This window comes from Cololabis saira, chromosome 16 (assembly GCF_033807715.1).
Source record: "Cololabis saira isolate AMF1-May2022 chromosome 16, fColSai1.1, whole genome shotgun sequence".
Classification (NCBI taxonomy): Eukaryota; Metazoa; Chordata; class Actinopteri; order Beloniformes; family Belonidae; genus Cololabis; species Cololabis saira.
This window is the reverse complement of record NC_084602.1, coordinates 25,586,773-25,730,951: the sequence shown is the minus strand read 5'-3', so window position 1 is coordinate 25,730,951 and position 144,179 is coordinate 25,586,773. Positions and strand designations below refer to the sequence as shown.

Here is a 144,179-nt window from a genome sequence, read left to right as displayed (position 1 = left end):
CGATTATAAGTGATCTGTCTGGTTTAAGATAGTTTGCCCGGTTCGGTATCCCAACGCTCGGTCACACTGGATCGTTTAGTGAACCCGTCCCAGACAACTCATTAAAACATGTCCTTCTCTCGAAAACAGATTTCTTGTAAAGGCCATTCCACCCAGTAAATAGAGGGCACCCAGACATGAATGCCGACCGCTCTCATGGGCCCCCAAACAATACTGACTCTCACAATGCCTTTAGCTGGCACACAGATTTTAGTAATTAGACTGTGACTGTTGCTGGCAGGGTCATAGCTGGAGGAAGGGGGTGAAGGCATGCTCTCTCTCTCTCACACACACACACACACTCATATACACACACACTCATATACACACACACACACACTCATATACACACACACACCCAATTCCTGTCCCCTCATTCTACCCTCACGATGTTTGCCACTGCAAACTACTATCCCACAACCCCTTCACACCGCACCCCCTGTACGGCTGCGTTTATTTACTGCTGAGTAGTTTGTAAGAAGTCAGGAGGGGGCTTTTTGGGGGGGTTGGGGGGGACTACAATGGTGGGGAAAACAAACAGGATGGAGCAAAATGGGACTTGGCTTTGGTCACATGGGAGTTATTTATTCATTATTGGTCCAATGGGAGCTTTTGTTTTCATAGCTTCAGGGATGTTTAGGTGGAGAGGTGCAGATAGCAGCTACAACGTGGGATGGTAAATATGCTGAATCATTTAAGCCACAGTTCAAAAAGGTGGAGTTTTCCTCCTCGTGCTGCGGTGAAGTTTTATTTTTACATTTTTCCTACTATTTCAAACTCAAGAAAGCAGATCCGTTGAACAGGCATCTGCAGGGGTTGGTTCTCCGCAGCTGGCCTGATATTCCCTCTCCCCTCCTCTTTTTGTCTTTCTCCTTCTCTCAGACTACCTCCATGAACTCAGGCTGAACCAATCTCAAACTGCAGAGGTTTTATGATGCCGGTATCATGGTCAGTCACCCCAAACCAACGCTGGTTGGCAGCGTGGCGTCGAGTGGTTCGCAGCACAAGACAAACTAGCCAGATACAATCTTGAACTCTTGAACTTATTATAATATAAAAGGAAAGAGTGGACCATCAGTCTCAAACTGCCTGATATCTCCTTGGCTTTTTCTTTCATCTATCAGGCTCATAGCAATTAAACTCAGCAGTTATTTCTCAGCAAAAACAGACAAAGAAACAACCCGAGACCTCTGCATCTCTGCTGTTGGAGTGATGTTTCGTTGCAAACATTTGCCTCAGATGATGGCTGTCTTTATGAGTTGAAGCGAGCCTGAGTCTGGACAACCTCTTAACTGCTCCAGTCTAGCGTAACTTCAAGTTTTCCCCAGGAGAGGAGCTAGGAGTGGTGGGGGAAGGGAAGCTGGCAATCCCCTGCTCTCACGCACCCCCCCCTCCCCGTAATAGAGCATTAGAAGTCGCAAGAAGGGAACAAGATAGAAACACCCTAAATGTCCAGGACCCCTCCTCCACCACGCTCATCTACTTGGTGGTGACCTCTGCACACTCACTTTGACCCACGGGGACAGGCTTCTGGTGCCATTGCAGATGCTTAAATATTCAGTTTGTGCAGAAGAGTTTGAACGAGATGCATGTAGTTATTAATCATAAGGAAAATTGAATTAACAGGGAACACTGCAAGCATTGTGCGAGGTTAATATGACACTGAACAGTGTTTCATGATGTGATGGGAAAGAAACGTCATGGCTCTCTTCAAAATGAACACAAAAGTCTAAATCTGCTGTGACATCTTCAGCATAGAGATTTGGGGTGAACCAACAAATAATAATGATAATTGCTGTCGCTGTAATTAATGTGCAAATAAATCAAATGTCAGATGAGATTAACTCTGGCAGTCTTTCAAAGATGAATCATTGTACCCTATTATTTGTTTTGGCAGCACAAGTTGCTGTATTAAGTCAGTGTCATGCAGCAGCATTTGAACAATGAAAAACTGAGGCAGCTGGGTCCCCGAGACCACAAAACAAGGGACATTGTCTCTCTCTTTTTTTTCTCTGATTCTCTCTGTTTTTGTCCGTGCTTCTCTCACGTGGTTCTCACACCCCCAAACCTCACGCTTTCAATCACGCTCATGAGGTTTGAGTACGTTACAATGGTGAGCATCAATTCCCCGGAGTCCGCCGAGCCAAGTCATGCTCATGTCGCTACGAGGGACAAGAAGGTTTGTGTTTGAATTAATGTGATCATCAGCGCAAGGAGGCTGCGCTTTAGTACTATTAATGTACTTTCTATGAACTTCATGACATTGTCAACGTTTTCAGCAGTCAGTCAATGCCAATGGACAGTATTTACATGCATTGTAATGCAATGATTGAAATATTCCTGAACCTTTGTTGTATAGTTGAAGCTCTCAGCATGCATGGATGGCTTGCGGCATGGTAGTAAGCCTGTTATTTGAAGTGTGCCTCCTGTTTGGCAAACTGTTGATGCCCAAAGGCTGAACCTCTATCCGAATTATCAATGAAGGGTTAATGACTTGACCGCTCTGCATTAATCATCCTTGGAAATCCCCTACAACCAGTCATTCCTAGTGTCATCCAGAGTTTAATTTCATCCTGAAGCTGTGAACCGATCAAAGCAAGAAGCCATCACTAATCTTGTATGGTATATTAGGAGCAATACCTAGAATATAACCTCAAATCACAAAAATTCGGGACGAAATGGAAAATGCAAATAAAAGCAGATGAATAAATATTGCAGTGATTCTAAATTCAGTATGAACCAATCATTTTCCATGTTTACTTGATCTTTGATCTGTTTAGCGACATCCGTTTGCACATTTCACACCTGGAAGACATGCCATTAAACCATAATGGGACAGAAAAAACCTTGAACACTTCTCACAATGCTTAAAATGTGTTGCAGAAATTGAGGAAACCAAGCAATGAAGCATTGCAGTGGTTAATTTGTTGTTTTAATTTGGTCTGCAACCATCAGTGATTTCTTTTTTTTTTTTGCATATTTTTCACAGATTTTTTATTTGGGACAGATCAAGACAGGAGGGAGGCCAATCTACTCCCTGTGCTCTGGAATACTGGAATACTGCCTTGTCCGAACACGGTGCACAGCTCCACTGTGTGATGGTCCGTCCCAGATGCCTCCGAGCCCAGAGACAATGGTTGGGGCCTTTTATGAACAGTAACATTTATAGTGGCATTTAGTGCTGGACAAAAAGCCCATGTGGGATTATAAATTAATGAAGAATATCAATACATCCATACTAATAATGTCATCTGAGGGATCGGGGGTCCCAGGTGACCAGCTCAGGCTGGTACTCTTAATGGCTCAAGAGTCCTTGAATCGGTTAATATTATTATATAATGTATGATGAAATATGTAGTTTTTCTATGATGGCCATTGTTTTAAATGTCTTTATAATCTCCTCAAGCACTTGTTAACAAAGTAGAGATCCTGGGTCCATTTCTGCTCTTCAAAGACTCTTCTATGGATACTGTTTTTGGATCAAATCATTACAATCCTCTTGTACATAACCTTTTTGAAATGTGTCAAATACAAAATGGCTGTATGTAAACAAATGACGTGAAACTGAAAAGATAAAGGAAATATTTAGCATTTGTGCTGTCTGCTAAGAGATAGATTTGCATTTTTTCCCCATATTGTCTCAATTTTTTCTGGTTTTATCCCTCAGCTTCATTACATTGGTTTATTTCTTCAAACAGACGTCATCAGCTTTCTTGTAAGAAAATGCAGATTTCCACCAGGCTTTTGAAAGCTTATCCAATGTGCTTGTTTTGATCAGAAACTGCAGCTGGCATGTCACCTAATTTGGTGAAACGGGCCTCAACACAACGTACATAAGCCAAGTAAGACTTTCCGGAACAGCTCTACAAATGGGTTGCAAGATAATGAGGCTGACTGCGTTTAGATCTGACATAAAACACCGTTATATCTTTTCCAGTTCAAGAAAACACTGCCAGTTCAGAAAGTGCACCTGTCACTGCTGCAGCATTGTCAAATAATACTGAAATGTTGTGTTTTATTGCAAACTGCATTTGCAATTGTCATCTGAAGAAAGGGCATCTGCTCTGATGATGTATGTGGTTTGAATTTAGCTCTGCCAGTTGTTGAAAGCATGCTGATTGTCCTAACTGGAGCCTTAGCTGATGTTAATCTCATTGCACGGAGAGATAATCGTCTTATTTGATTCACTTCTGATAACAACTCTGCAATCTGACTGTCAGGGTTACTGTAGCAGTTTCTTACTTAATCGTGTGCAGCAAACTCTCACCTAAAGCCTGTTCTTCATTACTTCAATATTTAAGCATCATGATTGTTATTGCTCTGAAACGTTTCCCTGTTTGTGTCTTTCACTAACACCGTCCACTGCATCCGAACCGGATCTGTGGAGTTAAATGAAAGCTGATGTCATCCACTATAATAGCCAGAGGAAGCCAGCAGAGGCTCCGGTCTGAAGTCATCACACCACTGGGATAATTGTGCTCTGTAAAACACAAACTGGATGTTTATGTCCAGGTCCTGAGGGAAGTCATTAATGTCATCTTAATTAAGGGTAATAAAGCTCTTTATTTCTGCCTTTTGGGATTGAGCGACCTTGACTTGATCTCTGACATGGATATATGTCCGTTAAGATAGCGTATAATTCGTCCAACATGTTTTCACAGATACACATAGCAGTTTCACCCTCACCACCGTGTCTCGATAATCTTAACAAGGGAATAAAGTTATGGGTTGTCTAAGTGTACTCGCCTGCACTGATGTGTCTGTGTTTTCTTATACTGGCCAGTTTTTGTGCTCTGCCAAACCATAAACTCCACCCACTTAACTATACAGTCTCTCACACACACACACACACATTTTCTCTTGACATAATTGTGTGCTCTATAAACAACAAAAGTAAAGAACGCTGACAATTCCGCAACAAATCCCCTGTAACTTTTCTGTCATATGATAAGTAATTCTGGGCACAATGATAGCGGGAAATGATAAGGCTCGACAAGCACTTCAAATTGCTTGTTGTAACCACTGTGGCAGAAAGAAATAGAGAGAGAGAAGAAAAATAAAAACAACCTGCCAGGGTTAGACCAACCCAGTCTTTCAGGGACTGGAGCTCCGGCAGCTGAGAAAAATAGCGCTGGGTCAGAGAGAGAAGGAGGGAGTGCACACTAATAGGAGTAATGGCAAACAGCTGTTCAGCCTGGCCTCTACAAACACACACACACACACACACACACACACACACACACACACACACACACACACACACACACACACACACACACACACACACGTGTGAGACAGGTGTGCATGCATGTGCTTATAGTAAATAAAACTTTGCTGCAAGCTTAATTTCGTAGATGGAAAGATAGATTAAATTAAAAGTTGGAGATTAAATTCACTGAATTAGCACTGCAGTGCTACCAAGCATGACCGGATGGATCTATTTCCCAGAAGTGCATGCACTTATAGGTATTATGAAGTACAAAAAAATAAAAAAATACACCATAAAATGTTCCTCTGAGAAAATATTATTAAAAGGTGTAATGTGGTGTTTATATTTCCCAATGCAGTTTTTTGTTTTTGCAGATTTTTTTACACTTCAGATCTTACTTCAAAATTAATTTCCCTTTCCACTCACAATCTATTTGATCGGTCTTGATGAGGAGGCCTGAAAAGGCTTTGGATCCATAAAATGTTTACACATCTACACTCCCTCCTCTGAGAAGGTACCAGAACAATCTTAACCGGACTCCTTTAAAAACTGCTCCCCAGCGGCCGATTGGCAAGCGCTTCAGCCATGTGTTGTTTACTTGCCAGCTGTCCTTCAGCGTGATTGACACAAGGCAGGAAGGTGCCTCGCGTGCAGGCCCTGTTGTGGGGAGTTTGACTGGCCCAGGCTCAGACAGATTGTGTATCGAGCAAAGGGAGAGATGCCCTGTGCTGTTGAAAAAAAGATGCCATCTCCATTGTCAGCTCAGGGGAACCTCAGCTTTGACCCACACGTTTCCCCCTTAATTCACAAACAGGACAACGGGGAGCAACAAAAGAGTAAGTGTCTCACCTTTAATAAGCAGTGTGAAAGGACTTTATTATCTTCCCTCCAATTTGTTCTGGTCTTGTTTTCTTGTTCAACCATGAAACTTTAGATATATAGTTACACCTGGCCTCACCATTCATCTGTTGAATTTGACCTTTAAAAATGAAAAATCTTGATCCACTGTCTGTTTCCCTGTATGCACCCTGGTGTACTTGGGAAATGTCACGAGTCGCAGCCGATTTATTGTTCCGGTTCAATGTATTTATCGAGTCAAGTACGACACAAACTTGTGAAGACCACAGTATAATTACTGGACAAACCCTACGTGACATCCCCCCCCTTAGCATTTCTGAAGGGCTGTTTTGATGCCTCTTTTTCCTCGCACTATACAGAACCATATTGCAAATGGCCAGAATAAAGAGGCCTGGGAAGCTGGCTGGAACACGCCCACCTAAAGGCTTCTGCAGACTGTAGGGGGTTTTGCAGCATTATAAGATCATTACATCTACTGTACGACTTGGATCTGCTTAATCTTGGGTGAGACGTCAAGAACGGCGTGCACAGACTCTCCGATGACACCCCTCTTGTGACGTAGGCTACGATCTCATGCAGCAGGATGTATATTGCATTATCAGCACGTGGAGCTGTAAATAAATAAAAGTGAAAATGAATTGATCCACCAAATCTGATTCTTTCTCATAAAGCTTTAGTTTTTGGGGGAGGGGGTCGTGCTGGGTCACATCATTATGTCAACCATAGCTGTATTTTAATTTGGCTGGTCAGTATACGGAGTCATAATATTTCAGGCTAGGTCACAAGTTTACATCAGGCAGTCTTCGGTCGCAGGAGCACTGTGGCCTCACTCACATTGTACGATGTGAGAAAGCCGATTTGGGCCTGTGATGACAGATATATTCACGATTCTTCCACACCAACCATCTTTCGTCTGAGACCGCCAAAATTTGTTTTGGCAGTTTTTATGTCAACCAGAGTTAGCTATGGCTGCCAGCTCCTTCAATCAATCCCTGCTGGAGGATTTGCAGAGTTTCCAGTGAACATTTGCAGTGAAAAATCCCATCTCAGATATTGATGGTAAAATAACTTCTGCGCTTAGCCAACACTGGATTAGCACAAACTGCCAGATGGGGGGCAAACCTTCATAACAAAGAGTAAAGACAAGTAATGATGTATTGTCATAAATGTGAAATCTAGCTATAGAGACCAAAACCTGTTTTTTTAACCAGACTGTATATTTGTTTATTTCTGCTGCAAAATGGGACATTTTAACGTGGAGGTTAATGGAAATTAAGGGCCAATCCCAATGCACCCCCTACTTTCTACCACTAGCCCTCACTCACTACCACTAGCCCTAAAAATGAGTAGGGCCCTTGTAATCTTCCCTAGGGATTGGGACACCACTTGCTACGTCACTGCGTGGTTTACGTTCGGGTACGTAAGCGACTGCGTAGTTACGTTTGCACATACGTCACACCATATCAGGAAGCTGAGAGCTAAAAGCAAGCTAGAAGCTGTTTTAATTTCCGCTGTAGCGCTGTTAATATGCCACTTTATTAAGTTTTAATATTTTTTCAGGCGTAAAAGTAACCGTTAAGATCCCCAACCTGGGCTCAGTTTATCCAAATAACGCCTGTTAAGAAATTTGATCCGATGTTTTCGGGATGAGAACGGCCTCCCGGCTCGGGAGCTGATTTATGGTTCCCGTTAAATCGACGCAGAGCCTACGGCGTAGGGGACCGGGTACGGCGTACGGCGCGCGTCGCCGCGTAACCTACGCCGTAGATTCTGCGTTGGTGTAACGCGGAACCATAAATCAGCCTTTATTCTGGCGAGGTCTGAAAAAGACTTTGCAACAACGGGCAAGCGAGTGATTATATATATTCACGGAGTGAATATTATGAAAGTAAAATATATATTTCTCGCTAGAAATGTAATCAAAACGCATTTTTATGCAGAAACTAACTAAAAATATTGATTTTATTCACTAAAAAATAAGAAATGTCTGCCATGTTTTCTTTTTGATTCAGTCTGCAAATGATGACGTAAAGCATTCTGGGAAATTTTTCTAGCCCTCGGTCAGCTAGTGTGCATCTGAAAATCCTCGCTCTGAAGGGCTAGATTCATATCCACTAGCCCTCGATTTCGCCACTAGCCCTACATGCAAAGAGGAATTGGGACACCACTACCCTCACGGGAACGCGTAAAATGTAGGGGTAGTGCTGAAAAGTAGGGGTAGGGGGAGTATTGGGACTGGGCCTAAGTCTCTTTTGGACTCAGTTGTGCAGTTAGTGAACTGCACATTTTCTTATGTTCACTTTGGCATCAACCCAGAAGATACAGTAGATTGTTGGTGCTTAGTGCGGACAATAGACTGCAAAAAAAATGACCGAAGCATTAAGTCCCATGACCCAAGCCTCTCTCTCTTCGCACTGAGTGCAGCCACGTTGCCCAGGAGCTACCAGCAGCAGAATATTCCATTTCATGTGTTGCATCAATGGCAAAATAAAAAATTACTGTCATGTTTAGCCGACACAAACTACTGATTGCGTCAGTCAGCGCGGTAGCATGAGGATTAAGGATGAGGAAGTGATAACAGGTAGCCATTGACTGGGCCGACTGTCGATCAATCATATTAGAAATAAATGTATTTCTTTATATAAACTCTCCTGATGTTGGACAAAAATATTCACCCAGCGTTGTCCCAAGAGTTGTCATGGATGTGAAATCAAATGATTGAGACCAAAACAGATGTTTGAACTAGGCTTTAAACATCTTAATTTCTGCTGGAAAAGTGAACATTTCAGAATAGGAGTCAGTGGAGGTTGACTCTCGTTTGCAGCCAGGCTTGTCGATGAACTGCAATGAACATTAGCTCTGCGTGTGACCCAACCCAGAAGCAGACTTGAGACAGCGCCGCCTGTTCCAATAGCAGAAAGACTAAACTGTGCACGTTCTGATGTATCAAACTTGTCAGGTGTGAACTACCAAGTACCAGAGTAAAGCTTGTTGTGCGTGGTGCATTGTGAAAGTGTGAAGTATTAGGGTCTAATGTGGCTGAGGAAAACCGAGAGCATTGGGAAGCGATGATATACTTGCATCATATTTCTCTTAATGACTCGCTCTTCTTGGATCGTTATTCACCCCCTCCGATTCTCCAAGCCCATATCATGCGACCATCACAGGAAAACATGCCGCAACACAACAATGGTGAACAACAACTTGGAGATGGAACAGCAAGCCCTGTTGACTCAGTTGTCCTTGGTGTCAGCTGTTAAAAGCAAACCTTTGTATTCAATAACAGAAACTGGAAAAGAAAGCCAATATAAGTGAGCAGGGATGAACCAGCAGTGCATTTACTTTTGAGGAACTTGGATCTTTTCTGACCCGGAGGTGAAACGCTATGTAGAAATAGATTGCTTTTATTTCAAGTCATTGTTTTAAAACTAAAATGGACCAATGTTATCATAGTTTTAGTCAGCCTTTAAAGGAGCATGAGGCTCCTTTTAAAAAATGAGACTCTCTAGCGCCACCCTTCGCCACGACGGCCGCCGGGGGTACTGCAGCCAACAGTGAAGCCGGCACGGGAGAACGGGAAGAACGTGCATGCAGCGTCATGTGACGTCACATCCGCAGGACAGCGCGGGAAATTCCGGCCCGGAATTGCAGCACATTTTGCAGCAACAGCCTGTTCAAGGCAACGGAGAGATACACTAGAGGGCTCATTCTTTTGGGTTTGGAACGCTTCATCTGACATTATTACTAGAAAACTTAAAATGTATACGGATTTTTTTCATAAATCCTGCCTCAATCCTGCCTCATGCTCCTTTAACAAGGTAGTATTCAGACAGAAGATTTTGACCTATAATGAGGATGTGTGGCTCTTTATAACCAGAATAAAGAAATGCTGACCTTCACTGAGGCTACTTTTGTTTACTACTTGTTTACAACTTCATAGATTATAATATTACCAAGTGTAATTTAGAGTAATACTTGAATTTTATAAACAGATTAATTTGATAAGCAAGAGCTGAGGGCAAACAGTCAATAAAATACCATAATATTTCCCACTGAAATGTGATGCAAAGCACCAGAAAGGAAAACATAACTGAAATACTATCTAGATGCTTTAGATTGCCTTTTTTTAATCAAAAAAAGTTATTCGGTAGGAAAGAGCCATCAACTAACTTTAAAATTAAGTATAAACAATGATTTGGGATTTAGTTTCGTCTCTCTCTCTGTGTCAAAGTCTCAGCAGGAACTCTGTGGAAAGGTCCAAAGCCCTGGTAACAGGATCTGGAGAAGCACGGTCCGGACCCCAGGCAGCAAAAACAATCATCTGGCTTCTACTGGGAGTTAGGAGCAGGCTTGCTGCCAGTGATAACAACTCCATGAACAACCGCGGCAGAGGGAGGGGGAGAGACAGAAGAGAGGGGGAGTAGAACTGTGTATCTCCTGTGTGTCGAGTCGATGGCTATCGACGTCGTCAGTGATGCCTGACTGGTCGGACGGAAACGTGGAATGGACTCGCTACCTCCTTCTTCTATCACACGTACAATGACATCCACAAAAAATAAAGACATACAGTAGAGCACAACCCTTTCTCAGACTAGTAAACTCTTAGTTTGCATCCCCACGCTTCCATGACACATTTGCTCCACACCACACAACCACATCCTTATCTGTCTCTGCATGTAAACGAGGACAATGCGGTCAACATATCACGCCGGTCATAAAAAAGATGTAAATGCGCATCTAGATTTCATACGCAGCTGCTGTGTCTGTGCTCGCTTCTGGACTGAAACCTGCTCCTAATTTGTTGAATGCAAAATTGTTTTGGAAATTCTGAAGTGGAAATATGAAGCAAGGATAACAATGCAGACACAGAAAAACAAACGCAGATGTAAGCAAGCAAACAAATTTAGCGTTATCCTGTTTGCTTTTGGATGTCTTACCCTAAATAGATTCTCTGTGAGTGTGGAGGTATGTGTGTGTGTGTGTGTGTGTGTGTGTGTGTGTGTGTGTGTGTGTGTGTGTGTGTGTTTCCAGTCTAACTAAAAGGATTAAGAGGGCCTGTCTTGGATATTCTGTCTTGTTTCCCCTGAGGCCTTCTACTGAGGACAGATCCCTGCTGGAGACTGATTCTGTTTGCATGAATCACAGCGTGGGTGTGTGTATACGTGTGATCATGTGTGTTTACATGTATCAGACTTTGTTTGTGCTTGCTTGTTTGCTCATTGCTGCGCATCTTATCCTTTTCCACGCATTTTCCCCCGCCCCTGCATTCTCAACTATTCACCACCTTAATTATCCCTCCCAACTAAAATAAAGTCGGTGGCACCTACATCTGTCATAAAAAGGCCACTTCTTGTCTTCGCCTCTGAGTCACAATGTGTGCTGCTGTAAAACACTTGATAATGCACACCTGTGACCACATAACAGCCACCCACAGCAGTAATTATGTGTCATTTAGCACGCCGGTGTTCAGCTACTGTTTAAGAAGAATTACTCTCAAAGAACTTGGCTTCAAAAGTCTGACTTGATAACCCAGAAATCAGCAAAGTCAACACCACTGGCTGCTAAATTGGGGAAAAGCAGTCTTTTTTAGAAGCACGTTCAAAGTTTAGCTCCAGTTTCTCTGGATGGGGTCCCTTCATTTTTTTCTTCTTCTTTTTGTTCTGACATTATGAACTTTTTACTGTTGTAAACTCAGCACCTCTGCCAATACTGCGAATGCAATTAAGTCAAACCTTCTCCCTGTTGAAGGCCTTCTTGGAGATTTACAGTTGACCCATGATTTTTAAACAAACATCTCTTGTAGTTAACATTAACATCCAGTTAGTCACAGGGCTGTGTTTCTAAACCCAGAGTTAGAGACTGATTGTGAAATATCTGTGTGGATCTCCACCTCGCAGTGTCTATGGCTGTTTCTTTGTCCTCACATCTTCCTTGTCCTCACATCACTGCAAAAATACAATCTCCGATGGCTTTCTTCTTCAGTGCACGGAAGAAATTCTCAGAAATTCTGACTCTGTTCATGTTCAGAGAGGAAGGGTTATTAAGAGTTCAGCAGTCGGACAGCTAAGTTGAACAGGGTGGTGCTGTGAAAAAACCTCTGCGACCACAAAAAAAAACTCCTGAATACGTGCCAGCGTGTGCACGTCCTCTGCAGAGGCAAGTGCAACCCAGTCAACGCGCAGCGTGTCTGCTGCAGCAGACACGTCGAGGAGCTGCGAGGCTTCTGATAAAGAGGGTAGAGTCTGTGGTTATTCCTGCTTTTCATCACATCACAGCCCTCCGTACCGCTGAGCCGCTGACCTCGAGTTGACTTACAATCTAGTCCACGGTGAACAGCAGTCATTTATCTTGACACTTTGCTCTGCACATCTTAGTTGTCAAGCGCTGTGCGGGTTTCAAATCAGTACAATGTATCATGATTCAGGCTGAGTCACACAGTCTGTGTGACTCCATACATAATACAAGGCAGGTACGATCATTTTACATTCAAGTAAGATAAACTGGAGTATAAAGAAACCTGACTGATGGGCTGCCAGTGATCAGCCCCGTTGTACAGCTAGAAGAGCAGAGGTTGTGAAGGCATGTGTGGCTCCTGCTCGGACTCAGAACCATGCAGAGCTTTCCTGAACAACACCTGCAGTCTGTTTCTGGCTATTTCACCAATGTCAGGTCACGGTGCTCCAGTTAGAGCCCTTACTGCTGAAAGGATTTGTCACCACAGCAGGGACACATCCTGCTGAATGACTGAGTCAGGATTTGGGAGGAAAGTGTAGTAGTTTCATTTTACCGCATCTGACAGTGACGCCTCTAAGCGTGCGAGTGTTGCAGCTAACTCGAATTATATAAGAAACACAATAAGACTACGTGTAAGATCTGGTTTAGTTCCTTCAAGAAGCAACAAGGTTTCTTTTAAGAAAAAACTGTAATGATTTTTCCTTATGCTTCATCTGTTTCTGGGTGGAAAAAAACAACTAATGTCTTCATAAACTCTGAAAACCGAGCAAAGCAAAGTGCGTATCTGCTTCAGGCGAGGCAAGTTTTTTTTCTCCTTTTTTTTCATTCTGTCTTTTTCCCTCTGTCTTCTTCCTCCTGCAGAGCCTGCAGGGTCTGCCCAGGCTGTTTTGATTTTGCAGTGGGTGAGTGGCAGCCTCGACCCCACCTGACCCCCACAGCCCGGCTTCTGCTGAAGTCAGCATCTTGCAGCAGATTGGAGCGTGGAGTTTTTAAACAAAGCCCCAGTCTCGCCGCCCCGACGGGGGCTCATCCACTTTATTTCTTAAAGGAGCCGCGCACCGGCTCAACTGGTGGCTATTATTATCATTATTAGTACCAGTAGTAGTATGTTTATTATGGCACATTATGGTTTCTTTTCTCATTTTCTCAGTTCTGATTCCCTTCTGCGTCAGCATTCTTGCACGGCACTGACAGCAGTTGATTGTGTATATTGTTCCTACTTGTTGCCGAAGCAGAAACAACACTGACGCAAGACGCAACAAGTTAAGTCGGTGACAGCCCTGACAGCTGGATGCAGAGGCTCTCTGTGGCGGCAGAAAAGGCAGCAGTATGAAAACTATTCATAAGTAGCGGTAACACACTTTTACATATTTATTTTCTCTCAAATTGTTCGCTCTTTATCCCAGGACATGCTTAAGCTTCACGAGGTTTAAACTGTTGAAATTTACTGTCTAACATAACCAGCAACCTGCAGCCTGCACTTGAACAAGCTGGTGGTTAGTGTGTGACTGAATTGCTAAACATTTGCGAAACATGTGCAAGTTTTTATGTGCTTCAGTATTTGTGCGTGCATGTTTTTTTTCTTGTTCTTTTTTTTTCTTTCTTTTATGCTGTGATTTGAGTCTGTGGTCAACCGACAGTTGGAAAAATAAAACAGACTCGCACACTGGCACCGTGACAGACATTAGAGCACAACATTCAGCGAGAAGAAGTTTAGGATACAGAGCGCAGAGGAAACAGGTCAGGGAGCGAGGGACGGTGCAAAGAGGGGGTCAGATTGGTTAGGTCAAGGTAAACATCCCCTATTAAACAGCCTACACACTCATGCACACACACAAAACCTCAAGTCAAGGAACCACATGTCATCTGCACCTGACCTAACTTTATTGCCTCTGTGTGCGCTCCCCGACTGAATGTGCTGTGTGTGGAGGTTTTGTGTGAACAGCTGGGTTGACGATATCAGACTCTAGACCCAGAACATATAATATCTTTTGGCTGGGCCTCTGAGGTTTCAAGTCCCGGGGAAACACCATCCATAAAGAAACTCTTATCTGCACTGGGCCCCTTTACATTATAAGGCAAATGAAACAGCCAGAGACCCTGACTGTACTCTAAATCCAGGCCGTATTTTAGATTACTACACCAAAAAGTGAATCATCAAGGGCTTTTCCATGTTAAACCTTCGCTATATGTTTGACTCAGATAAATGTTAACTCCTCAAAATGAAATTATATTGAAGGATTTTTTCTCCACACAAAACTGTCATAGTTCGTTATGTTTGCAACAAAACAGGGTCTGACTTCTTAGATAACTTTGAAAGCATTAGGGTTGGTGAACACAAAATGAAACACATCAGTCAAATTAACCTCCATTTACATTTTGCCCTTTCAGATTACGTTACACGGCATGATTTAAGGACCCACTGCTGAAGTGTAATGGTGGTATTACACAGATGTCTGTGAATCACATAAGAACTCTTTATCTAACACTGGCGCCACTGTCTCTGAAGCCTCACAGCCCTGCTGATCATCTCATCATGAGATTCACATTAGTTTTTGATTAGAACACTGTGGTTTAGTGCATCTGTGTCATAAATGGGGGAGGAAGATAAGGCAGCATCACTGGGATATTTTCAAAAGGTAGCAGACGGCAAAGGATTCTTTATATCAAACCTCATTTTGACGCATCTCTCATGTCTGCTGTACGTGTTTAAGGAAAAAAGAAATGTATATTTTTCGAAGGATTGTTATCACCATGTCAGACATGATTGCTTACTGTTGTGTGTAATTTAAACTCACATATGATGAGCAAAAGGGTGGATTTTGTACTGGAACGAGAGCCATCAGACTAGGCAAACAGATTTTGCACATGAATGACCTAACTTTACCATTTTAAACAAAAACCAACGTGTGTAATGTTTCCAAACGGAAATTACATGCATGTTTATTTGCATATACAACAGGACGGTATAATCAAATCACTCAGGATGCATTAAGGTTCACATATTAATGCCAAGCTTGAGTATATGCAGCAAATGATGGGCACTTGTGACAAGGCTTTTCAAGATGTTATGATATGCACATTAGAAATAGATGTTATTTAGCAATATTTTTCTCTTTTTCTTAATGCTACATTCTTACTAGACCTCCAAAATGAAATGATTACGTAAATGTTCTTATCATCAGTAGCCACAGGAGTTGTGAGATCAGCAAAGGCTAAAACAACTTAAAGGGGACCTATTATGGAAAACAAGTTTTTTCTTGCTTTAACATATATAAAGTGGTCTCCCCTCAGCCTGCCAACTCAGAGAAGGAGGAAAGCAACCAAATTCTGCAGTGTCTGTACAGCCGCCCGGATGAGCCATCCAGTGTGATGTGGCTTCTACGAGCCGCTCAGATTCTGCTCCCTTTCGTTACATAACGAAAATGCGATTTACATAGGTTGGCCTCCGATGCGTCAAACCACGCCCACAACTAACTCCGCCGGCCGGAGCTTCCGCCATTTTTCCGTAGCGGTGTATCGCGTCATTCAGGCAGCCAATCAGCACAGAGTCTCATTATCATAGCCCCGCCCACTCGGAATCCCACATAGATAATGAGGTTAGAGAATGGGATGATAGAGACATGGCTCAGAGGCTGAATTTCTAATTTATTTAGCAAAAACAATCAAAAGCTTGTTTTTAAGACATTCAAGGCCTGTTTAAAATAGGTATTAGTTGCCATAATAGGTCCCCTTTAAAAATTGATATAAGTGATATTTTAAAATAAATATAGCCTAGAGCACTTACAATTTGCTCAAATCTTGACAGGAGAAGCTCCTGAAGAAAACTCAGCATCAAAGCATCAAATACAACATCATTACAGCACCATGGTGGGTATAGCTGTAAATTGTTTGGATTTACGTTGATCGCTCTGATCGAAGGCTGTTGTTAGCTGTAATGATCTACTAATTCTGGCAAACATGCTGCAAAATGCTATAGTTCCAACACCTTGATCCCAGGTAAAGATAAAAGCACTAAAAGGCGAGCATACATACATTTGACTGTTGCTACATATCTGCCTGGTAAGAAATGAATCTGGTTCAAAGAGGATGGCTGTTAAACTGACCACATGTTAACGGCCTGTATACTTCATAATGTCTGGGTTCAACAGAGTGCTTTACATTGTGTTTGTCACTGACTCAGATAAATGGGTTGGTTTGGTTTGTTGTGTAGGAGCTCAACAGAAGTCATGGGGCGGTTTTGCATTTTGTGAAAGGTCACTTTAACGCATGGCAGAGCTGGAAGGATTGAACCTCCGGCCTTCTGGATGGTGTCTAACATCTACCCACTATACAAAAGCTGCACTCAGAGCTGGTGTAGCGTCCACTGCTGTAGATGTGAAGGAAAGGGAGTGACACTTGACCTTCTGACCCCAGACTTGTTTTTCTAGCCCTCGGGCCACTTTTCCCTCATTTACAACACATACGCCTTTTCTGTCTAGCTTTTCTTTCTTCCTTCTGGCATCTGGTGCCTTAAGCCATTTGAACAGTCACAGCAAAGAACTGGTTTCCGAGGAGGCCGTTCGTACGTTCCGATGAACTGCAGAACATTACGCTTCCTGTCTTTCTTTCTCACATTTTTACAATCGCACAGTTTGAATAATTGCCAACAGACTGTGTTCGGAGAATGTTCAATCAAAACCTCCAAGAGATTTTAACACGTTTGTCCCGCAGAATTATTTCTTAAATTTCAGCAGTGTTCTCTGTTGGACATCAGCCATGCTTTGTCCTCCACAGTGAGACTGTAGAACGTCAGTGGAGGAAAGGTGAGAGTACATCGCTGAAGAAAAGCTTTTCTTCTCATCGGAAAAACCTTAGCCAGCATTAATGAGATGTCAAAAGCAATAACACAGATCCAGCGCACAACATAAACATAAACATGAAGGGAGCATGTTAGCTGTAAACAAGTGAAGACAAGGAGCCCGATTTACTAAGATCCTAAATAAAGAGTACTAAATTGCGTGTGCACTGAAAAAGTTTGCGCGTGCTGTTGTTGTGTGTTTTGCGGGTGATCAACTAAGATTGCGTGCGCAATTGATAACAGGTGCAAACCTCAGTATTTAAATGAGGTGTTGCGCGTCTTACGGTTTGCGGCGCAAACTTTGCGCCATGGAGAGTCTGGATGGAAAGCAGGATATAGTCGCAAGCGCAAAATGAAATTTGACGAGTTGGAGTTAGAGATATTAGTGGAAGAGGCCCCTGCCGTGAAAAGCACCCCCTCGTATATTCAATGATAAGTAGACCAAGAAAAAAAACAACACACTGACACTTCAATATATTTATATATACACACTCACACAAACACATACTTAGGAGTTTATATTATATATATTTACAAATATTATGGAAGACAACACAGTAAGCAGGCTATTAATTAGGCTTGTTAAATCTCATTGCGCGTGGTAAATGGACCAATTTGCATCTTCCCCTCCCAGTATTTAGCGATTTCTGGCGGGTACGGCCCATATTGATTATTCTTTAGGGCAAAAGTACTATATGAATAGCGTGTGCTATTTTGCGCATTTGAGAGACGCAGTCCTCTTTGCACGCTGTTAGTAGATCAGCTGGCACTTTGGTTTGCGGGTGCTGTCAAGTTTGCACACGTTTTTACACACGCAAACCTTTAGTAAATCGCACCCAAAGTGTATAACCGTTATCTATTTAGTTTACCTTCCCACAAGAATAGTTGAAAATGGCTAGTTTTGAGTAGCTCATCATAATTCAAAATAAACAGCCATGTTTCAATTGGACACAATTTTAATAAATCAAAGATCTGACATCCCATATCCCTAGAGTCATCGTAAAAAATGTCCAATCTGCTATAATTTGGGGGTTTATATGTACAAGAGCCAAATGTTCACCTGTCTTTCTCATTTCAGGATAATCTGTTGGACTGAATTACTTGTGTGCTGACCTGTGAACTTCTCCGTGAGAAGCTACACAGCAACTTCCTGGCAAAGTCAGAACACAAATTCATCGTTTCTCTGCTGCATGACATGCACTGAATAATTATCAAACTGATTCTTACTCTTCGATAGTTTGGGAATAATCAGAGGCTATTGGAGTTGTGCAGGTGCAAAGCTGCTCCGGAGGGAACCAGACATTCAAATTAGATGGCTGGAAATGAGCGTAATATGGACACATTCATGGTTTAAGAGTCAGTGAGCCCAGAACTACTTTCTCAGTCTTAATCCTGCCGCCGTGGCGTTTAATTGCCCCAACAGGCTATCCTTAAAACACCCTGTCACCATGTGAACACAATTAACATAATAAGCATCTAATATTAGGGCTTCTAACAGGGGCACGATTAAATGGTGGAGGTGGTAACCACAAAGTGACACAGCAGAAACAAACTGGGTGTACACACACACACACACACACACACACACGCACACACACACACACACACACACACACACACACACACGTGCTCACACACACGGGAGTGATTAAATCTCCCAGTACAGTTCGCAGTCTCATAGTTAGATTCATGTCCTGACATGTGCTGTGACCTCAGTGGAGAGAAAAACATCCTGAGGCTTGGATTCACACTTTAATAAGCTGGAACTCTGACACGCTGCATCGGCTGCAACCTGCTGCTGCCAGCAATCATGTCAGCGTAACTATATACATAAAATGTTTTTTTTTTTTTAAATAACACGAAATCTTTCATTTTCAAAGGTAACCACTTGTGATGAAGTCGGAACCGTTACAGCAGCATGTTCAGCTGACATATTCTGCTTTGAAATAAGTTAGTCTTTTGGACTCTGGTGTTTCCCTCTCCTCTAGTTGTAGCACAATGTGCAACATGAAAGCCAGCCACTTCAGAGAGCTTGTTGAGCTTTCAACTTCAACATGCGCCTTCAGAGACCTCCACTCACTGTCAGAGGCCTCAGAACAAAGCGCAGCATCCCGTCAGCAGCCGCTGGAAACATTAAGCTGCACTGTGTGTGTGGGTGTGTGTGTTTGGGAAAGATAGCAGGCGGGCATGCTGCATTAATAGATGGAGACATTGTTTCATTGTCGCTGTTTATGCTTGTTTGGTTTCTGACTTCACTGGTATTGATTTGGCTTGCTATGATAATGTCCAAATGGGTTTACGCACAGCTTGTCAAAGCAACTGCACTCAGCACAGAGCTAATCCCGGCATGCACTACATGCTTGTAGTACACAACTTGGAATCCTGCATAGATGCGCCACCCACTGCCATTATTATTCCATTATCCATTATCTTGTTTCAATAAGAAATGCTAGCAGCCGTGAATTAGAATATATTCTGATAAAAATATAAATTAACAACTTTTAGTTAACCAGAATATTGTTTCAGTTCTTTACCGTTTGCAGGTTTTCTCTTTTGGGATTAATAATTTCAGCACTTTCAATGACGTTTAGGTCATTCATCCTGGATCTTTCTCTTGTGGTGGTGGATCTGTTCTTTAGGTTGTTGTCCTGCTAAAAGACTCGATTTTAAATGTAATTCTTTGACATTGTGTAGAACATGTTGCTCAACAAAGCCTTAGTACAGGGTTTAGTGTGCACTATACCGTTTATAAAGCACTAAAACCATCACTCGCTCACACGTGTTTAAAACTCCTCAGACGTACCGCATTGGGATTTTTGCGCAAAGGGCATCAGTTTCAATAAACTTCTCTCATTGTTTCTCTTTTGAGCAGCACATTCTTTAAATGTTTTATGATGTTAAATCACTGATGAGCTTCTCAGCTTGTGGAATTGTTGTATTTTGATATTAGCATTTTAGAAGCTATCAGGCTGCTAGCTTGTGTTTTTTAAAAAGCAAACTTGAAACAGTCATCCCTTTTTAATGACAGAATTGTTGCCGATTACTTCAATCGCATTACAATCAGACGTTACATTTCCTCATAGGAATTTCCTCATAGGAAATCCGATCATGAGTGGCCAGAGCTAATGCGACATCTGAATACATTCCAAGATGGATTCAGGTACGATTACCCAGGATGTGTTTGAAGGTGGTCTGGGACAAAAGCATCCATGGATGGATTCAGGAACTGCCTACTAAACTAAAACCATGAACACAATAAAGCTCACTGTCAATTTCTTCTTTGCATTTGTGTATGTGTACTGTACATATCTTTTGTTGGGGGGAAAAAAGTTTATCTTCTTTTTTTCCTTTGCTGCAAATTATGCCTATTTATATCAAGCTGCTGTCTCAAAACACATGTTATAGCACCGTCTGAATGGGACAATTTATTTTAACTCCTTTTTTGCCCTCAAGGAACTATTTAAATTCATTGAAGGTTTCCAAAAGGGTCCATTGTGCATTTCAGATTCATATCGGGTTTTTTTAAATTTCACTGTATGAAATCCTTTTAAAATAACTTTCGTCATTTAGATACTAGATTTAGATACTTTTATTCAGTAATTCAAAACTAGTTCAAATATGGTGCTTTCATTTTAGATATGTTGAGCTCAATCTGATGCAATACAAATTTACAAAGTATTAATCTGAGAGGAAATCAGATGTTTTTTTTATGTCTAGGTGAAAAGTGTAAGTGTTTAATGCGTGCACACTCAAGCATCATGAAATGCCCTCTTAAATCTCTATGGACAGCTGAACAAGCCAAAATAACTCTGGCAAAGCTTGAAAGCAAACGTGACTAAGACGACTACAAACACACCTAACTCAACTGAAGTCCACACTCATTCAGTCCAATTTGTCTCTTTTGCTTTTATGTTATCCTTGGCTTGAATGCAAACACATCTTCAAAGGGAGTATTTGACCCCCGTGCTCCGTCTGTCCACCCACGAACACACATGTGCGGGCACACACACACACACACACACACACACACACACACGGACTATACCCTTTGCCGACACGTTGTTTTTACATCTCCTTGTGAATGAAAAAATAAAAGACTTCTGTTAGCAAGAGTGACCTGGTCTGACCACTATGACTGGAGCTTATAGTCTCTTTAAACAAGCAGCAGTGCAAACTATGATTGTGCAGGTCACCTGCCTCTCCGCAGCCTGGGCTGGAGGAGGAGATGAGGAGGGTAAGAAGTTGGGGTTGGGTCTATATCTTCCCTCTTCCCACACCTGCAGCGGTGCAGTTTCCTTTACGCTGATCCTATTCCTTGTCCTCCTGTCTCTTTTAAACATGTAGCCCTCTTCTCACGACTTCCCCCCCACCCTTTCCCCTTGGTCCTTCTCTCTTCGCCTCATCTGGGCAGCATTAACAGGGCCGCTGACACGCATGAATCTTGAAGGGCGTTCAGCAGCGGGGAGACATCTGTGTGCCAATGGAAAAATTCTCCTCCCAGCTGAACACAGCAAGCCCCACAACCAGGACACATCAGTACTGCCACCTGGCTCAGTCCGTTCTGCAGACCATTATAGGCAGCAGCGGTGGAAAAAAAAAAAAGAAATGTCCCAAGGGACTGATACCGAAAGTTGAGGAGGAGAGAAAGATAGAAGACTTTCTCTAAATCCAGAGTACATTGATTGGTGGAATGAGCTGACAAGAGGTGGGTCCTGACCTGTCGCTCAGGTTGATGCATTAATCTGCTGACAAGCCCAGCTGCTCTCACAGCTCAAGCCTTCCCAGAGAGACTCAGCTCAAATCAAATTGGCTGTCCTCTTTGGTCGGAGCTGCCCGACTCAAATCTATGGACTTAACTGTTACCTGAGGCAAGTCAGACCAAGAAACCGCCTCCCTCCCAGCCAGCTCTCCTAAATTATAGCCTTGCTTGGTTCACAACGCCTGAGGCCTTGTGTGTGTGTGTGTACAAATGCTGCGGCTAACTTGTTGCCTTACACATAAACACAAGTGCACGCCGCAGCACATAGGGGAAAAAAGCAATAAGACAGACAGGGGGCCTTTTTTTGCACACTTATCTTTGAACAGACTGTTCCAGATTAGCAGTTTAAGTGACCTTGGACGTCCTCCCCTGCAGACAAAGCTCCGTGCTGTAATGATCCTATAATATTGTCACATGCCATATTAAAAATACTCTGAACTCCACTATTTCGTTGTCCTTGACGAAGGAGTACGACGTCAGCACAACTGGGATCCACTGGCAGTGCAGACCATGAAGGTGTCAGCAGTTAATATCTACATTAAAAGTGAGTGATTCTGGGCCCTGGATACCTCAGTGGGCTTTTGCGTGCACATTCAGGAAGGATCAGACACCAGGGAGGCCAAAACGAGACACTGTCCAGCACGTGATAAACACAAGTTCTTCATCCAGAGACAATAAAGGGGTCTAATCTAAAAACGCTGATAGTGTTAATTCAAAATGTTAAAATAATTATAAAATTATTTTACAAACCAAAAAAAATCAAAATAGACAAGACATTTCATTCCGGGTTAAAACTCATGGTGGCCATTTCTCCATACTGTTGTAGTAACATTCATCGTAAGTGTAAGATTTATGTGTTCAAAAGTTACTTGATGCAGAGTAATTTCTGCTGTATGCCTTTTTTTTTTTTTTATTATCATTAATATTATTATTTCACACAAATATGGAAGTTAACTGCTGCATGATTTCACACTGTAATCAACCTGTGATGGGCTGTTTATGGTCCTGCATTGGATCAATGCAGCAGGTACAGTATAAGTGCATGGTATCCGAGGCTTGGGAGGTAAGCCGCATGACAACAGCTCTGAATCGCGGCCGTATTAGTACTTAAGAATGGTGGATCAAGCTACCGAGAAGTGAGACCCATTAATGGTTGAGAAAATCCAGTCTCCGACAGGCTCGGACCGTTTGTTAAACCATGGAAGCTTCGGGTAAACAACTCGGAGGGTTTCAGTAGAGATTTTAACCGTGTTCAAGCAGGAGTTAATTTCGCAAATCAAAAAGCAAATTAGTTTATCACCAATCCTTTTCACATCATCATTGCAAAATCGAGAAAGACGTCTTTAAAGCAAGCAAATTCACGCATGGTCTTGGCACATATGGATAAACCGATAATCTCACAAATCTGGCTGGTAAGGACTTGGACATTTTTGCTGTAGTTTGCCAAGTTGTTGTTGGCACCGGGTTCTTCTCAAAAGACTCTTTGTTTTTAATAATAAAGCCTTTACTTTCTTGATTTGTATGTTTAGCCTCCGTTTTGTGCTGCAGCCCAACGAGCCGAGTTGTAACGTTTATCTTTGGGATCTTCATGCATTTTGGTTGCTTGGTAATTTTTATGCTGTAGAACTGCATCTAATTTAAGAAGTTTCTCAAAGTTAGCATCGTGTACATTTGGATAGCCAGTTTAAAGTGAGAGCGGTCTACTAAAAAGTATGTATTTGAAACCAGTCTGCAACCTTGTGGTCCTTGGTCCCCCAGGAGCCCATCGACATCATAAGGGTTTTGCAAAGATTTGCTCAAAAAGGAGGACGAAGTGCATCAAACACTGCTGTTACACACAGAAGTACTGTGATGGAAAATGCAGCCTTGGCCACTAGGATTAAACCAAAACTACTGTGATGAGCATTTTTAGCCTTGGCCTGTACAGAGTGTGCAGACTGATACTTTGTCACTAAAACATTAGCTCTGACGTTACAATGATCTGTTCGTCAGAATCGTAAGCATAAATCGTCATTTATGCCTTAAAATCATTATGCTCCCCTCTGTTCTTCGTCATTCTGCATCGAGACGCCTGATTTATGTTCTGACCCATTTGCATCCAACTGCTTAATTAAATCTACTGAAATCTGGCTCATCTCTCAAGTCTTTTTCTTGGTAACTTAGATGCACTCAGCTTCAGTCCAGATATTCACCGAGTGGGAAAAACACATAAAGTATTTAACAGGTTTTTCCACAACAGGTACATTAGCTGCAAAAAAGTTAAATAAAATAGAACTTCTTAAAAGGATACATGACAGTTGTGTACAAGCAGCCAACTAAAACAGCAGCCTTCATGGGCACATTTGCCCTGCACATTGAGACCAACAAGTAAAGGCTGGTTAAAGAATTAAAGATCATTAAACAAATTAGGTCTTATCAAAGAAACTGTGAGTGTTAAATCTCTGCATTTACAGACTCGTGCATGTGACACATCAGTGTTGACGATACGCTCAGCCAACTTAAAGCTGTTTCTGCATCACAGAGGTTTTTAAGGGAGAGAAGGTGCAAAAGGTTTTGGTTCATCAAAGGACAAACATTTGCACCCAGACTCACATTAATTCAGCACAGGGTACTTGCTGGAGCTTTCAAGCCCCTTCCACCAAAAAAAAAAAACAGACAACAAGCTGGTTTTGCCACTGGCATCTAATCCCTGGCCTGCCTGGTCTTAGCAGTCGAAAAGGCATCGCTGCTTTTCTGTACAAGTTAGGATGTTTCCAGGTCTTTGAGTTGGTGTTAGTTAATGAATTTGACTTGAGATTTTAATCTCAAGTAGCCTATTAACAACTTGAACTTGAAAAACAGCGCTGGAGTGCTCAAGAACGGATGAGCTGGAGTCTGTTTTTAGGATGGGACACCAGAATGTGATGCTCATTACTTTGAGCACCCCAGAGCCTCTTCCCAGTATGACTTTTTTTAATCTCCTCCCCAAGGAAGCATCCGGTAGGCATCTTGACCAGATCCTAGAACCACCTAAACTGGCGGCTCTTGATGTGCTGGAGCAGCAGGTGTACTCCAAGTTTCTCCCAAATAACAGAACTTCTTCCTGCTAAGCAGAGTCCAGGAGGAAAATCATTTCAGCTGCTGGATGTAACGTAGCCGGCCAATAGAAAGTCATCAAAACCGAGTCTCCAATTGTTTTGGCCTCGTAATACACTGCCTTATAACACTTTTTAAACATTATGCATTACTGGATTTCATAAGGGCTTTGCCTTTGACTCATCAACCTCTGCCTTCTCTTTCTTCTTCTATGCTCATAAAAAGAAAAACAGCGTTTCATGGAAACACTGCCCCCCGCAGTGTTACATTTTATTGCAGATTCAGTTTCACTTTTGTTGTGCGAAAAAGTGTAACTGAAATCCATGTTATGTCAGTCACTTCAGCACAATTAACAGTACTTGTTACTTTAGACTCGACACACACACAAATAATCTTTGGATATTACAATGGTAAACGTAAAAACCAAACACATGATTTTTCTCTAAAAAAGGTGAAATCACGAATTAAGCTTTGACCTTAAAGTGACAACCAAACCAATATCTTCATATTTCATTATCTCCCTTTTTTTTAACTTGCTTTGCCTTTCAAATCAAACTCCTCAAATTAGCACCAAATCCTCTAATTTATTGTACATGTCAATAAGAGAAAGATGGGAAATTTTGTCTGAGATACGGGAAAGAAATGAAGCAGATTAAAGGGGAGAAATGTGACTTACAAAGAGAGAAAAGAGTGTGTGTCAGTGTTCTTGAGGTCTGGTGTCTTTGATGTCAGCCGAGTAGTGCCCACATGTCCAGCCCCTCTGCCAGGAAATTACAACTGCGTCCCCCCGGAGCCCTGCTGACTGCTGGGAGAAATACTCTGTTTGATGTTCTAAAGAGAGATCTCCAATGCAATTTAGCCTTTCATCTCCTCTCCTCTTTTGTGTGTTATTCAACCAGACTCAGACAAAGTTACTAACATTTTCACAAGCCAAAATGAGCACTATACTGCGCTCTGAAATAAACAACTTTTGCTGCAAAGGGAGAAATGTGTAAGAAGTATTGGAAGCATATGCAAACTCTTTGCCTTGATCATTTGTGTGATTCCCCGTCTATCACCGGGTCTAAGGTTCTCATCTTACAGGTCATATATTTCAATCACACTCCAAATATTGAGTATCCTAAACGAAATTTGATCAACGATTTTGCATTAAATGGTGATGATATGTTGATTTAATTTTCCTTTTCCTTCTATATCTTGGTAAATGTCTTCAAATTTAGACCTGCAGCCCAAAGAGGCATTTATCCAACAGGCAACCCTCCTCCTGAGTGTAAAACCCTTGGGCTTCCCCTCCATCACCTGTATACGTGACCATGAAGCACGCTTGGCTGCCAGGGGGCCAGTTGGGGACACATCGAGCTGTATTTGGACTGCGGAAAGCTTTTCCAGGCACAAGGGTCTTTTAGGGGGCCTTTTCCCCCACAGACTCTTTTTCCCGGCAGGAATGGGGGACAAAAATAATTCAGGAGGAAAAATGTTGTCTCCAGAAGCAGCCCTGCTAAAGAAGTAGGAACTACTCATCGGAAACCTCTGACTGTTTCACCACAGTAAAGTTCTGAGGCACAAATAACCCTCAATGCTGCCTTTAACCAAGAGTCCACCTCATAGGTCAGACAGAGACTATGGTCGGGGGTCTCTCTGTGGATTGATTTGTTTCTGCACCCAGTGATAATTGGAGATCAGTGGCTTCACCTGTCTCCTTTTACAAATGCATTTATTGAACTTCTTTACCAGGGACTAAAACGGACACAGCTGTGGCAATTCAGAATGCCTCTTTCCCTCGACTGCCCTGCTGACAGCTCACTGGCAAGCCTTGCCCACCACTTGAGTGTCAGTAGCATAAATTAACAATTTTGATGCCATATCCCACATTTTTAAAGTGATCTAAGTATATCATGTATACTCCATGGTTTTCAGCGATTTCACATCTAAGCAAGTCAACCAAAACAAACAAAGCTCTGTTATACCCATTAGCGGTCAGAGATCTGTCAATCAGGATCCAGCTTGTGGTATTATTAACTAAATCTGGTGGCCTTTCGTGTAGCCAACAAGTGAAAATACGCCATTTTTATTACACCGTTTTGCAGTTCTCTGTTTTTCTCTCTCTTAAAGCTGATTTGGATCATCACATGGCTGATGTGCTAATGTAGAACATCTGTCTTGTTTCTTTTGGCACCGATACGTGCACTTGGCTGGATATCATTTCAAATTTTATACCCAAAACAAGAAAAGAAATGGGCTTCTCCAGAATCATCAGCCATGGTCGATGAGTTCAGGCAGGCACAAACAGCTGTTTTGCGTTGCCCCCACCCCACTCGCCGTAAGCTTTATTAATCAGCTCATGATGATTTATGAAAAAGTAACACTTGAATGAAGAGTGAAGTGATGTCGGCGGCAGGCCCAGCTGGTGGCGCTTGACTTTGCACACAGATTCAGATTCAAGTTCAACAGTCTGTTGTTTGGCTACATTACTCTTTGAACATAACACCACCCTCAATGGCACTCTGCATCACCACGCCGCTGCCCACCGCTCTGCAGTCTGTTTACTACGGCTGTGGGGTTGCGAGAGGGAGTGTCCGGTTACAGAACCAACATGCTGTGTTTAAAAGTCTTTTCTGGTTTGCTTTATTTCTTCTGATGTGACTGAGCAAAATAAATAACTGTGACCAAAGCAGAGGATCGGACTGTTTGGAAGAGAGGGAGACCTTTCGTGACATCAACATTAAGAAACCACCACTGCTGACAGTGTTTTACTCTCAGACCGAGGTTTTTCTTTTGCTGGTGGACCTCATAAGAGTTAAGTAAGTAACAGCCTGACTCTGGGTGACCTTGTCAAGCATTAGACCCATCCCCTTTGACTTTCCACAGAGCGCCCTTAATAGCCTCTTTTGTAACTCCTTCGAGAAGAAAGAAGAATATATCAGAGTAATAGGACTTTTGGACAATTGCTTTCTCAGTGGTAAGACAGCTGCCTTTGATTTTAAATGGACTCAAAGTCACAAGGCATTGGGCACATTGCTTGTGTGCACAGTCACAACAAACAGTATAATTAGCAGGTCAGAGAGAGTACTGATGAATGATGATCAGAATGACAATATTTGACAGCATATAGGTATATCATCATTACCTAAAGCAAATAATACCAGCCCATCCATAAGTGACTCGTGCTTCCCTTAATTATGTATGATAGGACTAAGCAGTCGAGGGGTTTGTTTTGAGTTAGTCTCAAACCTGAAACATATGGAACGCTATAATTTCTTGGCAGGCTTACGGGGCAAGTGCCTGACCTCTTCCTGGCACTCTTTTGTTCTGAGAGGGGCTGGGAGGTATCATGGGATTGCTTATCACTTTGACACAGGATGCCAACAGGGGGGTTCATGGTGCACGAGGGGAAGCGACAGTGTGGCACTTGTTTGTTTTTCATGGAGAAAGCGACAATACTGTGACACAAGGATATGCACCTCAGTGAAAAAACAGGAACAGTGATGGCGTCCCCAAAAAATGTCAGCTGTAATAGTTGCTATTATGATCTGTTGCATATTTCTTTTTTTTTTTTAAAGGCAGCAGTATCAAGTTTGTTTGCTTGTTTGTTAACTGCTCTCCTCTGGGGTTTTCCTCACCTTACTTTAACTCTGTAATGTAACTGTATAAGTGCTTAAGATTCGTGGAATAGGGCAGGCATAATGTATGGTTTTGTTTGTGCCTGGTGAGGGGATGTGGTTCTTAGGTCAGGCACGCACAGAGACATGGGGGTGATAATCTCACTCTGTCACAGGTGCATTTCCCTTGAGTATCTGTGGTTTTACAGACGAGTCACACAGCTGTGTGTGTTTGCGTACCCTCCGTAACAAAAAGACAACAGCTGCCGGAGTCTCAGTGAAAAGCAGTAGTGCATTTACAATGACCAGACTGATTTCTAGCATTTGTGGGGGGGGGGGGAAAGTGCATCTTTTGCAACAAATGCACCACTTGTTGCACACTGGTACATGGCCTTCAGCTCCTAATATGTGTTTGTTAAGGATTAGCAATTTAGTGTGACTGATGTGCATGAAGGAATGTGGTGCAACACAAAGATCAGCTGACTAACACTGCATTCTCCAGCACTTATACAGATCAGTGTTGAATAAGTGCTCAATATCCTAAAGTACAGGTACAAAAATATACAATGAACTTTTAAAAGTGTAAACCCCATATTGATAACATTTATGAAGTTTTCCAAAATGAAAAAAAGAACAAAAACCTATATCTGGAATTTCTTTCTTTCTTTTATAAACTTTTATCAATCACAAAGAGAAAAGGAAGTTTTCAGTGTCAAATCTGCAATTTGAGCCCAACAACACATTCATAAACATCGGCAGACACACATGTTTACTTCTATATTTGCTCACCCTTCCTTATAATTACACCTTTCAGTCATTTGAGTATTGATGTGTTCTGTCCTACCTGAACACATGATTTAAGCTGCTAAATGATTTATTTAGTTTATTTCCTTTTTCTTGATGTTCCATGTTGTGACACCTGGACTGTAGGCAGCATAGTCAAGTATGCAGACTATCTTTATATTCACGATCTTAGCTGGTCAGATTGAGGTCTGGCAGTGTCCTGCTGAAACAATCTTGGACATCTTGCGATAAAAACTTTGTCCTGATGGTAGAATATGTCTCTTCAACATCCCATCAGCGGTGCTTTTGCACATAAACCATGGTCAGTGTACATTTGAATTTCCTTCGGGATTAATAAAGTATCTATCTATCTATCTATCTATCTATCTATCTATCTATCTATCTATCTATCTATCTATCTATCTATCTATCTATCTATCTATCTATCTATCTATCTATCTATCTATCTATCTATCTATCTATCTATCTATCTATCTATCTATCTATCTATCTATCTATCTATCTATCTATCTATCTATCTATCTATCTATCTATTTTTATGAAATACTTAAGCAATATTTCAAAATGCTGAAAAATCAACAGCTAAAGGACTGCATTTACACTGAGACATGAAGTGCAAAAAGAAAAAAAAAAGATTTGTTATAATGGAGGTCCATTTCTATTTCTGAAACCACTCTAGTCGTTATTTTTATTAGAAAAAGATGTAGACATCTGCAACAAATTGTTGCAAGGCAAGCCCCCGATATAAGGATCTGGCCATGTCTGAGGGATTTCTTGGAGGTAATTGTCTATGATTTCACATCGGCGCAGCAGATTCAAAACTTTGGGATGATTCATGCGGTTATTGATGAGCTGTGGAAGGCAATAACTCCTCTACTTGCACCTGCTACATTATGCCCAAGGTCAGCCAGTTCCTGCAGAAAACTGAACATGACTCTTGATTATGCTGAAAAAAAAAGTGTTTCCACTGCAGTTTTATGAAATATTCGACTTTCAAACTGCCAGAAAAACTACCTCAGGCAGACTTAAAAACTTCTTTTTGTGAAATATATATATAAAATATGGGAGTTTTTGTGAAAATGTTTTATTTTCACAAGAGTATTGGAAAGATACACTGGCTTTTGCACATTGTGATAGCAGACTGGATGGTATTTTTTGTATTTGGCGCATAGTAGTAATCCCAACATTCATTTTCCCAAACGCACACATGAAACATAAACTCCTTTGACCAAAGAACACATGTCCACTGTCTTTCTGTCAACCTGATATGAGCTTGTGCAGAGAACTCAGCTGTGTTTCTGCAGAGTTGATATATGGCTTACTTCTTGTGTAATACAGTTTAAGGTTGCATTTCTAGGTGCAGCGGCAGATTGTGTTGAGTGGTCACGGATTTCCAAGGTATTCCTAAACCCATGAGGTTATCACCATCCGAGTAACATGATGGCGCCAGGTGCTGAGATTTTCCATGCAGTCCCCCTAGAGAGCTTGAAGGCAATGCACATCAAGCAGATTTCCAACCTTGGCATTTGTGTGCTGGGAATCACAAGTTTCCCATTGGCAGACAGTTTTTTTAAATGTTGCACTCATACTTTTTGAACTTTATTACAGTTTTTCTCAGTCGCTTTGGTACATTTCTCAGATCAGAATTGAAATTCTCAAAACTACTTGTTCAATCTTCACATCATTGTGTCACTTGTGCACATCAAAAAAGCAGTTTCTCATTTCTTTGAACAAGTTGCAAATGCATTTGTCATCCATGCAAATGATAATGTACAATTTTCTGCTGTTTCCTACATTATCAGTTGTTTATGTCATGTTGATCAAAATGTATTATCTCTGTCTCTGTTGAATAGTCTCACCCCCCACAACATTTAGACATTAGTTCATCGCATAAGTCTTTACATGCAAAATGGTTGAACAAGTTGTCATAATATGTCAGCATATTTCTATACATTTCCATTAGACCTTTGTTTCTAAATCTGGCCTGAATTGGTAAATTGATCCCAGGTGAATCTTGACTTTCTGTAATGAAGGGAAATATGTCAAGCATTAGATCAACCCATGATCAACCAGTTTTCTGAAATAGCTCAAAGGTGCATCTCATGAACTATCAGCTGGCAAGTATACATATAGCCGGAGCACAACACGATGTTACAATGTCTGACAATGGAAGGACAAGGAATTGGACAGGGTCAACAGCCAGAGAGAAGAAGAAGAGGAAGAGGAGTGAGGCTGCGTGGCGGAGGAGTTGGGAGGCAAAACAGAGGAAGAGGCAGAAGAGGCCGAGGACATATGCGCGTTCCTGATGAGATAAGAGCTACACTTGTAGACCATGTTCTCAATCATGGGCTTACAATGGCCGAGGCTGGTCGAAGGGTGCAGCCAAATGTTGGGAGAACAACTGTGTCCTCAATCGTTCAGACTTTTCGTTGACAGAACAGGTATGTAATCTAACAATAGGCACTGTACTGTAATTCCTAAAGTACTGCATGTACAGTTTTCCCTAAGGAGATTGTCCTATGTTACATTTCTACTTTTGTTTTTTTGTTTTTTGTCTTTTTGCTCTGCAGTGCTGTCTTTTTCTTTTCTGTATCGCAAATACATGATCTGTCAACAAATTGTGGTACAAACAATAAAAATGAATGAAAATGAATAAAAAACATGACTAAGCAATTTGACTGTCTTATCCGTACACAATGACACAAGCACTTGTGATTCTGATGCACTGACACGTTCATTGACACAGATATTTAATTTTGAGAGATGAACTAAGGATTTTGAGCAAGAGACTGGCTTTTGCAGGTAATCCATGGTGTTTTGCTATTTGTACGAACTGTTTTGAGAAATGCATTTACTGTTTTGCAAATGTCGAGGATGATCTGAGAAATGTACCAAAGCGACTGAGAAAAACTTAAACAGTAGAGCTGATACCCAGAACCTTGGGCAAATCAGTCCTTTGTACCGACTATGGCAAAGCTGTAAAGCGTGTTTGCATTTTGCATTCCAATTTAAGTCTCTGAGGCTTGGACTAAGCCCACCAAATGCGACTTAAATGCAGTGACATGCAGCGAAATTTCAAAGGTTGCATAACTATGTAGCCACATCTAAGGTGCACCCTCCTCTTGAATCCTAGACAGTCAGCTTTTAACAGTCAGAACAAGCTTCGGAAGGTGGTTGAGCTCAAAGGAACAGTAGAGTCACTATTCCTTCATCCCAAAAAGAGCCAGTTGAGGAAGTTAAGCCTAAACAGTAAATCTAAACCAATCCCATACCTGCTTTGGCGAATACAAAATGTCATGAATTGTTACATTGCTATAAATCAATGTTCTTATGATCAATAAGTCATATTGAATATAGAAAGTAGTAAAAGACATTCCATAAAAGAAGCTTCAGTGCCGGCTTTCCCTTTAGTCTGACATTGTTATCATGACTTTAACTGCTGGAGAGAGTGTTGTGTGTTTTTGCAGATGAGTTTATGCACCTGGAACACTTCCTTATAACAGTTGTCATTTTATAGGCTAACAAAGTAGATTATTGGCAGTAGCCATGAGTCACATCTAAAGCTTCTGCAGTGTCTGCCTCTGAGAGACAGAGCAATTAAATTTGTATAAGTTATGTATGTATAACTATTCTGACCCTAAAAATATAGATGTTTGTGGACACTATGTGAAATGAGCTACATTTAAATTATTTATAACTACTGCTTTTATTATCATGTTCACGTAGGCCAACTGTTGCATAGTTTATATATTGAAATAGGTACAGAGGTGCAATATGAGATCAGGATCTTACCTTTAGATATGTAACCAACGTTAATGACAATCCAATGCAAGTTAGCCTACTCATAATTTTTTTTTCTTTTTTATTTAAGCATTTATTATGCATGTGCATTGCCAAGTCTACTAAATTAAATGTTATAGTTGATGCCTGTTGCTCGACAGGTTATAAATCTGTCCAAATGTTGCACAATAATCAAATTGCAAATTAGCTTCTTTTTTTTCATGTGCATCTTATCATTCAAGTTTGCACAAGTACACAAAGAGCAAAGAAAATGGTGGTGTATTAGAGTATTTTTAAAACAAGATTCCTTAATATTTTGCTCCAGGGCTCTGGATTCGGGAGTCAGCCAAACCTGACCTAAAGAAGGAAGAACTGGGTTCTCATTGAGTCCAGTATATTTGTGAGTTTGTGTGGGGACTCAGTAACAACCTTATTGACAACACAATCAACAGAACACACGGTGCATAGATGTAAATACATCCATTTGCACTCATGGTGGACCAACAAACAGAAAACATCATGCTGAAATGAAGCAAGAGTATCAGGCAAATGGCATCCCACAACTCCAAGTCACCGGCGTCCCACAGCCACCATTACATTATCATGAGCTTTTTTTCCTTAGGCTTTTGGATTGAAGTGAGAGATTGAGCCAAGATGCCTAGAAAAGAGCGTGAAGGTGAACTTTATGGATTCTTCCAGAAAATTCGCACTAGTTTTTTATGAAAAATCAAACCTCAGATGACAGGAAAACTCCTCTAAGGGATCATTTTTTTAGGATGTAGCCTATTCCAAAAAAATAGCTATTACATTTATCTAGCTATGAACTATAATTCTTAGTACAATTACATAAGTTTTCAGTCAACATGCAGACAGAGAAAGTAGAGCCATAAATGTCCAAGCAAATGACAAGCTGTCCAAATCCATTATGTTCACACTGTGGCAAATCTGTAACTGCTGTCCAGCTCATAAATCATAGCTGAACATGTTTGTCTTGGTCTCCTCAGAAAACAGAGAGCATTTTAAAAGTTGATCAAATGCCTCCACTCCTTGACCTCTTGACCCATGAAACGCAGATCCAGTTTAGACCCCAGAACTTGGGTCACTTGCTTGACCCCGGCCGGTTTGGCTCAGCAGGCTAATGGCCTGCCACTGTCACTGCCTGCCACAGTCTGACAGCTCTATGAGACCTTATCACACTGGGCAAACTGAAACGCAGGCCAAGAAGGAGGCAAAGGGTGCCTCAGATCTCGGTATGTATTTGTGTCACACAGCACTGATTCCTGCTATGTTAGAAACACACGTGCACAGAAGCCATAGTTGCAGACATGAACACAGAGGGGATTGTGTGTGTGTATATAGTCGGTGGAAGCATGTAACCCGCAGAATATTAAAACAAGGGTGACATTAGTGGTTTCACAAATGGCCGTGCAGAAGGAGAACTGTGTGTCTGTCTTTAGAGGTCCTGTGGTGCTGGAACAATGGTTCCTCTTCATCTGGTCATGTGGTGGTGAGTGTGAGCACGTGTAATTTTGTATGCAACTGCTTGAAAGTGTGTGTGTGTGTGTGTGACGCTTGCGGTGTAGCGTAGTCACATGAAAATAGCGCTAATGAGGGACTACTGTTCACAGCTGGCACCAGCAGTCAAACCTCTGCTGCACACACTCAGACACACTTCCAGAGATTAGAAAGTCTGGCAGTAAATAGAGCGTTGGACCTCATCAGGTAAAATTTAGACAAAGACACAAAATGTTTGCAGAATCAGAGCCGTGGTTCTTTGAGTGACAACTGCATTGCTATCCGTGGTAGTAACGGACTGCTGTCACCACTTTGGCTACCTGGCAATTTTGTACTTTTTTTTAGTGAATGTGACACCTGAGCTTTAAATTAACATTATCACTCTTATTTAAAGAAGAATTGGCCTTGTTCTGCTGTTAATTACTTTGGCCTTGCAGGGTCCGGAGGTGAAGCTTGACAAGCAACAAATGGCAGCTACTTTCGGCAACCACCAAAAACTTCTACCAGGGTAGGCAGACGTATGAGGATGGCCTTAGCCCATCTGTCTCTGGCAGTAGCCACCTCCTGCAGCCCAGCCACCTTCCAGGTTGGTCTGGAGTTGCCCGGTTGACTAGCCAGACCAATACCCAACTATTAGCTAGCCACATTCTTCTGGACCTCCACCAGAGTCTCAGTGGGGGATGAAGACCTGGTGGGGGGTCGACTCTCAGCTAGCCCATAGTAGGATGGCTTGGTTAGCGCTCTTGTAGTCCTCTTGTCAGATCTGTCAGTATTTACTTCAGATGTTGTTTCCGTAACAACAGTGGAGGAGGTACAGAGAGTGCGTGTTTACCTCCCCCATGACTTCAGCACCCACACCCTGGGTGGCGTTGGTGAAAGGGCCTTTTTGTGCGGAGTTTGCATGTTCTCCCCGTGTTCCCTTGGGTAGCTAATGTGAGCTATTCTCATAAAAACATGCTACAGTCCTGGGCTCTACACTGCCCCCTTCTGGCCAGCCGGGGCGCCAGATGGGGTGGGGAGGATCCGGCCGGAATAACGTGATCCTTCCACGCGCTACGTCCGGCCAGAGAAGCCCCACCCTGTTGGGTGAAAAGAAGCGGCCTGCTCACTCCTCAAGTAAGAAGGAGACCTGTGCTCAGTGCAGGGCCCTCCTGGGGTTGGTAGAGGGAAAGCAATGCCCAGGACTGACTTAGGTAGGAGCACTGGGTGAAAAAATTGGAAAAAATCTGGGATAAAAACATTAAAAAAAAGGTACAGATTTTTTTTTTTTTTAATATTTTTTTTTATCCCCGATTTTTTACCCATTTCATCACCCAGTGCTCATACCTAAGTAACAGTCCTGGGCATTGCTCCCCTCTGCCAACCCAGGGAGGGCCCTACACTGAGCTCAGGTCTCCTTCTTATCCTGAGGAGTGACGGGCCGCTTCTTTTCACCCAATAGGGTGAGGATTCTCTGACCGGACGTAGTGCGTGGAAGGATCACGTTATTCCGGCCAGATCCTCCCCACCCCATCTGGCGTCCCGGTTGGCCAGAGGGGGCATGTGTAGCCCAGGACTATGTGCATGTTGTTGTGAGGGTAGCTCACATTGGCTACCCAAGGGAACACGGGGAGAACATGCAAACTCCACACAGAAAGGCCCTTTCGCCAATTCCACCCAGGGTGTGGGCACTGAAGTCATGGGGAAACTATAACACACTTCAGCACCCACAGCGTCCCCGGTGGGAATCAAACCCAGGACCTTCTTGCTGTGAGACGGCTGCACTACCTGCTGCGCCACCGTGCCCCATAAAAAATAAAAAATAAAAAAATTTAAAAAAAAAGGTACAGATTTAATCAGAATGAATGTTGAGTAATATTAGTTGGCATTTTAGGTTGGCATGAGCTAAATTAAGCTTGCAGGAATTTAATTTAGGTGTTAAGAGGTTAGGTTTACCCTTTTTGGATTAAATGTTATTGGGTGGGGTCAGGTTTTACCAAGATGGCATCGCCCAGAGCCTCAAAAAGACTGGTTCACCCTGACAATATAGACAGGCTAAGTTGTCTCTAGCATGGCATCCTCCTGTTTGTAAATTCATAATGTAATGACAGACAAGTTGAGACTATATTCCAGCATGTTGTTATTTTTATGTCCACTTGAAGGAAAAAAAAGAAATTTGTGACCCATGATATAAATCAAAGAAGTTTTTGGACAGTTTAATGTGCTGCTGTCCCATTAACTTCTGTGGGACTGTGCAGAATTACAATGAACATGCTTCAAACAAAGTCTTGAAGATGTCCCCTTTTGTCTCCTTTTGTCTCGCCCTCACAATGGTCACAATGAATTTGTTTTCTATTTACCGTCTTTGTCAAAGTTTTTTTTGGGGGTTAGTTACTGAAATAATGTTTGTATCAGCCCACACATGAACAAATCCTATACCTTCTGGTTCTAACAAAACTGCACATCCTAATTTATTTACCACAAACTGTTGCACACTTGCAATGGAAGCAACATCTCAAAAGTTTGTTTTCATATACTTTTGACAGTTGGATGGAAACACGGGTACTGAATACATACTGTTACTATACTTACTAAACTACTTTTTATGTTATTTTAAAAATATCAAATTGTCTGCTGTAGAATATGTAAATGATTTACTATTAATATGCAAATATGATGAAAAGACTAGAACAAGGTAACATCACATCAGTCCCTCTCAAAGAAAAATCCCAGAGGGATTAATAAGTGTCCCTACTTTGTAGATGAATCCCTAGACTTTTCCTTTCTTCTTGTTTTGTACAGCAGATTTTTTTCTCTGTGCTTTTTTCATCACATGCTTTTTTTTTATTTGTCTTGTGCTATTTTTATTGTTTGACCTTTCTTGTAAAACCTGCAGATGCTTTGCAAAAGGGAATAGAGGGACACTTTATAGAGCTACATTCTGGTTTAGTGCACAGCGATTGCAGACACATTTATAAGTACTCACAAAAACAAACACGTATTGACATATTCGCATGTGCACACCCGCACACATAGACCTGCAGAGTTGAGCGGCCATTGTACCAGCCGGCAATCACTGCCCCATTAGGAGACTTTTGGCCGGAGGGGGTTGTTTTGAAAACCTTAATCCCTTGTTCAATGTGGTCGCAAATGCCCAGCATCCAGGTGATACATTATTGGAGGAAAGTGCAGGCTGTTTGCTACTTATGTATGAGTCTAGCACACCAAGTTTCTCACTCGAAACAAGCCAGCTGACAGCATTTGGCAGTGCCTGCTGAGTTTTTGTGTGAAAACCTTCTTTAGTTTGAGAACCAAGCACACTGTGTAATTGTTGCCTGTGTCAGACACAATCTACAACAACATGTTGTAACTGCAAGCAGATGAAAGCGAAAATCAATGCTTATGTCAATTCAGAAAACAAATGATTTTGATATTTTTTTGTTTCCAGGATTGCTCTTCTGGTACCTAATTAAAGAGTCTGAGAAAAGCAGCCAGCGTGACTCAAGAGGAACCACCTCATTCTTTTGATGGAGGAGATCCGCTGCTTTAATTATCGGTTTTAACCATTCATGTTTCACTCCAATTGCTTCATGGTCACATGATGAGGGGATTAGCTGCTAATCGTGGTCAGGGTTGGTTGTTTGAAGATCACACAGCTTCTGAAGCACTGATCATACAAACAAACCAACTAACAAAACTCCTTCTGTCATCAGCCTCTTCTCATCAACAACTTCCTGATCGTAGACAAAATCTTCTCGAAATCAAAGAACTTATCTTTCTTCTATTTGTCAAAGATCATGATTATGCATCCCAGTCTGGAAAATCGTGGGGTGAAAATCAAAACAGGAGTGAAAAATGAAAACTAACCTATTTAAAAAGAGATATGTTTATGAAAGATTCTGCTTTCCTGTGTGCAACATCAGCTCATGCAGATGCAGTTAGTCCTCACAGTGCTTTTTTTATTGGGATAATTAAAACCATACACAAATTCTATTGCAAGAGGGAAGATGTGCCATGGAAACAGAGTATGAGTCTGAGGCTGTGAATGATCCATTACTGGCTAACCTTGAGGGACTGCCTCGCTGACGGTAGGATCAGAACAGTGCAATCGATGCCACAAGCAGTAAGAAGTGAATGAGTGTGGAGAGGAAATCCATCATATCTGTGTGACAAGAGTCTTAATCTTATGTTTATGTTAAGAAATACCATGATATGGAGCGGCTTTGTGTGAATGTACACGATGCGTGCTGAAACCCAAAACAAGTAAAAGGGGGGAAAAAGTGTGAGTGAAGAGCGGTTATTAAAACCATGTGTTTGGGGCAGTGCCATGTATCCATTGATGCCGGAAAGAGATGGCAGTTTTGTTTTGTTTTTTTCTTCTCTTTGCATGCACATTGGCTCTCAGTCATGGACAGAAACATGGCAACAGCTGAGGCGACAGAAGCAACTAAAGAGTAATGTTGTGGTGGCTGTATTTCTGTTGGACAGATAATTTACCCTTTTATCTTTTCATATAATACATATGGTTCAGGTGGTTAGATGACTTGTGATTCGTCTAAATCATTAGGAAAACCCTGTTCGTCACTGGTCACACTGGCAGAACGTGTCTTTCCAGAAGGACAAGCTCAGCCAGTTTAAGCCACGAACAAAGTGACGTAGTCAGAGTGACGGAAATGAGTCAGCAGGACAACAGGAAAGTGTCTTGTCATAGGGTATGTTAAAATTTTGCCATAGTCGGTCGGTAAAACCGAAAATACATCTACTTTGCAAAAGAGTGATTGGAGTACTGTATTCTGTAAAAGAAATTTTAAGAAAAAGTCTTAATCTTTAACTGTCAATGCCAAAACCAATCCAAACAGCCACTAATCCTCAACTGCAGCCGTTTGCAAAGTTTCCATTCAGATTAGGTCGCTCCTCTGTCATCATTGAGTTAAGCTCCCTCAGAGAGATGTGCTCTTCAACTTTTCTATGACTTTTGAGCATATTCAATGAGTTCAAATGGATGGTAACGTCTACATTTCTAGGCTATGTTCTAATACATGCCAGCTCCATTCCCTCACTACAAGTCTCATCCAAGCCACAGCACTGTCTATACAAACTTGATAAATGCTTCCTTGGGTTTGGGGACAATACCCACTGTCTAGTGGGTACAGGGTGGGTGAAACCTCATCTAAAAAGGGTTAGACGAGGTTAGGTTAAGCCAGTGTCACTAATTCCTACATTGCCCAAGGTCATTGAAAAAGTCGTTTTCAAACAGGGGTCACAGGTCCTCTTTCTGAGAAGCCTCCTAAACCCTTACCAGTCTTGCTTCAATTCAGTTCAATTCAATTTTATTTATATAGCGTCTAGTACAGTACAAGTTGTCTCTAGGCACTTTCCAGAGACCCAGAATATGACCCCTGAGCAATAATTATGTAAGTACTCCCCTAGTGGGAGAAAAACCTTAAGCCAAACAGTGGCAAGAAAAACTCCCCTTAAGGAGGGAAGAAACCTTGAGCAAGACAGATAATCCTACCATCTCGTCAAGGATGCCCAACTAACTTTCTAACACATCCTCATGGATGAAGGAATGGCACCTTCAACTTAACACCATCAGTCTGTACACCATGTTTTGGGTAAAGATTTTTTTAGCTTGAGAAACTTATCTCTACATTTGTCACAATTTTGGAGATAGTGAAAAATCTCCTTGACATGATCGATGACCAGCTACCCTTCTCCAACCAGGTTACTGCTGTTCGCATTGTACAATATAATGTCATGATCATATCTTGGCTGTGCTTGTTTCTGAACTCTAGATGGGGCTAGAGTTTGGCATGCTCCTGTCTGGGCACCTGCACAGCATTACCCAATCTTCTCAGCCACTATTTAGCACCTAGCAGGACAAACCAGCATTCGCCAGATTATTATGCTACCCTAGCGGAAATTTCAGCTCCTCCTAAGCAACAACTCAAGAGTGTACCTGTTGATAACATTTTTGGCGCTTTTGCACTAGTACCTCATCAGCTTGGCTCGGCTCTTCGCGGCTCCACCCGTTTTGTCCCCGTTTGTTTTTCCACAGCCAGGTGAGAAGTGTGGGGGTTGGGGTGAAGCTGCTTTGACGTACTCGATTGCGCAACCGCTTTGTTCGTGTCGGCGCTGATCAGAAATCAGCTGGAGCCGCGAGCGGCTGAGAGTAAAACAGCCCGTCTACATCCCTTTTTTAATTCTCTCGTCAGCCACCAGGTTTATGAACATCTGCACCTCAGAGTTGGATCACCAAACAGACGTTTTGCGCTTTATAATAAAATCGCCGAGAGCCGCGAGTCGCTCTCGCGAGTCGCTCTCGCGAGTCGCTCTCGCGAGTCGCTCTCGCGAGTCGCTCTCGCGAGTCGCTCTCGCGCTGACTCCCGCTTCCTGATTCAAACGTCTGACGGCCCCGCCTCCCGACCAATCAGAGGCGTGGAGGGTGATGACGTCCCGCCCCCCGACCAATCAGTGGCGCGGAGGGTGGCGACATCAGAAATAGTCCCGGCTCAGCCCGGTTAGGACCTCGCCAGAATGGTTACAGAAATAGTATCTGCTTGGAGCAGATACTACCCGCCTCAGCCCCTAGTGCAAAAGCGCAAGACGGGGCCGTGGTGGGTAGAAGCGAGCTGAGATACTAGTGCAAAAGCGCCATTTGATTGAGCATCTTCCTCTATCTTCAAGAAACTCTTGAATACACACCTTTTTTGTCTTCATCTTCTCCCCTAAAAGAATGTAAACTCTCTCTCCATTACATGTCTCTATTGAAAGCTACTGTATTCTCTAGCTGTGCTTTTGACTGTGTTTTTTGTGTTTTTTGGCATACATCTGCCTCTACTTTTTAACTTGATTGCGTTCCTCTTTTTGCAAGTCGCTTAGGATAAAAGCGCTACTAAATATAATGTAATGTAGTCGTGTGCAGTTATCTGCTGATGTTGTACACTGAGTATAAATTTCTCTTTTGAGAGACAGGAAGCATTGAAGTAAATATGTAAATATGCTGTGTACACACCTAGGACATATTCCCTAGACGAATCCTTGTGGTGCTATTCCTGTGGTGTAGCTGTGTCATTTTCCCACTAGCACCACATACCGTTGAGGATGAAGACTGCAGTGCTGTGTAAAATCTTATACCGCTGTGCTGACGTCACAATTTGCTGGCACAATGACCAAAGCATCGACCACAATAGGGTGGGGGCTTTGTTCATGAGGATGTGCAAATAAAGTTTTACAGCCACAGCTGTTTTATAGTGCCATTTACAAGACAGCAGGTGCAAGCCTATTAAAATCTCCCTATTAAAAAAAAAATCACCTCAAAATGAATTGCAGAGCCAGTCTGTTGAAACAGGGCAGTAGCAAGTGGGGATAAGAAGCAGGGAGGAGTGTGAAGGAGTAGTTGTTTAAGGTCATAGGTTAGTGCTAGAAGAGTTGAATCACCCCAAGTTCACAAGTTGAGTTTTAACTCTACTACAAGTTTGATTCTGCCTTCAAGCAGCTCCAGAATATACTGTACTTATCATTGCATATCTGTTCACACACAAATCAGTGAGACACAGGAACCAAGGCACTCCTTCTCTCACGCAAAGTGTGTGATTGTGTCAGCACATCAGGCGTCCTGCCAAAGGGAGGGGGAGTGAAAAAGTTTAGGTGGGGGGAGGGCCTCACAGGTGCAGAGACTTAAGCCTGGGGGAGGAGTGGAGAAATGAAGAATCAGATTGAGGCGAGTGGACGGGTGAGGAAAGAGGAGAGGAAAAAGAAGCCTTGTCTGTTGTTGTTACTGAGGGGCCAGCACACAGTTGTGACTCGACAACGACCAGTGGCCTGAAACGGGACAAGCAGGCAGCCACATGCCAAGGCCAATGGCAGGAAAGGCAGAGGGGCTCGCGTGACATCCAAATGTGTCAACAAAACAAACTAAATGACTTTCTAAAGATATAGGCCGTGACATACTGAATACTTCCAGATTATGTGATAAATGCTTTCCATGAGCTTCGCCAAAAAGTGTGTAAAAGAAGCAGGAAGAATTGTCACCGTAAAAGTGAAATTGGCATAAATATTCTTTTTTACTTAGATTGACTTTGAACGCTTTTCTGCTGCCTCCCTTTACTCCACCCAAGTACACACACACGCACACACACACATTAAATGAGCTTTCCCCTATTAAAAAAAAAAGAAAGAAAAAAAGAAGGAGCGAGGAAGAGGGGAAACATGCTGGTAGATTGTATTTGCTCAGCAGAATTTAATATAAGCTAGCTAGTGGTGCTTTTCTTCTGGGGCCAATCCCCTGGAGACACATCCATCTCTCAGAGATGGTTGGGAGGACAAAGGAGGACTGCCCCCAAGACTCAGCCCAGACGTGCTTAAACACACACACACACACACACACACACACACACACACACACACACACACACACACACACACACACACACACACACACACGCACGCACACACAGAGCATGATGGTGCACATAGATATCAACAGTTACAAACACACACATAGCCATGCACAAACACACAGGCGCAGCGCTCAGACAGAGTCCGCCTTGTCTGACAACAACTACAGACATAGAACAGAGGGGGGGAGGAGGAGGGAGCGGGGGAGAGAAAGAACTGAAAGGGACACTGAGAGGTATACCAAAGTAAATGCATGGACTAAAGGCTGCTGGATGGTGGGACGTGAAAGCAAAGGGAGGCTGCTTTGAGAGGAAGAAATAGTAATACTCCATGACAGCCCCGTCGGTGTGAGGAAACAGCATGAGGACATGTTCGTATGGAGAGTTATGGCAGGCTTTTCAAGCAGTACCTACTTACAGTCGCTGTCAGTCGTTTCTGGCATGCGTCTGGCAACCCAGTTAGCAGTGTTATTTATTCACTGCAATATCAACAAATATTCTTAAAGCCCAACTGAGGAAATGAGCATCTACAAAAGGAAGCAAAACAAGTATCACACTCAAACGTGCCCCTCAAACTTATCTCCATATATCAAAACCAATTGCAACCTATTACATAAATTTAGTTTAAGGAATTGGGTAATTGTGTTTTGGTTAGTTGGTGTAACAAGTCACATAATCGCTCTAGTGCGAACCCTTGGAGAATTCATGCCCTGGAACAGCCTCGAGCCCTGCTTAGCTCATTTCCTGTTCCTAACGGAGGCAATGAAGGATAATAAGCTCTACGCTACACTTACTGCTTTTGGTGATGCAGTCATGCAGCTTCTCTAATAAGGCAATCGCAGCAGAGTTAGGGAGAAATGGAAAGGCAGAGTTGTCCCACTCCCTCCCACTCCTGCAGCCCCCTGTATGATGGATGTGTCAGATGCAGAAAATTTCTCTGGAGACAAGAGAGTGTTGAAATGTCATCAAGACCACAAATTGCGATAAAGCTCAAAGGAGATTGCTCATGCACTTGTCTGAAGTGATTGCTAGAGTGAAACATTAATCCGGTGTGGTGTAGTGTGGTAGAGGCCGGCAGTTAGATATAAAACTGACAGTTCCCCTGAGGGTTGTTGGTAAGACGGGCTGTTTGAGGAGTAAACTTTAAAGACTCATATCCCAGGCCATTGGGGCTGAACAGTCCTGTCACACTCACTGTTTATGGAGAGAGGAAAGAATGAGTGTGCACTGTCAGTCACACAAACCTTGCGTCTCACAATATCACACTCTTTCATTTTTAGTTCCCTTCACCACAATCACAAAGCACTGCTGAGGCTGGTAAAATACTCCAACAAAGCGCGATTACAAAGAAACCAATAAAACAAGGATATATGAGTGATTCATATTACAGCTCTGCAGCCCGAACCAAACTTAAATGTGATTGCTACCGCATAACCACCATCCCTCCCCCCACAGCGATCCCAAAAATCATAAACAGATCCCCAGTTATTTCACAAACTCTGCCACTGCCTGGGTCACGTTTACCCCAGGCTGGCTGCAGATACCCATGACCAACCAAGTTACACACTTACCCAATTACCTAGTGGGACTTAGCAGCTCGGGAAAATGGAGCACGCTCCCCACACACACACACACACACACACACACACACACACACACACACACACATAAACACACGCACAAGTACGTGCACACTCAGAAGGTTAACATGAGGCGACAGGGTCGTCAAGTGCATGGAGCGATTGGATGGTGGAAGTGTATTGAGTTGTGCACAGGCCTGGCGTCTTCCCAGCTGCCTTTTGGCCATGATACAGGTGCCATACTAGATCACCACCCAGACCTCTCCACCCCCCACCCCCCCAACATATCACATCCAGAGTGAGATTGCACAACAGGTGCAGTAAGTTCGATTGCAGGCCCCCCAATATGCTAAGAAACAGAATATTATCAATGTGAACCATACCTCTGTCACCTCCCTCTTCATTTTATTTTACTTTTTTAGTGTCCTTTTTTTTTTTTTATTTCTTCTGACTTTTCCACGTCTTGTCTTCCCAACAGCCCCGGGGAGCAATCGAGAGCTCCAACCTGAACATGTAACCTGAGTGCAGCTCTTCACTATTGTGCAAAGATGTTGAAAAAAAAGGAGGGGAAGCATCGGGGATGTGTTGGACAGCCTGCTGCTTATATGCGGTTTATTTTGGAAGCATCAAATGATGGTTTTCAATCTTGCTGGCACCAGCAAAGTCAAGCGCCGGATAAGACACTCTGCTTTCACTTGCTGACTGCTAGATATTAATATATCCATCTGAGTGTTCACTTACAGTAACACATTTTTTTTTTAAAGTGCGTTGTGTACTTTTTTCGTATGCATACACCCATGCATGCACAGATGTGCCTTAAAAACACATCTAGCTGACATTCATTGACTGTTCTCTACTGTATTTCTTTTTCTTTTTTCACTGTAAAAGTCTGCAGCCTCCTGCATTTCATTATGTGAAATCCAGATGTTCTTCTTGGCTGCTGGTGAATGTCTTCAGCTGTGTATGACACTGTTGTTGGCCTCCCCGCACCGAGTGCAGACGGAGAAACGATGCCTCAGGGCAAAGCTTTCTGCTCCCTCTACCTGCCATCTCCTTATCCAGCCTCTTCTTTGTCTCCTTCTTTCACCTCCCCCCTCCTCTTACTCACACTTTTGCACCCTCTTCCATGTCTCACCTCTCATCCCTTCATCCCCACCTCTCCTCTTGCTCTGTCTCTCTGCCGCTTTTTATTGTCTGCGCCGGGAGACAAGGTTACTCTGACCAGCGACAGGTAGTCAGAGGGCATGGGGGAGCCGGCTCCAGAAAGTCTGCCCCTATACCTACTTTGACACCGGCTCTCCCTCATTTACACACGTGCACACACTCACACACATTCATAGTCGTTTACAGCCTGCGCGCTGGAGCGCTCATGTTAAATGTCAGCTGACAAATTACTCAAAGGAGTCTTGAGGGTTAAGAGAAAGCAACGTCAAGGCGAATACTGCAGCAGCTTCGTCTTTGCTTTGAATGAACAGCACTCATCAAGGCTTCAGTGCACATTTACAGTCAGTGCATGAACAAATCCCAGATCAGTGCTTCCTCTTCTTTTCTGCTGAGACACACAAAATATTTTGGGAAGAAGAGGTTGGGAGAGGCGGATCAAGGTCTTTAAGTTGTTGAAAGGATTAAAGTTTGGGATGGGTCGAGGAAAAAATTCATGATTTGATGGCATATCAAAGATGACTTTTCTGCACATCTCTGAGTCTCCCACACCAATTAAAATCTATAACTGAAGCACTGTGGGACCTCTGCAAGGTAATGAGGTACTTCACGTTTTAATATTTAATTATTCGGTACATTGTTTAATTCTGTGGCTGGGTAATTTGTTGTCTGTCACTTGTCTCTTGCAAATAATGGTTCTGTTTCATCTTTGACTCCACCTCATCAGTTATTCTTACCTCTCTGCAGTTCACACAGAGCCAATAAACAGTGGCAGCTGGGCACTTGTGTCATTCTGCCCCCTACTGCTCAGAATATGAAATTACATAATTCCTTTCATTGAAAATAATTCCTATCCAGCATACAGTATTTATAACATCTTTGACCTTTATAGTTTTGCATATTGAGGCACGCAAGGTTTTCAGCACATCATTTCCATCCCTTATTTAAAAGAAAAATATGAATATTCTCTCACGTAATCCCCAGCATGTTTGATGGTGTTGCAAAAAAAAAAAAAGATAGATCAAGATGCAGCAAACTACAGTGAAGCCTTTTTTCTGTGGACTCACTGACCCCAACCAGACAGGTCAGTCTTCAAAGTTTCTGCTCGGCAGCACACAGAATCAGATCAGAAGCAGCTGACAGACCATCGTCTAGACGTAAACCAGACCCCTTCCTAGTATTGTTTGTTGGTGGTTGGTGGTGGGAGAAAAACAGGAAGAGTATGTGAGTAAGTCTGTAAAAGTTTCGGGCCTGCAGGAGTAAAGGCTTCCTGTCTTTAGATGTTGCTTTGTAACATGTTCGGACCAGCGAACAGGCAGAATATTTGTCCTTTCAGACTAATGTTTTGTGTGATAATTGAGGTGAGAAGTCACTGCCCGAGCTGCAGTGGCCGTTTTCAACCACACATTGGCAGCAGAGCAATAAGAATAAAAGCTGGCACACACATTTTTCTATGATTGTTTTTTAGTGGCTACATTTTCTTGATACAGATACAAATCTTGGTATTTGCAAACTGTCATTATTCCAGGACCATGTGTTTAAGGTGTTCCCATCATGTACTGGAGTTTTTTTTTTAATAAACATTCACTAATTTATAGCAAATTTTAAGCATTAAATGAGTCATTATTTACAGTGTTGACCTTTTTTTTTTTTTCTTCAGAAATTTTGAAATTCACTTCGGTATTTTCCATTTTTGGGCCAAATTGAACAGTGAAGGAGATGCATTCTTGCTATGTTAGTGCTCTAATTTGATCACAACTTGTTCTCTCACATTTCTGGACTGACCGCAGGTTCTCGGTAGGATTAAGGTCTGGGGAGTTTCCTGGCCATGGGAAAAATGTCAGTGTCCTCAAAATCGATTTGTTATTATTTTGCCTCGTTGATATGGTCCTCCATCACACTGAAAAAAAATGGATCATCACCAAGATGCTCCTGGATTCTTGGGAGATGTGGCTCTTGGAGATAATTTAGATATCATTCTTTATTCAGTGTTTTTGGGTGGAATTGTTAGTGAACACTCGTGTAGAGTAGAAGCAACAGCAAACATGGATGATGTCAGGATCTTTCACTGCTGGCATTGATACAGGGCTCGTGGCAGCTGTTGCCTCTTCTTCTGTGGATAATAAGTCATGTTTGGAGATTTTTCAAAAAGCTGGAAATGGGCTTCACTATACTAGACACCGGTCTATTTTATCATATGAAACACGTGAAAATCATAATTTAACTGAAGCAAAAGTGTATCAAAATTGGTACCCCTGTTAAGACTTTTGGATAAAACATTTCTTTTTTTTTATCATCAGTTTTATAAGAAATTATTTAGGGGTATTTTTTTAGAGATGGTTATGAATATTTAGAAAGTAGGTTGTTAATGACATTTTTTAAACTGATCTGTTGTTTGTGTTTGTGTGTATGTATCAGGTAATCCAAGGTCCAAAAGTAACCAAAATGTCCTTCCACATAAGCCAGGGAGCTTCACAATGCTGATTACTCTGTTCAGAATCTAATTATATCACATTGTAAATTGGGCGAGGTTAATCAGATGGACAATTTAATTGCTAACTTTCGGGCCCTAGCCAAAGACTAAACAGCGAATGTCAGGAGGGAATGTCAAGATAAGATACCAAATTACCAACCAAGAACATCACACTGGCAGCTGAGATTTCAAAGATGTAATCCTACCTGTCTGTATTTACAATTTGAAAGCTATCAGATGTCTATCAGCCTTTCAGCTCAATCGTAAGATGTGGAACCAGCACAGAAAATATAGTCTTTCTGTATCACCAACAAATGAAATAAGTTTTGTTTGAGTCTCTTGTGGTGACAAGGAGACTATGGGAAGTTGTTTGAGAGCTTTGCACAGCACGGCTTAAAGCCATGCTGTGTAACGATACAACTTCTGACCAACTGCAGTGCATATCTCATCAGTAACCGCCCAGGCACCCACACACTACCTGTTCCAGTGGTGCTGAAGCTAAAATAAAGCTAAAACTTAATTTGAGCGAGGTAAGAAGCAGCAGTGCAAGGAGTTTGGGCTATGATTTATTTAGAAAGTGAATCTTAAAAAACGAGAGACGATGAACAAGGGTAAAGCTTTGGTTGTTTTGGAAGAACTGGACAATGGTGTTTCCCTGACATGTCAGCCATAGGTTTTATAAAGAGTGATTCTGAAGCCTAATCCGCTGTTCCTCATTCTGCTCGACACTATGCTGCACACGGCCTGAACACTCTCATCTTACTTGAGTCGCAGTTAAATATTTTAAGCTTGTATCAGCCAATGATGCTCATTAATGTTAGTCTGCATTCATTCCTATTAAATCTGTCCAAATATCTTCATTTAAAGGAGCATGAGGCTCCTTTTAAGAAATGAGACTCATTAGCGCCACCCTTCGCCACGACGGCCGTCGGGGGTACTGCAGCCAACAGTGAAGCCGGCACGGGAGAACGGGGAGAACGTGCATGCAGCGTCATTTGACGTCACATCCGCAGGACAGCGTGGGAAATTCGGCCCCACAATTGCAGCACACAGCCTGTTCAAGGCAACGGAGAGATACGCTAGAGGGCTCATTCTTTTTGGTTTGGAACGCTTCATCTGACATTATTACTAGAAAACTTAAAACGTATATGAATTTTTTTCATAAATCCTGCCTCAATCCTGCCTCATGCTCCTTTAAAGTGTTGCTACTGAAATTATATCCAAAATAAGTGCTGCTAGAGTTGAAATTATAAACAGCAAAGTTTCAGGACCAGCAGGGTTGGATAAACACGTCTACTGATTGGGTGTGCATCCATGTATTTATTTATTAGGGCCCGAGCACTGACAGTGCAAATTTTCTTGTTGTTATTTTGTCTTTCCTTTCTTTTCTTATTGTATTTTATTTAAATTTTTTAATTTTTATATTTTTTTATGGCCTATATGATATGATATTGTGAGGAAGGGACAGGACTAAATAAGCGTTCTGCTTCCTCCTGTTCCCTCTCGAACACATTGTTTTGCTGTTGTGCTTTATTTTTGGATGAGACTGTTGTTTTGCTTTTTTTTGTTATTTTGACGCTTTTAATTTGGTGGGTTTTGTTGTTGTTCGAGACAAGGCCAACAATAAACAATAAATAAATAAACAATGCAGACTTCATCTTGGCATGGTCCAGAAATGATTCCCCACTGCTCCCAGCTCCCTCCACTGATCCACCGCAGAGCTTGAGTGGTGCGAGTCAACATTTGTCGTGAGACCTCCTGTTTCTTGTGTTGTTTCAACACAAGAAACATGTCTGCAACATGCAACATGAATGGCCGCTGCGTTTGTCCACCGCGTGGATACCGCAGGCTGCCTGCTGCAGCCAAGCTTCGGCCTCAGTAAAAATTTCCTGCATCTCCCCGTCATTTTGTGGAAGTTCCTTCCTTAAGGCAGCATCTGCCTATTCCTTTGCTCTAGGAGGCTTGAATGGGGATCTCCCTGATTGCTTCACATATTTGGCCTTCTGTCCGTTGGCAGAAGGAGATGACTCATTGGTGTCTTTTAGTTGTTGATCAAGTGTGATCCCCAACTGCTCATCAACTTGACCCCAGGCCAGCATGGGAGTTGGGCCAGCATGGTCTATCCGGGCAGCACGCTGCATATTACTGACAGACGAGCAGAGTTTATAATATTTTAAAGTGAGCAACTTTAACGTGACACAGGGGGGATCTCCTGTCTCGTGTTGAGGTGAGCCTGCTCAGCTTTGCTGTTTCATATTGAACCAAGTCAACTGAGCTGTACTGATTTTCTCATCTGGACTACTTAAAGGGGACCTATTATGGCGATCTAATACCTATTTTAAACAGGCATTGAATGTCTTAAAAACAAGCTTTTGATTGTTTTTGCTAAATAAATTAGAAATTCAGTCTCTAAGCCATGTCTTTATCTTCCCCGTTTCTAACCTCCATCTCTATGTGGGATTCTGAGTGGGCGGGCGGCTATGATAATGAGGCTCTGTGCTGATGACGCGAATGACGCGATACACCGCTACGAAACGGCCGGCAGACTTAGTTGTGGGCGAGGTTTCACGCATGGTTTCACGCATTGGTCCTGTCGTGACGTCACGACAGGAGCAGAATCTTAACGGCTCGTAGAAGCCACGTCAACCTGGATGGTTCATCCGGACGGCTGTACAGACACTGCAGAATTTGGTTGCTTTCCTCCTTCTCTGAGTTGGCAGGCTGAGGGGAGACCACTTTATATACGTTAAAGCAAGAAAAACATGTTTTTCATAATAGGTCCCCTTTAAAAAAGAAGAAGAATAAAAGGGTTTGCATGTTGTAAAAACCTTTACTTACTCCTTTGCTCTCCTATACCAAGAATTTATCTCCAAATTGGGTCCATAGACATAAAGTTTATGGATCCACCGAGGTATTTATAGAAGGCATACCTCTCACTCTCCCCCTCATTTGACCTGTTTCTACTTTCCTTCGGCCCATGTGACTTCAAGTATGCACATGCCTGCTATGCAAATGATGTCAACTTATTGCTTCACTTTCGTAAAGGTCAGAGAACTCACACATTTCTCACATTCCTGCTCCTGCTGGCCGCCCCTCCCACCTCAAAGACGGGAGTAAATCTGTGTCCCAGACATAACATTAGGCAGTGATGATTTTCCCCTTGCGAGGTAGTTGTTTCACCTTGCTGTTTGTGTTAGTGGCACTGTAATTATGAGAATTTACAGCTGAATCGCTGGTTGGGACATTCCTCTGCCAGCTGGAGGTCTGCCTGTAAATCCAGCGCCTTTACGTGGGGATCCTCCCTGACTGAAAGCCCTCAGACGCTGCTGGAGCCACCTCTAGCATGTGCGTGCACAAGTGTTGTTTGCTTTCTCCCCTCTTGTCACCCTCTTAAAATGATGGCCCGAGTCACTTTTACAAGTTTTACAAAAAAACGGACCCAAGAATTATCGGCTCATTTTTGGTGATGATAGTTGATAATATAGACCACATGATTTTGCTAAATCAATATAGTTAGAAGTTTATTATTCTGTCTTCTCATTTCCCTGTTTTTATCAGTAACCTGTTCTTTTTGCTAAATGACTAAAAATATAGGTTTGAATGTGTTTGAATATCTAAACATCTTATAGTTCAGTGTGAAAATACAAAGTGCAGATCCTGCTGTTTAAGGAAAAACAAATAGACAGGGTCACTCCTGTAGCTTGTCATTTAAATATAATTTTTGTGTCTAAGAATTATCTGAAATATTCCAAGTTGCAGAGAAGGAGGATGGACAGTTTTCCTTCTAACTTACCCCATCTTCCTCCTTCCAGGTGCACCTTAACCAGAAAATAAAAACAGAGCAGTCCTGTGATGCCATCTGAGAAGTGAATCAGATTTAAACAAAGACAGACTGAAATGACGGTTAAAACCAAAACAAATAAACAACAATAATGTTGGGTTTTTAACAATAAAAAGAAGCTCAATCTTTAAGTTGAAAAAACTTTCAATCAATATTTGGACATTGATCAACTGTAGAAGTGTATTGGCATCATTTCCAGTGTGAAGAGAGAGAGAGGACAAATCCAAGCGTCTCTGCTTTGCGTGTGAGTAACATGTGAGTTCCTCCTGTGCAGTTTGAGCCCTCAGCTGGGTCCAGTTACAGAAATCTTTGTTTGGAAACTATAAAAACTGTACGTATGCACCCAGTGAGAAAATGTACATTCTTTCAGCTAGATTAATATAACCGCACACACTTGTGGTTCTCTTTAATAAATCCCAATCCTGATGAAGTTTTACACATGCAGGCGCCTCGTTCCCACTCCCATGTTTAACCACAAATGAGCAGGTGCGAATACAGACCAGATGTATGCTGACACTCCATTTGCTATCAATTTGCACATAAAGACCCATTTACGCAACAATTAAACCTGACACTAAAAGAAAAAGAAAAAGAAAAAGAAAAAGAAAAAGAAAAAGAAAAAGAAAAAGAAAAAGAAAAAGAAAAAGAAAAAGAACACTATGTATTGAATATGAAGCTGAGATACTAAAAAAGAAATTGGTAAAATAAAGAGCATTATTTGCTGCTCTTGATTCTGTATTCTTAAACAAAATGAATTTTTAGTACATTTTTCATTTTTAAATAGATTTTGATTAAAAGTGTGATGCAAAAATAGCATACAAGAAGCTTATATGGGTTTACCTCGAGATGTTCAGATGGAAGAAACAGAGTACAGATTTTAAACAGACCTTGGAAATCATAAAAGGCGCATTAGGCAACAATCTTCTGGTAGCAGAATATCAGAACCCTCTTTCAGCCCTTGTTCCCTTCTTGAAAAATGCTGTTCAGTGGAAATACCGACCCTCTGCACCGGTTCAAGTGTAGTGGAAACAGGACTAGTAATGACTAAAGAGTGACCAAGTAATAGATCGTACAACACTAAATATATATGGGTGTAAATGCAGCTAACCTCCACCTATAGGGGAACCGTCTGAGGTCAAAATTGCAATGTTCTTCTGTTTCACATTGAAATTACATTAATAAAAAGGGTTTCTGATCCCCATCCATCTTCCACATAGGTCCATGTCATGAATGTCATTGTAAGTAAAACCGATGCCAACACGACTGGCACAAAACGATCCGCTGCAGCGACCCCTAAACGAGAAAAAAACCACAAAAAGTCGCTCGCTCGCCTGCTAGTAAACCTAACGCGCACGTGTTTGGATTGTGGTAGGAAGCCTTAATAGGGCAGCAGGATAAAACCCACACAGGCACAGAGAGAGCGTGCAAACATGACGCAAAAAACCGCCACAGCTGTGACTCAAACCGGAAACCCGCCACAAACCGTGGGCAAAAGTGCTAACCGCCGGGCTGCCCTCTATTATACATCTCCAATGAAACCGTTCAATTCTGTTTCGTTTCTTTGCCTTATTTTATCCTCACTACATCAGTTTCTTCGTAAAATGTGTTTATTTTGAGTGAATTATATACAAGAGTTTGTCTTTCTGGGGGAAAATTGAAGAAACATCCCCAGAAAGAAAAAAAAAGAGACACGTTGGCTAAAATTATGAAATGCTAGAACATGTCTGTCCAGCTGCACCCATCTTTTGCAGTTTATGATCAGGCAGAAAATCTGGGTTACAGCCTCATGCATTTACTGTAACTGTAGACTTTTTGAGCCCAGGGGTTCAACTGTCTCAATGATTTCCTGTTTGAGAGAAAAGATTACACTGGACAGGTGTTATAATGACACAGAGGGGTTTCTTTTAGGCTCCAATCCACTGAGGAATTCGCAGTCATCACAAAGATCTGAAGATTAAAACTTCTTTGAGGGCCACTTAACGTTCCGCTGCAGCTTGGCAGGGGTGAGCAAGTACCCCACTTGTGATTGTCAAACATCTAGTGGCAGTTTGCTTCCCCAGGTCACAAGATCTCCTGGTATAAAGGGACTGCGGGGGGAGTGAGAGAGAGGCCCAGCGCTGGACATAAACTGGAGCCAGGATTTGAGCCATGGCTGGAGGACGGCTCTGGGGCTGAGCCAGACTCCCATGATGCCAGTCGAACCCAGAAACCTTATGGCGTAATTACAGCTCTTTCAGAAAGTTTTGATCTCATTGAGAATAGAAACTGCTAACACACATTGTGTTTTGATGTAATGTTTTGACTGTTCCTTTGCTCATGGTTGATATGCATTCCTGAGACTTGCAGCTCGGCTAAACTTCAAGGGCATAGTTTACATTTTTGGTATACAACTATTTCCTATTGGAAAGTTCAAAACTGCAAAACCCACACCACAAAAAAGGGACATAGTTTTTTATAGTGCTTGAGATCATGTAACTCAGTGTTTGAAGTGTCTAACAAATTAAAAACTCTGAGATAACACAAACCTGCCACTTCAATCCAGGCGGCCTGAACCTGCAGATCTACCCTGTCTTTATCTCCACCTAAGTTCACATCATACTAGATGCACTGTTCTGCTGATGTGAGCGGAGCAAAGCTGAAGCATCAATTTCATAATGCTCCATAGATGATACAGATGGAGCAGAGTGAAGCGTCCATCCTAAAACCAGTCCGTATGAACAGCGCTGCAAAGACTTGGTTGCACAAGGAGCTGCACTGCATCTCTTTTGTGCTTTGCTTTGACCAAAAGAACAACACTGTTGCCACAACCGTGCCTAAACATGTATATTTGTTTAATGTCAGCTGATTGTTGGGGTACCATCTGCAACTTCTACTGAGTACATACATAAACATCACTGCTCTATTATCATTACTACAACTCCCTCTTCCTTCATTAATATTTTCGCTATTTTTTATATCTTCATTGACTTTTTAAGTATTAGGGCTATGTGCAAGGCAAGACGCACTTTATATTCCTAAAATGGGTACTCCCAGCACCATAAAACTGTCATTGCTGGTATTTAATTAATGCAATATGTACTGAGTATTGTGCATTTAAAATAGCACTTTATATTTACTGTGCAATCGGGAAATCTGCAATATAATTACGCACCTAACACTTTAACACTTCAGCACTCTGCACTTTAATCAGCCCTTTGATACCTAATTTTACCATTTAATATTACTGAAATTCGTATGGTCCCCTGACCCTTGGCCTGTATGTTTCATGATCCACTATACTTTTTATTGTTTTTGCTTTTCTTTTCCTTTTCTGTCCTATTGTGTTTTTAAGGACACGCTTTCTCTCTTGTAATTGCTCCTCCTGCCTACTGGCCATGGAAGCTAACTGCTCTACTTGTCGTTACTGTTGTTTTATTGATTTTATTATTTTATGTTGTTGACATTAACCTGCCGAAGGGACTAAAGATGAAAATTAGCCGTTGGCTATAATCTTGCATATTTACATGTATATGTTCATTAATATGTATTGTCCCTGTTATAAATAAAATAAACTCAAACTCAAACTCAAAAGGTGCTGCTAATATTTCATACAAATGTCATGAAAATGCTGGCATGTATCTCCAATAAACGTTAACGCGTGTAAAGGCGTTCTGTTAAATTCCAAAACAAGAATGTTGAATGTAAACGTAAACTCAAGATTGAACTGAATGAGGACTCAATGGGCGTTTGGTGGCAAGCTGAAGTTCAGAGGGGTAAGTTTAGAGTGATCTATTTGCTGTAGCATAATGGAATATGAATAACTATGTTTTAAGTCATGTAGAAATGTGTTAAAATAAGAAATATGAGTTTTTATTAGCTTGGAAAGGTAATATATATCCTTGAAAAGCAGTGTATAAAGCATCACATTTCAGGTGTTACATTTCAAGGCCTGTACCTAATTTCATGGAAATAAATCAAAACGTTCACTTTCAACCATAAATTCCAAAAGTCATCTTTATGGAGCTGTGACGGGAGATCCAAGGTGGCCTGTCTTGGTCTTGTCATAGGCCATGAGGTGAAACCCACTGTCCATCTCATAAAGATGAGGAGCGGAGTTTCTCGCAGCTGTCTCAGAAAATCATGCTCATTGTTTTTGTAAACCTCAGCTGGAACCAGTTTGATCTCTAGCAAAGAACTTTGACATCTCAGTTGTTTCAGTACTCTGTGATGGTTTAAACAAATTAATTAGGAATACAAAGTAAGAACAAAAGCACTTTTGTTTTCACAGTTGTTTAAGAATAATCAGTTTCCCCTGGGTTATTCTTATCTTGGCTAAATTTTATGAGTTTTGTTTGTTAATAGCTCTTTCTTGTATTTTTTTTATGTTATTTTCACTGTTTTCTTGGAAAAAGGATGCTCTCATCTGCTCTGAGTTTGAAGCAAGCCATTCACCGGTGTATATGTTGTGTAGTCTCCACACTAAATGCTCCATAATTCTGCTCTTTTGTAGTGTCTGGATTGCCTTGAAATGCTTTCAACTGTCAGTATGCATTGCCATTAAGCCCTCCACTCCACTCCTCACTCCCACCTCAACCTGATTTGGACCTGAAAAAATATAGTGATAAGCTAAACAACACCGATAGCCGGTTCACTGATACTTGGAAGGAAAAAGCCCAGCACATATCCTGCAGAGTTGTAATCAGGTGTGCCGCACGCTGTCCACTCGACATGCATTCAACACTCCACGTCACACTTTGCATTCAGCCAGGCTGCCAGTTACTTCACTCTCATAAACATCACATACACCCCTGTGCATCCCTGCAAACACATCCTTGCCACTAGCCTGACACTTCCAACAGCTGCACGGTGGTGACAGGTGACCAGAGCGCATGGCAGAAGGAGCGGCCATCAAATCTGTGGGACAGCTCCCACAAAATGAGCTCTCGCCATGAGGTGCCCAGGGATGATAAGGTCACCTGAAGCCATGTCCACTATGCCAGTCGTCAAGCTCAGGGCTCTGATGTAGGAACGAGGGACGATAGTGACTTGTATTTTCTCAGAGATCTGTGACTCAGAACATCATTAGTACAAATACAGTACTTTCATTTAATCCTTACAGAACGCCCTCCACTGGCACACCTTATTTCCCTGTGTACTCCATTAAGAGACAACCAACACCCAGAAACACAGTGGTATGAACAGTGTTCAGGTTTTCGAAAACAAAGTGCTCAAGCACATGAAATTAGCTGTGTGATGACCTAATGTGACATTTCTTTCACTGCAAAAAAAGAAAATTATAGTTAATTTGAAAAAGAGTCGACCAGGTGCTCGTTAGGGTGTGGCCGCTGTAAAATGGTGCTCTTGGACCGGACCCGGGAGACAGACTAAAGATCCAGGCACTTAATCCACCTCGTCTCGAGTGCCTGGATCTTTAGCTTATAGTAAATTTGACTTTGGTAGCTATTTGATGACTGCATTAACAATATTGTATTCATGCAACATTTGGCACAAGCAACATGCTCAGAGTCTACCGAGAGTGTATTCTACAGATTAACTGGAAAACTGCTCTTTCATGTCACCTATAGGTCTTATGAAGAGTCAGTTTGAAGACAAATATTTGCCATGTTGGCTGGAGCTGACTTCGCCCAACCTTAGTTATCTCAAAGATGGGCAAATGGACAGAACAAGTAACCCTGGAAACTGACTGGAACCAACTGCAAGTTAGCTGTTTTAAGGTTGGCTTAGTTCACGTCAACCTATGATTTAAGGTAACTACATTTCATTCATTCTGATTGAATCTGTCCCTCCATCCTCCCAAACAATAAGGAAGGGACTGTCTGAGGTGAATGTAGCTTGATTAGAGCACCCTGATGCGCAAGCTGTGTCAAGAAGTAACAGCCAACGGGCTAGAAGTCTTCCAGTCCTTTGGTCAGCCCTCTCCAACAACCTTTGACCATGTGCTATAGCTGCTTTAGCTAAGCTTCACTCCCATGCATAGGCCATAAGTTGCCAGCTGTTGCGCAGCCTTCCGCCCTTTGAGGCCATCTCAAAGCAACTCATGGAGGCCTGTTTGTAAAATTAACAGCACAAGAAGCATATCTTGATTATGATTATGCTGTCATAGCTTTTGATTTTCAGCTCAGATTTCCAATTCACTTAAAATGCTAAGTAAAGAAATATCAGCTTGCCTCCAAGGGCTGTGATGCAGCTGTCACTCAAAAAGCAACTCCCTTAGTTATGCATATATTTGGGATCTTATTTAGTTTTACCTGGTAAGGTACAAAATAAATCACATCCTGCACATCCGTTGTCATGAATGTGAAATCCAGCTATGGAAACCATAACCGTTAAACTCAATGTAATTTATGCTCCAAAGTTGGACATTTCAACATGAGGTTAGGGTTACGGTTCAAGCCAAATTCTAGTGGTCATTCGATGAATTGCAAATTTTCCTTACTTCCACATTCATTGATTGCACCCAAAACCATCCCTAAGTTGTTATGTAGTCCATTCGTCCATGGCAAAATCGGGGTTTCGGTATGGAGCAAGTTTATCAGCTGAATGAACAAAAAATTAATAGTATTTTATTTATGTTTTTATCATTTCATTTTAGTATTATTGTTCATACAATCTTATATGACTGGGGAAGCATTATCAAGTGGTACTACCTAACATGACGGCCTGCTGTCTCTTAAACTGGCCTCGTTGACTTTACTGACATCAGAACAGCTGGCTGATGCATGAGATGGAACTTTTTTGTTATTCAGCATGCTGAGTAATGATGGGATATAAACTTCCTGAGTTTCGTTTCTTGTAAAGCCATGGTCTATCATTTTAGTAAACAGTTGCAGACTACAGTTCTGTAATATGCCAATTTATGGTATCCATGGCTCTGAGGATGAGGAGCTCGCAGACATCCTCGTCATCAACAAATCCGACCCATGAGCCGACACCCTGCGTCCCTTCTGTTTACATTAGGCCGGACCAGCAATCAATTGTTCCCCTTCGGAGGCGAGCTACTGGTGGGGCGAGTTCGACACGCCACCTTGTCAGTGTAAAATGGACAGGCGACATACTAGATTGAATTGTTGAACTTAGGGTATCTACCACTGTAAAAGGGGCTATTGTCATGATACGATGCTGGTTGCACCAACCCGAGGTCACCAGGGTTTGCACCAACCCAAGGTCAGCTAAAAGCAGTGGTCACTGCTGATTTTGCCATTGAAACATCTGAAACGGGACATTTCGCTGCAAACATTTGCCAGCAGTTGGCTGAACGAGACTCAATAGAACAATAAACGAAGCATTAGATCATGTGATCCAATGCAAGACTGGTTTGGAAGCCCTTTTTTCTTCATACAGGGCACAGTACTGTTGCTCTGGAAGCTGACTGAAGCACGCCCAACATATGTCAATCAAAGTTACCTTTGGCTACCAACTCCTTCAGTGGATCCCCTGTTGAAATATCTCTAAAGCTACCAGCAGCCATTTACAGCAGAATATACCGTTTAGCATGTTTTCTGTAGTGAAATCAAATATTACTGACTCATTTAGGGTCGTACAAACAGCTGGTTGCTCTGCTCAGCTAACTACAATGATGATCACAGATGAACAAGTGATAGTGGTTAGCTATTGGCTGACCCCATTTGTCAATCCATCATATTGGAAATAAATGTAATGCTTTATATAAATTCTCCTAGCGTGGAACAAAAAAATTCACCCACAGTGGTCATGGGTGTGAAATCAAACATTTGAGAACAAAATGTTTTTTTGAGTCAGGCTGTAAATATGTTGTTTTTTTCTGTTCTAAATTCGGACATTTTAACACGGAAGTTACAGTAATGGAGTTGGGCTTGCTTTTGCAGCCAGCCTCTAGCGGCCAGCCAAGGAACTGCAGTGAATCTTAGTTCCATATGAGCCTCAAGCTGGGAGAGATAGATGGTGGTGGAGTATATGGCCAATAGGGGGCAGTTTTGGTCACAGCCTTGCTGTGAACTCTGAAAACCGGATGTTGCCTCTACTTTAGTGCAGTCACAGTAGCCTAGAGTTGACTTGACCATCTGAAAGAGACAGACAGACAGACAGACAGACAGACAGACAGACAGACAGACAGACAGACAGACAGACAGACAGACAGACAGACAGACAGACAGACAGACAGACAGACACTCATTTTTAATGATACCCTGAAAAATGTATTTAACCGGAAACCATATAAACTGTATTAGACAGTGCCCCTGTAGTGACTGTTTCAGCTGGCCAAAAACAGATCCGTATAGTCTGTGATAGCTAATTGAGGATGCTGGCTGAGTTGCCATCTGGACCCATTGTCTGCGAGTGCATGGAAAGTTGGGCCCTGCCATGTCCAAGTCTGATCTGTCATCAGCCAACACGGGTGTCCGGCCAGCGGTCAGCGGGTCGACCCATTTGACGAGTGCTATAAGCAGGGGAGAGGAGAGGGGGAGAGGGAGGGTGGAGGAGAGGCAGAGGACAAGAGCTGATTTGTGTGGCGAGGGCTGATTATGCGCGCTACGGGGCCGCTTTCCTGGATGTTGTGTTTGTGTTGGAGCCGGTGGCTCCAGGCAGATGTTGCAAATGAAGGAGGTGCTGTTGTGTGCTGACATAGTGGGGAAAAATCTTCTCATGTGACATCTGACTGGTGCATTGTTAGAAAAATTTCTTCATTGACTTAAGAAAAAAAAAATATAAAATTTGATCCACTTCTGGAATATTTCTATTCAAAACACAGAAAGAAAGAACCGCCTAATTAATGTGTATTACTCATCCCCCAGCTGTGCCCACATGCTTACAGACCACCCATTTGTCAGAGTGAGCATACAAACACTGCCTCAGCAAATATCACACGACCTTTTACTTTCCAGCAGCCATCTATACATAATAAGACACTTTCTTAAACAAAAGTGCACAAACACTCCTCCCCACGGGGCCTTGCTTGAATATGAGGCTTTGACAGACACGCAGGTATAGTCAACACAGGGGGGACAAAAGAGTTTTACTTTAAATGCAACCTCACAGTAACTCAGGCCAGATTGTTTTTTTTCTACTCACTGGGATTAAAAGTGTCACGTGGCCCATGAAGCAACACCGATTCCTAAAAACTGTAATTTGCAAAGAGAGATTTACAAGTATGACGTCCAAAGTTGCGTTATTGCGCAACGCTGTGGCAAGTTGTCGGATGGATCGGTTCAAATCCTCCCTCCTTTCTTCCCCTGTGACTGGTCGGTGCCTGCGTCCGTCAGGGGGAGGGGTGCACCGCTAATTTCTGTATGCCTGCATGTCAATTTAAGACTCTAAGTGTGTGTGTGTGTGTGTGTGTGTGTGTGTGTGTGTGTGTGTGTGTGTGTGTGTGTGTGTGTGTGTGTGTGTGTGTGTGTGTGTGTGTGTGTGTGTGTGTGTGTGTGTGTGTGGGTGTGTGGGTGTGTGACAGTAGCAGAGAGACCACAGTCCCCGTGTTGGATTTTTACGCGTGTACTTGCTCCGCTCCGCGCTCGGGAGGCGCGTCTACTCTACTGTACCTGCTCTTTGCTGATCTTTGTCTGCTCATCGCCGCCTCTCTCTCTGCCACACGCATCCCCGGCTCCTGGTGCCTCTGCTCGTGAAGAGAAGGATAGCCTACCCGTGAAACTTTTGCAGGAGAGTTGACAACTTTCGGAGGCGTGCGGACTGGAGTTGATCGCGGTGATCGCATTCATGTGGTGGATCCCGATCTGACAGAGCAGAGTTGGACTGTTTCTGTGGAGATCTCGCTGAGGTTTTTTTTTTTTTTTTGTGTGTGTTTTTTTGTTTTTTGAGACATGTTCAGCTCCGTGGTGTTATTGAATGTCCTGTTTGTGGTGCGTGCTCTCGCGGCGGAGCAGTGCACGCTGTCCTGCGACCCCCGGTCTTGCCCCGTGAAGCCCGCTCGCGGCTGCGCCGGCGGCCGGAGCGTGGCCGCGGACCCGTGCGGATGCTGCGACCGCTGCTCGCGGCTGGAGTGGGAGCCGTGCGGCGGCCAGGACTGGGCGCTCGGATACTGCGCCCTGGGGCTCACCTGCGCCGCCGTCAACAGGACCGGGGCCGCTGCCATCCCCGAGATCGGAGTCTGTAAAGGTGGGTAGAGACTTTAATTATGGTATACTACTGAATACTAAAGCTTGAATTATGGGCATGCGTTAAATCGACGCAGAGCCTACGCCGTAGGGTTACGCCGTGGCTCTGCGTTGGTGTAACGCGGAACCATAAAGCAGCCTTAAGGAGGGAGAGTGTTGGACGCTGTTGAGTCGTCACTGTCTTGGGCAATCATCCTTTTCATCTAAGTTAGTTAGTTAGTTAGTTAGTTAGTTAGTTAGTTAGTTAGTTAGTTAGTTAGTTAGTTAGTTAGTTAGTTAGTTAGTTAGTTAGTTAGTTAGTTAGTTAGTTAGTTAGTTAGTTAGTTAGTTAGTTAGTTAGTTAGTTAGTTTGGTCAACATTGTGAATATTTGGACCGAAAAGGTCTGGGCTTGAAGCATAACGCTTATCTTGCCCACCTATTAACATAATATGCAAAAAGAACAAATGAAGTATCATGAGGTTACGCAAAATAATAATTATAGTAATAATATTAATAATAATAGCTGTAATAACTGTAATAATAGTAAGAGTAATACTAATGATAATAATACTAATGAAAACTTTCACTTTCTGTTTCTGAAAACAGAAAGTGAAAAGATGCTAAAGAAACCGACAAAACCAATTTAGGTTGTCATTTCATCTCATGCATGTGTATCGTGTCTAGGCTACATCAAATCCTACATACTATAACACACCCACACGCACACGCACACACACACACACACACACACACACACACACACACACACACACACACACACACACGCACACACATGTGTACATTCTTCTTTGTTTGCTTATTCTGCTTCTATATATGTGTCCATTACCTTTGCTTTGAATAATATCTTGTATGCTTTTATTGAGTTTGCTAATTTAAGGTCGTTGTCTAATGAGTTCCACAGTTTTACTCCTAAAACGGATATACATCTGCCCTTTGTATTTGTTCTTCCTGTTGTTGTCTTAAACATTGCTGTTATACTAAGGAGGGAAAGTGTTTGACGCTGTTGAGTCGTCACTTGGGCAATCATCCTTTTCATCTAAGTCAGTTAAAAAGCATCGCTATTCAAAAGTGAGTTCAGCCCTGACTGCAGTGACTGTGTCAATGTTTAGCTTGTCTCTGACTGCTTTGGAGCAGCTCCCAGGTCTGAGGGACCCTTGACTGCCAGAAGAGGAGTCATGTTCAGCAGCTTTCCTCTCCTCAAAGCTTCATTCACTCTTTGCTCAGAGGCATCACAATGCATCTGGCAGCACTGATTTGGCACTATAGGTCTCAGCTACTAGTAGCAGGTTCTGTTCTTTTTGCTTCCAAAAAAAAAGATATGGACAATGGGATATAAGAGAGTAGAAAAACTAAAGATGACCCTTTTTATCCTGCCAATCAGGGCTGGATTTAAATGCGAAGTATGTGGTCATTATACACACAATTTGTGCCACTTTCACAGCTTCAAAGAAATCTGTGGGGTTTCGGGTTCCTCTCTGTGAATGAAGTTGCTATTGCAGGCCTTCCCCAGGGGAACAAACAATCAAAGGACCCATTTGAGCCATGCCACCTGTATTCTGTCCAGTCCTGTTTCTGGACGATTGAAAATGACTTACAGGGTCGTAGGAGAGAGTAACCAGTGCTCAGTGGGTGTCCCGGTGTTCTAAACCTGCATTTCCATCATCCCTATGTAGGGTGGTCCATTTCAGAGCTCAACAAGGTTTTCCGTTCCCCTGCTGCTCCCAGGAGACACAGGTGCTGATTATGGCTTAAGTACAGGCGTCTGGAGGACATCTCCCCTACGCTTTAGAGCAATCAGGAGACCTAATGAGTCTTTCCTTTATGCCTTTGGTCCTGCTGCTGACCCCCTAAATCCGGCAGCCATGTGCACACAAGTCTTGATATCCCAGAGGGATAGGCAGGAGTAAATCAGCACCTCCTAGCGTGTCGGCTGGAGGCTGATCCCTGATTTCCCACCTCAAGGTGCAAGGGTCTTAAAGTGATTAGACCTGCAATCAAGAGTTTCGGAAATGTTTCCGCTTTTCTGATCCCCCGCTCACGGATGGATTTACTGGGTGGTCGAAATGTGTCAGTGTGGAGGCACAGAAACCGTACAATACAGGTGGCATGTTGTATGAACTGGATACTTGGTGTCAATGGTGTCAATGTTTAGGCTTCTGTTTTCAAGGGAAAGTTGCCAACTTTACATCTGCAGGCATGGGACTGGTAGTAAACCGTCATCTGAAAAGAACTGTAAATGCGCTGGAAAATGAACCGAAAATGGTTTCAGAAATACCAAGAAACAGTTGCGGCTCACCAAAAAGCAATATGTCTTTGAATCCTTTATAATACTGATATTAAAATGCATAAGATGTCAAAAACTGTTTACAATTAAGAGAAAATGTCCAACTTTCTCTAGCATCATACATCTGCACAAGCACCTGCAGAGGGGAAATGTTATCTTGCTTGTTAAGCTGATCACATCTGTCTCAGGGATTAGCCTGCTATATAGATGAGCCAAATCAATTATAAGTGATTCGTTTTAGAGCTCTTACTGGTTTCTTCTGTCTGTGCTCCCAAGTCAAGTTTCCTCTTGAGACACTCAGCATACCATGTAACAGAAAGCCCGTCTTACAGGGGACGCTATGTCCACTGCACTCCTTCACATGCCTTCTACTTCTCCCTTCCTCTGGTATTATCTAATGTTTCAAAGACTTCCTTTTAAGCTCGCTATCAGCCTTAGGGCCTCTAGAGGTCAGCTTTTCCATCCTAGCACTGGATGCCAAGACAAGTAGTCTCAATGACTAAGAGAGGAATCCCCCTGTGATGTAGCCTTATAGACCAGAGACATGCCAGACCAGATAATAGATTAACCAGAATAGACCATAACAGGTTTGGATATGGCCAATGATTTGTAGGCCGAGGCAGAATGGAACACATGGACTCACTGGATGGAGGTCAAGCCAAAATTAGTCGAGACAATGCATTCAGTGTCGAACCCTTTACAGATCTTGTACAAACTTTTCTACGTGCCAGATTTAGCACTCCACGCAGACAAACTGTACCACCATCTCAAATGAAAATACCCCTTGCAGGCACAGGAAAGCCTCAAGGTGGGAGAAATAAATGTGGAGGTGAGGATCGTTTCAGGGTGAAAGGAAATCACAGAAAATGTTTGGCTTGGGTTTATTTTATTGAAAAGGCTTCTTGTTGCTGTGCCAGTTCACTGGCCGTCTAGGAAAGCTATTAACAGCGCCGGCTGGCTCAGGTTAAAGGTAACATTTCATTCACTGCTTCCACTGGTCGGTGTTTACTGGAGTGCTTGTAAAGCAGGACTCTTCAGCATAACTTACTCTAATCATTGACAAGGACGTTTTTTGTGGCGGTCATTTCGATTCACTGAAGGGGATTATTTTATCTCATGAAGAGATAATTGTACTTTCAAGGTGGAATATCATATCTGTTTTGCATAAATATGGAATATGAAAAAGAAGTGCACACTCTTTCAGTTCCAAGGTTTTACATTTCATAACATAATAAAATCTCTTGGTCTTTGCCAGGTTTTAACGTGACGTCAGTAGAGTCTCAGATGAATAACAACACATAAGATGTTGCACCATGTCAGTATTGATTTAACAAGAACTAAGTCAAAATGCAGAGGAAAGGTGTGAAAAACTAAGTAAACCTTGAGATTAAATGTCTTGAGCAATACCTTGAAGTAGTTGTTTTCAGTTTCAGTATGACCTTGTGAGCCCCTCTCAACATTGTGGAGCAATATTGGATTACTCTTCTGTGTAACATTGCTTCAGTCCAGTAAAATCTCTTGGAAGAACACTTTTCTTAAGGTCCAGTCACAGCTTTTCAGTTTGATTAAAGTCTGGTGTAGACCACTGGAAAACCGTTTTTTTTTTAATGTAAATTTGCTGGTATGTTTGGGGTCATTGTTTCGTTGCTTTTAGCTAAATGTTACCAATTGGACAAATCACATTTGACTCTAGACTAAGTTTGTATACGGACAAGTTCAAGATGGACTCAATGGCTGCTACGTACTCAGGTCCTGTGGCTGCAGGAGAAGCCTGACAGTTCGTATGAGGAGCTAAAATGCTGGGTTATCTTATAACCAAACATGTCGCTATGCATTGTGGCCAAATATTTCCACATAGTCTCACCAGTTCAACGGACATTGTTCCAAAAGTCTCGTGGTCCGTGCAGATTCAAGTTTGCAAACCTAAACCATGTGGCCATGTTCTTTTTATAGAGAAGAGGCGTTATCCTGGCAACCCCTCCCAAACAAAACTACTGCAGTGCTTTTGTAAATTTACATGTTCATCGAGGATTGTACATTTTGACACGTAGCTCTTTGGTTGTTTTTTCTTTTTTTTTCTTTGATCATATCACTGTCTCATTGTTTGAAATAAACATGCTGGCACACCCACGCTGTGACAACTGGTTTTAATGTTCTGCACTCATGACATGTCTTTTCTCAGTGTAAAATGTTTGAATATTATTTGAAACCTAGGTTTTAATTTTTCCCATATTAGTGGGCAACAACAACTGCTTCTCTAATATCAGTGCTGATGTCTCTCCTCCTTAGCATTGTGTTAACACTTAAATGCTGTAAAGCAGCAAATTGCCATTTGTTAGGGATCAATTAAATGTGTTTATCAGTACCTATCTGCAACCTCTTAATTCCTGTGGAACTAGTAATGGTGGACACTGATTCTCCATGCCGACTTGATTTTATTCAATAAATGATGAAGTAATAATACATGCCTGTAATACTTTGACCCATCCTCTGAGTTATTTTTTCCAACCCAGAACAGACAAGGACTCTAAATTCAAAGGTTTCATTGGAGCTGAGATCTCTCCAGCCCTGAGGTGGATTAGTCGTTAGAGAGGTCGTGTTTATGTTCCACGAGTAAACCTGTGACACATTTTCCTCTTGTGCATTGTTCTGATATGTTGCTGTTTTGGAGAAAAAAGCCAGAGTATTTTGATAAGCTGCAGTCACGCTTCCATGCTGTTGATTTGAGACTTGGGAGCTAAATGCTTGGGAACGGGATACTCTGTGTTACAGTTTGTCTTATCCTGTTTATTCTGCTGCCAGTCTTATTGCTCTTGGATAGCAATAAAGGAGGGTAATTTGGGGGTATATATCTGTGTTTATTCAACCATGAATGTGATGGGAACACTGAGGGTAATGTGTAAATTGGGGGCCCTTTTAATCCCACGATCTCGGTGGATATTCATCTCACACGACTCTTACTTGCATTCCTTTCTGTCGTAAAAGTTTCATCCAACTGGGGCTAAGCCTGACGGTGCCATCTCGGGGTAAGGCTCGAGGGAAAGACACAATATGTGGGTATGGTGCAAGTGGCTTCAGTTCAGAGGAGGCGTAGCTGCAGCCGGCGAAGATGGAGACCTTGGGAGGGCCCCATGCTGTGGAACAAAAGCAAACAAATGGGCTCAGTAGCTGTAGTAGTGTGTGGCACAAGGGGAGGAGGGGAGGGATTGCTGCCCAGCGATACACTGGGCACCTCACTGGTGTTTGTTGCAGCAGAGTTTGAAAGCTGGCTGGCCTTTTTACATTTTTTTCCCCTTTTATTCAATTACGCTTTTCCCATCACTGTCCCGCACAAGTCGAATCCTGATGTTATCTCTACTCTCCCCCACAGTACTACCAGACTTTCCAGACGCGGGTCTTGTGGATGAGCGCTGCCCTCTGATGACAGGCTGTGACAGAGCGGGAGATCAGTGTGTGTGTGATGCCCGTCACTCCTGCCTGGGCTCCTTTACCTACCCCGACCAGGAAACCTGTATGATGTCAGTTAAGTCAGGTAAGCCCTTTGCTCCCATCTCTTTCCACGTTCAAAGACACAGACATACGAGATCAGAAACAGAGTTATAACTGAGTTATAACATATGCTGCTATCTGTATAAAGGAGCAAATTCATAACAGATGAGGTTCTGAGGTGACTTACGCTTCTTGCATATCATAGTGATGACACACATGCTAAGACTTTGTGTAGTGGCTCAGCACTCTCCCTTGAGTGCTGCCATTGTGTGTGACTCACTGATGATTGTGGTTTGTGTGTCTGCATTTCAGAGGTTCTGCGCCACGAGCACCGGGAGAAGCACAGAGAGAAGTATGTGGGACCATCAAACCCGGCGTGCATGTTCTCTGGATGTAACCTGACCGCTGAGGGCTGTGTGTGTGAGTCTCAGAGCTGCCACCACCACTTTGCCTACATCAACCGCAGCCAGTGCCAGGAAGCAGCAGGTAATCCTCGTATAGCCTGAGACAGACATCCGTCCTTTCAGGTGACCGGTAGCCTCAGTCTCTTTGAAGTAGATCCAACTGCAAGTTATATTTACAACACAGAAATGCATCTTTTTCACTATTATCACAGTTCATATACAAAAAAAGCACTACATCTTTTAATATATACCGTATATATATTACAAAACACCTAAGAGTGTTAAGGCGCAGTTCATTATGTTTGAAATGAAACCAGGTGGAAGGAGGGAAAGAAACACATCAAAGGTGCTGGGTGGAAAAAGAGTAAGTGTGGCTCTGACTGTCAGGGGAAAATCAAAACAGAAAATGTGCATTTTTTAAGGAGGGGATTTGTCAAGTCTTTTCATGGAGATGCTCCGGTGCAGGACCGAGTCAGAAAGGTGTGAATGAAGCAACAGAACACATGAATGCCTCTTTAGCTTTCCTCTAAGCAGCCTTTTTAAAAATGTATCTATGTGAAAAAGATGATTGGCAGAGTGAGTTTAGTTCTCCCACTTGGACTGTGAGGTGTCTGGTTGATAGACAGCCGCAAAGTGGTGGGTGCCTCGTGAGTGGCATTTGCAAGATGCAACAAGATGGCTGCGTAGTGCACTCACTTTTGAATACATTGAGTAGAAATCTTCCTATCAAATATGCTTCCATGAAAACTCCTAACCGGATTGCTTTTGTACATTTTTGAACAGAGGAGATGAAATGCTCTTCAACATGTTTCTCTCCTTTGACTTCTAGAGGAAGCACAGCTCTCCAGATAACCGGTACTGTGGCTGGCAAGAAGCCACGAAAGCACATTTGAGTTTGTTTAGTCTACAGCTCGCAGCGAGGTTATTACAGAGCATCCACGGTACAGCTGTATGGCTGTTTGTCTCGAGCCATTTACCGGTAAATCCCACAGGAAGCGTATTCAAACATGAAACTGCGCAGACGTATCATCAAGTCTAGTGTCACAATAAAAGAAGCCCCGTCTGCGTTGTGTAACTCATCTCAAAGCCGGAGTCCTCTGGATGACAGTTTAAACTCACTCGGAGAAAACTGTAAACAACATTTTTCAGCAGCTTACGAGTTTTTCACCGCAGCAAACGCCCACCTCCTTATCGCCCGCTGTTAAGCAGAAGTCCAGAATGTGCGCAGCTGGTACAACTTAAATGACACTGGTGCACGTGGAGCAATTCACACGCTGCTCGCATGTGTCGACGCAGTATAACGTCACGTGTGTAATGAGCCTGCACATGAGGATGCGTGTGTTTGTGCATGTGTCTGTGTGAGATAATTATCTTGTTTGTCTGGAAGTCAGGCCAGAGATTTCCCTTTTGTCTCTCATCAGCGAGAGCTTTTTTTTTGCAACCGGAGTGGGACTTTTTGGTTTGGATCCACAGTCTGGTTGTTGACTATATTCCCCATCTACTTTTCTTTTTTTTGACTTTGGATACAAGGACTTAATAACATGACTCAAAATGGACCCTATGCACTCACCATCATGGCATAAAAACTTGCTTTTACTATAAACTGCATTTGAAAGATACGGTAAATGTAGTCACTTACCGTATTTTCGCGACCATATGGCGCACTGTGTGGAAAGGCGCACCCTCAGTTTTGTGTGTCATTTTTGGTTTTAAAACATACATACGGCGCACCGACCCAAAAGGCGCCGTCTACGGAGACGGAGCTGCACACACGCGCGCTGCAGAACACACACGCGCTATAAATACAGCGGAAGCAAAACTTAGTTTGATATTTTATTTCACTTTTCACTCAATCAAACCCTTCAAAGGTTCATATTCTGTTTCTGCATTAAAGAATTTAAAAAAACCACCGGGTTGCTGCACATAAACCTGTCTCAGCCACTGATCATCTCCTCATCCATCCAGCCCTTTTCATTTCACTCTGGCTGGAAAAGTCTCTTTAGGGAACGCTTTTCTTTTAAAAATCCCGACCGCGGCGGTCCCGGGTCCCGCTCCCCGTCTGCTCCCTCGCGCTGGACCGGGTCCGCTCCCCCGCGCTGGACCGGGTCCGCTCCCCCGCGCTGGACCGGGTCCGCTCCCCCGCGCTGGACCGGGTCCGCTCCCCGTCTGCTCCCTCGCGCTGGACCGGGTCCGCTCCCCGTCTGCTCCCCCGCGCTGGACCGGGTCCCGGGTCCCGGGTCCCGGTCCGCCCCCCCGCGCTGGTCCTGCGGCGGTCCCGGGTCCCGCGTCCCGGGACCGCCGCGCTGGACCCGCTCACAGGGGAGCCGGTACCGGGTTGTATGCGACAGGAGCTCCGTTAATTCAGCTGCGCCGTCTTATGCAAAGTTTTTCTTTTAAAAATCACCATACAGTTTCTGTCCATCAGCTGCGCCAGGCAAGCGCCACATAAACCAGTAAGTGTGTGTCGCGCCGCGAACACACCCGCGCATGTCGGGACCCGGTACCGGGTTTGTAACCGACAGATTTGGCTGTAAATTTCGGAGGGTGAAGCTGATCTGACCTGAGACAGACCCCAGAAATCTCTGCTCCCAAAGCGGCCGGGAACCAGGTCGATCGGACCGCTTTGGGAACCAGGAAGTCGGGCTGCAGCAGCGCCCATCACCGCGGCTTTAACCGGGGAAAGTGACCGGTTCCGACCGACCGGGACCGGAGCAGCCCACATGGACTGGTAGAAGGGGTTCCCGGGGGAAGGGCACCGGCATTTCAGCCGGATCTGCAGCGGGGATGCGGCGATCGGACCCGCAAACCCACGGCAGGTGCTTCCTCGGTTCCGACATGCAAAACACACGCGTGCTGCAGAACACACACACACAAGTGTGCTTATTTAAATAGAGCGGAGCAAAACTTAGTTTGATTGTATTTTATTTCACTTTACACATCAAGCAAATCCTTAAAAGTTTTCATCATCTGTTTCGCATTAAACAGCTCAGTGGAGTCTCATTCACGTCGCAACTCACGGGGGCTTCACCCGCCCCCTTCTCCCTCTACCGTTCTCATGGGGGCCGGCCTTACATTACCGTAATTCAGGTAATAGACACGGCGCACCGTTTTTTTTAAAAAAAAAAAAAAAAAAAAAAATGTGCGCCTTATGGTCGCGAAAATACGGTAGTGTGTTTTGTGTTACTCATTGATTTTTAGACTTTAATGGCCACCACATTGGGGTTTGGCAACCAAAAAAGAAGTGGAAGGGATGGATTTGAGTAACCCTGAGGAAACTATTCACGTCCACTGAGGACCCAGCTGTTACCCAAAGCCCTTTGAGCTTGGATTCATAAATGTAAGCCCTAATATCATTCAGACGGTTGAGTTATTTAAAAAAAAAAAACCTTAAAGGGGAAACAAAAAAATTCTAGCTTGGCAGCACCTGTGTCCAACTGGACTCACAGCAGTCTGACCACCATTCATCCAGCTGTACCCTCCTATGTAATTTCTTGCTTGTATTGTTCTCTCAGATGTAAGTCGCTTTGGATAAAAGCGTCTGCTAAATGACAGTAGTAGTACTAGTAGTAAATGAGCTGCATTATTTATTTACTATTTTTGTACCACGCTGTAAACATGTTCATTCGTGTAGTAAAGTGGAGCAGTTGCATCTCTATGGAGCTTGGACTCGATTGTGGTCTCAGTTTCAAGTGGTTCTTCAAAGACATCCAGACTTGGTCCAACTATGTTAAGAAATCGAAACAGATTCACTTCTTCAGACCGGCAAACCCACACATGGTTGTCATTTATACCGTCTTTATTTCAGTTTCTCTCCAACAAGCCAAAAGTACTATTTTGACCAGCAAGGGACCAGTTTTGGAGCCATCCATCAGTGTTGTTTCATAATGTTCAGTTGTTGCTGGGAAAAGAGCTTTTAAGTACTAAACCAACAACTTTTTTTTTCTCTCTTAAAGTTCCCAAAATGTTGAAACATTGTTTGCAAAGGAAACCACAGCGGTTCACCATTAGTGAAAAAGCTCTTTCATGGTTTCGTTGGTGTACCCTCCTCTTGCACTGATCTGTGATTCAAACTCCCCACTGTTGATTTGTTGTGTTTTTTTTGTTCCCTTAATGATGCTTTGTCTTTTGGTGGCGGTGGTCTCGAAAGCGCTGAAGTGATTTGTCTGCATAGTTGGGAGCAACCGGACACGGCAGACGGTTTGCCCACATGTTAGGGAGGAAAGAAGACGCGATAAGTCGAAGAGAGGAAGGACAAATGCAGGAAGATAAGAATCACAACAGAAACCGGCTATTTTGTTGAGGTATTTGTGTACATGCCCCAGGGTCATGTCAGGGTGGTGTTTGGTAGTTTTACACTCTGGGACAGTTTACATATTTCATTCATGATAAGGTCCCTGAGTGCTATTTAAGAGGAATTCCCCTGCTGTTTACTTACTGATAAGACCATGCAATGGTAGATTATGCATTTTTCTTTTTGTTATTCATGCTACCAGTATAATTTGAAGCTGACGTGTTTATAAGCAGGAATAAATGAAAACCCAAGTAAAACTAAATCAGTCAAGCCTTGCCCTTACTTGCTCTCAGGGCCTTATAAGGGATATGAACTAAAGAGATGTGGCTCACAGGGATGTGGTAGTGGCTCGTGAGACGGCGGTGTCCACTGCAATGCCACGGCACTAACTGACGGCGCTCTCACAAATCTGCTTACCAACATATGCCACCTCCGTCCGGGCTCCTTCTGCCCTCGTGAAAGGACCGTTAGTTCTGCTTGGCTGGAGCGTCTTTGTGTGGGGGCTATTACTGGTCGAGCCAGACCGCCACCAGGTTGGCGGGGGCACGAGACATCTCAGTGCTGAGTGCGTGTGCTGTTAGTCTGAGGAAGCAGCAGCAGCCCCTTCATTTCCCAGGGAGTGCATATTTATTTGTGTGTGGAAAGTGATCTAAAAAAAAAAAAAAGGAAACAAAGCTCCTGGGTGGCTACAGGGACAAAAAAAAGCAAAACAAAGCATAACAAAAATATCCCTTAGAAGGCCCGTTGAGGTTTCTGCCAATCCACTTACTACTCTTGGTTAGCCGCTAACCCAACCAGGCGCTGGTAGGACAGCATGAAGAAGCCAAAATACACACAGACGAAATCTTAGACTCTTCCCACATATCCAACTTTCACCTATATTCCCACTATTCGGTTTAAAACACTACTTAATGACTCATTCATAACCACTGGCAGTGTGACCACCGGAGTCTGAAGACTGATGTCCTCTGGCTCGTTCTGTCGTTCATAACTCTTTTCCTTTCTGGCCTGCAAGGGAAAACGTCGCCATGGCCAAGAATACTTGCATAACCCTACCGCTTCTCCCACAGTTTTAACATCTGTCTGCACCAGACGTCACCTATGGACTTTTGAGTGTGATGGTCAATACATGTGACAGCTGTTCGGTTTTCCTTTCAAGTGGTTACAGATGCAGACGAATATGAATTGTATGTTCACCTTAAGGTGATTTATAGAGCTCAAAGAAAAGATTATAGACAGGCGTTTAGACAATTCCGAGTAGCTGTGTGTTCTTCTGACTGCAGTTAGAGTTACAGTCTATGGGTCTGAAGACCATATCAATCAATCAATCAATCAATAACTTTATTTGTTCAGCCTTTTCCTCATGGAATTGAGAAGGGAGATGGCAAAAGGTACAAAAGAATGTTTATGTCTGCTGGTTTTGAGAAGTGGAAGTCTGAGCAATGTACCCGATGGAAGAAACTGAAATTCTTGGTGTAGAGGATGAGAACAGTCTGATAGGATAGTTTTTGCTTTCCTATACAGCTGTTTGTTATACAGGTCCTGTAGAGTCACCTGAGCAGAGCCAATTATTTTGCTACAGACATTAACCACCTTGGTAAGAACAGTTTTCTGCTTTACCCTGTGATGAAAACCAAAGAAAAAGTTAATACGGACTCAATGAAAGAGCGATAAAACATGGACATCAAGGATGAATCAACATTAAATTTGGACAGTTTTCTAAGACAGTACAGACGCTGCTGACTTTTCTTGTAAATTAAGTTGGTGTTACTCTCAAATGTCATATCCCGGACCCAGGATGTGGCTGCATGAAGAAGAAATGCAACCCCAGGTTGAGCAGGAGAACGGTGCAGATGGCAGACGCAGAGCCGTGAATAGCATACAGACACATTCAAGCTAGACTCCAATGTCAAGTGAACCAGCATTACTTACAATGGGCTCCACGAAAGAAGACCCAGATGGATTTAAATACATTCTTTCAAAAAAAGAGCTGAGACTAGAGCTTGGTGGCAAATCATATCAGCGCAATGTTCTTAGGCAGAAACATGAACCTTTCAAAGGAAAGCACCGACCGTTTTGAGACTCCTTTGTTGCGTCTGGTACACAGGACCTTGAAAATCTGCAAGACGCAATGAAATCTCAAGTTTAAGGGGGCATCTTAGGACAAAACATCCACCCCAGCACCAGGAAGTTCAGCCTCAGTTGCAGGTCACGGGTCCTTTAGCTGGATAATGACCCAAAATACACAGCTAAATTCACCAAAGAATGGGGGGATAAACAACATTGCACAATTCTTGCACTATTCTTGAATGGCCCGTTATGAGCCCTGGTCTCTATCTTCTTGAACATATATGGAGAGATGTGCAGTGTGGAGAAAGAGCCCTTCAAACAGGAGGCAGTTGGAGCAGTTTGCTCAGGAACAGTGGTCCAAACAACCTGCTGGCAGACACGGGACTCTCACTGAAAGCTACAGTTTGCTTGTTGGCAGTGAGTTCTGTTGAATGTTGTGCGAGAAAGATTAAGTTAAGGGTACTGTAACCTTTTCCCCTGGTAATGAAAGTCTGATCTCTATTGGGCATGGAATAAATAATATTGCTAGCTTAACTTTGGCGGATTCAAGTTATTTCAGATGCAGTTATGGGTGTTGTGGGATCTTTTTTTTCTCATGGTACCAACAAATTTATCCATGCACGTGCACTGATGTACAAATGTTTACCTGCAGATTGATTGATTGAAATTTTTTATTCAGTCACTTCACTCAACAAACATTGAACACAAACATTATTAAAAAAAAATAGTGACTGAAAAGGCACAGGCAGAAGCATTGTGCTTATTTTAATGCCTGTCCTACAAACAAACAAACAATAGCAAAACTAATCCAGAAAAACCGAAAAGGAGGACCAATTTGGTTTACATATATAATAGTAAAGACTTTATATATATATATATATATATATATATATATATATATATATATATATATATATATATATATATATATATATATCCTTCATACATATACTTTTATATTCTTTCATATATATATATATATTTGTATATACACATAAAAATGTACAAAATATATAAAAAATATATACACATACACAATACATACATACATATATATATACACACACATACATATATATATATATACATACATATATACACATATACATATATATACACATATATATACATATACATACACATACACACATACATATATGTACCGGTATACATATAAACATCAAAGAACAGCAGCAAACAAAAACAAATATTAACCTTTGTAGCTTTAAAAGATTGCTCTACAAATCGTTTTTTTATAAACTAAAAATGAGCTGCACATTTGTAAATCTATATTAGCGTCATTCCATAATTTAACTCCCACAACAGATATACATCTCCTTTTAGTCTCTTTTCTAGCTTTTTGTATTACAAATTTACAAACAAAACGCAAATTATATTTTTGACTCATATACAGATGAATAGCATGCTGAGTTCCCACAAAGACGTTCTACCTGGTGACCCGGTTTCAGCCTTTTGTCCAGGACTTCCTCCCAGACCCAGTTCAAGGTCATCACTTTACTGTGTGCACCCGCACAGACGGTTAAGAATACTAACTTTTTCAGCTGTAACTGCTGGTGGGCAGTTACAGGCCCCCACAGCTCCATGTGAGAGACGGCCCTGATGTGTCCCCTTGCGGAGCAAACTTTATAAAACCTGAGGTCAGACCAGAAACCCACAGAGGGCGGCTGGAATGAGAAGCCTTTGTTCTCCGCTGATTTGCTTCCAAAATCAGTCGTTGAACAGAACTTACATTGTTGGGCTTTTTCCATGAGTAAACTCATGCTGTCAACACAGCCTCCTCTGCCTGGTCAAGTCGCTCTGGTTGGGGACGAGGTTCTCTGCTCCTTCTCCCTGTCATAAAGGGAAGAAAGTAAAACGGTGAGAAAGAAGGATTTTTTCTTTCTTCAATGAGGTGGAGAGGTTGGCGGAAATATGCATTGCTTACAAGAAGACCATTCTAGTTACAGGGCAGTTTTCACATCACACCTTTCACGGACGAGGTGTATGTGTGTTAGTGTGAGTTAAAGAGAGAAATATATTATTGTGCAAGATGAGCTTTTTGGTCAAAGGTTTTTCTATTGTTTGCTATTTTAGAGTCATTTAAAAAAGCACATGTTGCTTAATCTGCACAGGGAATTTATCAAGCATACTAAATCAGGGCTTTTATGTTTGAGCGAGCTCGTGTCTTGCTCCTATTGTGTTCGAAAAATTGGTTCTGCGGCCGCTGACTCACTAATTATAGCCATTTATGCTGAGAGATAGAACTCAACTGTACAGGATAAAATCCATTTGCTGCTGACTTTTTCCATCTTTTGTGTCCGCCTATTGTGCTTATAAATGTCCTTCTGGCTTAAAAATGATATTAATTAGACCTGCAAGGACCGGACCCTTACCACAGTTGGATACAATTCTATTCATTTGAATGACAATGGTGTGTCTGCCAGCTGCTTTTCCCAGCGCTCTCTAACCCCAGCCATTATCACAACTGAAAGAGTAATCAGCCTTCGCCGAGGCACAGACAATACAGAGAAAGTGTTTTTCTGTGGGGTAACCTTGTGCAAGATTGTCCCAGCGCATTTTCTGTGGCTTTACAAGCTTTAGGTTTTCATATGCAAAACTGGTCTTGAGCTGAGCAGCAGCTAACTGTGTTAGAGTTTATTGGAAGTAAAACGTTAGCCAATCAGCCCTGAAACCAACTGAGGTTTATTTAACTCCACCATAGAAAATTAGGACGCCCCCCTCCCAAAGAAAAAACGTTAAATGGGTGAAGCCTCCCTTAATTCTGGGGTTTCCCCCTTTCATTTTCTATGACTGCATTCAGCTACGAGGTTTATCAATGAGAGCTTTGTGGCAGTCTTTACTGTTCCCAGGTTGCTTGAGTAAACAGGACAGTACAGATATCTTACACTGCCGCTGTATTTATCCAGAGCCGTCCAGAGCCAGCAAAATTCAACATTTCCCCTCTCCTCATTTTCATTTTGTCAGTTATTTTACCTCCACCCTCCAAAGTGCAGCAGTCAAAGCCCCTCTATGTTCAGTCTAGGTCAGGCAGACATCAAACAGCTACTTAACCTTAAGCCAGCAGAGCATCAGGTTGGAGGAGAGAATCTGCGTTTAAAAACTGGAATTAATGGAGGATCAGAGCACAATTGTGATCGGGGTATGAGCAATCTACATCTTGGAGCTACTCAAGGATTTCAGATGGATCCATTCACCAGAGTTTAGCTGTCAGGCTGGACACACAACCTCTGGGAAACCTCTGGATTGATGCTGTGGAGGCAGTCCAGCAACAGTCTGGGAAGCCCATCAGCATCATCAACTCCTGGAAACTTCACAATACCAAAACCCCAAGCACTGTTATGTAACCCAAGCCTGTTTCATTCCCTCAGAAACCATGTATGCAAAGATTGTCAAGCAGTTTCATAACCAAACCATGCTCCGTAAAACACAGTCATTTGTTGACACAATTTTTCCCGTAAATGTGATCAATTTATGCAAACACTTACCAGATAACACCCACTTCTGGAAATGTTTCCTGCTGCACAGATTATACACCAGCGCGAATAAAAAGAACTAGACAAATCATCTGTGGTATCACCCATAAAGTTCATGAAGAGTGGCTTTGCCATATTAGCAGGAGCTGGACTCTGATCAACTCCAGTTGATTCAAAAATGAACAAGCCTGGCCGCTGGTGGAGACACACCCACCAAACCTCAGAAAGCACAAGCTAACTATTTTAGCATAGCTTAATTCACACTAACCTAGGATACTAATTAATGTTACCTCAAATGTATCCCTTCATTCTCATTTGATATGTTACTGTGGAGACAACATCTGAAACAAGGACTGTCAGAGCTCTGATAAGGCACGGACCATTGCTAGCCACTGGCCATCAGTCCGTGGAAGAGTCCGGGGGTAGAGATGGCTCAACCAGATCAGCTGCACCAGAGTTAGTGGCCAATGAGTCAATGGTCATAAAGTCAGCCATCCTCTATTCTTGGCTACAAACTTTCAGACAGAACAAAGGTAGCGGCTGCTGGCTGCTTAGGTAAGCTTTGGCTGATGGAAATAGACTTGGAGCCAACTGACTTTTGGAAGCAGCCTCCAGTGGTCGTTGGATAAACTGCGGTTTTCCCTTACGACTTGTTTATTTATTTAGATCTCCATTAGCCATCATTCAAATTATGAATGGATAGTGAACCGATATAAAAGTTTTAAAAGCCATGTATACACCTTAGTCGAACCGAACTAAAGCTCTTTAGGTCGAGCTTTTAGTGCCAGATAATGTGTCCTAATCCGAGTTATTCCGGCATGTATACGCAACCCACGCTTAGCCGAGCTAATGACTGCCCCGGGACTCCCCCTTCTGGAAGTGACGACACCGCAAAAGCCAGAATATCAACACAGTAGGAGAAGAAGAAGACAAACAACAAAGGAGTACCGTAAGCCAACGCAAAAGTGCATGTGGTGCCACCTAGCATCGCGGTCTCGAACGCACCTCACTCAATGACCAATGGTCTTCTCGCGCATGTATACTTGGATTTCTCAGAAACTCCTTAGCTAGATTGTTGCCAATGGCTTGATTTGCATGTAACCGCACTGAGTGGAGAACTTAGTGATTGATTACAGGAGTGGACGTCAATTTGGTTTTCACACAAACCCTGCTCGGCCTGGCTTCTGTACAAAACAGACATTGAAAACTTGTGTAAACACATCTCTTTGGTTGGACTTATCCATCCTTTGTAAAGAAACTACTGTTCTCCTAATCTGTAAAGAGGGTGCTCTACTTTTATTTTCCTGAAAAAGGTCCAAAATACACCCCTGAGCCCCATGCCCGTATTAGATGTACCCCCACACCTCATTTTCCTCTAACAAGGGGTATCAGAGCTATTATGTCGGCTTTGCAGATGAATAGACAAACGCGTCCTGGCATGCTGAGTAAAGGGGAGTCTGTAAACTGCTAAGAAGAAAGGCTCTGTTGAAAGTTTGCTGCTATTAATGACTGGTTTTAGAGCATGAAGGAGTGTTTGGATTGTGGGCCAACGGAGCTGGGCTGAGTGGGATCAGAGTCGCGTCGGCAGGATGTGCGGTGAGCCTTGTCGCGTCAGGAGAGAGCAGCACTCTCACTTGACTGACACAATGCTGTAAAACTGTCACAAACTGAAGTGGGGATCTGATGACCGTGTGCAGAGTTTGTGTTGGTGGGCAACTGTGTGAACTCAGCTTTTGGACCGTAACACGAGGAGCTTCGCTCTAAAGTGGCTCAACTGACGCTGTGAACAGGCAGCCGTCTCACACACATCCACTCACACAGAGTACAGCAACCCCCCCCTCCCCCTGCAGGAGAACAGTGTTTGCACTGTCAGAGCCCAGAGCAGTTGAAGGTGGTGTTACCCAAAGGAAGAGAGAAAAATTAAATAAAAGCCCACTCTGTAAATGTTCCTTTCATGGTTTATGTTTGCATAACGTTGTATACTGCAACCCCCCCCCCCCTGCATGTTTGCACTAATTTCTCTCTCTGTGTGTTGTTTTGGTTTTTCTGCAGAGGAGCTGAGGTGTGCTGGGGTTAAATGTCCCGCTCTGCAGGTGCCCTCCTGCCCCGAGGGTTCAGTTATGACCAAGAGTTACACACCCCCTGCCGGCTGCTGCCCCTCCATATCACCCCAGTGTACCTGCGACCTTCGTGTTTGCCACAAGCCACAGTGTCCAAGTGGACAGCACCCCATCTTGCTTGGTCAGGCCAGCGGTCTGCCAGGAGACTGCTGCGATGTCTTCGAGTGCCAGAAAGGTGATTGTCCTCGTCTTCACACTGCTCACGATGGATAATCTCCCCCTACGAGTAGCTGTTGCACAGCTGATGTGTGATACATTGTTCAACTGGAGGTCATTATTTTCCTGAACAAATGCCTGCAGGACAAGCGAAAGTTGCGGATTACATAATTACCATTTGTTTTTTTTTAGGCTGAGTCAGTGCCTTGCAGGGCTAAGAATCCTGGTTCAAAGACATTTTTTTTCAGACTTGCAACCACAAATTTTTGTGGTTAAAAAAGAGACGTTATAAAAGAGGGTCTTTCAAAAAAGCATCTGTCCTCGGAAGAGGCAGAGTGCCATTTTTCTCGTGTTGTAGAGTAAAGGCAGAGGGGAAAGATGCAAGAGGGCAGATGCTGAAAGGAGAGGCAGGAGAGCAGGGAGGGGACCTGCCGTATTGGCCTGTTTACTCTGCACACCCAACAAATATTCGTTGTTTTACCAACAGAACAAATTCCCATTCTGGCCCCTGCAGATGTATAAACGAGTGCCATGTCGTGGAATTAATGGACTTAACAAACCCAGTGACCAGAAAAGTGCTTAGGCTACGAATTTGCTCAACAGAAGTGCAGTGTCAAAGGGTTCCTGTCTGGTCACACATCCAGAAGGGAAAAGGTTCAACAGTTCATTGATGGGAATGCTTTTTATGTGCTCCAGTCTGCCAGTGGGGAGGGTAATTGAGTCCGGCAGGCCGGCGGGGGCTGAATGGTAGCAGTGGAGGCCATGGGATCAGTGTTTTGATAACAAGTGTCTGCTGCTCTTTGGACCTAGGGTTTGATGGCTTTTGTGCCGCTTCTACTGTCCGTTAAGCCCGCATGACTGCGTGTTGCGTTAGAAAGCTGCACAAACGGGGACATGGACAAGGACATGCACTGGGCCCCACTGTCAACTTCTCCAGTCTTCCAGCAGTCTCCACAACATCAGTGCCATGTAAAGTCTAATTAACTATCGTCCTCCAACGTTGTATTGTCTCTCACTTGTTTCCATTGCAACTTAGCTCAAGTCAAGGTCAGTGTGTGGATAAACTCCACCTGTGTATTTTGGATCTACTATCTACTTCACTGTTGGTGTCAGAGCAGCTGTATCTGCGCCGTGGCCCAGATCTGCCCACTCAATCCTGACCTGATGTCATCTGACATCCCAATCATCCCGTATGATCCCGTTTATCAACGCTTTGGCCGGCACACCTTCTGAATACGTCCCCTGTTATCAGCGTTGAATTCAGAGTTTGCTGCAGTGCTGCACATGCTGAGATTAACGTCGGGGTTGGGCAGCGGAGGCTGAGATCACCACATTAATCATTCTCAGAGGGGGCTCAGTGCGTTGTAAACACGCAGCCAACAACTGGCATGTTCTCAGATGTTCGCTGCTTGAGCTGGTGTCATGAGCCGAAGTCGTATTTTAAACTGGTGTTGATGAGTCCCGTCATCTGTCAACACTGGGAGAGGTTTCCCACTCTAGTTCTGCTTATTATGCATGTAAACCACAAGAGCCGCCAGAATGACAGTTTATTATAAATGATTTAGATGAACTTTTGGGAAGTGTGTTTTTTAACAGCTCTTCCATGTCCACATCCAAACCTCACCTCATTTTTAGAGAAGACTGAACATCAAAAAGCATGATTGGAATTTGGACTCTGTGCCGCAAGTTGTTTTAGGGATTACCATTAACAAACACTGCGGAAATCGCATGTGAGCATCCCCTCATGTGACTTCCTATTGCTTCTGTGAGCGTTAAAAAGCCGTTTCCCTCGCCTTTTGATTTCAGCCAGCTAAAGTGCTTATAGCATTTTCTCTGCTTGGTTTTGCTGCACGCAAATGGGACGGCAGGAATCAAGACAGAGAGAGAGAGAGAGAGAGAGAGACAGAAGGGGGGGAGCAAATAAATATGGCAGAAAATGGCGAGGAGGAAAATAAAAGATCAGCAAATACCCGGCTCCACTTTCAACTCGGCCGGCGCACCTGCTTTGTGTTAAGGGTGCAGCGCTGGTTGTCGGGAGGCATGGGGTCATCGGTGCAGACACTTTGAGTCTGCACTCGGAGGCATGGTGTACAGATGCTGCCGTAACCTCTGCTCTCATTTATAGAAACCGTTGCCCCCACGTGTCCCTCCATCTGTGCAGTACATTTTTTTCACCTCACCAGCGTGGCTACTCTCCTATGAGACTTTCTCTCACTTTTCTCACGTAGTCACTCAGCACGTTTACATGCAGAACAACAGAAAGTCGAATTGTTGCTTATTCCAACCAATATGGTTTTTTTGTGTGTTTTTCTTTTCTTTTAATATCGAATATTGAATTTGATATCAAAGTTTTAAAAGCCATGTGTTCACCTTAGTTGGGCTGTAGTTGAACCGAGCTGAAGTTCTTGAGATCGAGCTTTTATTGCCAAATAATGCATCCTAATTGGAGCTACTGACTGCCCCGGGACTCCCCCTTCCTGGAGTGTTTAGCTTGATTTAAATGTTCATGTAACCGCACTGATTGCCACTTCATCACCTGTTTTCCACTTTTACGCATAGATGCTGTATGTAAATACATTCAGACACCTTGTCAGTTGTTCACCATGAACAGTTTTGGTTTTTCAGAAATAGCACAACAATTTCATTTGGGAAAAATCAGCTGAAATAGGTTCTAAAAGCTTGGATGCCAGCGTGCTGATTCAGTCCTCCTGCCACCAGCAGACTGAGCTCAGATTCTGCCAAAGTCTCAGACCCACACTGTTTTCTTTTTGCGCCGCGCCGCAACAGTCCAGAGCCACTTCAAGACTTGATAGATCCTTGTGAAATTCCTCCCCACAAACCCAGTTTCATTGTCTGATAAATGCCAGGTCCGCCCCGCAGGGCCAACTTCGCCCATCTGAATCCACCTCAGCTCCACTTGAACTTTTATTTCTATGTTTTCATTTGTATTAGGATATAAACAGATTATGCTTTTTATTGGTTGCATATAACCGTGCAAGCTTCTTTTCTGGAGCTTCAGATTTGTTTCTTCTAATATGGTCCTAATGAGACAATACTTGTGATAATTGTCGGAGCATTGCACACATTGTTAAAACATAACCAGTTCAGTTTAAGGCTGACTATATTTCTCTCTCTCTCTCTCCTCAGTCTCTCCCAAGTGTGTCCACAACGGAAAGGAGTTCTCGGAGGGAGAGGTGTACCGCATGGACCCCTGCTGGCTGTGTCAGTGCCGCGGAGGAATCTCCTTCTGCTCCAAAGCGGAGTGTGCTGAGCTGGACTGTGAAAACTTCTACATTCCTGAGGGCGAGTGCTGCCCCGTCTGCAGAGGTGTGCGCACTTACTTGGTGTTTTTCTTCAAATGTGACAACTCAACACATCATCAAATTACTTTACCAAAATGGTGCCAAAAATCAATATGTGTTCCTGTCCTTGGTGACCCCGACCCCCCGATGATCCCACATTAATGGCTCCCTTCTACAACCAGCTTCCATAGTTGTTAACATACGTGGCAGCCAGAGATTCATTTCCACGTGGCCTTTTTAAGATCTGGATCTGACTTAATGGGGAGGCTCTTTCAAAAACACATGTGCTCAAAGGCAGGTAGGGAGCTCTGATATGTGTATTTGGCATTGTTAACAGAAAAAAGGGGGCCGGCGGCACATGTGGCAGCCACATTACAGTTTATCAGCAGCCTGTGGACGGAGATGGTAGCCAGCTTTGACCTCCGTCTGCGTGGCCACAGTTAAATGGCTGCTTGAGAGTCGGAGGAGAACAAAGAGCAGGAAAGCTGGGCTGTCGTGTTGGAGGTACAGCTTGTAGTGTGCAGTCCCTTTGATGGTGTGGACACTGGCTTATGAGAGATGCATTTTTCAAGAATCAAGATGCATGACTTAATCTGGATGAAGAGATGATTTAATCGATCCATTCTGAATATGCAGATGACTTGTAGCAAGGGAAGGGTATGCAAGTATCCCAGCCTAATTTAAGTCACCATAATGGGATAAACCTTTTGAAAAGTGTGTGCATTACACCACACTTTGAGTACACTTTGAGCAAGAAAGGTAAAAACCTGTTGAGGTTAAGTTCAACCACATGGATGGAAGCTCAAGTTTCAGGCACTACGATACACACCAACCTTCGTCACAACATTTTATAAGCTGTGTCGTACATATGGATGCACAGGAATGTGTATTGTTTCACTGTGGCACAGGAAATAAGCTGAATCTGAGTAATAACATCCTCCAAAAACAGTTAAATCTGGGCAGGACTCCACCAGGAACTTCAGGCTGGCAGAACGGCCTCCAGACCGGCTTTTAAGCTTCATCCGATTTTATAGCGATTGCTTTCCGGCTTCTCACCAAATCACTGGGTCACATCTGGAACTTACAGTAGATGAGTTCAAACGTTTCCTAAATACATGAGTGGACACCGTCGGGAACAGAAAGGATGAAAATGATCAGCCTTTCTGTGTTTCCAATTATGTGATTTCTCTCAGGTCGAGACGCAAGATCGCCCCGATTTTAAATCCATACGTATGTTGTCACAAAGCCAGGGACCTCTCCCAACTTCTGAATGTAGTTACGACATCTGAACTCAACAGGGATTTGTCGTTAGCTCTTGGTCAAAGTTTCCATTTCTTGCTAGTTCCCTCGTGTAGTATCCCTCTCAAAGCGCTGCTGTCGCTCTGTCTCATGTTATCCAGTCCCAGTAGAGGGTGCGGTATAAAACACACTGCATTGTATCTTTCATTTAACGTTACCTAACAGAACTATACATGCCGGGTCAAAGATTCTCCTCTTCCCAGGCTTCCTTGACTGCAATGCTCACCTCCCTCTTTTATTACCCCCTTTTAGATGTGGAGCTGCAGTCGATGGACAGCACCAAGGCCAGCTGCTGGGTGAATAATAAACTGCGAGCCCACGAGGAGCAGTGGAAAGAGGACGACTGCACCTTCTGCCAGTGCGTGGATGGAGAACCTCACTGCACAGCCATGGCCTGCAAGCAGAGCTGCCAGAACCCCGTGAAGATCCCTGGAGAGTGCTGTCCCTTCTGTGAAGGTACATAGGAGGCCTTCAGACCAAGTCATGTGTGCCTTCTAGGGCTGGGAGATTTTGGACAAAAATAAAATCCCGATTTTTTTTTCCTGAAAACCCGATTTTAGATTTCGATTTCGATTTTTTTGGTAAAACTACAAAAGACAATGTAATACATTTTTTCAAATATTTTATCTTTATTTTGAAAGAAAAATAAACAAATTTCCCTATTAGGAATGAAGTGCAACTGAAAGATACTGTAAATCGGCAGCATGCGAGAGGGAAATCGATTTTCCGATTTTCCTTTTTTTAACATTGTCTTGATTAATAAATCCGATTTAGATTTAAAATCGATTAATCGCACAGCCCTAGTGCCTTGTATATTCATTAAGGCTGTAGTGCAGAAAAAAACGATCTCCAGCTACACATTAACCAACGAAGCACGCGTAGAAGCCCATGTGGCTCTGCAGTTTTGCAGAATCCGCGTTGGCGTGGGCCCATTCAAGGGGAGGCCCCAGAGCATTCTTTGAGCTGCAGGGTTCTTTGTGCTGCTTTATTACCCCCACCCACTCAAATGAGACCCACCTGTGTGTGCGAGGCCAGGGCATGCTTTTAAAGCAGGAGGTGGCATAATTGAAGTGGATCTTTTTGTTTTTTGGGTCATTAGCTGCAGCTCGGTGAACTGCTCCTCCCACAGAAACGTGCCGAGAGCCGTTCGGGGGAGGATGGTGCCCGTGGTGTGCATGCCTCTGTGTGTTTGTGTGTGTATATACTGTTTTGTCCTCATTTTTGTGGACTCAAAATAATCCTGGAGTCTGGAGCACTTTAGCCCAGGAGGCGCATTGCTCCTCTTCGCTGTTAGACCCGTAGCTTTAGCATGAGCCAGACACATTCAACTTATTAACGGGAGACAGTCCTGCTCAAGAAGGCAGTGGAAGATAATCTCTCACACAGAGACGCCCACCTCAGTGTAATCGCTCGACATTTATCTTTAATTACTGTTTAGATCAGTGTAAATTGGTACCTATTAGAGCTGGCACAAAAAGCATGGATGAAACATCACACCTGGAGAGCTTTAAGCACACACTCTTTATAACTAAGTATTATAATGTGCACTGAAAAGTATCCGTGCAAATTATAGAAACCAAAAATTAGTATTTTGACAAACTTAGATGGGTAAGCATGGTGGTTTGGCCTTGCTGACTTGTTTTTCACTACCTGTAATTTACTGCTGACAAATTTATAATTGAAGTCAAACTGTATTCTTTTTTAGTGTTTTAGTTTATTAACTTGTGGCTGATGGAGGAGGACTAGACACAACTGAAATCCTCACAACTTGCTGTTTTCCGATTGTCAAGCAGTTTGGCTTGTTGCATAGCAGGCATGTGTTTATGATACAAAAGATAATTGTTGTTCATAATATTTCCTTTTTGGGTTTTTTTTTACCACTCCCTTATTCTGCCCATTTTCTGAATTAAATGTGGGGCCATTCAGATCCATTCACCTTGTAAACACTCTCTATTATGAAATAGGTGGGTATCCATCCTATTCACATCTATTTCTACCAGTACTAAATGTACCGGACTAATTGCAACCGGGCAGGGCAGGGACCTCCTACTACCCATCAGCCATTTCTGTTTCGTTTTGTTTCTCTGATCACGTCTATATCCATCGAGTGCCATCCAAAATCACTTACCTCAGGATCTGCTGGGGCTGGAAATCCAGATGAACCAGACTCATTCTTTGTGATAAAGAGGAAAATAATTGGGATGGCTGTCCAGGCAAGGGTGCCGTGGCTCAGTGGGCCGTCAGTTATCCTATTACTGAAAGATCTGTGGATCATTTCTTAGTTTTACCTTTCTTGTTGAAGTTGAGCCCTGCAGATGTGCTTGTTGGGATATGATGGTAAAAATGAAAGCACTAACAATGGAATAGTATTGCTTAGAGATGAAAATGCAATGTAAAGTACTTTATAAACCTGAAGTTAAAATGGTGCTACTTAAGTGCAAGACCACTTACCAGTTTTCCTCTTAAGAGTTTCCCTCATGCCAGTTCTTTCCGTCATCTCTTTGTTCTCCAGAGCCTTCTTATGAAACGGTTAGCCCCATGCTGTGCCCACCCCTGGAAAACTGTTCCCTCTCCGCGAATGACTGCCCCTTCGGCTTCTATCAGGACAAAAGTGGATGCCTCCTCTGCCAGTGCCTCAACAGTAAGTTCTCTCTCCTCACTTTGTGTTTCATGGTCTGATTTTCAGGGGCAGCGAAAGCTGACGCACGTAGGTTTGCTCTGTGCTCGTGCTGGTGTCACAAGGAATTTGGCAGCCGTTTGGTTTTGACTAGACGTGCTGATATTTATCACAACTTACCTGCGTCTTTACAAACTGCCACAGGAATGTTCCTGCCATCAGCCTTATGGCAGATTGTATCTTTGCTCTTTGTCGGGTTTCTATGCCTGTGATGGGATGACCTCTCTCTCTCTCCACTCTTTCAGATGACTCCTGCCCTGACCTGGGAAAATACTGTTCCCTGCATTGCCCCATGGGATACGAGAAGGATGATTTTGGCTGTGAGGTGTGTGAGTGCAGTACTCCGACAATCAAGTGCCGACCTCTGACCTGCACAAAGACCTGCCCTTACGGATATGTGTACGTACGCCCTCTGACACTCAGCTTCCTCATCTCTCCAGTCCAGCTGGGCTCATTTCTTATTCCTGCTTCCAGCTGCTTTGAAAGGCATCTGCATCCGTCAGAAATGTGTCATGTCGGTTTCCTTTTGCGTAGGCATGAAAGACTACATGGGTTATAATCTTTTAAAATATTATTTAAGTGAAAATTGTTTGTTAATGAGGTATTATTCAATTACTCTGCTGTGGAAAGAAACACAACAGAAAACTTAAATTTTGATTTCCGCCTATGAAGTTTTTCTGAAAAGAAGGCTGGAACAGCCTCAGATTTCATCTGGGAAACCTAAAATACCATTATTTCAGTTCTCCAATATCTGAGGAACATATTAGATTGATTTAGGCAGTCTGAGTAGTCAACAAGTAGTCAAAAGGTCCCATAATACCAAACAAGGACCATACGCTTCTCTCGTATTTCCGCTATAGGGGTCCATATATTAAATGCATGATAACCACCAATAAGCTACCAGTCTGCAAGGGCTATCATGCCAAACTGTCAACTAGGGAATAGGGATGTGTAGCAACTCAAAAAAAACATATTAGAAATTGCCCACCTGTTTGATTGCAATTGGTCAATTTTGGGCTCTTGGCTCATGGCCTAAGGAAGTTGCAGCTAAGGTGAAAATTATAAGCCCCCATCAGATCTATCCTTTGATCTGATGAGACTAAACCTGAGCTCTGTAAGTGCAGGGAGGCTGCTTTTGTTTTTAACGAAGGAAGTCAGAGGTCATTAACCCAAAAATCATAGTTCCCACAGTGAAACACGGTGGTGGGAGTGTGATGCTAGGGAGCAGGATCCTGTTCTGGTACATAAAAAACAAAATAATGAGTTGGGGTTACAGAAATATGCTGGCGGTCTGGGTTTAAGTGGCTGCCGGGTCTTCCAACAAGACCCAATAAGTCAAGACAAACGTCTAAATCCATCCATAACTTTAGGAAAGGCACCAAAGTCAAGAGCTGGGAGCTGCCCTGTATCTCAGACGTATTGAGAATCTGTCGAGGAAGCTCAAGTCTGATGCCACGGCATGGAAAACATACTTATATGGATGAGTTAGTATGATCTCTCAAGCATGAAGAATGGACTAGGATCTCTCAAGAGACATGTTCCAACTTAGTTAGGAACTACCATAAGAGATTATTGTCACTTTTAAGTCACAAAGGCCACGCTATTAATTGTCAGATGATTCATTTTTGCTTTAAAATGTTCTTTATCTCAATTTATCTGCGCAGGCCTTGTGTGTACAGTAAATTGCCACGGTCGTATAATAGGTTTAGTAGTTATTGAACGTTATCAGGTGCAACTGAACCCGTACTTACAGTAGTTGCAAGTATTACAGTAGTTGTTTGGCGTCCGACATCAAAGATCCAACCCAGTATGTGGGTCATTTCCAGGTTTATTCCACGTGTGAGTGAATTTCTTTCTGTTTGTGCGAGAGTGTGTCGCTGTGAGGTCTTCACAAGCCTCTCAGCTCCCCAGAAACTACTCTCCTCTTCGTATCAGGGTACTTGGTCCCCCAGAACCCGCCCTCTTTCCATAAATCATCATCCCTTCTCGAAATAACAATCAGAAGCGCATCAGGACAAAAGCGGCCTTCATGAAAGGTATCTGAACCCGTGCGCTTCAGAGCCGCAGCTAAAGATGAGCCCGATATGTCTGCAGAGGAGAGGACACAGGATGTGGAGGATCCCGGGGAGGGGGGCGATAAAGTAGGAGCAGGAAGTCCTAGTTTTATCCCTCATAAGCAGCTGTTTTGGTCTCGCCTCAGAAGTCTGAAATCCTCTGAGAGCTCGTCTGCCTCACAGCGCAAATCTGTCTCCTCAAACGGGACTGCTGCAAATACTGAAAAGTACATTTCCGAAGCAAGAAGGATGTAAAAGCAATCATGCATCTGTTGGTGTGGAGAAAAAGTGTATTTTCAGGGCAGTCATTGCATGTGAAGTGCTGTTTTTTTTACTCTGTTATCAGAATCTTGACTTTAACCGCTCAAGTCATGAATGGCATTCTTCTGGCCATCACTGGAAATAGTGCAGAGTTAGCAGTCCCTGGCTAAGGCCCCCCAATGTCTTCCCAAAGCCCCTGTATCCCTGTGGAGCTAACGCTGCTGCTTGGAATTCCAGCCTCCACCTTTGAACAAAGCCCCGCTCTGAGGTCACTGGTCTGTGTCTCTGTATTTGTGCAGCGGTCAGCCGCCTCTCGGTGCTGCATCTGGAGCTGCTGCTGCTGCCTTCCCAGCAGAGGTGGGGGTCTTCTCCCAGCCCTAAAGTTTCTGTCACCTTCATGGGACGTAACACAGTCTGGTTAATTTTGTCAGATGGATATTAATGGAGTAATTATTCAGGCTTAATGAAGCCTCGGTACAAAATGGGAGTCATCATTTACCTGGAGAGACAGGCTGAGTGAGAATAAATGAGACAGTGAGGGACCAGGAGGAGTGCAGACGCGCCTCATCCTTTCATCTGGGTTTTGCCCATTTATCAACCCGCAGCTCATGCATGCTTTATGAGGCAGATAATTGGGTCCAAAGCTCTGTCTCTCCCCCCCTGCACGTCATAATGCCCCTCTTTCCTCATGTAAATGTACCCCTTTACTGGGGCACTCTTATGTTTCTTTCCTAATCAGTTCAGCCAAATGTGTTACCATCAAAGGTGCATGTTTCCCACTGTCCTTTTCCTTAAATATCAACAAACCCAGTAGTCAACATTAGCTCTTATCAGACAATGCTCTCTTGTGCTTTTATATGGCTGCCCGAGGCTTTTGAAGCATTAACAGTGACAGCGGGGGGAATTGAAAGCATCTGAATTGACTTTAGATTGCTTCTTTCAGAGTCTTTAAGGTTGGCATGGTGTGCAAACCACAGGCATGTCACATGTTAGCCTTTTATTTGCCGTTCCTCAAAGGCAGCTAATATACAGAGGATAAAGCGGGTCCAGATGTTGATAATACTCGACTTGAGCATCTGGATTTTGCTGCGTCACAACACTGGGGTGATGCAGAGATCTTGGAGAAATCCTCAATTTGAAGCAATATTAAACTTTGATTTGATCTGCTTCCTGCAGAACTAAGCTTTCATTCATGTGTGCTTTCTCGTGTGCTCGTTTGTCACCCTGCAGGAGGAACAAGCATGGATGCGAGATGTGCCGCTGCGTGAAGTGTCCACCCTTCACCTGTGACAAACACTGCACCAATGGCTATCAGCAGAACAGGAAGGGCTGCTCCATCTGCATGTGTAAAGGTAATAGAGTCCTACTGGGAGCAATGGTTCAGTGTCCGGTGACCAGAAAGTTGCAAAAGAGTCATTGTAATGATCTAAATCAAAGCAGTTGTCGTACTGTTAGTTACTTAGGTCCTTAGCATCCCATAATGTTTTTAGGTTGCACATTTAGCTAGACTTTACTGTTTAAATGTGCATGTCTTTCAGGCTTTCAGGGCGGTCTTGCTGCCTTTGTTAATTAAGGGTAGAGGTACAGGATTGGTACCATCTGCATGTTTTTGTCCCCAAAAAATCTAGTTTTTATTGTTTCTACAACTAAAACTACAAGTGACCTTGAAGAAGCGTTGCTATGGACAGTTGGGTGGCTTCATGGTTAGCATAGTCTTTCTCCACAAGGTTTACATGTTCTCGCTGTGTTCGCATGGATTTTCTTCAGGTCCTCTGGTTTCCTCCCAGAAACATGCTTTTTATTTTAGGCTAATTGGTGATTCTAAACCAGGGGTCGGCAACCCACGGCTCTAGAGCCGCATGTGGCTCTTTAACGCTGCCCTGGTGGCTCCTGGAGCTTTTTCAGAACTGTTTGTCCTTTTTTTCTTCTTTTTTTTTTTAATTTTTTTACCTTTTTTTCCCTTTTTTCTCTTTTTTTCTTCTTTTTTTCCTTTTTTCTTTATCTTCTTTTCTTTCTTTCTCGAAATTTTGACTTTTTTCTCGACATTTCGACTTTTTTCTCGTCATTTCGACTTTTTTCTCAACATTTCGGCTTTTTTCTCGAAATTTTGACTTTTTTCTTGACATTTCGACTTTTTTCTCAAGATTGTACTTCAACATTAATCTCGACATTTCAACTTTTTTCTCCAAATTTCGACTATTTCCTTGACATTTCGACTTCTTTCTCAAAATTTTGACTTTTTTCTCGAAATTTCGACTTTTTTCTCAACATTTCGACTTTTTTCTCGACATTTCACCTTTCGCCATTTGCCTTCATTCTAAGGCTTATACAAGACTTTTCATTTTCATTCATTTGCGGCTCCAGACATTTGTTTTTTGTGTTTTTGGTCCAATATGGCTCTTTCAACATTTTGGGTTGCCGACCCCTGTTCTAAACGAACCAAAGGGGTGTGTTGATTTTCGTCCACTTACACGTGGCACCGGGATGGACCAGTGACATGTCCTCTGCCTTCCGGCTCAGAGGAAGCAGGGATACGCTCCAGCAGATCCCTGCATCCCTGAATAGGACATAATAGTTATAGACAATGGATGGATACAAGAGATGAACACAATCCAGAACTGGATAGCAATCCTTACATAAAGTCTTTGGTTGGGGGGGGGGGGGGTTCGTCTGGAAGGACAGCAAACCTAAAACTTATGCCATATCAATGTGCAGAACACATGAGCAAACCCCATGAAAGGGAAAAAGCCTCCCAGCATTTCTTTTTAACCACTCTCAGATCAGAAGTTTTTATTGTCATCAGACGAACACTCATGGATGAGGCCTGATTATAATTTGAGTTTTTCATACCTCCCTCACCACTAAGTCAACACTTACACGACCCATAAATGGTAAATCCAATCACGCTATAGAGATTCCTCGTCTCTATATGCCATGTGGAGTTAAATCTTGATGATTAACAGCAGTTCTGGACCCTCGTACTGAAGTAGGGGGTAAAGTAAGTGACTCTTTGCTGCTCTGGCGTGAGCCTTCTTATGTACAGTATGCTTGTTTTGGTCCCCGTTGGTGTTTATCTTTATACAGGGGAAGCGTGTGCAGCTCTAATTAGATTCCCCCAGCCCCCTCAGTTCAAAGCTGGTATTCAGGAACCGTATTTACTCTCTGCTACATTTCATGGGTTGAGTTTATGTTGCCAGTTTAGCTGTATTTTATAAATATTTCAGCTTCACACAGTTTTCTTTTAGCTGTGAGAGTGGCAGGGCCCCTCCTGTCCACACACTGACCACTGACCACCACGCTTTACCTGATTTTGAAACTCTTGAATTGGTGTCTCTGTATGTGCCCAAATTGTTATTTTCCAATTTTTATTTTTATTTTTTTTTAGGTATTATTTGTTTTGTTTTTGTGTTTTCATGTACTTGTTTTTCAAGATGCAAAAATAAGTGAAAAACCATCAGAAAAAGTGCCTCATCCGTGCGGTTCACCGCGTTCAACTTTGTCAAAGACGCTTTCAAGCTTCAAAAGCTGAGTAGTGACAGTTGGACTCTTTTTTTGTTCTTTTTCTGCCTCCAAATAAAGTCTCCGGGAGCGCTGGACTTTATTTTTAGGAAGATTCCTCAGTGGGCAGGCAAGACCTAATGACCCAGAAGTATGGAAGTGACAGGCATGACGAAAGCTGGTCAAATTCTCTGAATTCCCTCCTTTCACAAAGGATACACTGGCCAAACTTTATGATGCCGTTGCTCCGAATTCCTTACAGCTGCAGCCGCATTCCCAGTAGGGTCGCAACTAATGACTATTCTGTTAATCCATTAGTCAAATATTTGGATTATGAACCGCATAATATTATTTAGCTCTCAGCTTTGAAATTCTGCATTAGGTTGTTTAAAAAATGTGCTAATTAAAAATGAAAAAAAAAACAAGAAAGATGGACATTTCATTCAAAGAGACATCTTTTAATGAACTTTTCTGCCTGCCGGTCGCAGCCACATTGTTTCCCTGGCGCTGAAGTCTATTGCACATGTGCAACTGTCTACAGAAAGAGGAGGGGACGGAGGAAGATCAGAATCAGAATCAGAATCAGAAAAGGGTTTATTGCCAAGTTTGTTAAATACGCACAAGGAATTTGTTGGGGTGATTGGTGCAATACAATACAAATATCCTTAATGGCCCACTCTGTTGAAAAACACGTGTGGTGAAAATAGCGGCTGACCGCTATTGAGCATATGCAAATCACAGAGACAACAAAGAAGAAAATGCCTCTATCTGCTGAATTATTTTTCGACTAATCGTTACACCCTTAATTCCCAGCAGTGCAAAAGCTCCCTGAGGCAGTCATACTCTTTGGGATATGTATGCAGATAAATGATGAGGAAGTTAAATGTTAGAGAAAAGTCTATTAGAAACTGATGTGTGTATGTGATTTTAATGGCTTATCCTTAAGCCATTCAATTGAAAATGATGAGTCAGGCACCGGCTTGGTCGCTGCCCTTATTTCCTATCAAACTACTTTTAAATAAAGACACAATGTAATTGCAGGTTCTTTGCCACAGCGGATAAATGACTAAACGTTCCATGTTTGTGTTTGTAGAAAGTGACCGTGTCCCCAGCCCCACTGTCCCTGCCCCGATGCCCAGCTACTGCCTCACCTCTAACGGCCACCGGTACGAGGAGGGCGACAGCTGGCACGACGGCTGTCGGGACTGCTTCTGCCACTCCGGGCGGGAAATGTGCGTGCTCATCTCCTGTCCCGTGCCCAGCTGCTCGCATCCTGTCGTCAAACCTGACCAGTGCTGTCCCACCTGTGAGGGTGCGTGTCCGCATCTATCCGCAAATACGGGGGGAACTTCGGGTTGTTGGAGTTTGGATTTTAGTTCAGAGTTTCAGTCTGCTCACATTAATCTGCACTCACCAAATTGGTTTAGTTTAGTTTAGTTTATTTATTTAGCAATATAAGACAAATATGAACAAAAAATGAAAAACAATGAAATAATATGCAAGGAAAGGAAGAAGCCTAGTGGCTTATATAGAATCCTTTCCATATATAAATAAAAAACAAAACAAAGCTACACAAGGGGGAGTAAAAATAACAAAAAAACACAAAAGAAAATGTAACTCAGATCAAAATAATAAACATTACAAAGATGAAACAATAAGAAAGTTCTTTAAATGTTTTTTGAATATTGGCAAGGATGGTGATGATTTAAGAGATTTATTGAGTGAATTCCACAAGTGGGGGCCTCTGTAAGTGATGAAAGATTGATGTTTCCATGTTCTACAAAACGGTAAATTAAAATCATCTTTGTGCCTTGTGGCATAAGAATGAATATCGGAATTAACACAAAAGAAATGATGAAAAGAAGAAGGAAGATCTTGTATATAACATTTGTATCTGTGCCGTTAAGATGACCCATGTGTGAAAAAGACAACCTTATTTCTGTAAATGCTGTATCCATGAAGGCATATGTAACTTCCAGTCTGTGAAGGCACCGTACACCTCAAGAGTGCACTTATGTCAGAAATGCCAAACAATGCCAAACCACCATGCTAAAAAAGCCCGCCTGCAGTCATGCTCCTGTCCCGACTAGTTTAAAACAATTTGCCTGCATTAGTTTCATGACAAGTATATTGTATTCCCAAGTCAAAACAAGTCAAAAACATGATGACAAGCTTGTACGAACAACGGAAGCATCCAATCAAACCTGAGAGGTTAAAGCATGCAAACATTGCTGCAGAACTTCAGCTTGTTGCCCCCTCGAACATATGAACACACAGCCTCCATCTGCTCATATTTATGAAGGAGTGAATCAGCTGCCTGTTCAAATATTCAGGAGTGAACGAGTGTCGGCAGCTCTCAGCAGCTATGCACTCTTGCAAACACTGACGTTGAGCCACGTGTCTTCTTCCTCGTCCTTTCTGCTGCAGATGAGTCGGGCAGCGGGCAGCCCGAGGGGATGGACATGGTGGTGTGTCGGGCACCTGGAGGGGAGTTTTACGTGGAGGGGGACACTTGGAACCTGGACGAGTGCACGCGCTGCACCTGCAGGAAGGGACGCGTCCTGTGCGACACTGAGGTGTGTCCCCCGGCGCTCTGCCAGACACCGACCAGGAACAAGGACAACTGCTGCCACGTGTGCCCAGGTAATTGAAGGGAACGTTGATCTGTTGGGCTGTTTTATGTCTGGGACAGAAGCTCATAAAGGAACCGGCCGAGACTGGATGGGTTTAAACAGAGATCCTCCAGGAGAGCGGCGGCACATGTGGACCCGCTTTCATCCAGCGGGCCTCACGAGAGGCTCATCAAGTCACAGATTGCTGAAAAAGGAATTGTGCTGAATGTTTGCCATTTCCCCAGTTAGGAGAATACACTTTGACAAATGTACATGTAAGCAAACTCCAAACCAGATGCACACATAATGTATTTACAACAGAACCCTAAACACTTTAGTATCTCTTACGTATTTATAAACATATAAACAACATACCCCAAGCACTCCCAAGCATGAGGTCTTCAAATCAGCAATGCTTGACTGCTCCTGAGAGCTGCTCCTTGGGAATGCCGGCCCGCCTTATCGCTGCATCTCCCCTCACAAAAGCAGACTGTCAAAGGCCAGGCTTTGATAAATGTATGGGTCTGGTCACCAGGAATGTGGGAATAACACACATCTCACTGACAGGCTCTGTGATGTATGTGTACAGTAGAAAAGTGCAGTGGGTACATACTGACGCAGCCCAACCCCCGTCACAGAAAGGCCATAGATCTCCGACCCGTGGGGGTGCGATGAAAAAGAGGGAGATAAGGTCTGAGACCGAGCTGACAGCTGACATATGGAGTCACTTGTCTTTGTTTGTGCTACTGTAAAGCGTCTTATCTTGTAAGCAGACCTTAAAGCCTGGTAACTCTTGTGGATTGAGAGATACAGCAGGGTTCGATGCAGGGGTCATTTAAAAGCAGTTCTCTCAGGCTGTTTTCCATCAATTGTTTGCTCGTCATTTCTTTCGCCCATCGTTTTTGTTGCTAATCCGATTTCCCCCTGATTTCCACCTGTAGAGGAGACGCTGAGCCCCTTGCTGCCCGTCAACAACAGCCAGAAGGCGTACTGCATCACCGGCGAAGGAGACGTGCTGCTGGCCGGCGACTCCTGGAAGGCCAACGCCTGCACCAGCTGCACCTGCAACAACGGCACCATTCAGTGTTTCTCCCAGCGCTGCCCACCTGCCAACTGCAGGGTACCGGTTCTGCGCAAGGGCCAGTGCTGCCCGCACTGTCTCGGTGAGTTCCGGGGTCGCGTGTGGCAGAAAAGGATAAAACCGCCTTCTGACGTCTTCTAACTTTTTACTATTGTTGGGGAATGTTGTTGATTTTACGAAGCGGCATGTCTGAAACAAAAAACAGGAAATATCAACGCATGCGCCGGTGAATGGAATATGTGCGCGCATGCTTGTTTTTGTGAGATCTCGCCACTCTGGCGCTGCATAAGCAAACATGATCACAAGCTAAACATTCTTTGTGACACATTCACGGCCCACTCAGAGCAAAAACATTCCCCGAGCATCCGCACGCGTGTTTCCTGCTCCATGGATCGGCCTGCAACGCTCACCTGCAGAGGCACAACAGGGCAAAGTTCCATGTCGGCCTTTCCTGTAGAGGAAAACATCAACATAGGCATCCATTGTTCCCGCTGATATATAGCTGTTTCACCTCGCCCTTTTTTATTGAATTTGCCCAGTGGAAAACAGAGCTTTTCACATAACGCTTTCACTAAGTGGTCCAGGGGGAACGCTAAGAGGATAGATCCTTGAAACGCAGCTTATCAGCCGAGACGCCGGCGAGGGCAAACACTTAGTCATTGTTACAAATACTTTTCCTTGGACGTTTTTGCATAACACTATGTTGGTATGTCGCTCCCATCTGAACAGACGTCACAACGTCAGCGCCGGTGAGGATGACCACCGGGGCCTCTAAGACGACCGCTGCCGCCACAGAGGGGAGCACGCTGTGGATCACCACGGCAACCACGCCGCCCATCACCGCTCACACAGGTCAGCCGCCCGGTGAAACGCCACTGACTCCATTAGGGCTGGGCGATATGGACCAAAAGTCATATCTCGATATTTTCTAGCTGAATGGCGATACTCGATATATATCGATATTTTTTCTGTGCCTTAATTGGGGTTTCCCCCAAAGCATTATAGCATAGCATCTCTGTTAGCTTCATTTTTTTCTGAGGCAAACCCTTAAAAAAACAGTCAGTTTTAATACAAAGCCTCGTGCCAAATGTCACACAGGTTCCTTTATTAACAGAGGTCTGCACAATATCAAAATGTATAAAACAAATGAAATAAAAATAAACTGCCTGCATATATAGAATAAAAATTCTTCTTGAATAAAATAAAACAAATATCCCTTTCCTGCATAACAATTAAATTAAAATACACTGTGCAATTAATACAATGTAGACAGTAACAGGCAGACTTTTCCACTGAGGTTGACAGTTGTGCAAATAACAAAACTCAAAATCATTAAAATTATTATTATTTTTTTTTTTTAAATCGATATAAACGATATTGTCTCGTACCATATCGCGTTTGAAAATATATCGATATATATTAAAATCTCGATATATCGCCCAGCCCTAGACTCCATCCTCTCAAATCCTTGCCGTCTTTCCCAAACTCTTCCCGCCAAGTCATGTGACGGATGTTTCAAACTTGTGTTGCCCCAGACGAGCCAGGTGCAGGTGAGAACTACCCCAGCCAGACGGAGATGGCCCTGGTTTACCAGTCGGCCGCCTGGATCTTGGCGGGCCTCCTCCTGGCCATCATCATCTTCCTCATTGTGGCGTTGCTCATCAATAAGAAGAAGAAGTGGGTGCAGATGTCGTGCTACAGCGCGCCAAAGAAGGTGAGAGATCATCCGTAAATTACGAAAGAAACTGCTCATGTTGCAGCGAGGGTTTAAAAGGGGGATAAACGACAGAGACACCCTCCAGCTGAATACTCAGTTCAAATAGTTTCCTTAATCTCTCAGTTCCTTTAGCCGTGCTAAAGCTGTCATGCCTTTAAGATGGATGCAGCTTCCTTTTGCTGTGTTCTTTTAGAAGAAGGTCATGTCTCTCATAAAATTTCAACTTTAAAATGAGGCTAATGCCAAAAGAAATAATCTTTCCTTTAAAAAAGAAAAAAAAAACGTGCTTTTATGCTTAAGTTACATAATTTACAAAGCTGCTGTCACGTACCGGCCGTGGACTACATCCTGGTGTCTCAGCGGGCTGTTTTTCTCTCCGTCCCTCCGCAGACGGTGATCCTGAAGAAGCATGTTAACAAGAACTCGGTGGTCTACATGGAACCCTCCAAGGAGAACAAATTTCAGAACATGAGGAGTGACTGTGGCATCATCCACTTCTCTCCGGACATGAGCTCCGGCTGTCCAGATAAGATGACCATCCCCAGGGCCAAGCTGAGCATGGGCAGTGACTGGACGCCACGCTAAAGCACAACAACAACAACACCAACAACAGAACTGTGCAGATCAGAGGCGTCCCGAACCTCTGGATCTCTCGCCGTGACTCACCCGCGAGCCACCAACCCCCCCAACCCTCCCCTTTGTGTGATTGTTAAACCAAGGATGCTCTACTACAGACAAAAAACAAGAGACCACTCTTTTTTTATGGTTGTTATTATTTGTCCATATCCTTCAGCTTTTGGACATTCAGGTGGAGTGACGTGCTGGGAGGTGGACGGACATACAAAGGACACCCCTGGCCGTCCTTTCCGATCGGCCGAGAGGCTCCTCTGTCGAAATCAGACTTTGACTGTAAACACTGTAATATTTCTGCTTCTTATTGCCTCCTTTTTAAACTGGAACTTCGGGGCAATATGAAGACGTGAAACGTGGGGAGGGTTTGTGTTTTAAAGGGGACATCGAAGATGCATGGCCCACAAAGATCAGCCGTGCATCATGGATCTAACCGTTGTGTGGAGGAAGCCCAAAGAAAATGAGGAACAGCGTTCTTCAGGCCAAACATCAGGCTTCTCAAAGACCCCCGGATCCAGTCCCCTGCTAGAATGTGTGGTTTCTTTCTTAGCTTTTGTATATTTCTACAGTATTTGTGATAGATGTTGTGCTGTTCTTGCCACCTCTCCTTTTGTTTTTCTCTATCATGCGCATCTTTGTAGGGTCAGCTTAAAAGTGAAAATGTGAAAGGGCCAGATAAATACCCATCAACCCGAAGAAGTGGGGCGCTGCTCCATTTTTTATTTTTTTTTTTATGAACAGCAGTGGATCAGGAGAAAAGAAGAAAAAAGAAAAAGAAAAAGTGATGCCAGACCCTTCATCTGAATCTATGAGGAATGTCTTGGGTGCCGCGGTTCACTTCATTCACAGCTATGTGCGCAGAGAGCTACCAGCTCAAATGAAACCCTGACTAAAGCCTTAATTTTATAACGTTTGTTATAAAAACCACATCAAAGAAAAAAAAGCAAGCGACCCACCCGTGACCGTGAAAGGCCTGTGATCTTCTTTGTTCATATCCGGCTCATTAATGTGATGCGTTGAGATAAGGGGAGCTTGCTAAAAGTGTGTACGCACATGACAACAACACAGCATTTTTTGAAAGACATAGCACTTTTTCTTTGGAGCCAGTGTAGAAAAGAGAGGGAAAAAAAGCTCCCTACAGGATTCCTGGAGGGATAAAGGCCCTAATCAGGGATTTTATTAGACATATTAAGTACACAGAGATGTGAAACCACTTGAGTGGACACACAGCTGCAGCTCGAGGCTCCGTGCCAGTCTGATCTGATCAGTACAACGCGGAGCGTTGCGAAACAAGCCCCGAGCCTATGGGATAAGCCTTCTCAGACTATTGCCAATATCTCAATACAAAGACTATGATGATGCCAAAATTGGTTCGAAGCCAGTTTATACTGAAGTGTTTTCAATACATTTGAGTCCGGTTAAACGTATGCTTTAAAACGAAGAGGTAACTGTAAACGCTTGCGCAGTTCTTTGTTTTATTTGTTAAAAAAAAAAGATAGTTTAAATTAGTAGGAAGAAAAGAGTACCTTATTTATTTTTACATAGCTTTATTTATTAATACTAAACTATAGTTTGAGTTTTTTGTTGTTTTTCTTTTTTCTTTTTTGGAAAATGAACTTTTAGTAGCCAAAGCTGCTGTACATTGTAGACCATTTAGCATTTCTATCTCCTATATTCTTTACAATCTTATTTATTTCACTGTCGCAAATCTTGTAAATATGTTTTCCTAGATTATAAACTGTAACATTGATACTTATTTTGAAAAATAAATGTGTGAACCAAAGGGGCTCGTATTGGTATGTTGACCTGAAATCCCCGAAGCCCAGTGATGTGAACGTTTGCGGCATCGGTGGTTTTTCTTCACCTGCTTTGGGATTTCTGCTCAAAATGGGAGATTTGTAGATGGGTTTTGTAGAGGCCGGCCGGCTTTCAGACGTCGGGCTGATATGAAATGTAGGTTCTAGCATCATCTAGCAAGCAGATACAAAGACACATTGAAACACAGTTGTTTGAAAGGTTTTTGTTCTCAGGATTATTATGAATCTCTTCTGTCTCAAGTTAGTTACAACATTTAAGCTAAATTTTATTAAAGCAGTACAAAGGAACTTGTGTAATCTTTAGCTGAGTGGGTCCCCCTGTAGGCTGGAGGTCACATTGTTTCTACAACATTGAAAGGTTTGTTTGGACTCCTGTTTGGTCCCACTCTCGTTTTTGTCTTTCATCATACGGGACATTTCTGTTACTCACCTTCATTACAGCTCTGAAAGCTAGTGTCATCTTTGTTGATGTGTGACATAGTGCTCTAAAACAAGTCAGAGCAACTCGAGACAGCGAAATGAATCACATATCGCTTCAAATGAAATTGATGCAGATATTTTAACAAATGAAGTGTGCATGAAGTTTTTGTGAAACGACTTCAAAATTCAGAAATGATCAGATTTCCTAACATTTCCTTGTCAAGGCGCCCCGACACAGTTGTAAAATGGGCCTAAAGCCTGATAGTACCACCACCGTATTTCATAAATGTGATATTTATGCAGTGGCCTAATTGTACGAGATGTTCTCAGGGAAATTATTTACGGTTTTATTTGACTTTCTAGATATTTACAGACCTTGTTCATGCATCACCACTCCTGGAAAGGATATTTGGGACATTTCCTGAATTGTCTCGTTGACTGTGGAAGTCTTCTGCAACCTTTTCCCACTCGACGAGCATCAACAGTATCAGGGTGTGAAGTACACATCTACGACTTTCACGGGAATTAAGGGGTTAAGTATCAGCCAGGTGTTACAAAACAAATATAAACTACACACATACAACTGATCACCAGTGAGAGAAAGCACCTCTAGGAGGATAGAAGCTTTATTTGTGTGTGTGTGTTAACACAATGCCATAAGGAAATACATCAGCAAAGATGTTAGAGAAATAACTGCTGTTGCCAGTTAATCTTAGAAGGGTTAAGAGGCTGCTTCCAAACTATTTGAAGTTCAGTATTTACAGTGGTGAACAGCCAAAACAGTAGCCAATCGTACCAGGTGTGGACATCCCATGAAGCTGACCCCAGGGTCACAAAGTGCAGTGCTCTGAGAACTTGCAAAAAGCTCTGAGAGCTACTTCTCAAGCTTGAGTTATGGTTCTGCGTCAAAACGACGCCGTGCCTACGGCGTATGGTACGCGTCGACGCAGACCACACGCCGTCACTGACGTGCACCTCCCGATAATTGTAACCACGCGTAGAGGCGATGCAGACTACACGCAGACGGAGAGGGCTGTGATTGGTTCACTTGGAAGCAACGCATTTCCGGTTTCCAGTTTGAGGCAGTCGTGAACTTTCAGCGCTCTTTTCTTCTTGTATGTGTGATTTTTTTTGTTTTGTTTTTTTGCACAATAGTTGTCCTTATCTCTTTGATTCACTGTGACCGGAAAAAGTCGGATAAACCATTCAGGAAAAGATCGCTAACTAGCGGCCGCGGGGGGTACTGCACCGCGGCGAAATGGAGTGACGGAGAAGTCCGAAGGGTTCACGACGGCGTCACGGCGACGGCGTGTGCTCTGCGTTGGTTTGACGCAGAACCATAATTCAGGCTTCAGGCTCTACTGGCAGCACAGCCATCTGAATAAACAACACCTCTGGAGTTGCTCATGCTAATAAGCGCAAGATGTTAGCACTTTCGTTTGGTCATCATGCTCAGTGGTAGGGTTGCCACCCGTCCCGTAAAATACGGAATTGTCCTTTATTTGAGAAAAAAATGTTGCGTCCCGTATTGAACTAATACGGGACGCGATTTGTACCGTATTTTCATTAACTTTTACACCATATTCTAGTTGAATTATTGAAATAAATTAACCTTTACACCAAATTCTAGTTGAATTATTGAAATAAGTAACTTTTACACCATATTCTGGTTGAATTATTGAAATAAATTAACTTTTACACCATATTCTAGTTGAATTATTGAAATAAATTAACTTTTACACCATATTCTAGTTGAATTATTGAAATAAATTAACTTTTACACCATATTCTTCACCTGCAGGCTATATTATACATCTGGGCTGATGTGGACATACGTAGCATAGGAGACTATTTCAGTTGCTAGTATGGTTGTCTGTCTGTACAGTCATGCAAGTTCAATGCTATTAAAGCATTTTGTTTTTTCTTATAAAATAAACACATTTTTATTCAGTTTAGAAGTTTAGGGGCTTTTTTTTGGCTCCTGCGCTGCTGAAATCAGGGCGTCCCTTATTTCTATTTCTGAAAGGTGGCAACCCTACTCAGTGGCTCTCAATGCACAAATGAGTACCAGAAACAAAACAACATGAATTCCTTATAAATATCAAGCATAGTGCTGGAGGGATATTTTCCAAGCGGAGCACATCACTCAGTTTCTAAAAGTAGAATGGGATGTAGAGCCTGTTATCAGGTTCCTCTCCTGTGGAACCAGCTGCCAGTTTGTGTCCGGGAAACAGACACCCTCTCTACCTTTTTGATAAAGCTCATGGGCCCTGAAACACCTCTTAGTTATGCTGCTATAGACCTAGACTGCTGCGGGACCTCCCATGATGCACTAACTCTGTTCTCTTCTACCCCATCTTTATTAATGGCACTATTACCGTCGTTATTAACCAAGCTTCCTTCTTCCCAGCAGGTGCTCCTGATCCGTTGTGGTTCCTGTCCTCTCAACCCCCGATGTGGTCGAGGCAGACGGCCGACCTTCTTGAGTCTGGTTCTGCCAGTTTCTCCCTGTCAAAGGGGAATTGTTCCTGTCCACAGTCACCTGGTGCTTGCTCAGGACGGGGGGTTGAATTGAAGAGTTTGTTGCAAATTTTGGTTTCCTTAGCGACGCAATCATTTTTATTCTCATCTTATTGGTTTTGTATTAATTGAACTAATTTGGAATGAGCGTTGAAGTTCTTTGAGGTGACATTTGTCACGATTTGCTGCTACGGTATATAAATAAACGCAAATTAAAATGCTTAAAGAAGAAAAGAGACAAGGCGATGCAGTGGCGTAGTCAAGTTTCAGGCCTCAACCTCACTCAAATGCTGTGGCGACAGCTTCAAAGGGTATTTTGGTTTGTGGGAGTCTGGTATTGTACCACATGAAGTACTTTGTATTTGAGGGAACGCTGTATTGTGGGATTTTACACCAATTCACTTGTTACAACATGGACACATGAATGCAGTAAAGACAGCGTGGAAGTAAATTTACACCAGTAATTTACTTTAATAACATCTTAGCTGCACTACAATTAAATCTGGAGGTTTGATTATTTCTAGATGGTAAAAAATGGCTTCTCTATGAAAAACAATGGAATACCTTCAAACTTTGGCGTGAAAAGAGCGGCTTGAACTCTTCAGCGTGATTTGATAGACTGATGTCTTAGACTTCACAGTTCTTGATCAATCTATAAATTATTGCTGTTAAAGATGATTCCACAAGGTATTTAATACTTTGCTCTTCAGACACTGCTTCAGCATTTTGGCCTCGATTTTGTTTAGTCATTATTTATTCCTTTTTACATTACGTCCAGACTTGTAAAACTTTGTTAATTTGAGTTAAAAAATGGCTGTACTTTCTATTTCACATATTTAAATTGACACAGAAATATAGAAAATTCTCCTTAATGCACAAACAGACCTTTACCACACATACGGTAGTACTCAATATTCAGTCAAATAACTGAGGACTGAAGAGTTTCTTTATTCTTGAGTCTTGCACAAACGCACGCACAAACGCGCGCACACACACACACACACACACACACACACACGGAAAGTCAAAACATATAGGAAAAAAAGTGCTTTATTCCTTCTTTCCATTCTGTTTCTATTTTTTTTTTCTTTTTAAAAAGTAACACTCCTCTATTCATGACACATAATCTGGGGTGAATAGCCCTTTCTCTTTTCTATCTGTCATCGTATTAAGGCAATGAATTACAGTAAACCTCTCGGGTAGACCAGGAAACTCCAAAAGCTTGAAGGAAAAATACAGACTTTGGTTTTAATAGCTGAATAACCATTCAACTTGGTAAAACAAAGGTTGTTTCTGTCTTTAGGGGCTCACGTCTTCACAATCTCCAAACAGAAAAAAAGATATGAATCCAGCAAATCTTCAGGCTGATTCTGCAGATCCAAGTATAAAAACAAGCTCCCAGAGCTGGCTGAAGCTCAGGTGAAGTGGAACACCTCCCAGGTCCATGAAATCCCTCGGTGCTCACAGAAGGATCTTGTAGTAGTCATCCTTGTAGCTGTACAAGACCACCACGCCCACCCTGGAAGAGCACAACATGTTCGTTATATAACTAAACAATAAGGGTAGAAAATGTGGATTTCTTCATTTAAATTCTCAAAATTCCCTGAAATTCAACCAAGAGGATTTCCAGGAACTAAGAAGCCGTCTCAGTTTATTCAAAGTACATTTCTAGGGAGACGGAGCACCATAATTCACAGCAAGCAGGAACCAAAGTTGATTCTTTGAACCTGAAATTCCTTTTATATGACGCTCAGTCAAAATAGCTCAAGTACTTGAAGGATCAAGTACAGCAGCTTCTGGATGGAAAACTCGACCGGGTTATATCATCATCATCATCATCCAGTACGGCCAAATTTCTTCGTGCCTTCCGCTTTGACTCGGGACCAAATACCTGGATCACTAATCCTTTAATCCTTGCTGTTTTGTTAAGGTTTAGCGCTAATGAGCAAGCATTAACGTGATGAGACGCCCGGTAAACGATACGCCTGCTGAAAAGCGGACGGTCAATAGAATTGTTTCGTGACATCATTCAGGCCAAACTCCGTGCTGCCTCGCGGGGCTGTGGAAGAGTTGAAACAGCGGTGAAGACACAGGCTTGCATGAAAGCAGTAGCCTTGGCTCAAAGGAAGAAAAAAACGAGAGGTGTACGGCCCCGCTCTTGTAAACGGACTGTTGCATGAGGCCTTTACCCGACTCATCTGGATATAGTTGCGTGTGCTCATCAGTGCAACTGATGAAAACAACTAAACAAAAGCATAAAAGCACATGTTGAATGCATTCACTGTTGCCTCTGTGATGCTCATTCATCAACTCTTACCCCCTAAATGGCAACTCCAACACAAAGCAGAGACGGTAAATTAAAACCAACTGCTCTCCAAAACGCTTTGATTTTTCTCGTAACGAGCTCACTCGGAGAGAAAGAAAAAAGAAAGCAAAATCCGCTGGATCTCCTTACGTGCCATTCACATTTAAAGCTCAGGCACAGGGAAGTGGGGCCTCCATCAGTCAAGCGAGGTGTTATGAGCCCGACACCAGAAGACCAAACAAGGCGAACCCTCCTCCAGATTTCACCTCAGGAAGTCGGATCAACTGAGGATTTAATGTTCAACAAGGCGGTGGTTATATGTCTAACGGCTCTCTTTGAAGGCCTGAGGGCCCCTGTTACACCTGGAGTCTGTGGATGTCAGCTGCCTGCAAAAGGAAGTCTTTCTATTTTTGAATATTCCCTTCAACATATTATACTGTTTGCTTGTGACTTAATTTGTCTTTTAAAGAATGAGGGGGGGGGCTCATCCTCAGCTTCAAGCAGGGTTCTTATGTGCATTTTGAAAAATACAAAACAGAGACTTTTCAACCTTATACAAAAGAGAGCTATTAAACAAAAAGGAAATACAAATATCAGACATTAAGAGTAAAACATGAACTCCAAAACTTCAAACTTCAAAATTAAGGGAAAAAAGTCTCATGTTGAGTTGAATCACTGCTTAAGAAACTTTATTCTTCAGTTTTGTCACTTGTTAAGGAATAAAATGTGTTTCGAGTTTGGGCATGGAAATTAAGAGATCCACCAGTAAAAGGCAAGTTTTGTCTGGTAAAGGATAACTGTTTTGCAGCAGTTGTTTTCTTTGAGGAAAAAAAAGAAAAAGGAAGTGGCTCACTAATCTTATTTTCAATTTATCAACCATTAAATCTGTGGATGAAAATGTGTTGCCTCGCATCTGATCTTAGCAAGGAGTAAGATAGAATTCAGACTACACAATCATCCTCTGCTTTCAGTGGTAAGACTATTATGTTGATGCAACTATGATTATTGTTATTATTGTTAATTTTAGATGGCTTTCTTTCTAAAGCTGTTGTAAAGCTGAGTGCAATTTTCTTCTTTTTTTTTTTAAGTTTGTCTTCTTTTTTTAAAAACGAAATACAATTTGAACTCTGTATACAGCTGCGATACTGGTTCTTTGTCTTCACTCATAACCATATATGATTAAATGTGATGATAATTTAAAAAAAAAAAAAAAAAAAAAAGTAAAACATGAAAACCGGCACCTCTTGGTTATCTTATAGTGGTAGATCTCATCACAGATGGACTTCAAGTAGCGCTGCTTCGGGAGACGAGACAGCAGAGTCTTGACGCTGCTGTTGAACTGCTCTTCACTTTCAAACTGAATAAAATAAAAAAAGAAATAAAAGAAGGTGTTAAAGCCAAATACAAAAGCAGAAATATTATTTACAAGCAACAGATTACAGTTCAGCCCTACTCAAACCGAGCCTGTACACTGCCCTGCACTGTGCATCACAAAGCCTCACGTTTGTGAAGATCATAAAACGAGCGTCTTTCAGGGACATGAATGAGGTTTTTCCATCTGCGACTGAAGTCTGTTTTTTTCAAGTGTGGCAAGGCAGTGAACCCGGCAAACATCAGAGGGTTCACAGAGTTTGCTGTTTTTTTGTAACTTCTGGTAATTTGCCCCTTTTAAAAGCAGCCCTTCCCAGCAACATCCACTGTGTATTGTCAGGGGCTTAATACACTTAATGTGTTGTCTTTAACACATGTGCTGGAACCGGCCCGACTGGATAGGTGGGCCATTCATGTCTGGAGCTGAGGCCTTTGCTTACACAAGTGAAGTGTTACGAGCACGTTTCAGCTTTCTTTGTGTCCCTCACTGTATAATTAGTCTTTGTGGAAATGAACCCGGGACTTTATGAGCCACCCCAAAAAAATCCTGGTAAGAAGTTTGGAATGTGAATGTTAACACGTCCTCCGAGTGTGTTTTGTTAACTGCAGTCCACGTCAGGCGCACATGCGAGCCGTGTGGAAGGGGCACCGAGTTAGGACCGTTAAAGGAAAAGTGCAGGGGAGTTCCCTCACTCCGCTCCTCATCAGACGGGACTGTCAGGAAGGAGCCGGGATTCCCTCTTCCTGTCTGGGATATTGACCTCTACACGCTGTTCTTTCCACCCCCCCCCGCCCCGCCGCCCCTCTGACAGCCTTCACCGGGATGCAACCTTTTATTACCCGGACTGTGTTTTTGATAAAGCGAGTCAGGAACCAACCTCCAGGGACAGGAAGTTGATCAGAGTTTCCTTCTGCAAGTCCACCTGCGGGGTTTAAATAAAAAAAAAGGCAGAGTTACACAATGGAGCCTTATCTAACACTACAACAATACAAAGTACAGCGCTGTAACACAATACGTTAGAAACAAAAGGGAAGTACTGCAACTGTTAATTGAAAAAAGGCCAGCGGCCTCCTGGGTTCATTCCCCTCCAATCCACGAGCAGACATGCACGGCTGAAAGTTCACAGGCCTGTGTAACTGCCCACCAGCATCAGGACGATTACACCCATTATGTTTCTCTAACTCTTGTTTACTGTTGCATCGCAGATACAGTCCAGATCCAAACGAGCGCTGCGAATGCGTCTGAACGGTGCAGCGTCGTCGTATGGAAGACGAGCAGAGCAGATTTATGTTAAGGGTAGAAGGCTGGCTTCCGCGGAGCGTTTATTGTTCTGTAGTGACGGGAGCAGATTTACGCCGTCTCACCACTGGCGGGGGGGGGGGGGTTTGAATGTAACGACCATAAATGGGGCTGCTTCCCGTGATGTTTGTTGTTTCAGTCATCAAAAGCCCGCTCCTTGTTCTCTGATTTCACACATGAATTCAGCAGATAAGGTGGCAGAGGAAGAAAAGAAAAAAAAAAAAAAAACAGAGCTGGAATCAGAAGACATGAAAGAGGGAAACGAGGCGGAGACTTACTGCCAGAACCTCAATGTCATTGCTCCTGTTCTGCAAATTATTACCGAGATTCTGCAATCTGGTCTGGATCTGAAACGGGAGAAAGAGGGTGTTATAGAGGGACGAGGATGGGGGGAAAGAAAACAACAAGAAAATGAAATAGGTGAAAGTTAATATAGGATTTTTTTTAGAAGCACAATGTTAGGATGTCTCCACGTTACAGGTTACGTAATCTTTATGACAAAATGCTCCGAAGTTTAAAGCAGACAGATAATGATGAAAAGGCCTCAAAGAGAGATGGGTGTGACCTCACTCATAATGATACCAAGGAATCCTGTCATCTGTATGTACTGGATCCCTTCACATAAGACATGAATGAGAACACAGCTTTTGTCTCAGACCGTATTATACAAACCGTCAGCAGCTGGCATCATAGCTTCCAATGAGGAGATTTTATATATATATATATATATATATATACTTTGCATAGAGTAACTGACATTTGCAGCGACGTAACTGACGTTTGCATAGATGTAACTGACGTTTGAGATATATATATATATATATATATATATATACATATATATATATATATATATACATATATATATATATATATATATATATATATATATATATATATAAAAAAAGAAAAACCAAACATTTTCTGTGTTTGACAGCTTACATTTGGGTCTATGAAGAGAACACCAACTCCAGATAAATCATTCAACACAACATCTTGTACATTTAGATTGCAACCACATCAAATTGAAATATCTCATTCAGATTTGCAGCATGCTGTGACATCACAGGCCCAGAAAAAAAAAATCATTACACATCAATACAACTATCCAGCTTCCCGTCATGCTGCTTGGGAGTGGATAATCGAAGATCCAACATTCGATTCCAAGCCTACAGATGAGAAACGTACTAATAATAGTTCCTGTTACACTTTTGAGACTAAAGGGACATTCTGTCAAAACAAAACTACTATCGATTTCCTAAACGGGACTGTGGCCTCTGCTCCTCTAACGTAGTGATGTTCTTACAAAAACATGTCGGGAATATTTGAATACAAAAATTTGAATAATATGCCATTTCAACTATCTGGTTTGCAATAAAGTTTGTGAGTTTGAGAGCCATGTGGGGGCGATTTCACAATGAACAGCACTTCTATAGAGACTTACAGCGGGAACAAGTAACTGAAAACAAATGGACCGACTCACTTTGGCTGAACTGCTACGAGCGTTTGTCTGCACAGTTGCTGTAACACAAGCTGAGAAATCACAAGCTATCAATACTGAGGACCACCGCTGTGGAGAGATGCTGACTCACAAAGGTGCAGCTACAAATCAAACAAATATAAAAGCGTCCACATTTTTTCTGGCCAGAGTTTTTCAGTTATTAGCATTAAACAGCGTGAGGTCGTTGAAAACCTGGAAACAAGTTTGATCTAATTATGTTTTTGTGGGTTAAGCAATGGATTGAAGCAGAATGAATGGAGTAAAAATAAAGAAATGTGTTTGGGAGAAAGCAACAGATGTAAGAAGGGTGCAGACTGCCATCCCGGACCGTCGGTGCATCTCAAACCTGAGTCTCGTAGCGCCGTCTCGTGCTTCCTGAAACTTTCTCGGGACTGATGACGTTCACGTTGATGCTCGTGGTGCCGCCGCTGCCGTGTTGCTCTGAAGAGCCTGGACACAGTTTCCACCAGGTAATCACACAGTTTCCACGGAGACAACGCTGAAATATGTTCTTGTTCGACTGCAATTTATTTTTAGTAGAGAAGTTTGCGCCAGTACACGAGCCCCTCTGTGTAAATCATTACCACACACTGCTGGAGCGTGCAGCACATGAGTGAAGTTGCTTCAGAGTGTAGGAAAACTGTCGATATATGATTTTATACTTGCAAAGATCCAGCATAAAGTCAGTACCTGTGCTGTTGAGCAGTGATCCTTTAGGGTTCTGAAGGCTCATACTCTCAGACGTTTCTCTGCAGAGGCACAAGGACAACATTCATAAGACCTTAATGTTCATTTCAGACATTCGAGCTGCAGGTTTCCACAAACTTTACCTGACGAATCTCTCGTCGAAGAATTTGGTCCGACATTTCTGAGCGATATGGTCCACCAAATCAGACTCTTGAATCCGTTTCTCGGACTGCCTGTCCTTCTCGAAGGATTTTACCTGAGGATGCGAAACCCCTTTAACACATGCTGAAGAGGTACGGCATTTTTATATCTTTTATGCTAATTAAAGCTCTGGTTCACCTTCACATAGTTTCCCTCTTTGTCAGAGACGAGGGCCATGCATGTGATGCCAGTCAGCCTGCAGTGCTCCAACAACGTCTCCTGAGACTGAACACACAAAACAAGACAAATAAAACAAACAGTGCAACAGAAATCTGGTGTCCCGGCACCTGAGGAAACCGGCCGCTGTGGTCATGGGATTTCGGAGAATACCAACTGTCGTCAGCTTTCCGCCCTCGTGTAAGTCACAAAGGGGGTATTTTTGTACCGCGACTTACTCAAAAATAACAACTCAACTTAGAAATAGAGAGAAGTTTCCTGTGTACAGGCGTCACAGTCTCCCAGGTTAGCTGTGACGATTTGCGTAACTTAAACCGAGTGGAGAAGACGCAACATTAAAAATTCTTCTACCGCAGCCTTTTATTGTCTGGGATGATCACAGCGAGCAGCGAGCAGGGAGTCGATGGCATGTAGGCCTGTGTTGAAAAGATCGATTCTCCGATTTTAAATCGATTCTCATATTAATTCCTAAAAATCGATTCATATGTCTAAAGATCGATTTAAAAAAAAAAAAAAAAAAAAAAAAGTTTTCTTTTCATCATTACATTACAATTTTTGGTACTTTTTTGTTTATGCCCAAAAAAGGAATATTTTGTTGGACACGAGAATAACTGGTGCCATGTTTTTGCCTTTAAATATGTTTAAAGGTATGAAAACATTAAAGTTTTCAGTTATAATTGCATAAATTGTCTATATTTCTTTGCTTTATATACTGTCTTGGGGTTACATTTGCATAAATGTTAAAAACCAAATTCTCATAATCTCATTTCCTTCGTCCTCTGTTTCCTCCCTGGATCTGTTTGATAATTCTGACCCACACGATGTTTCTGAAAGCAGTTCTATCAGCATTCTGGGAGGGGATTGGTCCTTACAGCATCATTAGCTGCCAATACTTGCTGTTGAATCTCAATATAATACTAGTATTAATATGTTGCAGAACTACAGTCATATAATTCATGCAACAGCTGAAAAACATTTTTTATTAACAGTAACCCAAATCAATATCGGATCGAATCGGATTGTGATAATCGATTCTGAATCTTAAGAATCGGAATCGAATCTTGATATTTGAATCGATCCCCAGCCCTAATGGCATGTATGCAAGATGTAGGCCCAATTTACCCACATTAAGCTCAGTTGAGCCGGACAAGTGTGGTGATGTAGAACAAACCCACCAGTGCGTTTGCATATACATGTGCCACCTTGCCTTGTCATCACGAAGGCTTTTACACTTCCTCTCTCCTAACTCCCCCGGATACACGGAATCACGCCCAAGGTCGGCTACAGCTCAGAGACAGATGGGCACTCAGCGGTCCTGGCCGACGGCGTGCGGCAGAAGTTTGCCATATTTGGCTGATAAAAGCTAAAAGAGTGGAAAATCTCTGGAGGGTGAATTAACGCTGCAGAATCGGTCAGCACATCAGCGCGTGAACAGCGTTAAAGGCTTAGAAAGTCCGGTGAGGAAGTTTAAATGAGAATTTCCCACCAACCTTTAACCGGCCAAGGCACCGACTTGAATACATAATCAACAAAAACACGCTCAAACGCTGTTGATGGTTTGGAACGTAGCGCTGCTTGTTTTCAGAGCTACTCAAACTCTTTTAATTGCCTCTGAGGACTCCGGGGAAATAAAAGGTGGCCAGTGGCTTGTGTCCTGTGCCAGTACAAAACACAATGAGGACCATTAAAGTAAACACTCACAGCAGAGGTGGAATGTTAAGACAAAAAAAAAACAATCAAGACATAATGAGGAGAAGGGGAAAAACAAGAGGGGCATTAAAAAGATGGCACGGGGCCGCGGCTGCAAAGTTGTTCACACAAAGTGGGCTGAGACCAGTTTGTCACATAAACATGAAGAATGTGACGGAGCCGTGGCATCAAAAGTTTTGGGCCAGGGGATAAAGGAAAGAAAAAAAAAAAAAGAAAGCTTCACTTTGAAGGAACTGATCTCAGTCTGGCTCTCCTCCAATCACAGTCACGATGGGGACGGTGCCGCGTTGTGTGAGAGAGAGATCAGAGAGTTTTAAACGCAACCAAACAGCAGAGCTCACACTCCCAGTGAGGCTGTCACAAAAGCTCTTTGGCTCACAAGCCAGCAACTTTTTCTTTAAAAAAAAAAAACGGAAATCAAGCGTTGCCCTCTGTAGGCGTGACCAGGTCACTGCAGGAGCCGGAGCTTGCAGGAGGGAAGCTTTACGCAATCGCTTCAACTGCCTAATTGGAAATGTGCAAAGTCTAAGATTGAGAGAAGACAAAAACAAGGGCCTGACATCGACATTTAAATTCTGCTTTCACGAAAGTTAACTGCTGCGTTTCCATTACCACTAAAACTGAGAAAAACCTACATATCGCATTTAAAAACATGTAATGGAAACGTCAAGAATTAGAAAAAAAAAAAAAAGTCAAATACAAGAAAAAAAAAAAAACCTTTTATGCTTTCATTTAAAAAGACAAAAGAAAAAAAAAGATCCAAACTGTCTTTTATTCAACAAGCCTTCCAATAATGGACAGAAAGCAGGACGTCCAGTTGCTGTGACCAACATTTCCAGTAAAAAGGCATAAGTGTATCTGCACAATGTGTTATTTTATGTCATGTTGGAGAGTGGAAAAGTCACGGTGACACACAAACCTCCATCTACAACTATCTAGGTAAATACAGATGGTTGCAGTGAAATACTGGTGAAATACAGCTGGTATCCGGCAGGATGGTCCCCCCTTATAATCCAGGTCCTGCTCAACGTTTCTTCTCTCCTAAAGGGGGTTTTTCTTGCCACTGTTTGGCTTACGGTTTTTCTCCCACTAGGGGAGTTTTAACCTGCCAGTGTTTATGTAATAATTGCTCGGGGTTCATGTTCTGGGTCTCTGGAAAGCGTTTAGAGACAACTTCTGTTGTAATAGACGCTATATAAATTAAATTGACTTCAATTGAATTGAATTGCAACCTGCCATGTGAGGTTTAGTGGAAAAACACTGAGGAGCAGATACTTCCCACATATACAGTCAGTTCGAGCTGACAACTATCAATCAATAAAATTCAATTCAAATTCAAAAATTCTTTCATTAAAATACAAGGGACATCACACGGGTAAAAGCAACTCCTAGATCGTGGTAAACTACAAGACTATGAACTGAGAGTTTACATCTAACAAATGAGACAGTAGATTTAAGAGGTGGGTATTCAAGGGAAAAGCAGCTTTATGTAAAGTTGAAAAACTGATTAGGTTTAAAATACTGAAAGAGCATAATCTTTATGTTTTTTAAGTTTGGATGTTGGTGCCCATGCAAAAACAAAGATGTGGTATATAAAGACACATGCTGTTCAAGTAGGAGTGGGTATGGTGTGTATCTATGTGAATATGTGTCTATATGCGAGTAAGATGTGGCAACTGACTGAGCTGTCAAGATAAGTAAGGGTGTGGGTACATGTGTCTATGTGTGTATACTGTATTTATGCTGATTCTGATGTCTTATTAACACCCAGATCTCCCCCATGTTATATGTGTTGTGCCCAGTTGGCACATGTATGTTGTTTTGTTTCAAAAGAAAAATGAATAAAAAGTAAATTACAAAAAAAAAAATACTGAAAGAAAAATACTTCATAAAAAAGTGGAGGTCTTTGAATATGTGCAGGTGTGGCATTATGTTGACATGAAGGCGAAAAATGCAACTGAGTCAAATACATATTGTATATAATTGTATATATAACTAATATATAACTAATTCAGTAGATATTATTCGAATGATTGTTTGCATAAATATAAGTGATCATGTTTTTGTTCTGCCTCGGTAGAGCTTTGCAGCTTGAACACAGTGTTTTCTGTTCTTGACGCAACCCTGCGAGCACATGGAGGACAGGAAAACCTCACAGCTGGGAATCAATCCGCCAGCATTCTGACTGTCAGGCAACTGGAAATCAGACTATAAACCATCATCATATTTATGCTGAGACTGTCCTATTATAAAGACTCACTGGAGACGGCACATGAAGCCCTTAAAGGGTATTCTTCTTAAAGTCCAGTCCTCTTTGAGAGTAAGTTTATGGTTTTTGGATATGTACCACAGGAATGGTTAAAAAAAAGAAAAAAGGTATAAATATTTATTGAATGCACTGTTAGCAGCTGGTAAACAGAGTCTCACCAGGAAATGGAGACGATAACTGCTCCCATCAGCCATAAACTGGAAGGATTTACTTCATATCAGGAAAACTGGGTCAACTATGACTGCATTCACACTGCAGGTCTCCAGGGCCAAATCTGCTGTATTGCTTTTATCCAATGTTTTATTATTATTATTTTTCAATGAGTTGCGTACGTCATCTTTTAAAAGCGACCTGTATCTGACATCTGCATTGAAAGTGTTGAACTGCTGGCGAGACTGGGAACTGATGTGGAAACAGTGAGGCGTCAATGACCAGATGAAACAGAAGACAAACTTTGTGGACCCATCTCACTGATACGCCTCCTCAGAGGTCCACTGCACGAGGTCATTTCTGCTAAGTTGTCAGCAAAAAATCGCTTCCTATTCGTACATTGTCCGGTTTATTTTATTTGAAGAGTCTGAGCATACAAAAGAAAAAAGCTTGTGAAGGAGCAAGGTGCTGCTGATGGAGAGAGAGAGAGAGAGAGATGGCGCTTTTCCACTAGTTCCTACTCAGCCCGACTCGCCTCGCCTCGGTTTGGCGCCTTTCCACTAGGGGTCTACCCGTGCCGAGTAGATACTTTTTCTGTAACTACCGGTAATCTGCCAAGGTTCTAAGTGGGCTGAGTCGGGCTGTATTTGACGTCATCACACTACAGGCCACCGATTGGTCAGGGGGCGGGGCCGTCAGACGTCTGAGTCAGGATGTGACATCAGCGAAAGAGTGACTCTGATGACACTGACTTCTTGTTCATTTTAATTGACAGGCAATGGCAGCACAAAAGTCTGTTTCGTGATCCAACTCTGAGGTGCAGATGTTCATAAACCTGGTGGCTGAGGAGAGAATTAAAAAGGGATCTAGACAGGAGATAAGGAACGACCAGATCCACCAGGAGCTCTGTCACTTCATAGCTGCTCGCTGTTCCAGCTGACTTTTCAGCAGCGCCGAGACAAACTAACAAAAAATTAAAAAGCGTTGCCGCTTGAAGATCTCTCACTCTCATTTTTTACTTGATATCGAACACAAGTCACAGACCCAGCAGCACATATATATCATCTCCTCCAGGTTCTACATCTTTAGTGTTGCTGTCTTCTTCGTTTAGATCACACAATCAAATACGTCACAGCAGCTTCGCTCCAACCCGCCAACTTCTCCAGGTGCTGAATTGTTATGGAAAAGAAACTGGCCAAGTTGAGTCGAGCCGAGCTGAGATGAGTAGAGCCGAGTAGGTACTAGTGGAAAAGTGCCAAAAGAGAGAGAGCTGCCCTTCCCTGCCTCTGTTTCAAAGGAAATACACAAAGGTACCTAATTGGGGAAAAAAAAAGGATTAATTGAGGCTGCTGACCTGAGAGACATCGAAGGCGATATCTGCAGAGAGGCCGGTGCTCCACAGCTTCTGGACCACACTGATGGCTCTGGACATCGACGACTGCCCCACCGGGACCACCAGCGCGTCGCAGGAGCTCACTGTGGGCTGACAAACAACAGACGCGTTCACGATCAGCACAAATGTAGAACAAATGCTCTCGGTCAAATGTTGTAAATGCAGAGAACTGTCATGAGTAATAATAAACGAGTCATTTCAGACAGGTTTTTCTTTTTCTGCCTGAATCCAAAATACAGATATTGATGCAGTTCTGAATATAGTTTCATGGACGCGAGCGCTGCAGTGATCATAGTTATTAAGATGTTTCTAAAAGTGGCTGTGTGGCGGCGGACTGCCGTAAAAAGCCATCATTAAATATGAAACTCTGCCTGCTGCGCCTTCATTACTGTAATTAGGAAAGTCAGATCCCTGTGAGGGAGAGAGAGAGAGAGAGCGAGCGAGAGAGAGACTCACTGGCTCCTCCATGTTGGCTATGGCAGCACAGACTTTGTCGAGGGCGACACTGGCTCCCACTGCGCAGGGGGCCGGCGCTGTGGAAGCTGGCACTCGAAACTCCAGAATCTACGCAGTTTGAAAGAAAAAAGTTTGATGCAACACAGTCAGATTTATGTGAGATGGAAATGTGTGAATGAAAGATGCACTTTTAAACTTTGAATTTTCTTGTGATTCTTTTAATAAGTGGAAATTGGATGATTGCCGTAAAACCTACCAAGTGGTCGTAGCGTCCTCCAGCAGCCACTATATCTGGTACCGTTCGCTTGCGTTTCCTGATGAAAGCAACAAACTGGAAAATGACCCCAGAGTGGTGCTGCACCTTGTACACCAGGCCTAAGTTAACCACCACCTGCGAAGCAGATACACCTGCGGTGAAAACTGGGAACATGCACTTTGGTTTTTAACCCTGCGTTTCCTCAAAATTCAAATCACCCTCAGTTTGACGCCTAGTCTGCGCAGAAGCACGCAGAGCTCCTCCAGGTCCTTGACGCCCTGCTTGGCCAGCTGGGTGACGGCCGTCTTCTGTTTGGTGAGCATCGTCAGAAGTGGCGCCAGCTCCTGGAGACTCCCCTTCTGTTCTATGTACTTATACAGCACTTGGAGCTGGAGATCAACAGAAACCAGGGACATCAGTGTTTGCCAGGCGACTGAGGACACAATAAACAAACTAATGGATACTTACTAGTGTTGTTTTTGACGGCCTGTTTCAATTTCAGTTTTAGTCGAGTATTTGGGTCAAGCTTTCATTTTAGTTTTTATTAGTTTCAGTCACGTTCATACTCCTTTTAGTCGTGTCAAGTTTCAGTCGACTAAAAGTCTGAGCATTTTAGTTTTATTTATTCAGAATTTTCCAGGACCATTTTAGTCAAAGATTGTATTTAGCCAAACCCATTTTATAATTCAAACAAGGTTATCTTATTATTATATTACTGTTACCTTATAGACTCAAGAATACATTCATTCCAGATACAGAAGACGCTCTAATTGGAGTTTATAACATATTTATTTTTCTGCATTTCTCCTCATCTTTTTCGACAACACATTCATTTTTTTTTCCACGTCTATGTAGGAAAGTGTATCCAAAGATGGTTTCTTCTTCTTCTCCCAGCCCCAGAGAAGATCCCTGCGTGGCCGACCATCGTCCATTTCTCTATGTAACTTTGTTTTTAATTGACGTGGACCTAGAGCTCTGCGTTAACGGCATCAGCCTCTAACTCTGCAGCTGCATCTTCTGGATCTGATTCCCCGCTGCAGCGACTGGGATTGAGGACGTGATGTCACCCAGCAGCAGAACTAAACCAGAGGAAACTAGTTCAAAAATGGATATTGAGGATCTTTGTTATAACATTTCGTTTCGTCTCGTTTTGGTCACCTGAAGAAACATTTTAGTCTCGTTTTTATTTGTCTAAGATATTGCATTATATAATTATGATAATTATCATTATCGTCACATGACCATTATTTTCGTAGCGTCTCGTTTTCCTCAGGTGATAATGGTTCGTTGATGACGGTATTTAGTCATCATTTTCGTTGACGAAAGCAACTTTAATACTTACACTGTTGGTCGACAGTGCAAAGTTGCAGAACTTGGCCTCCACCTCACGTTTGGTCAGCTTTTCGCTCTACAGGAGTTTAAAAAAGAGAAAAAAAAGAGCTGTTTTGCCAAGAATTGTGCTGTTTATGTTCATAGCACCATTTTAAAAATAGACGGAGAACTGAACTGACCATGGCGTCACACAGTATGTTGGAGGCCTGGCTCAGTTTGTCCTCCGGGACACCGCTGTGAAGCAGGATGGCCTTCAACAAGCTGGTGTGGTTCAGGTAAATGTTATAGTTCCTTTCCTGCAGTCACAAACACACCTATCAGCCACAATTACAGACAAAACCGATAGCGCCGCAGTGCGCCGAGCGCCCCAGTGAATAATAACTGTTGTGTCCGGCTGGCGTCTCGTTGGGCCTGACTCACATATTCTTAAAAGCTTTCACGTAAAGATCAGGCCAGTGCAGAGGATCAGAAACAGGATCTATAAAGGGATGAACTAAAGGCCAGGGCCCGGGTTGACCGGGTTCATAAAGCAGGCAAAGAGAGCTGTGACCGGAGACTGGCACAGCACCGGGAGAGACGTGAACAGGATATGGATTGTACTGGAAGGGAGGGAGGGAACCGGACAGAGCCAGGCATAACAGATTTACTACGTAAACAATAAATACAGTGTAAATCAGTCAGGCTTACACATGCTGTGGCACGTTAAGAATGTGAGTGGGAAGTATAGGGGGGAAAAAAATAACAAAAGGTCAAGTTGAGCTGATGGTATTTGGAGGAAAATAAATAAAGATACATCAGCTCATGGACAAACTGTTCTGCCTGAGCTCTGCTGCTTTGTTGCAAACGTCTTTCAAACTCAGTGGCTGATTTAATAAAGTAAACAAGCAGTTGGTGTGCGTGTATATAACCTGGAGAGCAGGGAACTCTTGGATTATTTCAGAAATGGTGTAAATGGCCTCTGCATCAGGGAGGAGGCTGTTGCTGACAGGTGTGATAATGTCAAAGGCACACTCCAGAAGTTCCCTGGGGTGCGCACGATCCAGCTTCCTGGGCCGGAAAACCCGCTCGATGCTGTACCTTCAAGTAAAGAAAGGAAAACACGTTGTAATCTTCCTACAGTAAATACTTAACTGACTCAAACTACAACTGCACAAATGCCAGAACTGAATTTTGTATTGAACATAGAAAACCTACAGTGTGTATAATCTGTTACCGTGGTAACCTACTCTTATCGTAGCCTGGTCAAAAGCAGGTTTTGTTTCTTTCCATCTCCTCCTGTTCATTAAGCTGAAACTGGTTTAATTTTATCATCTCAAATCTTCAATTTTTAAGTAAGATCATCTAAAAAGGTTTTTTTTTCCACAGCTAAATGCCATTTTAATCCAAAAACAATTGTTTTGATGTCTTCCATTCAAGTTTTAGACAGCACCACAACACTGAGTCTGCTCTGACCAAAGTGTTGAATGACATGTCTGAATAAAGACGGATGTAGTCTTTCTGGATCGGTGGGTTGGTTTTTGGTTAAAAACAAACTTAGAGAACAGGAAGTATTTCGTGTCAATAGGTAACTTTTCATCTGAGCTGACAAGAGTTACATGTGGAGTTCCCCAAGGTTCCATCCTGGGATCTCTTCTGTTTAACATCTACAGTACATGATCCCACTGGCACAGGTTATGAAGAACAAAATAAACTACCATAGCTATGCAGATGACACGCAGACATATATTACAATGACACCAAGACAGGCTCTTGGTAAATGAATTGAGGAGTTTACTGACTGGATTTGCCTAACTTTTATCCAACTAAACCAAAACAAAACTGAGGTCATTGTCTTTGGAGCCAAAGAGAAATGATTACAGGTCATCACAGAGCTTCAATCTATACACCTAAAAACCACCAACCAGGCCACAAATCTGGGCGTAGTGATGGACTTAGACCTAAATTTGGACAAACACATTAAGGCAATAACCCCTGTTGGGTCGGGCTTGGGCATCGCTGCAGAGGTGAATATATCAAGGTTAAAATATCTGATGTCTCAGCAGGACGTGGAAAAACTAGTCCATGCATTCATCTTTAGTAGACTTGATTATTGTAATTGCATATTTACAGGTCTAACTAAAAAGTCAGTTAGACAACTGCAAATCATCCAGAACTCTGCTGCTGGAGTCCTCACTAAGACCAAAGAAGGTGATCACATCAGTCCAGCCTGTCTTTCAGAGGATAGACTTTAAAGTTCTGATGCTGGTCTATAAAGCTCTGAATGGTCCAGGACCAACATACATCAGTATGAACCTTCCAGACCCCTCAGGTCACCTGGATCTGTATTTTTATTAGTTCACAGAGTCAGAACCAGACATGGAGAAGCTAAATTCAGTTTCTATGCTCCACATGCTCCCAGAAAGCCTCAGATCAGCTGCAACACTCAGTATATTTACATCCAGGTTGAAGATACACCTGTTCTCTGCTGCATTTGAATAAAGTCTTTTAAGCTTGAGTTTCAAAACTTAACCATATTTTAACTATTGTTTTTATCTATTGCTCTTTTTTTGTTTAAATTTTAAATCATGCTTTTATTTTCTGCTACATGATTTTTCAATGTCTCTGTAAAACACTTTGCCTTATAAAGACACATTAAGGGGACGTGCGACTAATAAAATGCATTTGTATCGGCTGTACTGTGAAAACAGCGGCCCCGTCTCTCAAGCAGGTTTGGATTTTCCTCGTCTTGTTTTGATACAAGTACCTATTAACTTTCCACAAACCCTTAAAAGAAAGGTTTCACAGCCAGGCAGCCAGCATGATTTATAAATCCATAACGTTTCTTTAACAGAATCCTGTCCCACCTCACTCACTCACTCACTCACTCTGCAAACTCTCTTTCACCAACACTCTCTCCTTCATTCCCTTCACCGATCTTCGAATTCACAACGATTGCAATTAAAGCTTTAACTCTAACAAAGAAACATAGCAGGATTTCTTCCATTTAGTTGATGTTGTCATGGTAAATCGTGGTTACGGCACTCCATTGATAATGTCTTTTTATAGTTGTGGTGCAAAAGTTTAAATCCCCCTTATTTTAAAATCAGAGTTCATTAAACCTCTTTTCTGAAATAGGCCCTCGGTGCTACAGTTGACACTTTATTAAAGATATTAGAACAACATATAAAAGGTCCATACAAGACATTACAAACTTAAGATGCTTTTTAATTCGTGCACACACACACACACACACACACACACACACGCACACACGCACACACACGAGTATTAAGAGTATTAAATGCAGGTCCAATTTCTAGAGCTGGTTTAAATCACTCTTCAACTTTACCTCTTCAGGTGTGTTATGTTATTGCGGGCCACAAATCTTGCGAACCCCATCTAAAGTGAAAACAGAGTTGAGACATTGAATGCATTTATAATGACAGTGAAGTCGGTGCGTAGCAGGCTGTAATCAATCACTGCGTGGAAACAACATTTAGTCCTGGGGGTTTCCTGAGGCAGCAGGATCTGAGCGGAGGCTGCTGATTGCAGCCTCACACCACCAGCGTTTGCATTTGCTGATGCAAACGATTGCCTGATTAGTGTTTGTGTTTAAGCACGTGTGTGTTTGCGTGCGTGCTGAACTCACGCGAAGGTCATAGGGCAGAGTAACCAGCATGCCGCTGTGGTCCATGAAGCAGGCCAGCTCATTGCCGTCATACAACTTCCTGTTTCTGGGGAGGAGCAGCGGCGTCTGGAGACGCACCGCACCTGAAGACACACACTGGGTTTTACTGCTAGAAGAACTGATGCATGTGTGCAGATACGAACAGATACGAGTACGGCTGGAGGCCATCGGCACTGGCGCGTGCCTTGAACCTCTGCTGAAAAACAGAGCACTTATTGTTCAGCCGGCTCACACCAGAGCACGAGTCGGGTCTCCAAAGCGGCGTCCGACGGGCCACGAGCGCAAAGCTGCTCGCGGTAGCGTGAACAAAGACTTGCGTTCATGTGGGTAGACGTTAAACAAGAGGCAGCGTTCTCACCGTGCTTCTTGAAGATCCTGGTGATGGTTTCGTACACATGCTGCTGCAATTTGGCAGAATTGAAGCTGAAGGTGCCCTGAAGGGAAAGCAAACAAACAGCCTCTGTTACACATCAATCAAGCGCAGAAAGGCCCTCTGCATCTCCTGCTGAGGCAGCGTAGAAGGAAGAGGAGGATAGAGCAGCCGTTTGTGAGTCTGGAGCGACATCTACAGGTGGAGAGGAGAAGTTACGTTCCCGTGGAAACATCCAATCTTGAGTAGAGATGTGAGTGATAAGAAAGCAGAAGATCAGATATGAAGAGGATGACATCAACCAGAAAACAACTTACCACAACACTTGTTAAGGTGTTTTTGTTTCTTTTGAAAGTTACAACCACAGTGGAAAAGCATCAGGATAATATATATATATATATATATATATATATATATATTATCCTGGTCTGTTGATACTGAGCCAGCTTTGTGAATAAATCAAGCCTTTGACCTGGATGTTTCTACTTCCAAAACCTGGATTTGGCTACTATTACCAGCAGTTACCTACTATTTACCCTGGCAGACCACAATTTACAGAGTTGGATAATGTTGAAACCCCCACCCCACTTTGCACTTTTATCTAAAATATTCAGCTTGAAGACCTCACAGCTGTTGACGCTACCTGCTCAGTTCAAATTAACTTATTAGAAATACATAGAACTTAATGCATTTTTGTATATTTTTTCATTTTTTCTGCTGTGGCTTTCAACTGCTTCAGAAAACCTCACTCACAACAGGAACAATAATAATGACAAAATTCCAGAAAAAAGATATTTGATAGAATCAGTTTTGGTTATCAAGCCCAATATTAAATATTGGGTTAAGAAAAAGCACATAACATAAATACTGTTACATTAAGGCGACTGTACTCCGTTACACAGCTGAGATACTTAAACAACACCACAGCAGTGCAGTGAGAAGCGATACTGCCTCGCTCTAACAGTCATCTGTGGTATCTCAACCCGTGTGACTTTCTTCCCACACTCCAGCGGCAGAAATGTAATCCTCACCTTGTACAGGTCTATATCGTAGGTATAATCCATGACTGGTGACGTGTTCTGGGCAAAAAGCTGCCCCACCATGGTGCGGTAGGCCTTGCCGTTGACATTGGCCATGGTGTGTTGCAGAACCTCATGCAGCTCCGACTCCTCCATCTGAGGCGGCGGCAGAAGTTCACTCTTCAGCAGCTCGTGCGCAGTAGGCCGAAAGGCCGGGTCGTGTTTCAGAAGCCACTCGATCACCTTCATCTGATGCTCACAAAGAGAAGACACAGAGACATATTTGACTGTTAAGACCAGGGGCCGGATTCACAAAACATTCTTAAGAAAAAAAAATCATTTTTTTCTTAAGTTCAGTCTTAAAGGGATTGTGACATGAAAAACACATTTTTCTTGATTTTTTGTGTTTTGTTGGGTGTCTTGACATCAATTACACCCAAAAAACAACGAACTTTTAACATTCAGTGTATTGTGTGCTTTCTGGGATTTTCCGCATAACTATGCAAAAACGGCGCATCTGGTTTGGTGGCGGGCCGTTACGTAACGATCCGCTAAATCACCGCCCCCTCCACCCAGCTCCCTGCCTCCTCTCCTCTCCAGCGCACCATAAAGGCTGATTTATGGTTCCGCGTTACACCGACGCAGAGCCTACGGCGTACGGTTACGCGGCGACGCGCACCGTACGCTGAACCCTTCGGCATGGCTCTGCGTCGATTTAACGTGGAACCATAAATCAGGCTTAACACGGAGCTGTTTAGAGCCTCTTCTCTTCTCATCACCGGAGGAAAACTGCTAAAAAGACCCGCGGCCACTGACTGGACTTAAGATAAGGGGACCCTGCTGCTTGCATGCCTTTATTTTTATGATTGTTTGCGGTGGACTGCTTTTCTGTGTGTGCTTCGCCTGTCGCTTCCGGCTTAACTCTCCGACGCCGCTGTTAGAAGTCCGGTTCGGTGTGCGCACGGACTTCATCCCCGGGCTGTAGTCGCCCTGTCTGGGCTGTGTGTGTGGGTGTTTGTGGTGTGCGTGCGTGTGTGTGGAGACGCCGGCAGAAGTGTGTAGCAGTTGGTTGGAGGAGGTTTGGAGGAGGAGCGGAGCAATGATTGACAGGAAAGGGGAAAAAGGAAGCGTTTTTCACGGCGCAAAAAACCACTGTAATAAAAAGCCAAGAATGGAGTACTAGAGTGAAGTTTTTCTTGTTAAAACCTTTTAGACACATTTGAGGGATGTTGGCCAAGACCTTTAATAGTGTTAAAAGCATTTTAAAAATGATGTCACAATACCTTTAAGAAGAAAAAAGAAAAGAAGTCATATTCTCCAAAAAAGTTCTTAAGTATTTTCTCAACTTTCTTCTTAAGTTTCTTCTTAAGAAAAAACTTAAGAATAAATGGTATTCTTGAAATAAAAGTTCTCAAATTTTTTTCTTAACTTTAAGACAACCTTGACCTGTCTTAAAATTTCTTCTGTGAAAAGGTAAGACTCTAATATCACCTTTTTCAACACATTTTAGACAAGTTTAGACTAGTAGGTCATAGTTTGGGGATATACTTTGTAATTAATTACACAAAGACCCTGTTAACTGTTTTTTAGCATGTTAGTTAGCATGGTAGTTCATTATTATTAATTTTCCCCAATAGTATTTTTTTTCGCACATTAATCTCATCCACCACAACCTCCATCTCCTGCCTTGAAAAGTTCTTGCATCTCATTTTCTCCTTCTCCATGTTTAGTGAGTGACTGACGGTTAAGACACAAACTACCTGTATATATGTTGTTTGCAATGCAATGACATATTTTAAGAAGTTCTTAAGTAGGAGAAATAAGAATAAAAATAAGAGATTCATAAGAAATGACAGTTCTTAAGAAAATATTGAAGAATTGCACTTAAGAACTTTCTTAGGAACTTTTTAATTTAAGATCTTAAGACATTTCTTAAGATTGTTCTTAAGAACATATTGGTGAATCCGGCCCCAGGACTTCGGACAAAGAAGAAGAAAACGTCAAGAAATGTCGTGCAGCAATCACCTGCGTTCCATGTGCAGCAAAGTCCTCTGGGAAGGAGATGGGCTCCTGTAACGTTCAAAGAAATGGAAGTTAATAGGAAGTCATGTTCGGAAATGCCACGAAACCCAAACTGGTTCCCATGACATACCACTCGAAGCTGGCTCAGGACAGAGATGCGCTCGGCACCGGTGGTCATCGGCCGGTAGGACATCTCAAACAGGATGATTCCCAGACTGAACAGGTCAACTTTCTGAGGACAGAATGATGGACAACGTGAGGTGTTGCAGGGTTCCTGCAGAACCAACAAGGATAAATGGTGAACCTTTCTCTCTTACCTGGTTGTAAGTAGCTTTGGTGTTTCCTTGAACCTCTGGACTGACGTAGAGGGCCGTGCCAACCATGCCTGTCATGTTACCTGCAGACGGAGCAACATAATCAGCCTCCACAGATATCAACCCTCTCACGACTGCTGTACAGTAAAAAAACGTACGCACCTGTTGGGTCGGGCTTGGGCATTGCTGCAGAGGTGCTCTCCTCCACCTCACATTTACCTGCAGCCTGCGAGAGAAAAGCTATCTTTAAAACAGATCATAAGCCTGTATTTAAAGTAGGAATGGGCCATATTTTACCGTTCACGATATACCGTCAAAAAAATTCCCCACGGTAAGAATTTGTCATCGCGCGGTAAAAACGATAAATTCCCGTTGATGATGATTTTGTGTAAAGCCTGATTTATGGTTCTGCGTTAAATCGAGGAAGGAAGGAAGGAAGGAAGGAAGGAAGGAAGGAAGGAAGGAAGGAAGGAAGGAAGGAAGGAAGGAAGGAAGGAAGGAAGGAAGGAAGGAAGGAAGGAAGGAAATGAGCCAGAAAGAAAGAAAGATATGAGCCTGAAAGAAAGAAAGAAAGAAAGAAAGAAAGAAAGAAAGAAAGAAAGAAAGAAAGAAAGAAAGAAAGAAAGAAAGAAAGAAAGAAAGAAAGAAAGAAAGAAAGAAAGAAAGAAAGAAAGAAAGAAAGAAAGAAAGAAAGAAAGAAAGAAAGAAAGAAAGAAAGAAAGAAAGAAAGAAAAATTCCCATTGATGACGTTTAGTAGCATTTAGTATTCTTTTAGAGCAGTGTTTTGGGGGCTCCAAAGACTTAATATGGTGATAGATTTATAGTTAAAAAAGGTGGAGTTGAATTGGTATTTTTTTTATCGTCATTTTTATCGTTATCGGGATAAATGCCAGAAATTATCCTGATACATTTTTTAGTCCATACCGCCCATCCCTGATTTAAAGGATGCCTTTGAGCTGCATGAAGCATCAAACTGTACCACGTTAGCGGGGTGATCAGTAGCCAGGCCAAAGTCTCCAATTTTCACATGATCCTGAGAGTCCAGAAAGATGTTGACAGGCTTCAAGTCCCTGTGAATCATTCCCTAAATGAGAAGGGGATGTGAAATCCTAAAAAACATACCTTTAATCTGTCTGATCTTGTTTTTTTGAAGCGTTTAAATACCTGCTCATGGATGTAAGCGAGGCCATCCAGGATCTCCCTGAACAGTCTCCATAACCGATTCTGGTCCAAGTACAGGCTTTGATCTATTGTGTCCCTTAAAGTGCTCTTTTCACAGTATTCCATCTGTCGGGGACACAAACAACGCGTTGGACGAAAAGCAAAGATCTTGAATGGAAAATGCGGAGCAACAACGAGAGGCTTACTTGTATGTACAAGTGATGTGCAATAGTGAGATGTGGGTCGGAGTCGGAGCTCTCCGTGGTGTCAGTCAGGGGTCTTTTGCTCGCTTCAACCTGTGAATCGACACCAGCCGTTTGTCGGTATCAGAACTGACGCAAAACCCACCGATAAAGTGAATAAATAATGAGGTGAAACTGTTGGAACCTGTGACAGCTCGTCTATGCTGTCATCGCCGTTTTCAAAGATGATGTCGCTCTCCGAGTCGCTATCTGATGGCCTGAATAAAGACAAAGAAAAAAACAAAAGGGATGAGCCAACAGTTTTTTTTTTTTTTAATTTAACATACAGTGCAAACGACAAAAGACGACATCAGTATGTGTGTGTGTGTGTGTGTGTGTGTGTGTGTGTGTGTGTGTAGATAAGATGATGAAAGTAGATACATAAATTGAGATATAGTATAGAGTGAATAGAGTGGTGTAGCACGATATCATATAAATATAGCATAATAATATAGTAATATCCTAATATAACATCATTTTTATAAAATATTATAACATATAACCAAATGATATCACCATACTATAATATATAACAATATAATAATACTATAGTATAACATCCCATGAGATTTCATAACTTAATATAATAATACACTATGAAACAATATATCATGATAATGCCAGGAATAATTATTAGAGTTAGATTTGGTGGTTTATGTATTGGAATGAGGGGTGAGGTCAGACCGGGGTGTTTAAAAGAATTAAAATTACTTTTCTTATTAAAAAAAAAAAAAAAAAAAACTTACAAAAAAGAAGCGCCAAATACATCTTCTTCATCTTCCTCATCGTCGTCCTCATCACTTGACTGGTGTCCGCTACACTTGGCGCTGGAAGATCTCTCGATGGTCGTGGACCACTCCACCGAGCTGGATAGAGCCGGAGGAGGGGCGGCGTCCTCCACGTTGTCGGCGAGGCCGAGCTCGTTGAGGCGCCGCGGTCGACTCCGGGACTCCGGCTGTTTGTCCGGCGTGCTCTGAGGGTCCGAGCTGTCGGTGCTGCTCAGCGCTCCAATGGTCGGCTTCTCATGCCGCTCGATCCAGGCGTTGTAGTAGCGCACGATGTTCTCGTGATTCAGGCGCGAGAGCAGCGTCACTTCACCTTTGATCCGTCGGAACTGCTTACTGGCGGGATTGACCTGGATGCGCTTGACGGCATAGTAGCAACCGTCCAGTTTGTTTTGAACCTGCATGTAGAAAGAAGGTCAGGTAAACTGAATGAAACAGGACAAAACCCTGCAAGTGTGTCATTCGGTCGAAACTGGAGTTCACCTTAATCACAGCACCAAAGGCTCCTTTTCCCAGAAGCTGCAGCTCCTCAAACTCAATGTAATAACGCGATAGCTGCCTTTGAAACCCTGAACTGAAGGGTGTGTTTAGGATGTGGCTTTGGGGAATGACTGATGATGCAAAGTCTAGATCTGGGAAACAACAAGTGAGACATGACTGTTTAAACATTGTTGTAAAACACTTTCACCAAAATCTGGAACTGTAATCAACTTTTTAAGGGGTTATGGCCTGTTTTTAGGTAAAGAGAAGGGCAGATTATAACCTTCTGGGCTGGTATCCTGATCCTGTGGCAGGTTTCTGGGTGAGGGAGGCTTGAGGAAAGAGTGGTCCAAAAGCTGCTGAGTCGTCCAGCGTTCAGCATCGTTCAGACACACGCACCTTTGGAACAAAGACAGAGTCAAACTCTTTTACTGGAATCACACCGTAAGGATCTACAGCGAGATAATGCGCAACTTGACAGCAGATGTTTAAATAATCTAAAGTAACAACATGTTTCAATTTGCCATCTCTTTTGCATAAAATACCTGCACACAAAAAAATTATTCTAAAACTTTGGTGAAGCAAAATCTGCACTGTAAGCAAAATGTGCTGCTTTGGTATTTTTCACTGCAATGACTGAAGTGAAAAATTAATTTTCATTATTTTTCCATCATTGTTTTATATTTCTGTATAGTATAAAAATAAGAAGAAAACTAGAGCACACTTTAAATGTTTTTGAGTAGCACGATCGGAGCCAACGTAGCTACAGCTGGGAAAGCATCCCTTACATCCGTGTTATTTTTAAGCCAGACACGTGTGGCTGATTGCACTGCTGCTTTGCTTGCGGCTTACTTAGCTGAGGTTTAACATGGTACTGTTTCAACCACATTAGTTTGAGTTTAACCGACAGCTAAGCTGCAGCGCTGCAACCCCCCCCCCCTTGACGCCTCGCTGGCTGCATGTGTGGAAAAGTCGGGTTGCGACGACAGCTGATGCACACCAGCTGAAAGCAGAGGTACACTACAGCGTCGACATTAACCTTGAGGAGCTTGTTCAGCCGGTATCAGATCAATTATTGTGCACACAAAACAGATTTCAGTAATAAAACATAAAGGACATTTACTTATTTCAGTCATCGAAGTAATTAAGGAGCAGCTCAACAATCATAATCAAGCAAGAACAAATCAGAATTATCGACATCTTCCAATTATGTGGACCGAGGGGACTTAAATCTGTCACGACATCGCAGTTTAACAAAAAAGTCAAAGAGTCTTCAGCAGAAATGCCACATCATTATTAACACAACATCATTATTATTGGATTAAAATGAACATTAACAAATGAAATCAGTCAGTCAGCATCCAACAATTTACCAACTCATTCAAGAGTGAGTGCTTACAAGTAGGTGCAGTTGAACTGGAGACATCCCTGTAGAAGATAAAATTAGCTTAGACTTGCATGTTGCCGTCTCTGAGCTTGTTCCCAGACAGATTTATCATTAGTTCCCCGGGCTATCAGACAGTGTAACCGCTTTATTAGTCCTTTTTTTCCCACAGTGATGACAGAAAGCTTGCAGGGTTCCAGGTCACTGCACAGCTTTATGCTGTTTATAATGATATACTCTTTTTATTAAAAGTAATGTTTCTGTTTTAGAAAGATTTTGTTTAAGTGGCTGGTTATTGTTTTTATTCCAACTGAATATGTTTGCAGGCGACTGATTTGAAATTAAATTTCCGGCAAGATAATCAAGGTTGTGAGAATTATTGCTGAACATGAGATTACAGACTCCCCTCGAGGCTGCAGGTTAACAGCACCTTCCCAAAAAGGCCTTATGGAAGAAGATGAACCAGGAAATGCTGATGCTACTGGCAGCAACAGAAGACGCTTAACAGGAGATCAAACCCCGCCTCCTGATATCACTGACGTTTAAAGTTGGTAAATAAAAAAAAAAGAAAAGGTAAGTCTGGCAGACTTTGAAAACAAACAAAACATACAATCCCCTCCCTTCAGACTTGCTTTTGGAACCAGGCGGAAAACTGGAAACGCATGAGCAGGGAATTCCTGTAATAACGAAGAAAAACAGTTTGACAGACAAGCAACGGTCCCAGGACTTTACAGGTTTCAGATTCCGTCGATTCCATGGCTGACTAGGATTTTCTGCCTTGATGTGACGGGACATGATAGAGGGACTACACCTCTTTAGTTTCACACTGTACTATAGTTGAATTATTTATAATTTCTTCCAGGGTAAACGACTCATCTGTGCACGTCATTTTCATTAGTTTGTTGTTTTAAATGAATCTTTTGAACTATAAAAGTAGTAACTGAGTAAATTATTGATTACCAATTTTAAGTTATTTCAGAGACCATTGTGGGTTTCTCTTTCTTTGATGGAGAGGTACCACCAGATTTGTCCATGTCTGTTACTATTTTTGGGAAAAATTGATTTTGAAATATATATTTTCTGCTTGTTTGAAAAATGGCTTTTATGTCATTTCATTCGTTTTTGGTTTCATTAGTCATTAAGGAAGCATTTTTGCTTTTTAGCTTGTTGTTCCAAACCATCCATCCATCCATTTTCTTCCGCACATCCGTTACCGGGTCGCGGGGGCAGCAGCCTCAACAGAGATGCCCAGACTTCCTTCACCCCAGACACTTCCTCCAGCTCTTCCGGGGGGAGTCTGAGGCGTTCCCAGGCCAGCCGAGAGACATAGTCTCTCCAGCGTGTCCTGGGTCTTCCCCGGGGTGGGACATGCCTGGAACACCTCCCTAGGGAGGCGTCCAGGAGGATCCGGTACAGATGCCCAAGCCACCTCAGCTGACTCCTCTCAATGTGAAGGAGCAGCGGCTCGACTCTGAGCTCCTCCCGGGTGACCAAACTCCTCACCCTATCTCTAATGGCGCTTTTCCACTAGTATCTACTAAGCCCGACTCGGCTAGTCACGCTTCATCCCGGCTCCATCCGTTTTGTCCCTGTTTGTTTTTCCACAGCCAGGTGAGAAGTGGGCGGGTTGGGGTGAAGCTGCTGTGACGTACTCGATTGCGCAACCCCTTTGTTTGTGTCAGCGCCGATGAGAAATCAGCTGGAGCCGCGAGCGGCTGAGAAGAAAACAGAGCGCCTGTGGATCTGATCGTTCCTTATCGCACGTCTACATCCCTTTTTTAATTCTCTCGTCAGCCACCAGATTTATGAACATCTGCACCTCAGAGTTGGATCACCAAACAGATGTTTGCGCTGTATAATAAAATCGCCGTGAGCAGCGAGTCACTTTCGCGCTGACTCCCGCTTCCTGATTCAAACGTCTGACGGCCCCCCGACCAATCAGTGGCGTGGAGGGTGGTGACGTCAGATATAGTGCCGGTGTGGGTACCAGATTGTATCGGGCTGCAATATTTTCCCCGGAAGTGTCGGCCTGAAATATTTTCCCCGGAACTGTGCATTTTTTCCCCGCGATGGTATTTTTTTGCCATGTTAAGCTAGGAAGGTAGTTTTTCACCATGTCTTCACATTCAAAACGTCTTTTTTGGCAATTGCGGATTAATCAGTGAGCGCTTAGTTGACTTTACATTTTTTTTATTATATTTATATAATGTATTATGACTATTTTGCTTAGACATTTACAGATTCAACAATGAGAACATATAGAGACATACACTTCTGTAAAGTCAGAAGCAGCAGATCATAGTGGAGGTAAAAGGGAGAAGAAACATATACAAGGAATTATCAGAATTATCAGTGATCTTACTGACATAGGCTAAAAAAAATATTAGAGTTAAAATATTTATTAGGGACTATTTTCATTAGACAATTGGAGATTCATCAGTGAGCTGAGAACAATAATAGCCTACTATATACAGTATAGGGTAAACAATCTTTTGCTTGCTGCATAGCAGTAAGCAGTTAAATATTTTGATCTTAATAGACATTTTAAATTATCGATTTGCTTTATTACATTTATTAATCATCAGTTTTCAACGGAACGGAACGTCATCACGTACGGTCAAAAGCCAATCACAAGACGGAACGTCATCACGTACGGGGAGCCGGTAAAAAAAAGCAGGTGGGAAAAAAAAGCACCGACACCGGCTCAGCCCGGTTAGAACCTCGGCAGAATGGTTACAGAAAAAGTATCTGCTTGGCACGGCTCCACCCGCCTTGGCCCGTAGTGGAAAAGCGCAAGACGGGGGCGTGGCGGGTAGTAGCCGAGCTGAGTAGATACTAGTGGAAAAGGGCCATTAGGAAGCGTCCAGCCGCCCTGCGGAGGAAACGTATCTTGGCCGCTTGTATCCGCGATCTTGTCCTTTCGGTCACTACCCAGAGTTCATGACCATCGACTCAGCTCTTTCTTTGTGAACTTGTGAACAAGATATTTGAACTCCTCCACTGTTCCAAACCATGATTACATAGTTGTCATTATCACAGTTAAAAGCTGTATCTATGAAATGGTCTATAAAACTAGTTTAAGACAGCGGTGAGCCATACATACTTGTTTAGGAAATCCTGGAAGTCAGAAGGCAGGCTCCCCGGCACCGTCACTGGATACTCCTTCACTTCTTTGCCCTGACTCAGGGCCAGCAGCATCAGCCCCAGGCTCCACACATCCCCCTTCTTGCCTGTTTTTGTTGGCATCGCTGTGTCTTCAGAGAAACGCACGTGCGCTTGCTCAAAAATGTCCTCTTTGCAAATCTCGGCGAACCTCTTGGATAAGCTGTAATCGGTGAGCCGGACGTTGCCCTCAGAGTCCAGCAGGACGCTGGAGGCCCCCAGCTGTTTGTGCACCACGGAGTTGGAGTGGAGGTAGTCGAGGGCCGACAGCAGCTGGGCCGTGTACTGGCAGAGCTTCTCCAGGGGGACCGGGGTCTGGGTGAGCAGGCTCTGGTTCAGGCTGACCCCGGCCACGTGCTCCACCAGCAGGTTCACCACCAGGCAGTCCTCCTTCTCTGTGGAGCTCAGAGCCGTGTAATGCACCAAATGTGGGTGATCCAGCCGGAGGAGAGAGTTGAACTCATGTTCAGCAGCATGGATCTGCACACACAGAAATGTGTGGAAATGTTCACAAAACGTCTTTTCTCTCTCTCCAGAAACATAAAAGATGGTGAATACATTAGTCTCCTACTTGCCTGCTTTTTACAATTCTCGATCTTCCCTTTCTCCTGACTGGTGAAGAACTTTCCCATGTTCTTGTTCCAGTGCAACGACCACTCGTAAATCACTGCATACTCTCCGGAATTAGCTTCAAACCCGCAGTAGACACTTCTGCCGAGCCGCTCGCTCTCTCCTGTCAGAGAAACACCTTCTTGTGACGCCGTCGTGCGGATTAGGAGATCTGACGCCAGACCGGTAGCGTCTACTCTGACGGCTCTCACCTAAACTTTTCCCCTTGTGAACGACGAGCTCCCCGGAAATGCTGCTGTTGAAGTGCAGAAGCTGCTGCGGGCGGTGGTTGTCCTCGTTAACCGTGTCTCGCCTGGAAGAGAAGAACGTCAGAAGTAAAGTACAGTTGATTGGAGTTATTATGAAATCATACAAACAGAAAGGGTCTCGGCCTATTTCTGCTTTTTATCAAGCAAGAACAGAATGCAGCTGAGAGCAGGACAGAATCAACGCTTTGTATAAAAGTAAAATGGGAAGCAAAGCTAAAAATTCATATACGAGGAGTGGTATCATCTGTGTGAGACACAATGTACTAGGCCTGTGTTGAAAAAAATTGATTTCCCAATTCTAAATATATTCTTATATTAATTCCTAAAAATCGATTCATATGTCTAAAGATTGATTTTTTTTTTTTTTTTTTTATGTATTTTTTTCATCATTACATTACAACTTTTGGTTATTTTTTTGTTTATCCCCCAAACAGGAATGTTTTGTTGGACAATAGAATAACTGGTGCCATGTTTTTGCCTTTAAATATGTTTAAAGGTATGAAAACTTTAAAGTGTCTTGGGGTTACATTTGCAAAAAATGCTAAAAATCAAATGCTCAAAAATTAAAAGCCAAAATAGACCGAAAATGGAACAAATAAAAACGGAATGTGGGAAAAAATAAAACCAATTTCATTCGTCTGTTTGCTGCCCTGGATCTGTTTGGTAATTCTGACCCACATGATGTTTCTGAAAGCAGTTCTATCAGCATTCTGGGAGCTGATTGGTCCTTACAGCATCATTAGCTGCCAATACTTGCTGTTTAATCTCAATATAATACTAGTAGTAATATTTTGCATAACTACAGTCATATAATTCATGCAACAGCTCAAAAAACAGTTTTAATAACACTAACCCAAATCAATATCGGAATCAAATCGAATCGGATCGAATCAAATCTTGATAATCGATTCTGAATCTTAAGAATCGTAATCGAATCGATTCTTGACGTTTTAATCGATCCCCAGCCCTACAATGTACAACAACAAATTCATCAATATGGAGAGAGTTCTGCTGAGAGAACCTTATTCTGTACTTCATAACACCAAAGATAAAATCTAAGCAACTAGCTATAGAACAAGACTGTAGGAGACGTGGGAGTGTGGAGGCAGATCATACACACATCTTCTGGAAAGGTACGAAAATTAGTTAGTATTGGCAAAATGTTAACTCAGTCCTTTAAAATGTTATGGGGTATGAAATACCAAACACCTGTCCAGTGATGTATCTTGGGAACATTGAGAAAGTTATAATGAAAAAAGACTTGTACTTGACTAAAGTGCTACTTGCAACAAGCAAGAAAGCCATAACGGAACTGGCTCAATGTGAACGCTCCAAGGCAGAGCAGTGGTTGGACATGGTCAAGGAAAAAATGACATTGATACTGAGAATGAAAGAGAACGTATTTGATGAAAATTGGGAAAAATTGAACGCTTATATGAGACAACATGACACCAACTAAACGGATGCTACATGGAATAGTGAACTGAACAGTTTCATCTCCAGACTGTGTTAGTGTTATTATTGTTATTCTTACATGTAATTTGTTTGCAGTATTGTTTTTGTCTATAAATATGTGAAAACTCAATAAAAATGTAAGTTACAAAAAAGAAGTAAAGTACAGCATTTGTAGATGTGACAGCGGACCGTTGCGTACCGGTGGCGTGTGTTGGAGGTGGTCCGGCGGCGGTTACCGCCGGCTTTCTTGGCTTCTGTCAGTTCAGGAGTCGCTTCACCTGGACTGGATGGAGTCTTCTCCAACACCGGGACCGGCTGCTCTTGGCTCTCGAGTCGCTCCTGTGGAGGCAAAGTTTAAAAAAGAAGATGCGGTATAATGACACGGTTTGCATTTCTGTGTTCTGGATGTTGCGTTTATGTTTCACCGCTTTTTTCTAGCAAACATAAAAAAAACACCTGTTTGGCTATTTCCTTTCTTCTCTTTTCTTCCCGCTTCTCCTCCTCCCTCCTTTGGATTTCAGCCATGATCTCTTTTTCCTAACACAATAAAATACAACATTTAAAGTTTCAGTTAAGTTCAGTCTTTTTTTCCATACAGTGCAGTTTAGTGTACTCTTATTCTTTCCAGTGGACGTTGTTAATATGACGCTGCCGTGAAGGTTCCTGCTTCTCGTTTACAGTGACCATGTCAATTATCTCTATACGACTAAGCAGGAATGAGAAAATAAGCTTTATTTCTCTCTTATATAGACTGTTTTGATAAAGAGAGTTGATGCGGAGCGGAAAAATGTCAATGTCAGAAGCTGGGAAATTCTTGATGGCGTGGTTATGTGGTACTGCTCTGTGGATCAGATGAGGAAAAAAGAAAACTTATCAAAAGCACTAATAGTATTTACAGATCTATATGGTTATTTCAATAATTAGAACATCTGGGAAACCGACGCCCTTTTAAGACGTAAAACAGACTCACGGAAGGCAGTAACGAGCTGCAGTGTCTGTCACCATAGCAGCCAACCTCTTAAAGGAGCATGAGGCAGGATTTATGAAAAGAATTCGTATACGTTTTAAGTTTTCTAGTAATAATGTCAGATTAAGCGTTCCAAATCAAAAAGAATGAGCCCTCTAGTGTATCTCTCTGTTGCCTTGAACAGGCTGTGTGCTGCAAAATGTGCTGCAATTGTGAGGCCAAATTTCCCGCGCTGTCCTGCGGATGTGACGTCACATGACGCTGCATGCGCGTTCTCCCCTTTCTCCCGTGCCAGCTTCGCTGTTGCCTGCAGTACCCCCAACGACCGTCGTGGCGAAGGGTGGCGCTAATGAGCAGTGTTGGGGGTAACGCGTTACAAAAGTAACGCAATTACAGTAATGTATTACTATTTGCTGTAACGCAGTAATATAACGCATTACTAATACATTTTCGGTAATATTTTACTCGTTACAATCTAAGTAACGCGCGTTACAACACATTTTAACCCGTTTAGCTGTTGTTTTTTAAAGAATTCACCAACACCGCGTCCGCGAGACATCCCGACAACAGAAAAAAGCGTTGGGAACGCGGCGCGGCGGAACGTAGCGCTGCTGGACACTGTTTGTGTGGGGACTGTTCAGTGAGCAGAGCCGGCAGGGAAAAGTCAACAGTGCGGCGTGTCCGCGTGTAACTTAAATCTACCATGGTCTCAGCGTTAGGGCTCGGCCAAGTGAGGCGTTATTAATATATGGGCTTTATACATTTATTAAATATATATGAGCGGGGAGTCGGCGAGGAGCTGCACGAGCCGGGCTCACAGTCAGTCGCGCTGTGAGAGCAGATTTATGGTTCCGCGTTAAATCGACGCAGAGCTTTCGCCGTAGGGTACGCAGTAGTTCGCGTAACCCACGGCGTATGGCCTGCGTTGGTGTAACGCGGAACCATAAATCAGCCTTAAAACGCACCTGCAGCCCATCAGGAGGAGAGGTTAAAACAGCTGCGAGTAGTTGATTGCTGGTTCGTTTTGTTAACTCTGAGAGCTTTATTGGTTTGTTTGTTAGCTTGCTGGTGTTTTTTTCTCTCTGGGAGTTATTTATGAAGAAGTTCTGAGTTCCGTGTGAGCAGTATTCGAGTTGAGGGGGGATGAGGGGTGATGTGATGGCACCCCCCCTGAAATTAAAACTGTCCAAATCACCCCCCCTGAAATTAAAACGGTCCAAATCACCCCCCCTGAAATTAAAACGGTCCAAATCACCCCCCCCCTGAAATAAAAACGGTCCAAATCATCCCCCCTGAAATAAAAACAGTCCAAATCATCCCCCCTGAAATAAAAACGGTCCAAATCATCCCCCCTGTAAAACTGCCATCCCCCCTTTCCATCCCTTATGTCATTTCATCAATGAATGTGGTTTTACTGCTATTTCAACATTTAGTCATCACCAGAAAAATAACTTATTTGACAATTTTCACCTGTTTCAAGTAAATTTTCACTTGAAATAAGTAGAAAAATCTGTCAGTGGGACAAGATTTATCTTTTTTTGCTATTTTGTTGAAAGTAACTCAAAAGTAATACACAAGTAGTGTAACGCATTACAATTCAGATATAGTAATATTGTAATGTAACTAATTACTTTCAAATGACAGTAACTAGTAATATATAATATATTATATTTTGGATGTAACTTGCCCAACACTGCTAATGAGTCTCATTTCTTAAAAGGAGCCTCATGCTCCTTTAAATTGTCAATGAAATAGCGTTTGAAAGGGTTAAATACTGCACTGTAACACAAATTTTGCACATTTCTAATCCATTTCCATGTTAAAATCTTCTTGGGAAGCTTCCAATTATTTGGAATCCCTCCACACAAATCGCTTTAATCAACGAGACGGCTCCAACGTCTACTCGTCCCCCTCCCTCACCATCTCCTCCTCTTGCTTGCGCCGCTGGTCCATCCTCTCCTGCTCCTCCAGAGCTAGTTTCTCCTGCTGCTTTTTCTGGTTCTTCAGCATCTCCTCGTGGAAAGAACGAGTCGGGGGCATGTTGTGCTCGCTCAGAAAGCCCTGGATGTGGTCTGCTAGCTCATAGATCATCACCTGGGGGACAGGATGGAGATGTTAATGGAAATCTGCGTACGCTCGTCTTTGTTTGTGATGGCCAGTGCATCCTCACCTCCCCACATCGCACAGCTGCCAGTTTGGTGAGTTCACTCTGGAGGTTCTGGAGGTTCTCGTTTGAAAGGCCTTTGGCGTTCTTCAGCTCCAGCTCTGGAGGCCTGTTGGTGCCACATGATCACAGTAAGTCATCACAGTAAGACGGCATTCACATCCCTGGATCTTGGAGATATGTGAGCCAAAATCACTAATAGCTAAAAAGGCGGTCACGCTGGATCGATTAGGAACCTGTTTCTTTCCAACTTCAGCCAAACACGCGAGTCCACGTGGATAAAATCAAGATAAATTGCTTCAAGGATGTAAGTCAATAAGAATATTTGTCAGATGGAGGAATTTTGGCATAACAGTAATGTAGGCCTTGTTCTTTTTATTTCCAGCTGTGTTTACATGCAGATGTTTAGCTTTTCGTCCATCCCTGGCTACACAAGCACATTTTAATCAGCAGAAATCTCCAACACTGAACTGATCAGTTCAATAACTTCAGACACTTGCGTTTCACCAAAATGTGCTTCTTTTAACTTGTCATATCTGAGTTTACTTTGAGGATGTCTCTGATTTATATCCATATTTATTGTTTGATGGATTTACTAAAATACAAACAAAAAAAATATAGGAACAATATTAGAAATAGATTAATTGATCTGTTAGCTAATAATTGATTCACAACTATTGATTTTTTTAAAATAATGGCATCAATTGCGAAAAAAATTAACAAACACATTTATCACATCAATATTCACGCAACATAAATCCACAACTATTCACTGTACCACAAAACGGTTTGTTATTACTTGTTATTACATGACAACAATAAGGAATGATATGAATAAATGTACTTTCTGTGAACGAGATGATGACCTAAACCCCCTCGCATTGATCAGTGTGTCGCATTCAATAGCTTGTCAATCTATTTAGGTTTAAGAGAGTCAGGCTCCTGTATACTCTGTGTGTAACTTAAAATAAACTTGAAAATAAAAATGGACAGATTAAAACTGGATGAAACAAAGCAACTCACAGTGCCAATGACTTTTGAGCAGTTCTGTACATGTTAGAACAAAAAAAGGAGGTAAAACCCATTTGAAACTTGAAGTGTGAATGAAAATACATCGATAAATATTTTTGATTCAATATGTCTCAGTTATTGTCTCAGGGGGGATAATATAGACATTCATGTAGATATAATCTGCATCACTATGTGCTACAGGAAGTGGACCCCCCACAACCGCAAAACCCTGCAACGCATAGCAAACACAGCAGGCAAAATCACTGGCATCTCACTCCCCTCCTTCATGGACGTCTACAACACCCTCCTCACCCCAAAGCACCCAGCACTGTGTGTGACCCCACCCACCCACCACATGGACTCTTCAGCCTCTGGGAGACGGTACAGGAACCTCGAGCCTCGAGCCAGAACCACCAGACTAATGAATGGCTTCATCCCCCACGCTGTCAGGAAGCTGAATTCCACTTGTTCTCTGTTCTTCAATCACTCTGTCTGTTCTCTCTTTTCCTGCTCTGACCAGCTGGCCTCCGGCAGGAGGGTCCTCCCCCTATGAGCCATGTCCTGCTCAAGGTTTCTTCCCTCCTAAAGGGGAGCTTTTTCTTGCCACTGTTTGGCTTAGGGTTTTTCTCCCTCTAGGGAGTTTTTACCCGCCATTGTTCATGTTTATGTAATAATTGCTCGGGGGTCATGTTCTGGGTCTCTGGAAAGATCCTAAAGACAACTTCTGTTGTAATAGACGCTATATAAATAAAATTGAATTGAATTGAATTGAATTACTGGAGTTAAATTCTGGAATGATGCCAACATAAATTTAAAAACATGTCATTCTCTTTTGGTTTTTAAGAAAATGGTTTGTAAAGCTATTTTTGAAGCTTATAAGTGCAATTGACTATCTGTAAATGTTTCTTTGCTTTTCTATTGTTTCTTTGCCTTTTGTTGTTTCTTTGCTTTTCTATTCTCTTTTTGGTTTTCTGGAGGTCGGTAGACACAAAAAGAAAGTTGGTAATATAGGACAGGCTTTTATAAGCAGTTTGCTTCAGCCTATGCCTTTTTAGTCATTGTTCAACACATTTTTGGTTTTGTATGAAATGTTAATACTGTGCACAATGTTTTTTTTTTGGTGTTGTGTTTTGTGTTGTCATGACTGAATAAACCTCATTCATTCATTCATTCATTCAGTCATTCAATTTAACATTATAAGCCAAATATTAAATTTTGAAGACCCAATAATCTATTCAGTTAAAATAAACATCTTTGGACTACATAACAATTTTGTTTATTTTATTGTAAGGTTTTGGAAGTATGTACTGGAAACATACCAGAATTGAACAACTGAGTCTGTGAGTCCCCAGAGGTATACTACGGTAGTCTCTCTATGTAAAAAGGTTCAATCAGGTGAGATGGCAGGCAGAGACAGGAGTACTCACATGTCCGGGTACTTGGGAGGACATTTCACCTGCAGGTCCACCGTGGCGTAGCATTCCTGCCCATAGTTCAGCCCACTGGGCCTCAGGCAGAGGTGGACCTCTGGAGGCCTTTTAACCTGAACATCAAGAGACAAGCACCTCAGTGACGGCTGCTAGGTCTGTACATACTTTTAAGAGCAAGCTAAAGACTCAGCTCTTTAAGGAGCACTTCTGTATCTAGTAAGCTGCGTGCATTTTTAGATGTAGCTTTCTTATATAAAGGGGAAAAAATAAATAAATAAATAAAAATTATATTCTAGCACTGACGTGACAGCACCTGTGTCCAACTGGACTCTCAGCAGTCTGACCAGCACTTATCCGGCTGGACCCTCCTATGTGATTTTGTGCTTGTGTTGTTCTCTCAGATGTAAGTCGCTTTAGATATAAGCGTCTGCTTAAGACCCCTTATGATCCATCCAGGTCCTGCTCAAGATTTCTTCCCTCCTAAAGGGGAGTTTTGTCTTGCCACTGTTTGGCTTAAGGTTATTTCTCCCACTAGGGGAGTTTTTACCTGCCATTGTTCATGTTATGTTTATGTAATATTTGCTCTGGGGTCATGTTCTGGGTCTCTGGAAAGCGCCTAGAGACAACTTCTGTAGTAATAGACGCTATATAAATAAAACAGTAGTAGTAGTCATCATTTCCACCAGTACATTTCAACTTGTATCCATCATTCTGCTCATAGGAGCCAATGCATCCTAATGTAACATGAGGGTTCGATAGGTGGTAATCAGACACTCTTCATGAGAGAAAACAGCAGACGTGAGAGTTAGTTTTCCAGCAGAATTTTTACTGAAGCTTCCAGTGTTCTGCCAATCCTTGCTACCTGCCGAGAAATGCTACTTTGTGGTTCTGCGCACGCGCACAGTCGGTTTTCAAAGTTTGCATCATTTCTTGCACGATGTAAAATTGATAATATGGGATGTTGAGTATTTGATCCTTCAAAATACACTACCCATGACATGAATTGCATTACACTTTGTGAACATTATATGATAAAGAGAAAAAAACAACAATTATATTGCTTTTTTTGATATTCATTCAGTCATTCACCTTTATTTAACCAGGCAGGTCATTAGGAACACATTCTTATTTACAATGACGGCCTGGCAAGCGACAAGGACCACTTGGGGGAAAAGGAAGTGGGCTAGGGAGTAAAACACAGTAAAATTGTAGCTCTACAAAAGCTTCATTTTTTGGCAAAGCAGCAAAAAATGGCAGAACACCGGCATCAGAAATCACCATGACAACCAGCAACTTCCTTCTTTCTGACCCCATGTGACTAAACCAGGAATTACCTAGATCGAGGAAACGTATTGTAAGAAGGTAAAACCAAATAAACACATTCAAAAGAGTGTTTTAACACTATTGTGCTGGTATAAACATCTGAATCTGTAAACATGTGAATAATAAAGCACAAATGCACAACTAATTAACTACATAAACATTGTAAATATATTTCCTGGCTAAATTAACTTCATCTTTAAATCTTACACCATCATAAATATGTACCTTCCAGGGATCCTTGTTCCGTAAGTCTTGGAAATCCTCCCCGAATATCGAGGCCAGGGCCTCCAGTTCATTCTCCTGCTGCACAGAGTAGTCGTCGGTCCCTGCTGGAGTCTGCTGACCGCTCATTCTCACACCTACATGGCACTTCCATCCGCCCCGTCTCTCTCCCAGCCGCCCGAAAACAGGAAGAGAGAGCCCTTCTGGTGCAGACTCCCCATAAACTCAAGTCTGGAGGATTTCAAATCCACTTGGCGGCATAAGCTTAACGTTTTCGAGGAAGTCTCTACTTCACCAGAACCACAACAACGCTGCCAAGTGGCGCATGGCTGTTACAGGCTGCACGTCGCACTTGAGACGTCATCACGCTCACGAACGTCCTCTAGAGGGCAGCACTGCTGCTGAAACATGAAATCAGGCCTAAAAACATTACTGTTTACTGAAGCGTACTCTTAAATTAAATACTTACCTGCTGTACTCTACTGCCCTTATTTTTAACAACTTGTGCTTTTTGATATTTTACCTATTTTCTTATCATTTTATTTCATTTATTTGGTATTTAAGCATACTCTTAAATTAAATA

The 144,179-nt window shown here is 42.7% G+C and overlaps 2 protein-coding genes across 3 annotated transcripts; one reads left to right on the top strand and one right to left on the bottom strand.

Moving 5' to 3' along the window:
- The first annotated feature begins 61,540 nt into the window (after positions 1-61,540).
- crim1 (cysteine rich transmembrane BMP regulator 1 (chordin-like)) lies at positions 61,541-101,566 on the top strand. Its single transcript, XM_061743540.1, has 15 exons — positions 61,541-62,234; positions 67,890-68,051; positions 68,321-68,494; positions 80,320-80,562; positions 83,691-83,870; positions 85,397-85,600; positions 87,657-87,785; positions 88,067-88,220; positions 91,367-91,488; positions 94,728-94,946; positions 96,062-96,277; positions 97,188-97,409; positions 98,057-98,179; positions 98,863-99,041; positions 99,435-101,566. The coding sequence occupies exons 1-15, from the start codon at positions 61,940-61,942 to the stop codon at positions 99,627-99,629; spliced, it is 2,817 nt and encodes a 938-aa protein (XP_061599524.1). The 5' UTR covers positions 61,541-61,939; the 3' UTR covers positions 99,630-101,566.
- Positions 101,567-104,896: 3,330 nt separating this feature from the next.
- On the bottom strand, positions 104,897-143,921 carry eif2ak4 (eukaryotic translation initiation factor 2 alpha kinase 4). 2 transcript variants are annotated; one of them, XM_061742894.1, is made up of 39 exons: positions 143,600-143,921; positions 142,049-142,164; positions 139,617-139,719; positions 139,367-139,540; positions 136,936-137,016; positions 136,679-136,818; positions 134,968-135,068; positions 134,722-134,879; positions 134,088-134,626; positions 129,884-129,999; positions 129,604-129,752; positions 129,082-129,518; positions 128,481-128,553; positions 128,300-128,389; positions 128,097-128,219; positions 127,912-128,016; positions 127,094-127,157; positions 126,935-127,014; positions 126,748-126,849; positions 126,621-126,665; positions 124,608-124,844; positions 123,565-123,640; positions 123,168-123,289; positions 122,868-122,917; positions 120,448-120,616; positions 119,719-119,835; positions 119,550-119,615; positions 118,426-118,596; positions 118,208-118,342; positions 117,952-118,059; positions 117,457-117,585; positions 111,935-112,021; positions 111,739-111,851; positions 111,599-111,657; positions 111,255-111,358; positions 109,686-109,754; positions 108,986-109,030; positions 107,978-108,093; positions 104,897-105,950 (listed from the first exon to the last, which is right to left on the bottom strand). In XM_061742894.1, exons 1-39 carry the CDS (start codon positions 143,723-143,725, stop codon positions 105,893-105,895), a joined length of 4,953 nt encoding a protein of 1,650 aa, XP_061598878.1. In that variant the 5' UTR covers positions 143,726-143,921; the 3' UTR covers positions 104,897-105,892. The 2 variants fall into 2 exon arrangements, with proteins under 2 accessions (XP_061598878.1, XP_061598879.1); XM_061742895.1 differs by having other exon boundaries at positions 129,604-129,746.
- Positions 143,922-144,179: the final 258 nt, after the last annotated feature.

Coding starts and splice junctions, on each gene's coding strand:
- crim1 (XM_061743540.1), top strand. CDS start 61,940: ATGTTCAGCTCCGTGGTGTTATTGAATGTCCTGTTTGTGGTGCGTGCT. Junction 68,495..80,319: donor CCAGTGCCAGGAAGCAGCAG/GTAATCCTCGTA, acceptor GTTTTTCTGCAG/AGGAGCTGAGGTGTGCTGGG. Junction 94,947..96,061: donor GTGCTGTCCCACCTGTGAGG/GTGCGTGTCCGC, acceptor TTTCTGCTGCAG/ATGAGTCGGGCAGCGGGCAG.
- eif2ak4 (XM_061742894.1), bottom strand. CDS start 143,725: ATGAGCGGTCAGCAGACTCCAGCAGGGACCGACGACTACTCTGTGCAG. Junction 129,519..129,603: donor CCTTTGGTGCTGTGATTAAG/GTGAACTCCAGT, acceptor TTCTACATGCAG/GTTCAAAACAAACTGGACGG. Junction 126,850..126,934: donor CCAAAGCTACTTACAACCAG/GTAAGAGAGAAA, acceptor TTCTGTCCTCAG/AAAGTTGACCTGTTCAGTCT.